At 52.0% G+C, this 139,270-nt stretch overlaps 28 protein-coding genes across 28 annotated transcripts in view; 13 read left to right on the top strand and 15 right to left on the bottom strand.

Moving 5' to 3' along the window:
* Positions 1-1,114, bottom strand: part of LRP88_12662 (uncharacterized protein) — a gene marked incomplete at both ends in the record, with an annotated part of 1,575 nt that extends 461 nt beyond the window's left edge. Inside the window, 2 exons of the mRNA XM_083249054.1 lie at positions 11-172; positions 429-1,114. Of these exons, the coding sequence (XP_083095154.1) occupies positions 11-172; positions 429-1,114 (848 nt within the window). The remainder of the gene's footprint in view (positions 1-10; positions 173-428) is intronic.
* A 747-nt stretch (positions 1,115-1,861) lies between these two features.
* LRP88_12663 (uncharacterized protein) lies at positions 1,862-2,686 on the bottom strand (the record flags this gene model as incomplete). The annotated part of the gene is made up of 1 exon (XM_083249055.1): positions 1,862-2,686. One exon carries the CDS (start codon positions 2,684-2,686, stop codon positions 1,862-1,864), a length of 825 nt encoding a protein of 274 aa, XP_083095155.1.
* A 12,374-nt stretch (positions 2,687-15,060) lies between these two features.
* On the bottom strand, positions 15,061-15,672 carry LRP88_12664 (uncharacterized protein; the record flags this gene model as incomplete). Its single annotated transcript, XM_083249056.1, has 1 exon — positions 15,061-15,672. One exon carries the CDS (start codon positions 15,670-15,672, stop codon positions 15,061-15,063), a length of 612 nt encoding a protein of 203 aa, XP_083095156.1.
* Positions 15,673-18,437: 2,765 nt separating this feature from the next.
* LRP88_12665 (BTB/POZ protein) lies at positions 18,438-19,264 on the bottom strand (the record flags this gene model as incomplete). Its single annotated transcript, XM_083249057.1, has 3 exons — positions 18,438-18,986; positions 19,044-19,170; positions 19,221-19,264. 3 exons carry the CDS (start codon positions 19,262-19,264, stop codon positions 18,438-18,440), a joined length of 720 nt encoding a protein of 239 aa, XP_083095157.1.
* Positions 19,265-31,315: 12,051 nt separating this feature from the next.
* LRP88_12666 (uncharacterized protein) lies at positions 31,316-32,782 on the top strand (the record flags this gene model as incomplete). Its single annotated transcript, XM_083249058.1, has 1 exon — positions 31,316-32,782. The coding sequence occupies one exon, from the start codon at positions 31,316-31,318 to the stop codon at positions 32,780-32,782; it is 1,467 nt and encodes a 488-aa protein (XP_083095158.1).
* Positions 32,783-36,279: 3,497 nt separating this feature from the next.
* Positions 36,280-37,280, bottom strand: LRP88_12667 (uncharacterized protein; the record flags this gene model as incomplete). The annotated part of the gene is made up of 2 exons (XM_083249059.1): positions 36,280-36,855; positions 36,918-37,280. 2 exons carry the CDS (start codon positions 37,278-37,280, stop codon positions 36,280-36,282), a joined length of 939 nt encoding a protein of 312 aa, XP_083095159.1.
* Positions 37,281-38,058: 778 nt separating this feature from the next.
* LRP88_12668 (uncharacterized protein) lies at positions 38,059-39,549 on the top strand (the record flags this gene model as incomplete). Its single annotated transcript, XM_083249060.1, has 1 exon — positions 38,059-39,549. The coding sequence occupies one exon, from the start codon at positions 38,059-38,061 to the stop codon at positions 39,547-39,549; it is 1,491 nt and encodes a 496-aa protein (XP_083095160.1).
* A 5,674-nt stretch (positions 39,550-45,223) lies between these two features.
* LRP88_12669 (uncharacterized protein) lies at positions 45,224-45,633 on the bottom strand (the record flags this gene model as incomplete). The annotated part of the gene is made up of 2 exons (XM_083249061.1): positions 45,224-45,494; positions 45,554-45,633. 2 exons carry the CDS (start codon positions 45,631-45,633, stop codon positions 45,224-45,226), a joined length of 351 nt encoding a protein of 116 aa, XP_083095161.1.
* Positions 45,634-46,023: 390 nt separating this feature from the next.
* LRP88_12670 (uncharacterized protein) lies at positions 46,024-46,558 on the bottom strand (the record flags this gene model as incomplete). The annotated part of the gene is made up of 2 exons (XM_083249062.1): positions 46,024-46,258; positions 46,314-46,558. The coding sequence occupies 2 exons, from the start codon at positions 46,556-46,558 to the stop codon at positions 46,024-46,026; spliced, it is 480 nt and encodes a 159-aa protein (XP_083095162.1).
* Positions 46,559-47,492: 934 nt separating this feature from the next.
* LRP88_12671 (uncharacterized protein) lies at positions 47,493-48,251 on the top strand (the record flags this gene model as incomplete). The annotated part of the gene is made up of 2 exons (XM_083249063.1): positions 47,493-47,718; positions 47,767-48,251. The coding sequence occupies 2 exons, from the start codon at positions 47,493-47,495 to the stop codon at positions 48,249-48,251; spliced, it is 711 nt and encodes a 236-aa protein (XP_083095163.1).
* Positions 48,252-50,957: 2,706 nt separating this feature from the next.
* On the top strand, positions 50,958-51,777 carry LRP88_12672 (uncharacterized protein; the record flags this gene model as incomplete). Its single annotated transcript, XM_083249064.1, has 2 exons — positions 50,958-51,527; positions 51,637-51,777. 2 exons carry the CDS (start codon positions 50,958-50,960, stop codon positions 51,775-51,777), a joined length of 711 nt encoding a protein of 236 aa, XP_083095164.1.
* Positions 51,778-54,560: 2,783 nt separating this feature from the next.
* Positions 54,561-56,916, top strand: LRP88_12673 (uncharacterized protein; the record flags this gene model as incomplete). The annotated part of the gene is made up of 2 exons (XM_083249065.1): positions 54,561-56,279; positions 56,467-56,916. 2 exons carry the CDS (start codon positions 54,561-54,563, stop codon positions 56,914-56,916), a joined length of 2,169 nt encoding a protein of 722 aa, XP_083095165.1.
* Positions 56,917-57,130: 214 nt separating this feature from the next.
* Positions 57,131-58,273, bottom strand: LRP88_12674 (uncharacterized protein; the record flags this gene model as incomplete). The annotated part of the gene is made up of 2 exons (XM_083249066.1): positions 57,131-57,337; positions 57,428-58,273. The coding sequence occupies 2 exons, from the start codon at positions 58,271-58,273 to the stop codon at positions 57,131-57,133; spliced, it is 1,053 nt and encodes a 350-aa protein (XP_083095166.1).
* A 1,859-nt stretch (positions 58,274-60,132) lies between these two features.
* On the top strand, positions 60,133-61,236 carry LRP88_12675 (uncharacterized protein; the record flags this gene model as incomplete). Its single annotated transcript, XM_083249067.1, has 2 exons — positions 60,133-60,526; positions 60,593-61,236. The coding sequence occupies 2 exons, from the start codon at positions 60,133-60,135 to the stop codon at positions 61,234-61,236; spliced, it is 1,038 nt and encodes a 345-aa protein (XP_083095167.1).
* A 6,438-nt stretch (positions 61,237-67,674) lies between these two features.
* On the bottom strand, positions 67,675-68,358 carry LRP88_12676 (uncharacterized protein; the record flags this gene model as incomplete). Its single annotated transcript, XM_083249068.1, has 1 exon — positions 67,675-68,358. One exon carries the CDS (start codon positions 68,356-68,358, stop codon positions 67,675-67,677), a length of 684 nt encoding a protein of 227 aa, XP_083095168.1.
* Positions 68,359-68,475: 117 nt separating this feature from the next.
* LRP88_12677 (uncharacterized protein) lies at positions 68,476-70,485 on the bottom strand (the record flags this gene model as incomplete). The annotated part of the gene is made up of 1 exon (XM_083249069.1): positions 68,476-70,485. The coding sequence occupies one exon, from the start codon at positions 70,483-70,485 to the stop codon at positions 68,476-68,478; it is 2,010 nt and encodes a 669-aa protein (XP_083095169.1).
* A 5,473-nt stretch (positions 70,486-75,958) lies between these two features.
* Positions 75,959-76,642, bottom strand: LRP88_12678 (uncharacterized protein; the record flags this gene model as incomplete). Its single annotated transcript, XM_083249070.1, has 2 exons — positions 75,959-76,555; positions 76,622-76,642. 2 exons carry the CDS (start codon positions 76,640-76,642, stop codon positions 75,959-75,961), a joined length of 618 nt encoding a protein of 205 aa, XP_083095170.1.
* Positions 76,643-76,708: 66 nt separating this feature from the next.
* Positions 76,709-77,506, bottom strand: LRP88_12679 (uncharacterized protein; the record flags this gene model as incomplete). Its single annotated transcript, XM_083249071.1, has 2 exons — positions 76,709-77,041; positions 77,156-77,506. The coding sequence occupies 2 exons, from the start codon at positions 77,504-77,506 to the stop codon at positions 76,709-76,711; spliced, it is 684 nt and encodes a 227-aa protein (XP_083095171.1).
* A 1,301-nt stretch (positions 77,507-78,807) lies between these two features.
* On the top strand, positions 78,808-79,995 carry LRP88_12680 (uncharacterized protein; the record flags this gene model as incomplete). The annotated part of the gene is made up of 1 exon (XM_083249072.1): positions 78,808-79,995. One exon carries the CDS (start codon positions 78,808-78,810, stop codon positions 79,993-79,995), a length of 1,188 nt encoding a protein of 395 aa, XP_083095172.1.
* Positions 79,996-85,932: 5,937 nt separating this feature from the next.
* Positions 85,933-86,313, top strand: LRP88_12681 (uncharacterized protein; the record flags this gene model as incomplete). The annotated part of the gene is made up of 1 exon (XM_083249073.1): positions 85,933-86,313. The coding sequence occupies one exon, from the start codon at positions 85,933-85,935 to the stop codon at positions 86,311-86,313; it is 381 nt and encodes a 126-aa protein (XP_083095173.1).
* Positions 86,314-93,962: 7,649 nt separating this feature from the next.
* On the top strand, positions 93,963-94,700 carry LRP88_12682 (uncharacterized protein; the record flags this gene model as incomplete). The annotated part of the gene is made up of 1 exon (XM_083249074.1): positions 93,963-94,700. The coding sequence occupies one exon, from the start codon at positions 93,963-93,965 to the stop codon at positions 94,698-94,700; it is 738 nt and encodes a 245-aa protein (XP_083095174.1).
* A 3,259-nt stretch (positions 94,701-97,959) lies between these two features.
* On the bottom strand, positions 97,960-98,672 carry LRP88_12683 (chromo domain-containing protein; the record flags this gene model as incomplete). The annotated part of the gene is made up of 2 exons (XM_083249075.1): positions 97,960-98,544; positions 98,601-98,672. The coding sequence occupies 2 exons, from the start codon at positions 98,670-98,672 to the stop codon at positions 97,960-97,962; spliced, it is 657 nt and encodes a 218-aa protein (XP_083095175.1).
* A 5,057-nt stretch (positions 98,673-103,729) lies between these two features.
* On the top strand, positions 103,730-104,707 carry LRP88_12684 (uncharacterized protein; the record flags this gene model as incomplete). Its single annotated transcript, XM_083249076.1, has 1 exon — positions 103,730-104,707. The coding sequence occupies one exon, from the start codon at positions 103,730-103,732 to the stop codon at positions 104,705-104,707; it is 978 nt and encodes a 325-aa protein (XP_083095176.1).
* Positions 104,708-104,943: 236 nt separating this feature from the next.
* Positions 104,944-106,071, bottom strand: LRP88_12685 (uncharacterized protein; the record flags this gene model as incomplete). Its single annotated transcript, XM_083249077.1, has 1 exon — positions 104,944-106,071. One exon carries the CDS (start codon positions 106,069-106,071, stop codon positions 104,944-104,946), a length of 1,128 nt encoding a protein of 375 aa, XP_083095177.1.
* Positions 106,072-108,856: 2,785 nt separating this feature from the next.
* LRP88_12686 (uncharacterized protein) lies at positions 108,857-109,446 on the bottom strand (the record flags this gene model as incomplete). The annotated part of the gene is made up of 2 exons (XM_083249078.1): positions 108,857-108,862; positions 109,066-109,446. 2 exons carry the CDS (start codon positions 109,444-109,446, stop codon positions 108,857-108,859), a joined length of 387 nt encoding a protein of 128 aa, XP_083095178.1.
* A 10,752-nt stretch (positions 109,447-120,198) lies between these two features.
* LRP88_12687 (uncharacterized protein) lies at positions 120,199-121,147 on the top strand (the record flags this gene model as incomplete). The annotated part of the gene is made up of 4 exons (XM_083249079.1): positions 120,199-120,773; positions 120,921-120,984; positions 121,038-121,065; positions 121,125-121,147. The coding sequence occupies 4 exons, from the start codon at positions 120,199-120,201 to the stop codon at positions 121,145-121,147; spliced, it is 690 nt and encodes a 229-aa protein (XP_083095179.1).
* A 3,763-nt stretch (positions 121,148-124,910) lies between these two features.
* LRP88_12688 (uncharacterized protein) lies at positions 124,911-126,757 on the top strand (the record flags this gene model as incomplete). Its single annotated transcript, XM_083249080.1, has 2 exons — positions 124,911-125,269; positions 126,229-126,757. 2 exons carry the CDS (start codon positions 124,911-124,913, stop codon positions 126,755-126,757), a joined length of 888 nt encoding a protein of 295 aa, XP_083095180.1.
* A 1,659-nt stretch (positions 126,758-128,416) lies between these two features.
* Positions 128,417-130,766, top strand: LRP88_12689 (fungal specific transcription factor domain-containing protein; the record flags this gene model as incomplete). Its single annotated transcript, XM_083249081.1, has 5 exons — positions 128,417-128,567; positions 128,629-128,967; positions 129,026-129,304; positions 129,358-129,911; positions 129,963-130,766. 5 exons carry the CDS (start codon positions 128,417-128,419, stop codon positions 130,764-130,766), a joined length of 2,127 nt encoding a protein of 708 aa, XP_083095181.1.
* Between the last annotated feature and the right edge of the window lie 8,504 nt (positions 130,767-139,270).

The raw sequence follows: 139,270 nt of genomic DNA on the forward strand, positions 1-139,270 counted from the left end.
AGTGAGATACTCAAGTACGGAGATGGCCTGACCTCCCTCACTAGATCCGCGAATACCGCCTGTATTAGGGTCAGCCCAGTCCCGCTCCATATGGCTTTCGTCCTCAAAGACATCAGGCCCACGTCTCCTCGGAGGCTGTTCCGTATCGTTCGGCATACCGAGGTGGGATAGGCTGATTGGCGCAAGCACTTGAACAAACGAGTTAGATGCGAGCGTAGTTAACTGATAAAATAAGATGCAAGGGAAGAAATGAGATTCAACCAGACAAGGGGGGACGCAGTAGTCAAAAGAGCCATTGCGAACAAAGAACTACCCGATATACCCCGCAACGCTATAGTAGTTAAAATAATCCCATATACAGTGTAAGCAAGGACCTGATATGGAAGTGAGTTCGAAAGACTGGCGCCAATGCAGCGGCTGGCACCTACCAGGCGGGGTTGGCAAAAACGACATCTCTGTTGTACTGGTTAGCTGCCCATCCACCCTTCATCGCCGCCGCCACACGCAACCACCACTGCTCTTGACTGCGCAGATTCCCTCGTTGTTCTCCGACTCCAGCCAAATCGTTCCAATTAATATCCTCCCCCGCCTTATCCACCTCTCGAACGACACGCCCTACGCGCTCAATGTCGCGTCTTCGCGCCTCTTCATCTCGGGCATCATCCTCGCGCCGCTCCCGCTCCGACGCAGTCCAGGGGCCAACTGGGACGCCTGCCAGCGCCAAGTCCAGGCTTGACGAAGCCCTGCTACTTCCGGGCTCCCGGGTGATGGCGTTGAGGACCTCGGGCATGCTTCCTTCTGCCGACGACGCCGAGCCAACTCTATCGCCCTGTGGTGGAACACCAATGACGTTGGCCATCCCTGCCGAGGAGCCAGATCGAGGTGATGCCGACACGTTCAACGGCGCGAAGCGAGGGCCGAGCGTGGCGGGCTCAGCATCGGCTCTGTGGGCGAAGTTTGGATGGGGAGACGAGACTTGTAGCCGCCACTTGCGTGATGCTGGAACCTGGCTTGGTGTCACCGGGAGTGTGGCAGCATGGGGAAGACCTCGTGGCCCTTGGTTGGGGTCGGGGGGCTGAGCTTGACCTCCTCGGCGGCCAGGCTGAAAGCCCAAGTCGGTCACTGGAGAGGAAAAGAATGACGACGGAGCTAGCGCAGGACCATAATGCTGATGGCAAAGCGATGCCCGACCCCGGGGAAGAGACTCGGGGCGATGAAGAGTCGAGCCACGGTCCCGGCGAGTGTATATATCCTGCTCGCCTCTGGAGCTGTTCGGCTGCCGTGGAGGGGTCCCCCGTCGTTCTACCGACCGTGCTCACAGCAACAGATGATGCCCCAGCCCTGGTAACTGCCCCCTCCTGTCTGCGGGAGGTCATTGAGTCTGACCTGTTCAGAAAGGGCATCCCTTTCTGCCTCGATCGCTGTCCTCTCAGTGTGTGCCCTTGTCAGCTCTTCTTCCAGATTTTGGATCCGTCCTTGAGCTACCTGAAGGGATCCCTGCAGTCGTCGGTTGGCCGCGTCCCTAGTAGCTACGGTCGTCTGAGCAAGGCTAAGATCCTCTGCCACGCCATCAAGCCTCTGCTGTAGTCGTTGTACCTCGTGATCCATCGCCATCTGCGAGTTTCTGAGATCCTCGGCAAGCGTGTCATGGGCTTGTCGGGCCCGTCAAGCTCGCCTCTCATATCTCCAGCGTCGAGTCGGCTTGCCTGAATAGTGTCTCTGCTCTCTCAAGTTCAGTCATCAGTCGCTCTACCTCGTGCGCGAGATGATCCTCGCGTTGCTGAAACTCGTGCTCTCGGTCGTCCCACTGAGCGTCCATGCGGGCCCTTTCAGATGCAAAACCGTCAGCCTCGTTGCGAAGTCATCCCTCGATCTCGTCACGGCGCTGAATGGCTTCTTGGCGAGCTTGACGCAACTGTTCAAGCTCACCCTGGCGGCGAGTAGCTTCTTGTCGAGCCCGTTTGAGCTGGCCTTGCCGTTCATTTTGCTGCCGAGTGGCTTCTTGATGAAACTGTTCCAGGATCATAGCCCTTTGTCGTTCATCGTTGAGCTCTCGTCTGAGGGCCTGTTCCTGCCGGTTCGCCTCCTGTTCACCTCTCAGGGGCTCGTTTTGGAATGCCAGGAGTTGTTGGTAGAGCCTCCCGATCTCGCTGCGCAGGTCCACGTTCTGGGTCTCGAGTTGGCGGCCGGCGGTTTGCATGTCGGCGACCTGGTCGTTCAATCCTCCTCTGGCGCGGCTGAAGTCGTTTTCGAGGGTCTGAATACGATTGTTCGCCTCTCTAGCCTCATCCTCCCTGACACACAGCTGCTGCTGCAGATTGGCAACATTGGCTCGGAGCTGATTCCTATCTAAGATGGTGGCATGGATCTCGTCTCTTAAGGAAGCGACTCGGCCATGCAGAATTGGAATCTCTCCGACGTTGGCATTGTCGAGAAGGTTGACGCCGCCCATGTCGTCGTCATCGTCGTCATCGCCACCAATGGTTCCGCCGCCCGCCAACCCGCCATGGTTGTTGATGCCACCGCCCCCATGGCCACCACTGCCGCCACCATGATCGTTGCGTGGGGGGACCTGGGGATTGGCTCCTGGCGGATACCACTCGACAAAGGGATCACCAGGCCACAGCTCATGGCCCCAATCCGTTGTCCATAGTTGCCACTCTGTCACCAGCATGCCAGTGGCCATGTCGGCGATCTCGGAATAGACGCCTCTCTGTTGGAATTTTTTGAGAGCATAAATTAGGGCCGTCTTTAACTTGGGTGCTATAACTGAGTGCGAGTCACGCGCCGCCGCATTTGGAGATCGCATCTCCCGGTGAAGATATTGCATGTGTGTGATGACATTCCTGCTATTGCAGTCGTGTCTCCGAAGGTGATTGTACATGGCTTTCCTGCAAGAGAGACACCATTCGATTCTTCTGCCGGGGCCGTATCCACTATAGTTGCCAATCGACTCCCCTTCAACATGTGTGGCATTATGGTGAACAGCCAGAGTAAGTGGCCCGTTGATTGACGATGAGCGGGTGGGGAGCGAACCTGATGGCAAAAAGGGATAGAACAAAGGGATGGAGATATCGATATGCTGATGAGAATTTGGCGAGGAGGTAAGTGCAGAGCCGTGCTCGAGGGGATTAGAAGTGGTTGCATGGGCGCTGTCGTGTTACTTCTTTAACCTTCAATCAACACATTTACTATAGTTCAACATGCATTGCCGAAAAGTGGTGGCGAGGATGGGTACGTGATGCTGATGTAGGCGGCGGGGAGGGGGTAAGGGACAAGGGATAATGAATAAAGCGACTCGCGATAAAGAAAATACTCAAGGATGAATACCATTTATGAATATCTTAATGATCCCTATGTTTCATTGATAGAATATATATCAGCCATGTTGAATTTCCACGCGATTCCCGTTATCACGACTTGAACCTCCCTCTCTTGCGACCCTCTATAGGGTAGCATCGTGATATCACCTGGATGCAGGATATCTATTGCTCCACTAGCTCAACTGCAGGCTTGAAGCAATCTGCATGAGCTTTGGGAAAACTGCGTCTCAGTAATATCTATTGCCATGGGTGGCGAATCATATCGTCAAGCAGTAGAGCAAACATGTTTATCGGGAGACAAATATTGAAACTGGCGGTCCGCATGACGACCCAGGCATCCATAACATGGGCCCTTCCCCCTTTCCAAGACGATAGGAAGACTACACGCAGTCGCTGCCATTCTGCCCCTCTGTCTTTTCCCTTAAGGCGCTTATATACACTTTAAGTCTTCACACTCCCTACATACCACTGTTCAGTGGTCGACTCCTCATTCACCGGTCACCACCAACTGGCTGACCCTCCTGCCTTGGCACCTTGAAGGTGTGGCTCGGCATTTCCAACTGATTGATCCTCCATAACCCTATCACCAGGAGTCTCAATAACCGTCGCTCATCACTCTCACTCCGCTCTGCACTGGCATACATACATCTCCACCACCGGTCCATGCAGGACTCTTCGAGCGACAGCATTCCACCTGCATCTATCGACTGGCACCGCACTAGCTGGACTCTCGTGTGGCTGCTGGTGGCTCACAGTCTGATGTTTGGTCATTTCTCTGGCCTTACCACTATGACATGTCGTGTCCTTCGAGTGTCGGCCTCGGACGCCTGCCCGACGTCCCCTTCAGATACTCGGCCTTATTTGACACCTTCCTACTGGCATCTTAATTCTCTACCTATGGATATTAAGTTCTATTTTATGGCGCATATTTGTGCCTCGCCTGCCCCACTGACTTACCCATTGACCTATGCCTGGGCACTGGTATCCGATCCGGGCGCAGGACATTTCGGCTTGGATTACTGCACACTACGACGTAAAATCTGTCCATTTCCTTGAATGCTCAGTCATTCCCCGGGATCGAAATAGCACTTGCTCGCTCGGCGCTCGGTCTTCGGAGGCAACAAGGACAAACGAGGGTCCGGACATGTTCATCCACACCGGACGTGCGCCCTCTTGACCACCCTCTCGATTGACCACCCTCTCGATTGACCACCCTCTCGAGCTGTGCAGGTGTAGGGCCCGCATTTGCTCAGCTTGGATTGGTACCTTGACACCGAATGGGGTTGAGTCGCAGGTGCTGGCAAAACTATGCTTGGGGCGCGCCCTGCTACAGCTGACGTCAAGACTGGTTGACTGCCAAGTTGATATTGCATTATTACTGAGGGCTAGGGCCTGGCCTTTGGTCACGGTGCGATTGAAGCCTACCGCCAACATATTTTCCATAGCCATACCCTCTCAACCTGCAATGCAACACATCTTCTTAGATGCAGCAACGAAGCCTCCAGCAACCAAGTTGAAAGTACCACCAAGCTTGGTTACTCGGTCGTCGCAGTCAATATCAGACGCTGCCTCCTTGCCATTAGGGGCCAACTTCTTAAAGTATTTCCGGAGCAGGCTCTCCTCATCCTGCTTCGCGATCTCGCAAACCTTTGCCAGAGGGTCTCGCAGGTATGTTCGTCCGTCGCTGAGGAGCTTCTGCAGCGTTTGCAATTTCCCCACTCCTCTATGAGTGACAAATTGCATGTGGTATGCGAAATGAAGACGTTGAAACTGTTCGATAGTGCGGACTGTACTTCCAACGCGGCAGCGCATCCAGAGCCCGACTGTTTGGGCCTTTTGTGCCGATGTCATGTCCCCTGACTGGATTTGCTGTGTGATATGTTGCCAGGCTGTATTGGCGTCCTTGAGGTCCTGCAGGAGATTGTAGATGGAAAACAAGTCTAAGTCTCGGGCCTGGCGTATCTTGGAGGTGGCTGACGCTATCTCGTGCGAGGGGAATGCCAAAGGGAATAGACCTGCAAATGCGACTGACGCAGGCTCAAGGAGGTTACGGACATATCCACATAGTATCTGCAGCGTATGTGTAGTCGGGTCAAGGCTTGCTACACCTGCATGGACCCTCGGCCGTGGCTTCGAGACTGTATTGTCTGGGCAAAACAAGCCCGTGTGACGGCATAGGAGGGAAGTTTGTTGAAGTTTGGGCTCTAACTGAGCCGCCCGGGGCTTCTCCAGGGGCCACAAATAGTGGGAAAATCGCCCAAGAGGTACGAGCTGCAGACGAATGTGGATGAAAGGGGCGTCACAATCAGGGTGAGCCATATCCAGAGAAGAGCGAACCAGGCAAGAAGACCTTGGCCGATTCCACCAACTGACAGTTCTGGGCAAAGGCCAATGCATCCGAGCAGTTGTCCAGGCCCTGGAACTCAACGGTGATTGCCGGGCGCCGCCGTTCGCAGGCCAGTTGTTGATATTGACAAGCACAGCCGGCATCTTGATCTGGATCTCCTCAGGGGGCTTGCTGATGTCTGTCGCACCATGTCTTTGTCCACCCTGCTCTCCCTGTTCTCCCTGACGCTGTCTCTCTTCTTGTTGTTAAGCTGCCTCTTGTCGACGACGCTCCTCATTTCTTCAGCCGTCATCTCTCTGTCGCAGCATTATCAACTCCCTGCCACGTAGTTCTCTTTCCGCTGCTATTCGCTCCGCTGCGGTTATGCCCTGTGGCACCTCGTCTCCTTGGGTGATCTGAGTTTCTCTGCACGGTTCGCACTGATAAGCTTTTGTTCCAATACTTGCAGACAAATACTGACCTTTGTGGCCTCTCGGCCCGCTCATCGTTGCCATCATTTCCATCATGAATACATGTCTCCTTTCCAACACTAGGTTCTTGGGGGCAGTCTCCTGTCCAGGCATTGTGGAGATATGGCGGGCGTCATGCAGGGGTCGGTGTGGGTCGACCCAGTACTGGTCGCGGTGATCACCTCGATGTCGGCTCCTCCAGCAGAAGTAGTTTCGGAGTTGCTGGTATTGGAAGGGCTGCATTCCCATGCAGAGTATGTGCTGCCAGGTTCCGCACTCCCGGCATTGGGCCCTAGGCTCTAGGTACCTGGTGTTTCCGAGAACCACTGCGCGGTCTCGAGATTGTACTGATCCGTGGGGGTCTGTTGCTGAGGAGACAAGGCCTGTAAGTGTTGGAAAATGCAGTCAAGACGGTCGCTCATGTTAGCTTGTCACGATATAAAAATTCTGGGAAGAGAAAAGAGTCGTGAGGGGAACTGAAGGGTATGCCACTCGGGCTTACTTATTAAACCTATAGAACCGCCATTCCTGAGCAAATCTGGCCAAGCCTCTTGCACCGTGCTTGACCCATAAACACGTATAATTGATGAATCTATGAATATCAATGCTTTCTAATACCTTCTTCTAGGCGCTTATCCTCGTTAATAGAGGTCTACCATGACGATGTGGTCATTAAAGAAAGCCCCATTCATGACGTGAATATGTGGCATATCCTTTCATGAGTGGTTCTCCAAAGGCCTTTTAGGAACATCTCTGGTAATATGTCAACTATCTTCTGGCTCAGTTAACCCATCAAGGGCCGGGCTTCAGCTATAACAAAGAACACATTGCCAACACATCATAGCATCATAACCCAATGCTAACACAGTGGCCTTTTTGGGTCCTTCTGCCGCCTGCAGAAGAAGAGTCACCCCCCCCCGCCCCGTGAAAAGGGGGGGCCCCCCGGGGGTTTTTTACTTGCCAACTCTAACCTCCGTACGAGAAACAAGAGAGCATTTTCCATCTTCCAAAGACTACAGTCTCTCAACACAGTATCTATCAACACAACGCCAAGAACCACAATCGATCGGTCGTATGATTAATGACCGTCGATGAAGCGGGAAGTTGGCTATGGAGGATGGGTCGTGGAGAATATGTTGCTGGGGCTTGGGGAAGGGATCAAAGTTTTCAAGTTGTTGAGTCACAGGGGTGACTCAAGCTGTGAGGAAGGAAGGTTTCGGTCGTGAAGATGGAAAGGTGGTTTAGGTTGTGGCTGAGGAGGAGTACGGGAAGAAATATGTTAGTTAGAGCTTAAATGCAACATCTCGGCGAATTGCCAAATGGCTGGTACACATCATCTTTGAACACAATGAAAACATATCTACAAGTATAGGAGCAGAGGGGGAGCCCAAGGGAAAGGGAGAGGCAGCGTCATCATCACCATATCCCAGTCATAAGCATAAGGCACAGCACAATTGCAATATCACAGTTTATGAGGCGACAGTAGTCTTGCGCTTAAGCCACAAACGACAGCCCTCAAAGCTCGCTCCTGTGGTGGTACTGTCGCCGAAATACGTTATTGGGTGAGCCACATCTTGGCCGCTTGTAGCTACCTAGGTAGGTACAGTATGGAGGTAATGGTGACCCATCACTAATCTGTTGGGTTCCCTAGGATGACGCCTAACCTTCAGCTGCCTACCACCTTCACTTCCCCTTCTATCATCTGGTTTTCGCAACGACCTTAAGCTGCCGGCTCCCTTCACTCCTCGAGCTTCGATGTTCAGCAATCATATCCTTCAGCGGCCCCCAGCGGCAACCGTCATGGAAGCCGCACCCGCCTCGACCTTCCTCAAGGTTTGGAGGTGCATGAGTATACCCCAACACAAAAAAGCTCTTCTACCTTGCTTTTCCCCTCTTCGTTCTTCTCCATCATTCATCTTTCCACCGTCCAACATCTATCATCATCGGTATCGTCCTCTCCAACCCATCTCATAGGCATACAACACACCAGCAGACTTCAATCGGTAACACTCGGGCCAGCACAGTGGACGCCACTTGCTATAGCTCTTGGTTCTAGCTCGCGCTGCCTCGAGCGGGAAAGCCTCCTAACATCAGGTGGGCTATTCCTACCGTGGTAAGTGCTGCTCTGACCACTGCTATGTAGAGGGGAAGAGATTAGGAAAGATAGATGTGGCACGCCAAGTCTTGACTCATGGTCCCCATGTGAGGCACTGAAGACTATCTGTCTCCGCTGACCCGCAGTTCGCAGTTGGCATGCCTATGGCGGCCGTGAGTCTATGAAGACGAGGGAGAGTTGAACGATAGAGAAGGACCATCGATTTACGATTACGTGATGCACTGCCAATGCACCCATCCAGAAGCACCAGGAAATAGATCAATAAATTGCCCTTCTCCAGCCAGTGTCCTTGCACCTATGATTACCTTGCGGCTTAAACAGCTGGTCCTGGTGTGGCGGTCCATTGACAGGATTCGCGAGATGTGAAAGGGGCCCAATGGACAAGGCAGCTGCAGCACCAAGAGAGAAACACACTTCGTGATCTTTCTCTCATGGCTATCCCGAGTGCATGCATACAAGTGTGAAGATTCCTCTTTTCTACTTTCAAGGCATGAAACGTTCTTCACACCTCACACACAGGATCGTTGAGGCCATTTTGTAATCTTCTAGGGCTTGACCAGCTCAGATGGGCCTCTCCTTGACTCTTTCTCGGCGACGTTTCGGGACGGGCTAGAGCCCCCATCTTCTCTTGGCTGTTTGCCGCTTCAATCTTCATTTACAACTTGGAGCCTCGGCGTTCATTTGATGTTTGGTTGTATATCTCATCTCTTCCCACTTGATTGCTTCTGCCTCGTTTGATCCTGTGGGTTTGGTGGCCTGCTTAATGCAATCCAAGCACCATCTCACACTCCCTCCAAACGCTCTATCGTCTTCTCCCTGGTTCACGGGTTGAGCCTGCCCAACCCATCATCATTTGAAAATCTGGAAACCTGACGAGAGGGTTATTACAGTAAACAGTGAGCAGTGTTAGAAATATGGTCCTACTGGCTGGTAGAGTTGATCGCATACTGCTCATGGTGTCTTCGTCATTCTCTCTATTAGTAATGCTCGGGTAGCCTCCATGAAGTCGACCCAGCATGGTGCCCAAGTTAGCTCGAAAAAAAAAGCTTCTATAGCTACTCCATTGAGTGATGTATCGGCCCGGGTCAGCTACCATCAAGCACCACCGGGCTTGCTCTCCTGCCTGATCTATGCCGACATGGTTTGGTACCACGATCTCGACCACATGGTTAGAAAGATGGTGTGGGTAGAACATGAATGTCTAAGGAATAGGTGGCGCGGGGGGTCCTCTCTATCTGCGAAAGTGGCTCGATATCGAGCCGAACTGGTGTGAAAACGCGTGGCCAAAGGACAAGGCATTCGATTAAATGCGAGTAACCTCTCGGATGGAAGAAACCGTATCCCCTGTGTGACAAACTCCATTAAAGTTAACAGATATATGAAGTGAAGACTACTGCTCCATCGTTCCTAAAACATGACGCATCTCGCCGACCAGCTCACCTCTGATGGCCTCCAATGCCACTTGCTGGCGCAACTCAGTGACGGTTTTCCTCTTGAGGCCCAAGAACTTGGTTAACTCACTGCGTCTTCGTTCAATTTCTTCCTTGTTGATTCCCGAAACCCCCTGGGACTTCACACGGTCACTGTATCCACGCAAGACGGTGGTGGCCATCCATGAAAAGCCTTCCATGACGCGCTTGACTTCCTCGTCATCTTCCATATTCACCGTGTGAGTCTGCGAGATTGGAGCTAACCAGCTGGATAGTAACTCGTGTCGCTGAGCGGCCAGGGCTGCCTCGCTGAGACTTCTCAGTTCTTGTTCAAGTTGGTGCAGGCTCTCCTCCTCTTCCTCAAGACACCGGCCAAGAGCAACGATATCTTTGCGCGGAAACAATCCGAAGTGATCTTTGACAGAGTCGGTGAAAGTTCGTAAGGTTTGCCGGAGATGCATGACCTCTCCCAAGGCTTGATTGCAACCGTGGAATGAGCTCTGATCCATACGGCATTGGCGCTTCTGGTTGCCAGAGGATGCGTCTGTGTCCGTGTTCATGGTACAAGCACCAAGTGGCCGCTTGTTAGGGGTATTCACGGCATCTGGTTTTGGCAATGATGAAGACCCAGAGTCGGCCATGGGTGCGCGCCGTTTTTCAAACCCGGCTGACAAAGTTGATATTCGGGGCATCGAGATGTCATTCCCAATGCATCCCGTATCATCACTGGCATAGTGAACCAAGCTTTCTGTCGCTGCTGTTATTAGTTGCCTCTCTGGGCGGGCCCTGAACTCCGATTCAAAAGATCCTGTCGCATCGTGGAGGCCATGCAAAGTGCTGTCTGGAGGGAATGCAGATGTTATATGGAGCGGATCTGTGCTGGTTCTGGGGCGGACAAAGGCAGTATCGGCCGATCGGCGATCGCGGCTCGGAGAGACGGACCCCAGAAGATTCTCTAGGAACTGTTGAGTCTTGCGAAAGGTCGATGGCAATGGGAGACCGCGTAGCAGGTAGAAGAGGGCGTGCAAGACGTAATAACCACAGCTTGATCCATCCGATTGGCGCGGCCCAGCCTACATGATTCATTAGTCTAGCTCAACTACAACACAAGACAACGAGAACCAGGTCTCCGTGATTGTGGTTAGATTCTCACGTCGCCGGCGGGTAATCAGCAAACAGTGATGCGACACGGAGGTGATAGGGTAGGTGAAGTATCAACACGTACCAGTTCATGAAACTCAAAGGGCGTGGAGTTGGGGCTGAACCAAGAGCAGAGAGTTCTAGAGACATCTCGAGCACGACGAGGCTCTGGCAAAGGATCATACCAGAGAACATGAGACCGTTTAAGATCAACCATTGACAGTGTCCAGTGGCCCGGCTCTCTATGATGAAGTGGCACGAAGATAAATCGGATAGATGGATGTTGCATCCGACGAGGCCAAGCGGGCGGGGGAATAGCTAGTTCGATAAACAAAGGATCAAAAACAAAGGAACAGTCTAGAATGTTGCTTTCAGGAAAGGTGTTGCGGGTGTACTGCATAATCTTGTTCTGCAACAGTTCCAAGGTGGCGTCTGATAGCCAAGACCCTGTCACCAATTGCTCGTGGGCATCTGACTGAGGATTTGGTACTTTCCTCAACCCCAAAGATGGAGAACCAACAAGGGTGGCCCTTGGAGAAGGGCGCGGTGTGACTTTCTGCGCGTGTCGGTCGTCCTTGGTGCGAGGCTGTAGAAGTGTAGTGGATTGTTCATCCCTCTCCCTGCTGTCGTCGCGTAGCATCGGCTCGGCGGATATAGCGTCATGACCAGCCCAAGGCAACAGGTTGGAGGGAAACTCGGTAGCTAAGTCGTCGTACTCGGTCAGCTCTAGAGGGCTCGAGATGTCGCCTGTGGTTTGCTCCAAAGCAATGTATCGACCCAGCTCCGGCACGAGTGAGGTGTCTTCCGCTTCTAGGTTCGTGTTGATGCTCCCATCCTCTATGGAATGCTCAGAGGAGTTAGCGGGACGCTGATTTTTGGCGCCTGTAGGCTGCATGGGTTGATCGGTGGCCAGAGTCATCTCCATGCCCTCGATATCATCATCATCAGAACTGGCCTCTCCTGCCTCTGCCACAGGGTCATCATGTGAGTCGGACTGGTCTTGGGATGTCACTGGCAATCCTCTCTGCTTACACAATCGTAGAGCGGTCCCTGAGGTGTCTCGTGTCCAGATCATGGGTGTTCGCAGGGAAAGGGCGGCGTCAAAGAGCCAGCCTCCAGCCTGCCATAAAGAAAGAAGAACGACTCCGCGCTGAGTAGCGGTCCGAGTGATGGTGGCTAGATTGAAGACGTCCACAGAAGATATGTTTTCCGCCGAGACAATGGTGCCGCCTTTCCGTGGCCACGGCGGGAGCCAACCATCGCCCCCCTAAGCGACGTTCAAGTTGGCGATGCATCTGTCCCGACGTGCCTTGTTCGTTGAAGACCAGTCTGTCTGCAGCCTGGTCATCTTGCGGGCGACGGTAACGGTCTCTCTGAGGAGAGGTGCCTGTTGGACGACTTGGCGAATGACCTCGTGCTGAGTCTCCTTGGGGTACGAGTTGAGAGAATTGGTGATGTAGGGTGGGAGAGCCGGTCCGCGTGCTGGTTCGTCCTCGACGAGATTGTACATGAAGTCATGGAACTACCACCGAGTTAGTTCATACCAAGGCAAAAGAAGAGAGGAAAGGCCTGACAAAAGCCTTCTCGCTTAGGCCAGTTGGCACACGGCTCCATGGCGCTCCATGAGGAGAGTGGGGGCACGGCGTTGTGCTGAGTGGCCGAGCTTCCTGGGAGCCAGATGCTGGTGGAAGTGCTTCAAGAAATGGCACCCGAGAAGGTTGTGCAGGGAGTTGTTGCGGCGGCTGGGGCGGTGGCCGTGATAATGTCGATACAGCCGACTCGGCCGAGGCTTGGGGCACATCCAGCCCGCTCAAACGGAGGATGCACGTCGTTGTGGGAGCACCAGGAGGTGCAGACTGGCCCCGAAGACGGGCAGTTGGGCGCATAGCGGGAGACGCCAATTGCAAGCCCGTGGGGTGAAGTTCATTCACTGAGGCCGCGTTGGTGAAGTGAAGCAGAAGCTGGTTGAACGATCACGTGGTGAACTGACATGAGGCAGGAGCGTTCGGCGGCCTCCAGAACACGTAGTGTCTGGCCTAAATGGATGCCTGATACACAATGGTTGATGTGTATCAGGCACCAACGGGCATGGTAACTCATGGAATAACGTCATTTCGATCGGGCGTGAGCAAGAAATTTCACGGGGGTAACCCCCGGTGAAATTTCTTGGCGGCCAAGGGAATCAATGGCAAGGCGGCTTACCTCTATCGATTCCCTCTCGCCTGATCGAAATCGTCTTATTCCCTGGTTTCTATGCTTGTGGCCCACTCTTAGCATCCACCCAGAACATGTCAATCATATATGGCAGGTTGTTATCATGTGCACTCGTCGAGAGAAGCTCCAGCTGTATCTTAAACCACGGTTTCTGTCCACGGCTTCTACCCATACCCCCTTGTCTACGCCATTAGGCATTATGCCTTCAATCAACGCATTTTGCATCTCCAAATCGTCATCGGCGCACCTGAAGGTATAGAGGTGACTGGTCTTATCAAACTAATAGGAATGGAGGACACCATCATCCCGATTCGTAGCACCAGTGCAGACAAGGCCAGAGAACCCATCGAGCCCCTGTGGCATGCGCGCTATGGCGCCCTGAATTGGTGCCTGTCGACCTCCAGCAAACCTAATCTTGGAATCAAGCCTCTCATCTGGTAGCCAAGAAGCAATGACACCGGCCAAGTTCCGGGTGAACTTTGAGTGAATGTAAATATCGTAACTTGAGGAAGAAATACCGCGTTGCCCATGGACCGAGTGGTCGCCCCAAAGACTCAGATACCAAGAGTCCCTCAACACACTCAGGATCCTCATCATTCACAGCTCCACAACTCGCAACCCAACATCACTGAGATAGTAAAGACCGAAACGGGGCCCGTTTCCGCTTTTCAACCAATCATGCCTCTCCATTCTCACAGGGGTCATTCGAAGTCGAAACGGGGCCTGTTCTCATTTCCAGCTGGGAACGGCGATCGCGAAACGGGGCTACCACGGCTACTGGCTGCGGGCGAGTCTTCAGTGCCTACTGTCAATCGGCGTAGTGTACCCGCTATTTGATATGTCCTTGCGTTATGCCCCGTCTTGCCGCATCCTCCACAGCGCCTTTCCCTCGGTCGCGCCGACCCTCCTTGACCACCACTTCTCGACGATTCGCCCTCGACCTGCCCATCTATATTCATCTGATCAATTACTTCCCTTGCTTCCCCTACTATTATCAACCCTCCTTTCTATAGTCTGGTCCTTTTTGCCCTTCGACGCCGGCTTAGTATTTCATTTGCCTGTTGAAGATCACGGACCTGAGCTCTCAACAAGGCGTTCTCATGCATTATTGCCTTTGTTCCCTTAGAAAGCGACTTTAATGCTTCCAGAATTGACTCTGGCGAGCTACTTTTATGCCTTCTTATTCGTATATCGAGGTATTCAGACTGAGATTGGGCCTCAAGGACAGTCCTGGGTGTCTTGGAAACCTAAGCGGTAGAGGGGCCGGCCTCCTCCTCAACCGGCGTTGGAGTCCGTAGCTGCACATCAAGCTTCGATACCACGCGTTCTGGGTCAAGAGGAATAATCCCAGCCCCTCTAAAAGCTGCCTTGATATTTTTTTCTGTCATGGTGGCTTAAAACGCTGCATAAAAGGCGGGAAAGAACTCGGAATTGGAAACGTGGGTTATAGAGCAATCGGATCAGATGCTCGATTTCTTGCCCGTAAGCCTTCTTGAGCAGGCTAAAGCACCCAACATCGAGAGGCTGAAGTAGATGAGATGAATGAGGCGGTATACAGAGCGTAACAATCTTGTTTGCCTAGCAATATTTCTCAAAGTCGAGAGAGTGGTGACTTTCGTGGCCGTCAAGGATCAGAAGACGATAGCGACCAACTGATCGCGTCATTGTGCATCGGTCAAAGTGCTTCAGCCACTCAAGGCCTAGCTCGTTATCGGTCCAGCCATTTGGAGATGTTGCAATAGCTCAGTCGTCACCACTGAGATGAACGAGGAAGAGATGGACCTCTAAGAACTCGTCTAGGAACTCCCCGTACTGTCATGCCTTCTTCTCGCGGAGCTTGAACTCTAGGTCCGCGTGCTCATGAAGCCAAGCCCTTCGCAGTGCTTCGTTGGACCACACCTTGCGGAAGGCCCAGCCGTCGCTGTCCGGGAGGAGCTAGAAGAGTGTGCTCACGAACGAGTGGCCGATAGTTGCATCAGCAGCGTTGTCGATGAGCTCGCCCCATGGGATCTCGGGCAGTCCAACCTCGACGGGTGACTGGTCATCGTACTCTCCGCAGAAGAGCAGTGTGTAGCATGGACTGTACGCCGAGGACATTGATACGAATACCCTTGTAGACGGCGTTTTCGTCATCCCAGCTGACTGATCCCGGCATTGCCTTGTTGCCGTCGGCTGCCATTCCATAGTTGCGCAGCCGGATGATGAACTGCGTCGGCGTGGTACCCCAACCCTCGGCGCCACCGACTAGAAAGCGGCGTGTCATCTCTGACATGATCTCAAAGTGACCTGGGCTGTTCTCTTCTGCCTCCTCCCTTGTCTGGCCCTGCTCTACCCTGCGCTGGATGTATCTGGCCCTCGTCTCGACAGTGTAGTTGACAAGAAATACCCGGGAGATAGCCATGATGGCGGATAGCTTTGGGGTGAAATTAGTGTAGCTCTCCCAGGTATTATCGTTCCGGATGCTCAACACCATCAGGAAGCTAACGAGGACACTATCGTACTCGGTGGACTTGGTGAAGTGATCGAGGATGGAGACGTAAAAGGCAAGTGCAGCCTCCTCCAGCATAGTATGCAACTCCTTGATCCGCGATAGTATCGACACGTCTCCGGGCGCATTTGGCGTATCTGCGAGCTCTGCTGCGTGGTCAATCATGGTGTCGAAGGCCGCGGATCGCCTCTCTGTAAGCTTGAAAGGTGGCCGGTCGACTGCGTCTTCATACCACATAACCCGGACGACGTAGGCAAAAAATTGCAGGCACACCGCGATGTATTTCTTCCGAGTCACTACTCCTCCAGTAGGCAGACCCTTCGATTTCCTCGGCGGTACCGGCAGGTCATGGATCGGACTTCCCACTCAGGTCGACCCCGTGTATTTTCGAAAGGTATTCTCGGATTCTTCTCTTGTTCGCACCTATGGCACGATAGTCTGCTATAAATGTATACCGAAACCCTCCGTTCTTCGGGCTGCCGAGTGCCTCGATCGGCGGACTGTCATCTGGGATAGATGGCAGAGCAAGGATCTCTTCTTCACAATCGATGAGGTCTAGTATACTGGCCCACTGCTTAACCTCGTCAATCTGCCTCTTGATAAGCTTATGTGGCTTATTGCCTAGATGAGCAGGAATCCTGCCTCGTGTCACCGCGGCTTCGCATGATCGACAGCAGAGAAGTCGTAGATCTTGTAAGTAAACAAAGTACTCCATGATAATAATATTAATAAGATAAGAACTTATTCAAATGGCGATATCTATAATGAGAAGTTGGGCCCCTTTTGCTCTTCTCTTGGATGAAGTTGCTTTTGCTCTGTTGCAGCAGTCACTGCAGTCTCTGATTTGGACAGCCAATGCAGGCCTCCCCCGTCAGCAAAACAGCACAAACCAGAGACTGTAATAAATCCGCAGAAATAACAGTAAAGACTAGATAATAGTAGATAAAAAGCTATATTATGGGCATCTTAGGCCTGCTTTTCATCTACTTTCAAGTTTCTGGCCCCATAGAGCCACTGGAAATAGGTGAACTGGAGTTCGTCGGTTACCCCCTGTTGCAGTTCGTCTGCTGCCCCATGCCATGCTAGCGCCCTTTCATTTCCCACCTAAATGAGTTCGTCGGTTGCCAAACGACGTGAGGGATACAGTAGGGGGTTTTATAGAGGGGAGGGGCATTCTGCGTTTGAGCATGCATAAAGCATTCGACGATGATTTGTTAGAACACGAGCTAGACGAAGATGACGCGTATAAAAAAGAACGGACGATTATAGCAGCACCTTCGCACCAAATGATGTGGGCAAGATTATGGACTACGCAAAATAGTATTTGGAGAAAAATTACTCGGAATTTGTATGGAACTTCGAGTTCTATGATCGTCTCTTAGAGAAGGTCTTTCGGGTTAGGGAGCGCCCATATCTAGTCGATTTCATCTCGTAGTATGCCGCTAAACCATCCTTAAATCGCCAGAGAATAATACCTAGTCTGATGTCCCTGTTATGGTCAAAACTGCCTCCGAATCGAAATACTGCACATTTTGGTTAGCACTCTAAGTCCAGTTTCAGCTTAAAAATCAATTTTAGTGGTATCTCGTGGCAAAGCTCGTCATAGTATATAAACCTGAGTGCTTCCTGAACCATATACATACAAGAACACGACGTATACACGAGTAGCTTATGCTATGGCAGCTCTCCCCGACGATATTTGGCGCATCATCACCAAGTACTTACCATCTAAAGCCTTGAGAAACTTCAACTCTAGCCACCGTCATGCTCAGGAGATCCTGGGCGAGTCTCGGGTTCAAAAACTAAAGCTTTGGGATCCAATTTTCAGAGACTACGAATGGGTAGACATCGCAGAAACGTTTCTAGGGACCCCTGGGCTTTTATTTATCAACGACGGAGTGGATAAACCATATGTGTATCTTTTTTTCACTGCTAAAACGTGCGGTGGAAACAGAAAGTTGAGGTCTTTGTGCGGCCCTCCCTTACGACGCGAGGAAGAAGTTCTAATCGACAAGGTTAAACTATCTCTTCGCTCTGCCAGCCCGGGGAAACACGATTACGAGGTAGATTTCAAGGATTTCACCTTGAACATCAGCTCTATACGCTGCGAAAGATTTTTATTATGCAAAAATCTGGCCCAGAAGTTCTCCACGAAGTCCCTCGTCACATCTATCTACGGGGAGAGGTCTCAAGATATTAAACCGCGAGTAGTAAACGACGTTCTTGCGGGAATTTCTATACCAGGTTTCCAAAGTCTAACTTTCTATGACGCCTAGTTCAATGGTCTTAAATATAAAACTGAGGTACACAATCAGAATCGGGATTTATTTAACTCTTGCTGTTTTTTTTACTCGGCAGTAAACACTGGCCTCTGGGTGGATCTTAGCCAACCCTGTTAGAAGTGGGGCAAGGATCACGACCATCGTGAATAGCTTCACGGACAGCGTGAACGCCAGATCGCAGGCAACGGCCTGCTGCCTGGAAGATCGGCAGGATGAACACAAGTATAAGAGACCGACCTTTGTCATTCCTTAGATAGAAGAAGGGGCTTTAATTTAATCTCTTCTGGCTACACCCAATGTTGCACACTCTCAACCTCCGAGACTCATTACTTAAAAAAAATAAAAAATAAAAAAAGGCCAAAGGTCAGCTCGACGCCGAGTCCTCTTTTAGCATGTGCTGCGCCCTAAACTGCTTGTCCCACAACCGCCTCTGTTCCCACGACCATCTCTATCCTAGGACCATTAAAGGTTCAGGACCACCGCCGTCCTACCACCGCCTCCATTTCCTTCGTCCTCTCCGTCCCAAGACCACCGATATCCCATGACCGCCTCTATCACACCACCGCTTCTGTCCCACCACTATCGATATCCTAGACCCTACTAAGTCGGCTGGCCTGTACTGATCCGTTCGCGCCGGCAATACGCAATTTAGTCCTCGATTCGGTAAGAGCTCCAATCTGAACGCTTGGCAGAGCAGCTTGGACAGAAGTAAGCCATCCCCGAGAATTCACCACGAAACTTGTGGTCGCATGAAGGGCATTCATAGCGTTGTGTGTTCGTCGAGGGATTGCCACAAAGAAAAGGAATCAGATCAGCGGCAAAGTCAGGCGTCTTCCTAAGAAGATCACAGAAACCGTCGTGCCCCAGGAGCTTGTCAATATTCTTTTGAGAAGTCTCCACGGCCAAGTCGCGAAGTCCCCTATCTGCTGAAGGGGTAGACTCGTAGACCACGGCGATGGCAAGTGGGAAGTCATCCATGCTCCAACCAGTAGTGATGGCCACGCCAAACTTGTCCTTAGAACGTGCCTTAAGCGCCGGAACGTCGTACTTGTCGGCAATCTGGTAGACTTGAGCGTCATATACCATAGTGGAAGTGCCGTAGATGTTGCTGTAGTCAAATGAATACATGAAACGAAGCATCGCTTCCACAACGCTTGCGTCGAAATCTTTAATTTCGATCTTCTTTTCCGAGCTTTCCTTCAATACGATAAGCAGCGAATCATTTTTCAAGGGACTTCTGAGAAACTGTCGTACCTTCCAGTTGCCGTTCAGCGCTGTTGCGAAGTATTTCGAGTGGGCGGACAAGATCACCCTGTGGACCTTGAACTCCTGGCCATTGCAGACAACAACAGCATCGGAGAGAGTATCAGTGTTGTAGTAGCTGGCAACTGTATTAGAAGGCGCAACTGATGCTCAGACGGCCTACCATACTCTTTCAAGGAGGAGAGAAATCTCTCGAGCTCCTGAGGCGCCATTGTGCGATGGGATGGAGCTTCTGGATAAGGGGTGGATTGAGCAGCAGGTTCTCCGACCTTCAAGTCATCAATGGCTGGCAGTGGCGCTGGAGGCGGAGGCAGTGGTGGCGGAAGCGCTCTTTTGCCCCGCTTCTTTTTCATGTCCAGAGTGGACAGATCAAAGGTGATTTAATAGACTTCCAAAAGACAGAAGGTATCATACAAGAGGAATAAGAAGAGGCTAAAAGTCTTGCCCGAAAAATCTCTGATCGGTTCTAATGACCTAACTGCCAGCTTGCAGTAAGGGATGAGGGTTTTTGGTCGGCCTCCCGCAGGGTGGATGCACCAAAATGAATGGTTCTCAGCTGTCTCTTTGTTGAGCGGATAATTGCGGCCCACTCATTTGCTCAAGCGGGGGTGGGGGGGGGCTTCAACAACATCTCGCTTGTGGATTACCCCTCTAAAACGGGTTTGCATGAGCGATACAGGGTGCCAAAATCCGCGGTTTATCCGACCGCATGCAGGGCCACTAAAGATGGGATGGCTTATTGGTAAGAACTCCACTCTGGGGATCGCTCCGACCCCTTGAACGACAAGGTCGAGCGTTATCGCATGTGACAATCACGGAGGGGTAGTTATAGGATCTGTGCAGCTGGGTTCCAGCGAGTCCCGCTGGGTAGAGACGTATGAGCGCAACGGCAAGGTCTATTTTAGGGATGCAGAGGGCAAAGAAGTCAAGACTGAGATCAAGGACTGGATGGAAGAGACCGCAGCAGATGGGACCGAATGCTTCTATTGGCAAAACCCCAAGTCAGGACGGGCATTTTGGGCGACCGAGTTGCCAAAGAAGCGAAGAAGGGCCGTTGACGCTGAGGTGGCCGGAGGGGCGAGGATCAGTCCTGATAGCATGGGCTGGAATTTGGACCTTGTTTGAGTTATTCGAGCACCAAGCCTCACGAGTATACCTCGCGCCAGCCTCGACCTTAGCCGATGCCTTGACCGTATTCCTTCACTGTCCGACACGATACCCAGGGATGCCAGATGGATTGAAGGATACTCTGCGTGGATGAACCGCCTGTCAGGACGAACACGAATTTGTGCTTCAAGCTCACCCAATAAAATGGCCGCGTGCCTTGAAGAGGCCCCGCGCTGACAGGGGCTTCAACTATGAGCCGGACATGGACCAATCACTCGTGACTAGGTGGGGTATTTGCTAGTTGCTGCCTACTACGTAGTAGAGACACGATGCAACGCCGGAACCAGTCTGCCTCGGGTGCGGTGGGCCGACGCCATCCGGCCCGGGCCTGGCAAACGTGAGGCCGGCCCACAAATAGCGTGGGGTCCGATTCAAGATGCCAGGAAGCTAACAACAGCTACCCGGTTCAAAATACTTGTAAGCAGGACCACAAAACACGTCAGTAGAAGTTAAGACTCGGTAGGAAACATGGCAGCGGCGGCAAACTGGTTAAGGTAAGGTATAGGGTGCGGGGTTTGAAGACAAATATGACAATATTTTGACCAAGGAAAAGGCTATGTGGTAATCAACATATAAATATAAAATTTTAAGAATAAAAGCATGCTTGACCTTGACTCGCCCTCTTCCTTGCCTTTCCCCGTACAACCTGTCCGAATTAAGATCAACGTGATATCAAGATGCATGATTAACAGCGGAGAGCAAGGAAGGTCGCGGGGGCGAGTGTCACGACCTGAGATAACCCAGACCGCAGTTAGGTCACGTGACATAAGCCGAGGGTCTAGGGAACCAATCACGGTAGGATCACCAGGATCACGAAGTGATCCCCATGATCCAAGACGCCCCAAGTATATAGAACACACTCATTGCACTCTCCTATGTACTAGCTACTTCAGCTATCAATACAACTTGGTTACACTCAATACCCTTGAGCACATTACCAGACGTGACATTGTTACGGGCGAACCCGTGAGGAAGGTTGTTTCCCCCTGGAAAAACCAAGACCGGAGAAATCCTTCTCCGTAGCCCCGCTGCGAGCCTTGCAGAAAACCCGCAGCGAGGTCATAGCTAGTTCTTTTCCTTTTCTCTCCCTTCCTTAGTCTTAGATATTCAATCAACCAGTTCACCTTAGCTGCATAAGCTCCGGTCCGACCCTAGCAGACATACACCCCGTTCAAGGCAACGCCAGCATCCCCTCTGCCAACATAAACCAGTACGACCGGTTTATCCCCCTTAGTACACGGACACCAAGGAATCAACAAAACCCTAGAACGAGTCAAAACGACATTCACATTTCCTAACATAAAGAAAATCGTTTCAACAATCGCCAGCCAATGCGACCCTTGCGCAAAAACCAAGGCACGACGCCATAAACCTTACGGCAAACTACAACCACTCCCGGTTTCACAACAACCATGGGACTCAATCACTATGGATTTCATCACCAAATTACCCCTATCAGAAGAACCAGCCACTAGAAACTTCTATGATAGCATTCTTATCATCGTGGACAGACTCACGAAATTTTCCTATTTCATACCCTACAGGGAAGCCATAATAGCCGAAGAATTCGCCTACCTTTTCTATTTTCATATCGCTAAAACACACGGACTACCACTCGAAATCATCACAGACCGAGGACCACCATTCGCATCAAAATTCTAGCAAAGCCTCACAGGATACTTGGGAATCAACCACAAGCTCTCCATAGCATACCATAAGGAGACTGATGGACAAACCGAACGCATGAACCAAACACTGGAACAATACCTCCGTTGCTACATCAATTACGAACAAACCAACTGGGTTGAGAAGCTACCAGCTGCCCAGCTAGCCTACAACACAGCGACAAATGAAAGCACAAAAATCACACCAGCATACGCCAATTTCGGATTCACCCCGGACATCTATAGACAATCCCGAGACACCATTATTAACCCCAAAGCAATCCTCACCAGCGATCAACTAAGAAACTTACACGAAGAAATGCGAACGGAACTCAAGTTCGTTAGAAACCAAATAACGGCATACGCTAATAATAAAAGAATCGAGGGACCGATCTTCTCGGAGGGAGACATAGTCTATCTCGCGACAAAAAACATTGAAACAAAGCGACAAAACAAAAAACTCGACTACAAATACATCAGACCATACAAAATCAAGCAAAAAATCTCAAAACACAACTACGAACTGGACTTACCACCCAAGGTCAAGCTCCATCCAATCTTTCACATTTCATTACTCGAATCAGCACAAGGCACCATCCAGGTGAAGACAAGCAAAGAACCAGACACAGAAGTCAACGGACCTGAGGAATACATCGTGGAAACCATCCTCGACATGAACAAAATCAATGGCAAAACAATGTATTTCATCAAATAGAAGGACTACCCAGACTCAGAAAACACATAGGAACCCCCAGAACACCTCACTGGTGCGCAACGCCTTCTAAAGAACTTCCACCAGCAACGCCAGGATCGAGCAAAGGCGAAGCATTAAGGAAATCATCACCCAAACCCAGAGACGCCCAGTCCACATCATTAGGAACGTGATCCACCTGAAGATCGCGCAGAACCGCACCCTCATGGGCATCCAACATCGACAAAAGATCATCCTCCTGCTCAACTTCTTAGAGACCCCGACGAGTCGCCTCGGAACGCCTCGCTTTCACACTACTCCGAACCTTACGGATACGCGACAAACAACCAGCCGCCGCAGCCAGACGAGACTAAAGCTCCGCCATCTCCTCATAAAGCTTCAAAAGAGCATCGCTTGCCTCGCTCTCATCCACCTCCAACTTCTTCTCTTATTTCATCAAAGATATCACTACCATAAATCAGTCCAGCAAAAAAAAAAAAAACGAAACACAAAAAGAAGACATACGGGACGCAGCCACGCGGGTGCCATCACAAGACTTCCTACTGCGAATGCACTCGCTGCAACGGGATAAATCCGCGGACATTAGGCATCGCTTGCCTGAACGAAAACAACGGGTGCAAGGCATATCGGCTTCCTCGTTACAAAACTCTACGGAAGCGGCAAGTGCGTGTAGCTCGCGGGTTTTGCGGGAAATCTGTTTGGACACACGATCAGTCATCGCGGGACACGAATGATGAAAGGGTTAAGTTAGGACACACCAAACAGAGGATCAAGGCGCCAAGGTATGCAGGTCTTAAGGACAAGACCCAACGGAGGGGAGACATCGTGTTACGACCCTCGCGGTTACGTCACGTGGTCTCCACAAATCCGTAGGACCAACACACCTATCAAACAAAGGACCGACGATACACTGGAACGACGTCGGTCCAAGGGCGACGCGATCCAGGAACGACAGCGTTCCCATTGACGGTCATTCCCATCAGAACACCCAAGTATATAGAACACACTCATTGCACTTTCTTATGTACTAGCTACCTCAGCTATCAATACAACTTGGTTATACTCAATACCCCTGAGCATATTACCAGACGTGACTTACGCATTCCCTCTCAGAGTACGCGAACTGATTCACTGCCAACATAAACCAGTACGACCGGTTTATCCCCCTTAGGACCTACACGATCGTCACAGCTACTGCTTGGACTCTCTACTCGACTGGTAGCAATGCCGACTGATGAGCACCGTACCCACACTGGGCCTGGCACCCAATTGTCGCCGAGCCAACTTGCAAAGCTCGGCCGACTTGGCTTATACTTCAACGAGCCTGAGCCTGCTATTATTTGCACGGGATACGGGTACGCAATAATAGCAGACAAAGATCGTGTGTCTAGGCACCTTGGCGAGATCCACCAGTTCGATAAACCAGCCCACAGAGGCCTGAACAAGCTCATTCGCTCGTTGAATCTTCCCGACCCCAAGGACCTTTGTCCGCGGCCCGATGGTAGTATTCCTCATCCTCATCTGAAAGCCATGAATGGTTCAGCTTGCAAGCTCTGTGGTATTCGATCTACCAGCGACGCTGTTCTCGAAAACCACCTAAGGAAGAAGCATGCAGCGGAGACCAAGCTTGCTGGGAGATTGGGCCGTCATTGGTTACGAGATCACATCCAGGGGGGCCTCGTCCTCCAGAGTTGGACCGCTCAAGGAGTACAAAGGTCTTGGATCGTGGGACATGACGACGCCCAGAAACCTGCAAGGCAGATGAATGCCAGCCTCCTGCTACAAGAAACGCCGGACGCCATCAGAAATTTCGCCCAGACACGTAACTCCTTCTCCTTCGTCCCAATCACTTCACTGCCGGGCCACACCAAGGCAGTTCAAGCCCCCTCCCGTGAAAGGAGCATTATACTCCAATAGAGACAGAGCTCGATACTTGTATAGAAAGATAGTTAATTCGCTTTGCTAATGGTGTCTTTCTTGAAGCCGAAACTCCCGTATATCTGATCTCACAATCACACTCGGAGGGCTTAGGGGCAGATGCCCGTGACCTAACCTCAAATGTGGAATATATCATGCAGTACTTGCAGTTCATGTGCCCCTGTTGTTGCAGGAGGTTGTTTGATATCCGAGTAATTACCAGTGAGGGGCGGGCGATGAAATACGCCGGACTTGAGTATTCATCAATTAGAATATTGGGGGTAATTAGGAACACGCATTCTCGATGCAGCGTGCCAAGTTTCATAGGCCAAGCTTATTATTGAACTACGTAGAAACCGTGCGAGGGTCTCCGAACTCATATATTGACTGCCAATAGGGTTGCCTACGGCCGTCTTTACTCTGTGCCATGTCCATGCCGCAACTTATGTGGATGAGGTAACGGCCACAATGACGAAAGGAACAGACTCGCAAGGACGCCAGTTGTCGTAATTATTACTGGAATTCAATCAGGGGGGACCATAAGGCCCTGGAGCTTTGAAGATGGGTGGCGCTGGTATGGGAGGGAGAGCCACCGAGCACCACAATCAATCCTTGCCACTTCCCAACGCCTCCATGGTTCCCTACCAGATGTATAAGCGCCTCCCCTTGCTACACAACATGAGCGTGGGCTAGAGCTCAGTGTCTATAATAATCCGAGGCTTCTTAGTGGCATCAACATCGCCCTACACACCATCCAACGACGAGTACGAGCAAAGACCCTGGTCTGTAGCGAGTCAGGGGCTGAAGAACAGAGGAAGGTTTTATTTGATCAGACTCAGAAACCTATCCTTACACACGCCGCAGTGCACTACAGGAACTTTCCTCTACATAAGGTATCCTGGGGAGTACAATATCCGAAGCCTGAGATAGCCTACGCCCTCTAGCTTAGGGATATCTTTGGTCTACTGTGAGAAGCATCCTGGCCCCGACTGTTGATCGTCGAGATATCTCACACTCCCAACCAAATGGGAAAATGAAGTAGCCAAGGTGTTTGCTGTTCGCACCACGACCTACTTGCTGAAATAGATTATAGGGGAATACTTGGCATTTTGGAGAGAACCATCAGCCCGCACGAAACTGTGAGCCAGGATCTCGCCGTAGGCTTGTGCTGAGTGCTGCTGGGCTACTCCCTCTCTTGTTGGTATCAATGACGAATCATCAGGGCTCAGTGGCAAAAAATGCAATGATGAACGCAATAAAACATAAACGCAATTCGTACTGCCACCTCGCCAGGCTGTATTGTCTCCGCCCCTCTGACATGGACAACTGAAACTGCAGGGCCGCTGACACTGAGTCCACCTTGCAGCTGGCCATGTAGCAGTGCTAGGGGGGGGGCCTCCAGCGATACTGTCCACGACGTGTAAGACAAGCACTGAATGTCATATGCTGGGTACCAATTACGACCCGCCTTAGGCTTGCAGAGCTCTTAGAGAGGTTGTGACTGTCTTTAATAAGATCACCCATCCTTCCACCCGGCAGCATTACTCCAGGAGCAACACATCTCGGGGCTGATTGGTAGATCTGGACCAGGAGTGCAGGATCAGGCGGGCTCCGGGGTTCAACGGCAGCCACATTGCTTGACAAGACCAATGCAATGCCACCTCGGACACAATGGCTACGACGATTTGCACTAGCAAGGAAATATCGTACGCACTCGGCCGTCAAAATGGTCCATTTACTCAACTTTAAGCAAGTTCTATGATCCAACTGAGCGCATGTATGATGTTGATACACGGCTCAATCCGTTGTGATTGGAGATGAATATGCAGGTCTAATCATGGCCTCCTTAAAACGAAATCCCTCTCTCTCTAACTTCACATAGTGAGCTGCCCATCACGTCAAATTCTTCTCAGTCGGGTAGATGCGGCATATCTGAGATCTTGACAACTGACCTGTTGACCACGCGCGGGAGAGGCGCCGAAGAGGGGTGCTTAAGGCTGTAGGAGAATGCACCAGTCCCCCGCTCGATGATGCAACAAGTCATTAAAGTCATTTTCTTGTACTATCGACGGGTGCCCAAGAATGCTCTTCATGAACTCGCTTTTATTGCTACAGTCAAGCCCAGCTAGTCGCGCCCGCAGCAGTTCGCACCCTGAATGCTTGCCATTGGCCCTGGAGGTACCTCGGCATGTTTGGCACGGGCCTTGTCATCGGTCCTTTTTGACGCGAGTTCTGGAACAGGAGCGCTGTCGATGTATAGAGCATGGCGGATGGGGAGTGATCTCTCCTTACCAAGAGGGTTAAGAGACAGACAATCAACGCCAAGCCGTCTCCTCCAAGGAGCACAATCGCGGTAATCAACTACGCATTCTGAGGTGCCCATTTCCTACTTCGGCGTAGGTACCTGGATGAGAAATGGGACTTGCCCGAAACTATGTGATTGTCTCCCTAGACGAGCTTGCGCAGTCCGATGTTGCGTTACCCAACTTCGCTCTTACTCTTTACCTGCCTCGATTCATTCTTAGGTACATCAAGAAGCGGCTTGGACAGTAATTCTCGCTCGGGATTCTACACTAAAAGGGCAAGCGACCTTCACCAAAGTGCCGAGCCCGTACATCTGAGTGATGGCCTCTCTCGTGCCCATGAGCCCCATCTTTGCGAGTAACATCCTTCCGCAGCTGATTGAGAGCGGGATGGTTTGTTCTCGCCCACAGTGGCTTCCTTCACTACGACTAGTGGTGGCCGCACTGTCTTCTTTGGTATCGGCAGGCAGGTCTGCCTGAAACTCTTGCTGCCATTGTGAATCACTTTTCGAACGGAGAAAAGCGTCGATCCTACGGCGCATGATGCGTGTGATTATCTCGTCTAGCGAGTCGCTTTTCGAGCTGGGGCTAGAAGTCTATATTTATGCCATGTTTGCGCTTGGCTTGTCGAGAGCTGGGCCAACATGCTTCTTGTTGGTTTCTTCTTGTCAGTTTCTTTTTTCTCAATGGGCCGGATGAGCGGTCTTTGTTTCTTATGCAAATGCACATTTATTACTTTCGTCGTTGAACGCGGCCGAGTTCGCGGGAGACGCCCATGTTTTACCCCGCGGTACGATGCGCCCCCCTTCCTCCACGGACCATCTGGTGTAGATGATCATATCGCTGCAGTTTCGGCACATTGCTCAGGCTCGACATTGTTGCTTTCGTTTGATACTTTCTACTTTCGTTAACCCACTGAGGTATTTCAGCCCGCCAAGCGATTCAACAACACCAAATCTTCTCGTTGCGACCTAGCCTTTAGGAAGCGACCTTCTGAGTGTGGCAATCCAGATCGATTCAGGATGCAAGGTGAATTTACAGTTCCCCCCAACATTGCCACTTGCTGGCTCAAGCCTCCGACCACCGATATCACCCGGTACCTCTGCCTTCATCGTCCTAGCCTCGCGAGATGGCAAGCATGGCAAACTGCAATAATTCCTTTAGAGAATCTGACGCATCTTTCCTGGCTTCAAACATGCCTACTACCCATCCGACCTACGGCTTTGTGTATGGACAAGACTTTCGCCCGCGAATGCAGGCCCCCAAGGCTATGACACGGCCCGAGCATGGAGGTACAACGTTGCCCAAGGGGGCGCGCAGAACACTGCCTACGATGCTCAGTATTTTGGGTCATGGCAGCCTGGAGCGACGCAGATACCGACACCAAACATCACCTCAACACACATTAGATTCAAAGCAGAACTGGGCTTAGACCAGCTCAAACCCGGTTGTAAACTTGTTAATATTGTGCCAGACAAAATCAACAAAAACAGGACTGCGAACCGCCCATAAATGAGGTGGAGGCCCCGGTAGCTTGATGGAGCGGGTTTCGGGGGTTAAAGGGCGTAGGACCGTCAGAGCGCTTTGAAATAAGGCCCACGAAATACGATATTCCTCGCGGACGCCGAAGGATCGTTGCTTAGAATCCGCTAGGCCATAGTGACAACGGCGCTTGCTGGCCAGATATGCTTAATCTGTGATGTTCTTGCCCGATGCTGGCTTGCCGCAAATGCTTTGCACACCATTGCGGATTTGAGGGTCTACTGCCAAGTGCCATAGATCTGGATTTTAAAATAGAAACGTGCGAGCGGCGTCTATGATCCCCTTGGCGAGACTGTACATCTGGCCATGGAGAATACCTCTGTGGCGGAGTTGAGAGCTCGGAGGTGTCAGTGTGGTCATGCCGCCAGCATCTCGAAGCATTGACTCGTAGTAGAAGTTTTGGCCGGTCTTGGGAATGTTCCCGTCATAGAGGCGATCGAGGTGATCAGATGGCGCATACAGGTATTTGAACAGAAGCTTAGTGCCCTTTGCCTCGACGAAAAGCTCTGGATCGCGAAAGTCCTGCAATCCAGGTCGGCGTAGCGCTGCGAGAACATGGTCCCACAGTTGCTGCAAACCTTCCCGTGGCAGGAAATAGGGCATCCGTAGTTGGGCCTGATAATTAAGAGTCTCAAGTAGACGACCCTCTACCTGAGGAGCACGGCAGGTAGCTAATGCGTGACGGTAACTTGCCGGTAAGTGCTGGAGTCTATCCACATCGTATACCTGACGGACAGCGGGATAGAAGATATCATCAAACCACCGCGAGAGCTGCTCGTCAGTTAACCGATTGAAGTCGCGGGAGCGTGGAAAATGTGGAAAGAATAGGTGAAATGTGATGAAATCAGCGCCTTCGGCCCTCGCGAAGATGAAATGCGGCACGTCTTTCAGTCGTGACGGAACCAACCGGGGCCGCTCTGGATCTAGATCCACGCGATCTAAGGTTAGGTGCACGTCTGTGGAAATATTCTGACTATACTGAGGAGCAGAATAAAACCGGATCCTGTGGACTGCTGTTCCAGGAGAAGTCGCAAAACCCAAGATGCTATCGATGTCGAATGAAACGGCTGGAGTCTGTTGTGAATGTTCGGTATGGGGACAGGTCTGCTTAGGCTTGTCTTCGAACCGTCTAGGTGTATGACTAGAGAATAGTTCTTGCCATTGAGAAGGGCCCATACTCGGTATCGCATGATGAGCTTAAGAGGATAGCGCGTACGGTTTGTCAAGTGTGTGAGGCACATTACTTGAGAATAGTTGATCCAGCCCACGATGGTTATGAGCTCCCTCCGCTTCGATATGCATTGATAGGTCCTCTTGATGTTTCTCAGTGCCACATCCATGAATTCCGACTAGAAACTGCTGAATAAACTTCTCGGCGGCATATTCTACGTCTGACCAGATATCGCCATCGGGAAGATCTGCTTCCTGTTCAGTATAGAACTCTGGAATTTGGGGCTCCGTCTGAGCTTCATGACCTCTAGCACAGTGAAAGTGAAGGCCGACGGGTTCTTCATCGCCATAGGGATCCAGCTCAATGCTATTCCTATCAAAATCCGCACCTCCCTGCCTGGAGGTAATGGGTATATCATCAGCAGGAATAAATTCCTGTGCAAACTCCTCAGAATCGACTGTCGCACTATTGGATCCCGCCTGCTCGGGCTCTGTCCCTGGTCCAACTGCTTGGCATGATGGTTCGGTCCGAGGGTCAGTGGTGTCGATGTCTTGTTTTGCTTTTCGACGCAGCCGGTAGTCACGGGCTCGTTTCGCATCTAGACGACGTCTTATTCTTAAGCACCAATAAATCTGAATCGCACCATTACTTCCCCGACGAGTAACATGTTCGGACTTTTACCAGAGTAATTAACATTATGGAGTTTAAAAAGAGTGATAGCTTAATAGCAGACAGAAGACCCTAAAGATTATAATAGGGGCTCATAGGAGTTTAATCGTAGGTTTCTTAAGGACACCTTTCTCCCTTCTGTGTTAATATGGATGCCGTTTCGTATAAATTGAATGAGGTATACTTGGGTAATTCTTATCGGGTAATATTGGACAATAGGTTCCGCGGGGATCAGTGATGACGCTAGTCAATCGATGAGAATTTCTAAAGAGTAAAGGAGATCAACCAGGCGTGTGTTCGGGCATATTTATTTAAGTCTATGTCGTTAGAAACGGAGTCCCTGATTCAATAACTCGAACGCGAAGCCGGGTGCATGACCCCTGCCCGTCGATCAAGCCATTTGTCTCCGCCACAACTTGATCAGCTGCCTGCTGCAGCCGGTTAAACAAGCTGTCAACGGTCAACAAGGGTGTTTATTAAAACCAAAAACAGCAATGAATCGATACAGTTTTTTCTTTCCCTGGAGAAGAGATAATATAGATTATCCCATCAGGGTCACTAGTTCTCCCGCTCCGCTCGAGCGATGCTATGAATGTGAGCGCAATAATTCCCAAGGCCACTTCTGGCTTTTGGCTTTAATGGGTCTTCAGACCCTTTCGGAGTCCCTAAGTTTATTCACTAAATGAGTTTAGTGCCAAGCTGGTATGTGCTAGCTCGAATGAAGTTTAGCTTCGACCACGAATTTCAGTTGATTGGCCAACTGGCGCTCCTTCGCAGCTATAGTACCACCGCAATCAAGGCAGGAATCAGTATTGTGAGAATATTTATGATGTTGTGAGTTGCTATGAACTGTACTTGTACTATCGTGATTGATTTTGCGTTAGATTTGCTCATAAGGTTTAGTCAGGTTTCAGTGATGGCAGGGCCGGCGAGCCCAGGCACTCCCCATGGGGTCAGTTGCCAATGGCGTCATCGGCACGCAACAATAAAGGTCCGCCTCTCCTTGCCCGTCGTCAGGGGCAACCACAACAATCGTCCCACCAAGATTCCCAGCTCTCACGGCACAGTCATCGGTACCAACAATCAACACTTGCGTGAGCACCTTTAATTCCTTCGTAATGCACCCTGATGCGATTCGCGCGTGGATCCAGACCATTGTGACCACGAGCCCGTCCCAAGATCCCGCTTTCCCAACCGAGGGGCCGAGACGAATCATTGCGGACATTGACGACGAATCGCTGAACAAGGCAAAGTGCAGATCCACCAGATACTCCATGTCGAGTCCATCAAAGCGCCAACGACTTGAAGATGTTTCCGATGACATAGTCACCGATCCCGAGACGACACCTCGACGACCACAACGGCCAGGGACCAAGGTCGACACCACGGACGATGTCTTCGAGAGCCCAGCACCCTCTTTCTCCCACGGCGAAAGGCCTCTTCCATCAGGGCATACCGGCTCTTCTGCCTCCCCCTCGGTAGCACCGACGTCTGTTTTTACGGCTGTCCTTGCCTCCCGACCCCATTTCGCAACGCCGGCGATTGACCAGCGGCCCCATTCAACCAGGTCGTCAGCCTCATCACTCCAACGACCACGCAGCACATCACCGTCAAAGCAACACAGGAAGATGGCTGACTTGTTGACCCTTGATCGGCCAGTGCGGTTTAAAAAAGAGATGGATATGAGAGCCGCGCTTCCGTTTGATGTTCAGGATCTTTACGATGCACTCGTCATGGCAGAGCACGGCGAAGAGATCCTACCGCCCACTCTTGCCGATATCCCAGGCATAAATCTAAGGGATATTCGTCCCTACATGTGGCAGCAAGCGGATGAAGCGACCAATACGCAAAGTACTGGAACAAGTACCCAGTCCTCTAACTGCTCTGTCGCTGATAAACATCGTCGTATCCTGGAGATTGTCAAGCTCTCTAATGAGTCATCTGACCTGCATCGCTCTGAGGCGGCCTGGAATACCATGGTCCATTATCCTCTCCTCCATGAACTCACGTCATTCTCCTCCGTTAGAGTCGAGCCGATAACATCGGCCCAAATCGTCCCAGCCTTCCGTCCTTCCTTCTCTGGCCAGCCTTCCGACGAGGTCTCATCGCAGAAAACAGGCTCCAGCTTCTCGAACACGGGTAGCATATCTGGTTACGACTCCAACGCTTCAGCATCACGGATGAATGCCACCAAGTCAGTCCATAAGATGGTTGACTTTGCGCTCGTCCTGGCTCCCGACAAGGATCTTGAGGCCCTCATCGAAGCGTTCACAAAGTCCTCTCCCACGGCGACTGTCAACCAAACGGCGTACTACCCCCTCAAATCTCGCCCAGCGCCAGTGTTTATTGAAACAAAAACGTCCGCCGGCAATATTGAAGCAGCAAACGTCCAGCTAGGTGTCTGGATAGCAGCATGGCATGAAAGTATGCGCAGCATCATGAGACTTGGTGGCGGCATGGAGCGAATCATCACCCTTCCTATCATCCAGGTTGTAGATGGAGTCTGGACTCTCATGTTTGCGGTAGACGCACAGACCGAAATCGTGAGCTTTCTCTTGAGCCTTTCTCTCATAGTATTAAGCTAAATCCCGTCAGCATATTCTAGATCGAGACTTTCGAATCGGCAATAGCAGTACGGTTCACGGGATGTATCAACTCCAGGCTGCTCTCTCTGCAATTGTAGTTTGGATGGAGGGTGAGTTCAAGACATGGATTACTCGAGTTCTTCACAGAGCTTTTAGCTAGATCAATGGCGGACGCCGTGTCTATAGTTACACGCGTTAGGCGTCACAGTTGCTGCCTCTGCAGATTTGTGTAAATAGGAACACTGGCTGGTAGGCCAGAATTGTGAATGGTGATGATAGCGCCTGGGAAAACAGCATGCGCGTAGACCTTGGCGTTCCAGTGAATCTTGCCCACATCGAACCTTTGCCAAGAATATGATCATTCGATTGTAGAGGAAGTCGTGGAGTTGTGAATGCCTGGACGAAACATGGCATGGTGTCGAGGGCTTCTGGTACCACATTCCCCTTAACGGCCCTAGTGTAATATCGTACCAGCCTGAACGAACTGGCTAGGATAAGTGGCCCTAGTGGGAAAGAGCCTTGCTTGCGAAATTTGGCATGGTAGACTCGCAGACTGTGCCGGGTGTGATACGCAAAGATGACGAGGTATACCGAGCATACTGTCAGACGCCGGCAACTTCCGCTAAGCGTCCAATGAGTGCCTGGCACGTTCCAAGACATTGGCGTACGTCAATATTGGCAAGGCGCCCATGCCCACAAAGAAAGTGTAGATTGATTGCCAAGTGAGAGAATTGGGCCTAGGAGGAATAAAGATCAAAACAGGGAGTGACAAGGACGGCGGTGGCGGCGGGGGAGGAAAGATGTAAAAGACAAGGCGATAAGAAACGAGGGGACACTTATTGTCACGAACGGATTAGGTAGTCGCGAATCGCAGTCCCAACACGGCAGCTGTTTTAGACAAGTATGCCGAGGGCCATTTCTGTCCGTCGTTTGAAAAAAGAATACACCATCCGCAGAAGTCCAATTTACGCCAGCCTAGGTACCTAGTTAAGCTTTCCGTCTCATTATTAAGTACCCCGAAATAGCTAGCGATTTCCTATATATACTTGCTTCGACTTGCCTATCATACTCGCTGCCTCTTAAAGTGGATCCGAGGATGAATGTGAATTTATCGTGATTTCAAATTGCAGGCATGTCAGATAATATGAATCGCCGGCAAAAGAAGTTGGTTGATCTATATCCGCCCCTTATCTTTAGTGCGGTAAGTAGTCATTTGATAGACTTTGGAAATTCTGGGATAGAAAACGTATATGCCAAATTGAGAAGATTGACGTCCGCTGCCCAGTTGAAGGTGAGGGATAAGATGTAAAGCTATTCCTTGGTGGAAGATATAAACGCTGCTTCTAAAATTCCTTAAAGTTGGCGGACGATACGAGACGTAAAGCCTACGGTTAATTAATAAACACGAATCCCAGGAGATGACGCTGTCCACATCCTAAGTATGTTGAATACTGGGGGCGATGTTTTAGGACCTCTAGATGTTTAAGTTTGGGCGACTGTCCCTATGACTTAGTATTGAGGACCAATCTGGCTAGACCTGTTCGTTTTTGTCTATCCTAGCCTGAGGCGACGCAGTGCCAATTGCATCTGGTACTGCAAGGTTCCGCTATATACTTTAGACCGAGCCCAGGCCATGCATCCCCGCTATAGAGATCCGACTCCGGAGGAACACTAGTGTCGTCGATATCTATCTCACTTTCAGTATCTGAGACATCCGACTCAGAACTGGAGCCTGCTTCAAAAGCGTCTTCTGACTGAGACTCGACGTCGGACAACAGTCCATCGCCAATACCTTCTTCTTGATAGGTTGCGTTCTCATCCTCCCGTATTCTACCCGCTTCGTTTTCAACTACTTCGTGCACATCAAGGTTGGGAAGGGCACTTGTTCTCTCAGGCAAGAAGCTCGATTTGCTTTCTCTCTCTGAGGAACCCGATATAGTAGCATTGTTCAACCGTAGATCCGAAGTTTCGCAGATGTCATCATCTCCAGTAGAGTGATGCTGGTCACCACATGGCCCCATCGCGCACGATCTCAGCATCGCCTCTCCCAAGGGGCCAGGCGAGCCCGAGCCCGTCTTAATTGTTCTGCGTGGCTCTGGCGCATTGCGTAGATTCTGCAAACACGGCGGTACCAACATAGACTCTTCCGTTGGTTGTGGACGCGATCCATTTCTGGCCACAATGATGTTGCTTGTACGGATAATATGGTTCAAAGCTGGTGGAGGTGGCGTCTCAGCTCGATCTGACAGGCTAGCGGCGTTTGCGAGGACATCGAGGCAGCTTGTCGACTCTGTATGACGTTGCAGCGAGGATGGAGGCCGCAAGGCTTTTATCGGCGGGGGGACATAGACTTGAAATCAGATATCTCCATGCGTCGAGGAGCTCCGAAGCCGTCGTCGAGCGCGTTTAGCAATGACATCTTGCCTTGCTTTCTTCTCTGGGAGGACCCATGTAAGAATAGAGAGGCATGATTGGTTCAAAAGCGGAAACGGGCCCCGTTTCGGTCTTTAATTCTTGAGTAGCTTCCGGTGCTGGGTCGAGTACTGCGGGAACTGTGGCTTGTACTTCTACAAACTCGCGCACACTATAATCCGTGCACTTGACTGGTGAAGTAAAGCTTGTATTAGCGTTTTGTGCTTATTGACTCTCTGTGACGGCTATGACCTGCTCCATAGGCCCGCCAACCTTCTGAATGACGCGAATAGGTGTTCTTCGAGATTATCGATACGTGATACGTGATACGGCGAAGGCTTCCATCCTGCTGGTAGATCAGGGTTAGCTAAATCCTATGTTTGCCCATAGAGTCAACTATTTTGTCATGTCCATAGTGAAGAGACATATTTGCACGCCTGAAGGCTCATTGTTGGTCGTCTATAGCCTCTCAGGCATGTAGGATTGTGAGATTCAAGCAGCTTCACGAACAGCCACTGCGGACAACTTTGCGGTTCCAAGAAATGATCATGGGCAGATCAAGGGACCAAGCAGACGGCAGTTCCTCCATGGTTACGAATATTGGGGTCTTCTGGCTCAGTTATCCCATCGAGGGCAGGGCTTCAACGTTACGAATATTGATTCTGTGTTGATGAAGGGACAGGCTATCAATGGACGTTGACAGACAAGAGAGATGAGGAGAAAGGTTGTCGTTCAGCACATAAGGGCTGAGGCTTCTTAATCCTTGAGGTTAAGCCTGGCACCGTGGCCAGAACAGAGCACTGGGTCGTTGTATGGGGACAGTGCAGTCGGTAAATGATTTGAACATAGGCAGGTGATGAACGTCTGCAAGTGTATCCATTGTTACAATGTCCACGTTCACCTGACCGGATCATGCCCCATCATATTACAATAGACCAAACAGCGTCTATTACTCCATAACCGCAATAACTACGGTCACAGAGACCTATTGGGCTCTCAACGAGAACAAGTGCAAGCTCTAAGCCCCAACCTCAGCCGTGTACATGCGGCCTTCTCCCACCGTATCAAACACACAACCCTCTTCGTCAGATCTTTTCTTCCTGAATCTTCAACATCAGTTCAAGGCACTGGGAAAGCCCGGCGTCGAAAATACGGCCGAGGCCCTCGGGGTTTAGGAAGCGCAGATCTCGCCTAAGATGTAGGATTTTTTGATTCTCTTTCTCCGTATTAATCTCGTTCTTGCACAGGTTGATGAACGTTGGAAGCAAATTCATGTAGTTTTGTGCTGTTTTCCGTGCATTAGTGTGTTGGTTGAGCTCTTTTTGCTTCATTTGCAGATTCTCTTCGGCGTTGTCCCTTTTCTTGACTGCCTCGCCGAGGACACGTCCGGCGTCTTCAATGGACTTATTCATTGACGCCCGCATGTTCCCACTCAACTCCATGGCGAAATGTTGCATCTTGACGAGGTCAGTCTGTCCAGTGTGTACTTCTTGGATAGCGTTGTCTCGTTGCTTGCTGGCGTTGACTATGGCTTTTTCTGCGTTGGCGATCATGGTGTCCAGCGATGTGCAAGCTTGTCTTTCGTTGCTTAGTTCATTCTCATAGTCTTGGAGGCGAGAATAAGCTGCTGTGAGGCGAAGAATCGATCCATGCATTGCTTCCTAAACCATGAGGAATCAGGTTTGGTGACTACTAAGCGGGCTACTAAATTTGGGGAACTCACATCGTCCTTTGCGTTGCTAGACTCGCCAACGGATGTGCGGGTATCGCTTGTGTCAGCAATCTCGGCGGGGCTTTCGGGCCCCAGGTCCAGATCCATGCCCATACCAGGATTCTGCTCGGGGTTGCGCTCCAGTTCCGTGTCTGGGTCTGGGTCTGGGTCTGGGTCTGGGTCCAGGTCTAGGACTGGATCCGGATCCGTCTCGCGTCCCGAGCTTTGTACATGCTCTTGATGAACATGTCCACGTTGAGCCCCGGTGTTTGCCTTCCTGCTTTGCTTGATAGGGCGTCCCTCGTCAATAGCTGAGACGCTGGTTCTTAGTGTTCGCTTCTGACGAGTGATAGGTGGTTCCTCTGTACGTATCATGCCGCTATTTCGGCCATTGCCGGAGGCTTCTGATGAGTCATTACGTGGCGTCTTCCTAGATCGGGTAGACACCGTGGATCTTCTCCTCTCTTGTTCAGTCGCCCTGACCCAACCCAATGCATTATTACAGATCTTGTGTGCGATCTGCTTTCCTTCAGACCCTCGGATTTCTCTCATAAGCCATTCAGTCAATTCGGATATGTCAATTGAAGATGAAACTGAGCAAACTCTCTCAACCGCCAAAGCAAGCTTATCAGCTGCACTTTCACCCCATTTCTCGGGCGTGAGTCCTTGGACAAGCTCCCAAGGCCAAAGGCCACATGCCGTGCGAATTCGAACTAAATGGCGACAGCTTCTTTCGCCGGACTGGCTGTATGGCTCCGGCACAAGAGCTCGATAGGACATGGAAGAGGCAGTGGTGGGTATTGCTAGCGTTGCAGGCGGAACAATCGGTGCAGGGCGAGATTGAGCGGTACGGAAAGATCGCGAGGTCGGTTACTGCTAGCTTCTATGCTACCAGCTCCATTTGAGCGTGGTCAGGTGTTCGAGCGTGATCAGGTTTGAACAGTTGAGTAGAAATCTAGATCTTTGCCTAGAGCTCTGAAAGAAGGTGTCACGGGGATTAAAAGTCTTATCTAGCGGGCGGATCTAACTTCCGGCGGGGCGGGTCTTCGGCTAAATTCCGGCAGGCCATCGGCGGATCTAACTTCCGGCTCGCCAATCTGAACACGCATCACACTACTGCAATTCGGATCACCCCAAATTTTATTCATCAATCATGGCGCCGATGGATCTGGACAACGGGTCTGAGACTGACTCAGCATCTGGGGAAGGATCCGCAGAATCTGACTCGTGGTACTTCGCCTATCGCGACATTCTGCGCTCCAAGACCAGCCACCCTCATAGTCAGTGGATTGTCTGCCGAATGATTCGAGATGATCTTCTTTTCATCCAGGCCAGTCCATCAGATCAACTCTTTCAACTCTATGACAGGCTCATGCGCAACGAGTCTTGTCAATACCGATCAACAATTGCAAATCTTTCGCCATCCCCAGTCGCTGACGAGGAGAAGCGCTGGCACCAATTTTACATGCGCGCTGCTGTTACCCAGCCTCATTCCACCAACCAACAACACAATGATAATACTCGTCCTGTACCCGACTATGCGTTTGATAAGCAATGGGCCACCAAAGTCGTTGAGCAGACCAAAGTCTGGCTCCGTAACAATCCTCTCAAAAAAGACAACGAAACTCATCGACACGGGCCCGCGCAGCAGATGGTCAACTTCCTGACATACGGTCATGCGCCCAGCTTAGAAGAGGCAGCCTACTGTAGCACCGACGAAGCCATGGAGCTTGTTGCCGCTGGTGATAAAATTCTCATCACCAAAGACCAGCAACCAATCAACTGGGGCGGTCGCCCAATCGAGGCCCTTTTCAGGAAATGGTACATGCCCTCTGATCTCGCGAGTGAAACCGAGGTAACCATTCCGCAACGACACATATCGAAGTCCATGAGGGTGAAGAAGACGATACACGATGTCTCACGCAAGTTCTTGGACAACCATCCGTCAACTGAGTCGTGGAACGTCCTCGATCTGCACAACCCAATACCTCCACGCTCCCCATCTTTTCTGGATACTCCGAACTGTCAGCTTCTATACTCCCTTCTGGAGGGAATGCAAAACGACCCAGCCAGAAGGCGTCCTGCTACTCACAACTTTCTACTTAGTGAGGGTGGGAATCATACTGCTGCGCATGTCGACAGTCATGGTTTCGGAACCTTTATTACCGTTCACGAGGGCTGTTACGGCTTTGGTTGGGTTGCTGTCAAGAGTGCTCAGGACCGGAAACTTTGGGAAGAAGACGCCCTCTCATTAGATGTTGCAAAAATGGCACGTTATGTGATACTCCACCCCGGTCAAACTGCCTATTTCCCATCCGGCACAATCCACTTTGTTTTCCGTCTTGTTGAGGAACCAACACTGGCAGTTGCAGGCGACGTTCTCGCATGGTCCTGCATTCCTCAGTGGCTACACATCTTGAGGAGACAGGAGCTCGACCAGTCAGCAGCAAATAGTGATGTCACCGAAAAGTCTGTCAAGAAGTGGACTTCATCTCTGAGGAAACTTGTGAACCAGTGCATCAATCTAAGCAAGACGGATGACACACAGGACCACCTGCAGCTCATTGGGGGAATAGAAACGGCACAGCGTATTGTTGAGATTATCAAGGCAAGTATCGAGTCATGTGTACGTGTTCGGTGCTGACGTTGAAGGTGAATAGGGGTGGAAATCTTTTGATCCTGATGAGTGACGACATAATGCGGGACTTGTGTCACATAGGAGGAAATACGTGAGCTGTAGGCTCCATCACGTGGGAAGAGAAAATCTCCCGGGATTTGCATAGCCAAGGATAGAACTTGTAATCAAAGATAGGCGGGAGAATTCAGTGAACTCCCGGATGAATTAGAATAATGACAGTGGAACTTTGGCAGGTCAGTGGAGTAAGTCAACCTATCAGCAGGAGTACGGCGAAGATCAGTTCGGTTAGAGCTTAAATACAACATCTCGGCGGGTTGCCAAGCTTTAGTTGGCACGCATCAACTTTAAACACAATGAGCAGGTTTATGAGCTAGAGCTACTGGTGAGCTAGTGGTCACGAGTCTGAGGCCTTTGACAGGGGACCAATCAAGCATGAGCCAGATACTAACACTTTCGAGTAAAGATGAGTAAAAAATAGCGTTGATAAATCATGAACGTCATTCATGACGCAATTTTGCGTTCAAAATCAATAAAACCTCTGTATCGCATATACCAAGTATTGTTGGCTATGTGTGAAGGTACATGATCATAAGTGCTGAAGGCCCCTCACAAATGACTTACGTGAAATGTATCGATAAGTAGCAAACACAAAAACTATCACGTTTTTAGACCTTAATATAGTTTCCTCCAACTTCAGTTGTACGTGTTACTCATTCTACCGCGTATTGCGGCCCCGCGTAAGATATGAAGTCTTGTGAATTAGAGGCAATTAGGAGGCACCTTGACTGAGTAGACAAATACAAAGTCGAGCTACCCTGCCACAACCGAGTTAAATTCCACACAACTACTCACTTTTAAGTCTTTCCAGTCACATTACAGTGCCTTCTTCTTTTATCGGCCTTTGTGGCTTCGCTCCGGCGTCGCCTGAAGCCGCGCCGACGCTGGCCCGGAAACAGTGGGGCCGTCGTCCCCGTCACGTCCAGGCATGGCAGTCAGATAGTGCCGCATCGCACATGGTCCAGGCGCGGTTTAAAGAGTTTTGGATTTAACTAAGTAACTACTTGGAGGAGAAATGAATTTCGATCTGCCCATGGATGATGTCGGCGGTGCGAGATAAGATCGCCCGTGAAAGACAGAGTTTAGGGAGCAGAGGACAACAATTGGTATTCTTACGTGTTCTATCAACTTAGCGGTTAGAAGATCAAAAACATATTCAATGACTTACAAGGAGATACTATCATTGTTTATAGTCGGTTAATTCTGCTTGAGCCATTTACGAAGCGCCTACGTAAACTTGATGCTCTGTTATGATAGTGCACACATCACATCTTTTACGCAGCAAGGACAGCAATGCCAAAAGATCATCATTTTTACACAAAGATAAAATTAAAAGCCTCAATACCGTATGGCACCTGTTGGCTTCTGAGAAAATCTTCCGTTGAGGCTCTGCGTACGGCGGACAACCCATCTTTGAGCCTGCAGATACTCAGTCAGCCACGGCTACAATCAGGTCTCAGAACCTTCCTCGTCTGAGCCCGGGTTCGGGACGTCAATTTTCTTGATTATGATCCACACTGCAAGATAAAGGTGGAAAAAAAAAAAGTGGAAAAACAAGTCAGATATTTGGGTTTTTGTAAGCCTTTCGCCTCGACGGCATCAGTTCACATCAAACCAAGGCTCTACGGTCAAAGCGCAATAACAGGTGATGAATTAATATTCAAATGAACCGCATCATAAGTATGGAAGCCTAGAAGACCTAAAAGGAAATGATGTCGCGTAGTCGTAAGCGATAAGTCGACCAAGAAACCAGGAACGCCACAGCTGGGAGATCCTTGGCCCTGCAACACAAGCTCTAGTGAGTCACGGCGTCGAATCATGGTGCTAGGAAGGGACGCAAGAAGTTGAAGTGGTGTGTTTCTTGAATGATACCCTTGATATTATTACATTCCAGGTCTGTTCTCTTATTAACCGGCGGTGACCGTAAGCAGTGCTACAATTCTTGACTCGTTCCTCACTCCTCGGCTACGGGGGTCCACTGTCGCAACTCAACTAGCCTTGGTGATAGTTTTTGAGACGAATAGTTGTCATGATTAGCCATTAGGTTACTTTTAATGTCTAGAATCGGTCAGATACCGACTCCTCGACTGGGCATCGCATGACAAGGCGCCAGCTGAGCAGACACAACACAACACAGAAAGCGCCTTTCTTATTCACATCTTGTAACTCTTGGTGCTCAAACTCTTCTCGCCCTCGTGCTACCTGACAATCTTTGGAGACACCAGTATATCCTCCTTTGCTCTGCCCAATGACCGTGATTATTGACCCTCCGAGACCCATTGACGATCACTGCCATGGCCCAACTTCGACAGCCTCAATCAGTTACTGTTGCCATCTGCAACAACAGAATGTCCTCCCAGATCCCTTAAGAACCCCCTATCAAATCATCGCAGTGTCCTGCTTCATTTCGTCCACGTACCCATCATCCCTGGCTATTGGCACGATTGATTGATCGTTGTCCTGGTCTTAATCGTTGGCCTTCGCATCCACCTACACCTTTGAGAGGCAAACTCGCTTTCGCCGACTTGGTTGCTATCAGCTGTGCTTCTAGATTGGCGTCAAGCACACTCCCAATAATCCGCCTCTGGGTTGATAGAAACGTACCCGACGACATGTGCTCTTTCAAGCACGCTACAGACAATTGGCGGCCTCGTCACTTCAACCGAACTTGCCAAGGATTATGAAGGAGGGGGGATCCTTTGGAACGGACTCTGGGTGCAATAGCGTCTTGCAACCCGCGACCTGAAGAAGGCTATGCTACATAGCAAGGATAGCGGCCTCATCGCACAGATCCAGATGGCACACATGTCTTTCCGCTCTTCTTTTAATATGCATGTCAATTTTTGAGAAACTAGATATGTACTATGTATTACCTCGGTGTCAGTCTCCGTGGTTCTCGGTACATCTCATCAACTTCTGTTCATGTGCCCACTGTTCTCATCTCTCAAGACTGACACGACACATCAATGCCATCAATTCATCGCCCGCACACGCTCGCGCTCCGTATTGCCTGCTGATCAATATTAATCCCACCTTACCGCCGCTGGCTATGTTACTGTTGAGTATATAATCATCGAACCTAAAGCTATGAATTGGCTTCGTGTCTTGCGACCCGGAAAGACTCGATCCTGACGATTAATACGACCAATCCAACCAATCTTTCTCGATCATATACGGCGTGCTCCATCGAATCCGGCGACATCTTGGTTACCCTCAGGACTCTCAACAATGTGGATCCGTTCTCTCGTCCGTTTCCCTTCTCTGCATCTTCGCTTCGCATTCGTCCGCTGTTCGACGCGTGCCTCCATGCCAGTATTGGGCAACACCTGTCCCGGCTGATCGGCTTGAGATCGGGGACTTTGTCATCTTTTTGGAGCTCACTGAACCTAGGCCAGATTAACGATAATGGCTTCACCCTAACAACTCAGTGCCGCCAGTCCACAGCAAATTGAACAGGCATAAAGACTCCCTTTGTCAGCAGAGGCGGACTACCTATCCCTGTAGCGCAGTCGTATCCCCTTGGCGGTGGGCACCGCTGAGTTTAGCTGTTACGTAGCGTCACGCCCTCTGATGGATTGGCCGAGTACAGCCCCCTTTGTGGGCTGCTCGATGATAGATAAAGCCGGCTTTGTGCGGCTTCCTTTGTTTCCTTTGTGGGAAAAATCCTCTTTCCTATGCTCAATCGGTGCAATGAACCCGCACCTACAACGCCTAGCACCGATATCTTTCTCCGAGCCAGCCTATATATGCACACCGAGGGCACTTCACCCGCATAAATGGAGACGTCGGTTGGGTTAGCGGATCCAGTTTGAAGGAGCTCTTTGACCCCAGTTCTCTGCAACTCGAATAAGATCGGACAAAGGCGGAACGGACGGCCCAACAACTGTTCACCAAGAGGTTTTCCTCCGCACAGCTCAGTCATTACGGCCTAAGGCATCCACGGAATCCCAAGAGTCCCAACTCTGGACACTTACACGAGCTGCTCCGAGAGGCGGTATTGAATGGAAAGGTGCGTGATCTAATACATAGTATATTAGACGTGAACTTCAAAGTGGAGGTGATACTCTTTGTTCACATGTAGTATGACCAGGTATCAGAGCGGGCGAACAATCTTAAGCAGGCCATGGAGCTCGAACTGGAACCCATCTATCAGCAATGGGCAATCGACGTCGAGGCATGGGAGGCGACAAAACGGCAGGAGGAAGAGGCTCTTTACAATAAAAGTCCGGGCGAAAAGTTAAACATCGATATAAACTGGTTCATGGACTACTACTTTCTGACTAACGAAAAACCTGATCGACGCAAGACGCCGGAACCCCTGGCACTCCACGGCTACAGCGACCTGGGACAAAACATTTGAGCTTTAGTTGACAGAGTTCCCGGCCTGGCATGGGCTAGAGGCGGCACCCAGTTCAGAACCACCCCGCGCAGTGGCTGGGGCCACAATGCGGTATAGGCTCTGGCCGGGAAGCTTACCGCTGAAGCATGGGCTGCAAGGAGGAAACGGGAGAAGACTGACCGGGAAAACGCCATGAGGGCTCACCAGGATTATCTTTCTCGATCAAACCAGGGCGGTTTATCGCGACGCCGTCCGGCGCGTGCCGGCAACTAACCCCCACACACGTCGTTTGACTTGGGGCAATGCCCAGGTTCCTACGTCGTCGAATCCAACACGCTGTTCGAGGCATAGGAAGATATGGCCAAGGAGGTAGGATGCGACTCTACAGCGACAAGACCACTCTTCACTTTGGACATCCGCGATAGCAAAGTTGCTGGAATCCTGATAGCGGCGGTTGACTTTGCCACCTTTCAAGGGGCCATGATCCTCTCTGATTTCAGAAGGAAGCTGCGTGATCTTCCCCGCCCTCAGGATGAAACTGATGAATTCTCGGATTGCGATTATGATGGAGAATATGGTACTAAAGACGAGGAAGACGATGAGACTGATGAAACTGACGACGCTGACGACGAGGATTGGGAGTCTGACCCACCACGCAAACATCATAAGGCCACACCGTCCGCCTCCCGTCGCATCTTCTTCAGAACTCGGGGCTGTGATGCCGGCGAATATTGCCCCGACCCTTAGCCTGGTTACCTGGATTTTTCCGACGATAGGTATGCGTCATTCTGTGGCCAATGTTCCCTCACTGAAGAGCCAGACGGTGATTTGAAAGGGTATAAAGCGTCTGATATGCCGGGGCCGGCAAAAAGAGGTGGAGACTTCAAGTGGCCTCTTTAAAGTGCGTATTCGCGGCTGTACTGAGAGGGAGGTGGAGCTTGATATGTGTTGGAATGGAAAAATTATGATAGAGAAACTACTCCATATGTTGCTTGGCCTCTTAGACAAGTTTCTCAGCGCACAGTCACAGTAGTTGCTTTTTCTCTATTCCCAATCATCAAGATGGTGTGGTCAGCACGCGCACCACCATCTTGGGCTGGGCAATTTCAGAAGACCGACGCAAATTCTTGCTAGACTCATCAGATTCATATACCTTGTCGCAATGAAATGATGGTAGCTTCCTTGGCAAAGTCGACGTATGATTGCGCCGCCGTCTTCATCATTCCAAGGAGCATATCGTCGGTGTCGGGGGTATCATCTAATTCGATGCCGCTATAGTCATGACTAGCGTTTCCAAGCAGGCATGTCGTCGAGCTTTGCGATAGATTCGTCGCTCTTCCTCTGCCGCTCGTCTAGGCCGTACTTCTTGCCCTGCAACTTTGCTAGATCACGGCCTGCGGCTGTCTTGAGGGCTTGTGTGTCGTGAAGCTCTTGCTCGACTGTCTTGATGGCTCGATAGCTCTCGTGGGATGTCCGGTCTGCGAAGAGGCTTTGGAGGCTCACATCTCCGGGTGTGTCGTCGCGGGGTCGCTTCTGTGCCTGTCGCGGAGCCGTACTTGGCACCAGTGTACCATTCGGAGTATGGTGTGCCATGTGGTCCCCAGGTCTTCTGACATGGCGCTTGCAGCTGGGGATCCCTGCGCGCCAAAGAACTGATCGTTGTCGCTCGAATCGTTGAAGTGATGGTTGTCCATCGAATGGTCTTCCGGCTCATCCGCTTTTCATCCAAGATCATCCAGGCCTCCACCTTCAAACTCGCCAAGCTTGTCGTCTTGGTCACCGGTCGACAGCAGCGATAGCGTCCCGTTCTTAAGATCCTTTGCGATTGATGAGGCGGTTTCCCCCGACAGCCGGAGCATCGGCAACTTCTTGGTGTGCTTGTCCGGATGTTTGGCTACAGTGTCTCGCAAGACGATGTGCTCTTCCTAGAGCAGAGAAAGGTCGACGTTTTGCGCTCGAGACACCTCAGTGATAGCCGTCAGAGCAGTAATCACCTCAGCACTCGGTTCGGCGGCGACTGTTGATGCAAGGCCAGCGCGTATGTCCTATGGAGGCCAAGAGAGTCCTCGCCACTGCTACGTCAGCTAGGTAATATCCTCGGTCTTCTTCTTCTCGATTCGTCCGCGACGGGTGACTGCCTGATCGAAGCGGGGGAGGAGAGCTTGTGCCTGGTAGCAGGTCCGGGCAAGAGTCGGTTTCTGGAGGATGAGGCCGCGGAGGATTGCCTGCTGTTCGGGCTCGGCGTGGGATTGGAGGACGTTCGCAAGATGGCCAGAGGCCTCGTTTGGAGCCTGGGTCAGTGCTAGATGTATCGATGACCTGGAAAACTGTTATCAAGAATCTTAGGCGCGCAGGTCCGCTGCCGCTCACCAACTTCAAAGGGCCCGGGGTCTGGTTGTCGGTAGATATTGTATTTAGCTTGCCCTTGATATTTTCAAGAGTGTTCTTGAGGGACTGGGACATGGGAGAGGTCCGTCGGTCGTACCGGGGTTGGGGGCGGAACAGCCAGGGGAAAAGTTGGGGACCAAGCCTGATAGCCATGGAGGTGACAGCGCAGTAGAAGTTGATGTCCGAGTTGGCGAGAAGTCTCACTATCCCTAATATTATGAGGAACACCATGATACTCTTGACAATCTAGTGGATAATGAAGATTAGCACGGCAAAATTTTGCTCCAGCACGACGGCGTTTGCACTTGGCTCGTTTGGAGGCATAAGCTCTGTCGTCGGCGTTGGCAAGAAGACTCATAGCGATGGATGCGGTTTCTGAGACGATAGTTGAGAGATCTGCGGTGGTGCTCTTGCGGGTCGAGTATATGAGTTGGAAAAAGCAAAAGAATGAAAAACGATAGTTTGCTTTGATTGAAACTGGCTTATCGAAAGTTCTTGAAAGACTCAAGCACACATATGAGGTTGAAGTTGGCATGATTGGAAGTCATCACACAGCGTCACAAATAACAAGCTCTGCTATGGAAAACTTTCTTATCTCTATAAATTCAAGATTAGGCTACCTCATCACTCGCTGTGCTCGATCCCACGGATATCACCGCACACTCGCACGTCAGCTATGATGCACTGGCCGATTATCCCCGCCATCCTCAGTGGTTCCTTGCTCGTACGGCTAATGCTGGCTAACAGAAGCCGCCTGGAACTGAGCTTTGCATGTAAAGTCAAGCATGCTTACGTCGTAAGCTAATTTGAACTTCTAGAACGCTCTCTATCTAATTAATTAGCTTAAATTAAGTGCTCTAGTTTGACTCCATGTCTCATGTTGCCGTTCAAACATGCTGCGCGTTTGTGACGTCTCCACTATATCCGGCAAACGCCCAAGATGGCCTCATTTGTTCCTGTTTGTTGCTTCCCCACTCCACGCAGCAAGCGTCCGAGAATATCTGTTTGAAATGACCTCGTTCCCGGTTGCCTGGACACGATGCCAGACGGTGGGCTGAGTTCTACAGTAGCATAAGTAGGGCGTAATGGACCTTGAAGGATGCTTGTCTTTGTTTTTTCACGATTGTTCTATCGTATTCTTCTGCTCTATTGTCACTGGTCTTCAATGGCTACGCAAGGCTTCAAGGAGCTATCTAATAACCAACCGGCTGCCTCCTCATTGACACCGATGCCACCTTCAGACCAACCTGTTGCTCTGGAAACTGCTTCTGAGCATGCGAATGATCCGCGACGTGTTCTCCGGCCTCGCAAACGGGAGGCGAGCCATGTGACTGTCGATGAGCCAACTCAGAAGCGCACTCGTCGTATCAAGGCTCAACCGTCTGTGGAGTGTAGGTTAACGTCCAATTTCTGAGCAACATGCTGATAACACATTATAGCCTCAAAGCCCACCCTTGCCACTTCGAGTCGCCGTCAACGTCCCAAAAAAGTAACAGCCCTAGCCGAACAACAGCGTCCTACCGCAATCGACGAACAACTCAAGAAGGAGGAAGAGTCCCTACGCCAGAAGATCAAAGTAGTAATGGACAAGGTCGAAAAGAGGCACAGCGAATCCTTCAGACTTCGAGAGCGGCGACGGCATATCTGGGAGACTATTGAGGATTGTGAAAGCTCTGTTGTTATTAACCAGAGACGTATCGTCGGACTGAATCGCGGAGATCGAGAACACTTCCTCAGACGCCTAGAGATCGTCGATCGAAAGCTGCACAAGACGAATAACGAGGTAGAACGGATTCAGAACGCTCTTGATCTGAATCGTGAAAAGGTGGATGGATTGCTACAAGAACATACTGATCTGCTTGTGCAGCTTGCACGAGTTGAAACGATCCGCCGCGATCGTGTGATCCCTCACCGGAATCTGTGAGGCCATGGGGTATGGAGTTTTAATGGGCTTGGATGGGTGTTGGATGCGGGATCGAAGTTGCTGTTGGGTGTGCTTTGCGTTGATGATGGGGATATTGTGGCGGTCTCATGTTTTGGGGGTTGATGCTTTGTTAGAGGCCTTTTTTAACTGTGTAAGAGTCGCATTTATTGTTCCAAGTAGGTATGTAGAGTTTTGTTGTTATTTTACTGTTCAATTGGCGTTGCCTTAGGGCCAAAGGGTGGTCATAAGATGAGAATAGATTGACGCTGATAATCAATTGGAATATAACAACTTGCGATGTATAGCGAAAGAGTTGTACTTAAGCGCAGAAAAAGCAGATAATAATCGTTTACAATATGATGATTTTTTCTCCATGCTTACTGTTTTCTCCCGCCTTTGACGTTCTGCGTATATTGAAATCCTGCCCTCTCCGTCAAACACTTCTCCCCTGTCTTCGCACCCACTATTTTCTCGGCCTGTTGTTTGGTACACAAGTAAAAATTCCGGGATTTCCAACGCCTTTTTTCTTCGTTATTTAATAACATAGACAGAGAGTAGTCATGATCGAAGCGACCGCCTTATTTCATTGATCATAGTTCGCCACAGCATGGTAAAGACATCCCTCTTGGTAAATCTCTCAGAGCCAAGTAAGCATATTGTAAATGCATGCGGTCTCCTGATTTAGCCTCGCTGCTTCCCTGAGTCCCTCAAGCTTGCAGAGCCGGGCCGCTTTCGGGATGTTCTCTCGGCACTCGTTTGGTTGAGTAATTGCACAATCTCGAGGTGGCCTTTTGATGAGGCAGCCTGGAGAGCGTTGCCATAGAAGCCGCCCTGCGCGTTGACGTTCGCTCCCTCGTTTATCAGCTCTCTTACAGCTCCTGCGAGCCCACCCAGACAGGCATAATATAGAGCAGACGCTCGAGGCAGTCCCGGGTTTTCATTCGACGCTTCATCAGCCTGATACAATCGACCCCACCGCTGAAATGTCGTCCTGTCTTGTAAAAAGCTGACCATTGTTCTAATAATGTCTTTGGAAGTCTGTGCCGATGCGGCATAATCTATCCAGGGTTCTGCTGCATATCGTGCCATTGGGAAGTCTCGCTTGATTGTTTTGTGACTGCTCTTGATGTCCACAAGATAAGTTAAGCAGGTCCTGGTGATGGCAGTGCTGGCACTTCCCAGGCCAAATTGGTCTTCTTTAAGAAGATACTCTTTGACTGAGAAGTGGGCAAGGTGGAGCTCCTGGAGAGTCTTGTCATATCTTGTGACTTCCGCGATTGATATCAGGCCAGGGCAGTATCGTAGGACTTCGGTTTCACAAAATAGTCTATCCCCGACATGAAAGCGCCGAGGCTCTTGATCTGTCTGCGTGGCTATCACCTCTACGGCCTCTGATAGCTTTAGGGGCCGCTTGGCGTAGACGAAAAACTGCAAGAGACGAATCGCGCTGCTCTTATATGTCGGAGGTATGCTTTCGAGCATGCGGGAGTAAGTCTCATCTAGATTACGAGGCAGAGACTCGAGAGCTATCTCGATGGCGTTAGGACTTAGATATTCGGCAAGACTATCCAGTTGATAAGCTGCCCATCTGAACCTATGATGAATATGAGATAGTTATTTGGTAGCATAGATAACCCGGGCAATTTCCTTCTTCGGGTTCCACGTGACCTTGTTGAGTACAGAACCCAATTCAACAGGATAACCCCTAGAACTCCCCTTCTTCTTCTATCCGTATATACGCGTTTCTCATTTCCCGGGGGTGGGGATCTCCGGGCGGGCCGGCCTATGGGGATTTACTCCACGCATGCGAGCCAGGGGGCAGCAGCGGCGCCGTCGATCGGGATCGGGATCGGGCCGGGGGAGAAAGAAAGAAAGAAAGGGGAAAAAGGGTGGCACCTGCCATTTTGCAGTGAAAAAGCAGGTCCCTGTAAGGGTAGAGGGTTCATGTGATTGGCTGGGACGGCATGGTGGCGAATAGCAGGTCGGGGAGCAACAGGGGGCAGGGGGCCAGGGGATTCATTTTCATCGAAAAAGAGGATTAGACTACAGAGAGTAGGGCAACATTGCTGCTGAATTGCTGGCAGTAGTAGGGCGTATGGGCAACAGCCTAGACTATTCGAGTCTCGCTCAGACTGGGGGCATCTAGGAACAGATGGCAATGCTCCGCTCTGGGAGTATAACCTTCAGAGAGGCCGGGATAAGAAAGAATTCCGATATCACCTGCTTACCCATTCTTTACCCGCGCCGACAACATATTATCAAACAGCCGGTGCTGCGTCGAGCGCCTGGCCGGATCACCTTATATCCCCTTTTCGACTTCTGGTAGAGATAGACAGAGGGGATGCAACAGATGGGTCATGCCTCGCTCATTTAATGGACATGGTGTCATATGGCCTCGAAGATACGGTCGTGTGCATAAGGCGACCTCTGGTTATCAGCACCACCGATGTAAAAACTTCACTCATGGGATATGAATCGGGGAAGTGTAGGAGGCAGGCCGATGATGGTGAACTCGATTACACCAGACGTCTCTCAAAGCATCACTGTCGCGGGCCAGAGGCTGCTGGTGTTGTGCGGCGACCCCCACATACCCTCACCCCAAGCTCGATGCTCGAGCTCCAGCATATCGACGCCGGGCTAAAGAAGATGCTAGGGCCAGACGCCTGCTAGAGAAGCCCCCAGCAGCGCGAATCCATATACAGGATCATGCAGCTGGGCCAGATCGGCACCCGGGGAGATGTGCTGATATCTATGCTCCCGACCGGGGGTTGCAAGAGCATCCTTTTCCTGCTGCCGGCATTTCTCGAGGATGAGGCTGGCCCGGGTGGGCCAGTTAGTATTGTCGTGGTCCCTTTCGTGTTACTCGTAGACGATATTATGAGGAGGGCGCGTAGACTGGGAATCGACTGCATGGAGTGGAGGAGCAGTGCCGAGTCGGGCAGCCACGGTCGGCAGAGAGATGCGAGGCTCGTCGTTGTTGGTGCTGAGGTCGCCGTCGGCGAGGGCTTTACGACGTACATCGAGAACATCCGGAGTCGAGGCCTTCTGGGCAGGGTATTCCTGGACGAGTGCCACACCGCCATCACGGACGTCGGCTATCGAGAGCAGCTGGGCCTTCTGCCGAGGCTTCACCGGTTCGGGTTTCCACTTGTAATGCTCACGGCGACGCTGCCCGTTTCTATGGAGTCATGGTTCCGCAAGCAGATGCTGGCGGAGGACGCCCCCATAGTCCGAGCACCGACGGCGAGGTCTAACATCCGGTATCACGTCGAGAATGTAAGTGGGGGCCGGTCTACTGTCGATGATGAGGTGTTGTCGACCGTCGAGGATATAGAGAAGCACATGGGTCCGTCCTCACTCGGCGTAATATATTGCCGCTCAGTAGAACATTGCCAAGCCTCGGCTGCTCGCATCGGGTGCGCCGCGTACCACGGGAGGCTATCACGGGACGAACGAGCTGTCCTACTCTAGGGATGGATATAAGGGCAATGTAGATACCGCTGGATCGTCGCCGCCACGGCCCTAGGCACGGGCGTCGACATCGGTGGCATTGTCAGCATCATCCACGCAGGGTCGCCCTTTGGCCTCATTGATTACGCTCAGCAGACTGGGAGGGGGCGGCAGAGTGGCGATTTGGTGAACTTGGTGATCGTCACAGACGCCAGGCCAGCCCGGGCGAAAGAGTCCGGAACCGATATCGACCATCTAAACCGGGTGGCCATGGAGCGCTTCATACACAGCACAAGTTGCCGGCGACAGCAGCTCAGTCGCTTCCTCGATGGAATGGATCTTTCCTGTTCCGCCATGCCCTGCGAGACCTGTGATCTCTGCCGCTCGGGTCGGCCTGGGGCCCAAACCGAGAGTGGTGGCATGTGCAAACCGTTGGGCGGTCAGTTGGAAGGGGGGTGGAGACCGATTGCACTCGCTTCTAGCCGGTCCCGGGAGGGTGACGGATTCGGCAAGCCTGCTCACGCGTCGTCCTCTACCATCAGCCGGTACCGGGAGCATGTCCAGGATGAGGCTCGGCGTCACAGGAAGTTATCGTCTTGGCTTGACCAGGTGAAGCATATCGGCTGCTCCGTATGCTTTGTCGAGTGGAATATACTTGGGGCGAGAGATGAGTCAAGATGGCTATATGACCATGCACGCGATGCATGTTCAGCCTTGGGACAAAAGGAATTTGATCGGTGGCAGTTCAATATGCGCTTTGAACCGCTCATATGCTGCTACCAGTGTGGGTTATTACATACGTGGTGTGTGGAACGTCGGGAGATCGATGGCGCATGCTCGTGCCGGAATATGGCCTTGCCGGTGGTCATGATGGCCCAGACCAATAGCACGGTACGAGTGTTAATTAAGGAGAGGTTCGGAATCAACGCTGGGGACGTGAACGCCTATTTTGAATGGGTCAAGCGGTCAAGGATACTCAACGGCCGAACCATAACCAATGTACTTGCAGTCTGGGAGGACATCGTAATCAATCTCTGCTAGGAGTTTATTATCTGCGAAGTTAATCAACCTAATGCATAGACTTGATGTCAGAGCCAGCTGCCATTAAAGACCTCTGCAGGCTGTCTTTGCAAGCCCTTTCAAGCTGCTCTTGCGAGCCGTTGGATGCCGTCGCCACAACGATGAATTAACACGCCAGGTCACTACTTCCCCCGCAGGCTTTGTGACTAACTAATACCTACCTACACACTAATACGAAATGCGGCTCATTACCCTAGACCCCCCAGTCGTGACTGCACACAAGGGTTTGGCCAAGTCATTGGACCAATGGCCCCCCAGTGTCCCTAAACCCCACACGACCCTTGATTGACTGACCCCTGCGGCTGCACCCGCACCGTTGAACAACCTTATTTCAACGTCGTCCATTCCAACCCCTATCGGGGCCAAATCTAGGATCACTGCTGACCGAGCCCATGATATTGATCCTGGTGAGCGGGTGATCCTTCGCAAAGTGCACTTCTTAGCCGCCACGCATGTACTATGCCGTGCTCAGGGGACCTTGCCCTGAGCCCCTACCTCTTGTGAGGCAGTAGGCTTGCCTCCCTTCCGTTGGAGGGTCCTGGCCTGGGAGGAGTCACGTGACATTCTCGCCCTGTCTGTGGGAGCTACCTCCTACAGTGCTTGCTGACTCAGCAAGAACAAAGAATATCGCGTTCATCGTGGGAACAAAGGAACTGACGGCTTCCACTGCCTGCTTAGAAATATATCCGAAAGATGAACATTATCATTATATCAGAGACTTCAGTAATCCCAGTGCAGTATCACGCAATCTCATTTGCGCCCATGGATGCCAAAACTAGTTCGAGTACTTGAAGACGCAGCCACCTTGCCCACTTACACTCCTCTTACAGCAGGCCAGAGGTTTGGTTCTCCGGCGAACAACCTCTTCCTCCAGAAATTCCGGCATATAAGGCTTCCAGCAGGCGATTATCACCATATTCGCCGGCGCCAGAACGGGTGCCCTCATTGGGTCAAGGGGAATCAACATCACAGACTACTCTTCCCCTACCTCTGAAGGAGAAGGCAAAGGGTCAAGTTGAAGAGGGGAACACCTTTGATCTTGGGACCGGTCAACACGAAAGGAGGGGTGAGTAAAAGAAGCCGTGGACTCGTTACCGCTGGACTCCCCAGCCGGGACTCTCTGGCACTGCCGGGCAGGTGGCAAGGTACTGATGCATTCACTGCACTCGGGATTCTGCCACCGCTCAAAAGCAACCTCTTTTTCTACATCTTCCTCCTCTAACTCTCTTTTTTCTTCCTTCATGTCAACACCATCATCGATATCATATCACAGCCATCAAGAACGTCGTGCGCTCGCAGCTTTATGACTCCATCACCTGTTGGCGATACTCACACACCCCCCTTGAGAACGCCAACGGCGTCTGACGGCGCCAGGGTGACCTCCTTTTTGCCTCACATCCACGATCATCCATCCCTCTATCCAGCCACCATCTACCGCGCGCCTCAAACGCATACCGCTTAATCAAGCTGTAGCCCCAAGGCTTTGTTGCCAGGCAGGCAGGGTGTGTGTGTGTGGATTGAGGGTAGCAGGCTTTGTTGCCTTCACGTTGATTGCACGCGACCGACCGAACGCTTCCGGTAAACAAACACAACCTGGTCGGGGAGGAATACACGAGCTCCACACGGTCAATCCGCAGAATTCGCCTTGTATGTATCATAGCCTTGGAGCTATTCCTCGCCATTGAAGATGATGCTGACTTGGTCTGAAAGTCTCACTTGTCTGCCTTGTCACCCGTACCTAATTTCACTGTTCAACCATCCATGACCTCCTTCGCCGCAATGCCCGAGACCGAAGAGCGCTCTATTGAGCAGCAACTGAGCGATGTGGAAACTTTGTTACGAGACCTGCCCGGTCGGGTGGCCACGATCCTTGCCTCCCGGTGGCCGGAGGTCGTTGTTGACGTCCACGAGACACATGATGCGCGGCCTGGCGAGCGCGCACCCATCAGCGAGAGCCATGACCTGATCATGGATGCTCTAAAGCCTCTGACGCTACGTGTACAGGCTGAGCTGGACGCGCTTAGCGCCAAGATCAACACCAGACCTTCCACAAGCCAGAGAACCTTGGTGCCGACCGAGCAGCCAAAACAGGCCGCCCCTAATGTAACCACACACAGAGCTGAACACTTGCAGACAAGCTCGCAGCCTGCATCGCCAGGGCGCGACAACAGCAAGATCCGAATTGCCCCAGAAGACATGGGACCCCACATGCCCTCGACTCTGGAGAAGCTCACCACTGCCCACGGCTTCGACCAACTTTTTGAGGTCACTCCTCTTCCGATACCGCTTGCTGCGGACCTTAGCGAGGTGTTTACTCTAGAAGGTGATCCGGACGTGAAAGCCAACGAATTCATGGCCGCCGGCGATAGTGCTACCCACGTTCTTGTCGCTGATGTGGAAGATGGCGTTGATTTCCAGTGGCCCGACTTTGCCACCGTCGTCGAGAGACCAACTCTCGAGGAGGCCACTCAGTTTCTCGAAAGTACGATCCGCGCACCACCCACGACTGCGCCGCACTTCGGCGGTACATTCCAGCACACGCTTAAGAACAAGAGTCCCTTACATCCTGGCAACGAGCTCGCGAGTCTGACCCAGCTTACCCACGCCAATGAGGAATATGCCCACATCGGCGCCAGATACTCTACTACGTGTATGCACAAGGAGGACGCTGGTTTTATTTCCTGCAATATTGTGGATGCAGGGTATAAGATATGGCTTTTGCCCGATATAGGGCAGAATGACAAATTTGAGAAGGTGATTCGTGCCGAGTTTGGTGGCAATCGATGTGATCAATGGGTGCGACACTTATCGTTGGCGATTACACCTACCTGGCTCAAGGCCAGGGGCATTCGCTACCGCATCATGGTGCAGGGGCCGGGCCAAATGAACGTGACCGAGCCAGAACAGTATCACCAAGTCACAAATTACTCATCATGCGTCGCCAGATCAATCAACGCCATCCCACCCGGGCAAGAGATGGCTACCAGGGTTGGTTCGGGCATTGTGGCGTGCTGCAACTGCGGCCTGTGGCCCTTGCGCACTCTCAAGGGACATATCATGGAGGTCGAACCTCTCGAGGAGCATTACTTCCACAGACACCCTGAGCCTGAAAGCTCTGACGACAATGACGATGACGACGTGTCTGAACCACCCCGGCGCAGCGGTCCTGGTGCTCGTGCGTGCACCAAGCGAAAGGCCATTGGTGAGTTGGCCTACCGCCCATCCAAACGTGCTCGCAGCGCAGTCCACGAGGACACGCCTGAGCCCCCCCTCAAGGTCGGCGCCTGCAGGGCAAAGATGCATGGGGTGCACAAAGTGGCTAGCAATGATGAAGAGCCCAGCTCCGATACCGACGGCCCCGCAGACAATATGGCCGAAGCCCTCGATCGCCTTGTCGTCATGCCCGGCGCTCAGCCCGACGGGGATACAACCGACGATGTCTTCCGAATGGCCGCGGCTATCTATACCCGGGATGCCCTCAAGCAGTTCGTCGATATGGTCAGTCACTGGAGCGGCCATAAACGCTTCGCCTATGCGGCCTTGAAGGCCGTTATCCCTGAGGGGATCAATTTAGACACTTGTGCGTTGGTGCAGAGGTGCAGAGGTGCAGAAGTGCATTCGGGTCAAGCACAGCGAGAAGAGAGGCGGGAGTGAACAGATACTGGCTCGCTATAATGACCTCCAGCTGGCACGTGTCTATCGGCGGCTAAAGGGAGATGCGGGCCGCATCGATAGTGAGAGCTTGGAGATGGCCATGTCCGCCTGCGATATGAACAAGGAGGTTGCGCGGTATCATCAGAAGGCGGGCAACAGGTGGGATCGGGTCTGCGGCGTACTCGAGTATGGCCTCCTTGCCTTCATACCCTATGGCCCCCAGACAGCCAGCACTTTCGGCGTGAAAACGGAGAGGTATCAGGACTTGGGCAAATGCGGCCATAACGATGACCTGGCGCGTTTCCGCGCGCTCATCAAGTGTGAGCATGTTGAAAAGATCTGCCGAGTGGCTAGAGCCTGGTTTGATGCGACTGATGGCAACAAGTCCATCCATTTCGAGTGGGAAAATCATGATGTGGACTGGGAATCTCTGGATGAACAAGGTGTATTAGAAGAGTTCCAGGTCTATGAGGGCGAGTAGTTGTTGGCATTCGGCAGTCTACATGATTAAGATATAAGCACTGTGTGGGGAACTCTCTATTGCTATCTAGCGTCTCGGTGGATGGTGAACCTTAAAGCCCCCCTCTACCTCTGCCTATCTTTCTCCTGCTTCAGGGAGGCCTTGATATCCTCCTACAGTGTTGGCATCGCCCATAGACTCCCAAGTCCGGCCGAATAAGCCCAAAGTCCATCTACTATGTCCTGCCAGCAGCATTCGACTTGGTTATCAACGCTGGTCCATACCTCTGTGGGGTGCCGGGTATGATGGCTGTTCGCTCCTCGATCGCGGTGACCCCTGCGATCTCGGAAATCTGCTTGAGGCAGGCCTGAGGGCCAGTAGCCACATAACCATCTTCCTCCTTGACGCACACCTTGATGCGGAACTGTTGCGGCTTGGTATGCTAGCTGGCGTTCGTTTCCTTTGCCTCCCTGATCGCTCTGGCTATCTTTAGCAGTGAGTGATTGAATGGCAGCCTGCCCCTGCTGTCGACTTTAGGGTATGCCACTACCCTCCGCCCGGGCGGGCCTCTGCGACCAGCCTCGCTGTACAGCACAGAGATAATCATCGGGTTCGCACCGTGTGCTTGGATCTCCCTGATGCACTCCTCGCCATCCCAGGTGCTCCCCGCTTCGGCCAAGTATCGAGGCTCAATTTCCGACTCTTCTCCTGAAAAGTCGAACAGGTGAACGAGCTCATTATCAGGCAGGGGCAAGCGTGCCTGGATACCGACCGGTTCAGGATCCACCACTCCAGAAGTATAATCCTCCTCCTCCACCCCATAGTGACACATACAGTCATGTGACCAATGTGCCTCTGATGCTGGATGGCCTCGGTTCCCGACGGTGACCATAACCACAAAAGTGACTTCTCGCACGACACTGAGTGCGAATGTCGCCATGTGTGAGGCCCTCAGACTAGCGAACTCGTTGGCTGTGGAGAACATGACGATATTTCCTTTCGTAGACAAATATTCTTTGATCTCTTCACGGTGCTGTCGGCTAGTCTGGGAGAGTGCTGCAATCCCGCTGTACAGTTGTGGTATTAAATGGAGCCTCTCGATTGGCACGTTGTCAGGTCTTAGGGCCTCTCCCTTGAAGAAGAGGAGCAAGGCGATGTGTTCTTGTACCATCTGGACACCTTGGTGATGGGCGTAATGGTAGCTGTTGGGTGACGGGAGGATACTTTCGTGACTCGACACTTTGATTAAACTACCGTCGCCTGCCAGCTGGCTATAGATGATATGCCGAAGCTCCATTGGGAGAATGGAGAGCATGTCCAGAGTGTGGCCATCAGAGGCAACCTCCGCTCCGGATTGAGACCCATCGGACGATGGCATGATGGTATCTCGTTTAACCATGGAGGCTGTGATGTGTCGTGTGGCGGCAAGGATATATCGGTGACGACGTGATCTTTTGGTATGTCTTGTGTAAAGGCTTATTGGTCGGTGTTCGTGACGTTGTTGGGGCCAGTTGACAAGGACACATGTGCCGTGGAATAATAGGAGTAGATAACGGTGCGTGAACTAATAATTATGCCATGTCTGTGGAATACATATCGGCCCGCGACTGATGATCTGTGACGGTGAGGATAAAAGAGAGATGAATGACAGAGGATGAAGGAGAGAAGAACGAGCACATTGTAGCCTAGACCATGGCGCAGGCCCTGAGGGTGAACATCGCCGTTGTGTGAATATATGTGCCATGACGAGCAAGACACGGAGTGAAGAGGTAACTAATATAGAGTGAATATATTCGTGTAGTATAGCTAGGGAATGTTAGTAGTGCCTGCATAAAGGTAGCTTCTGATTTTCAATGGAGGCCATTGTCAATGAAAGAAGCCATATGTTCTGAGGGTATTAGACTGAGCGGCGGCAGCTGGGCCATGAGGAACCTGAGCCCTCGGCAACCTTGCGATTGTTACAAGTTACCATTCCGATGGACAAGATGAGGATGAAGAAGATGACAAAGGTTCAACACCCTGCCTCAACGAGCCTTATTTCATCGAGAACATGTCTTCAACAATCCCAACCTATACTACATCAATCAGCATGAATGCACTATGAACCATATAATATGGCCTGCCTTCTACTACCGCGATCGCGCCTTGTTTTCTGCTTCTTTGTTATAGCTGAAGCCCGGCCCTTGATGGGTTAACTGAGCCAGAAGATAGTCTTTGCCCTGAGCCGAAGAGCTGGGCCCAGACTGATATTGGGCCCGAAGTGGTCACTGTGTTTGCGGTGTTTGCTGTTTGTTTGTAAGATTTCAACTTGTTTGACAGATTGCCTATTGTGCCCTGTTCGTGGCAGGAACCACGGCGATTGTACATAGATTCAATAGGGCGAGAACCAAGAATGGCTGCCACATAAATCCACGGCTACCTATTGGTGAATGCAAGCTCCTGCCTTGACTTTTTCTTCCGCTGACCTCACTCGACCTCGCCTCTCCCTCCACCTGCACCATCAACTGCCCAGCTCTATTGTGACTCACCTATCGTCTCTTGAGGCACACCTCTTCTCAGGAAGCCTCCAGCTTCCTCATCGGCGGCTGCAAGGAGCTGACCACCACTGCGCCGGACACTCTGCTGCGCAGCCCTCGCGCGAGCTAAGACATATCTGATCATAAGCACCATTCAAAGTAGGCTTCAGCCTTCGATAACATGACATCCATAACCATTCTTTAGGGCAGTATGTCGGGTTCGCCTCCCCCCTTGCCCCCCTCTAGGCCGAAGCGACGGAGCAGCCAGTCAGCAGCCTCGCCTCCGAAGCGCTAGAAGCCCGAAGTGGTGCGAGAGGCGTTTACAATAACGTTCGGGTTGGAACTTGGGTTTGCCTGCCCCGGTGGCGACGAGATCAGGCCCCCGAATGGTTCCGCGGCTCAGTCGTTTAAGGCCTACGAGATAGAGCAGGAGGCTCTGCAATGCGACAGGGTCTACCGTGACTTGGCCTCATCCGTCACGAGCTCCGGGCACAGAGGGAGCTATAGGCTGATGCGGTGGTATCCAGACTATGAGGTCTGCGGCATTCAAGACGAGGCGCCCCCGAGGCATGAGGTCTACTCGCTGGGTTCGGAGTACGACGGCGACGACATCCACGTGCCAGGGCACCCGCAAGGAGAACCATTCCCGAGATATTATTCAACATGGGGATTTCGGTACGAATCGTGTTGTCATCCACGTCTGTCCAAGAACACCGCCAACTTGAGACCCTGCGAACTTAACACCCCGGTGCTTGGTGAGGCGGAGTGGGTCGGCGGATTCCCGGCGCTGCAGAGAGTCTTGACCGAAATTGAGAAGGCTGTCGGGGGCAGGATCGAGGTGAACAAGACTTGCGGAACTCATGTCAACGTCAGCTTTGGTGGCTGTCTTGGGGATTCCGACGAAGACAGGCTCAGAACCCTGAAGCGCTTCCTGACTCTCATCTGGCTGCTTGAAACTCATCTCTTGGGGTTCCTCTGTCCTGACCGTGAGAACGAGTACGGCTCGCATCTGAGTTCTGACAGAGAGTGGCCGCAGGACAACATCCACACAACGGAGAAGGATGTGACGTTGGAGATGGCAGACAGCCTCCCCGCTGCACTGCTTTCCGGGATGGGTCATGAGATGGAGCTGATCTAGGGGTCTACGTCGATATCAACACTGATCGATCGCGTCTGCACAGCGTCCAGAGGTTCCGGCATCAGGAGACGCGCAGTACGTATCCACAAAGTAGAAGAGGACGAGCCAAAGGCTATCATCGAGCGTACGAAGGAAGGCGATGGTGACTACGCCGACGAGAAGGCAGACGATGCGAGCGCCCAATATGACGAAGCGAGCCTGGAAGATGACCAAAGCAGTGACCGCGATACCTCCGAATCTGCGGACGAGCAAGACGGTGAAATCTTCAGCGAGCCGCCCGCCTATGAGACCTATTCGGACCACGATGAGCCGCTGCGGTTTCCCTGGTCACACCTGGACATCAGAAATCTTGTCGTTGAGATCCGGCACGCGCCGGGGACCTTTTCACGGCAATTTCTATTCACCTTCATCGCGATTGTGCTATCACTCGCCAAACTGTCCCATCACAGTCAACCAAACGTTCGATTCCATGCCCTATTAAGCGATCTGTACAGAATCACCTCGGCCTCGGCTCCGAGTGTCAGAACTGCCGCCGCCATTGTCCAGACCATAAGGGTCTACCTGGATCCCATGTACCAGGATACGCTTATATTCGACGAAACCTACTTTGAGCAACGCAACCATGAATATGAGAAGGGCAGAGATCCTAACCTAGATGAGAACCAGGCGTGGGCAAGCAGTGTTTAGAGATCTATCTATGTATGTGCGAGTGCTCTCGTTGGACAAAGGTGGAGGGACAGGCCTCAACTGGTTCTGGCCATGGTGAGATGTTGTGCCTGGAAACGAAGGCGGAATGCTCTATGTCTGACTTGCTAGTGTTGATTGAGATCTTGAGCGGGATTCTTTGCTTGAAAGCTCCCTATCTGGCTTCGCCCTAGTCAACTGTCTGCATCCGGCTTCCCCGATAACTCTGTCTCACTTTCCGCGCTACATGGTCGCTCGCCAGCCGCGGGCCCCATATCTTTTGTCTCTTGCTCAATACTTTACCGCGGTCTAAGCACACAAGGAGAGAGGCGATGATAAAGTCAATTCATGTTAGACTACAGCATATAGGTGATATAGTCGAGCAGTTGCTGATCAGTCACTTCTGTATGACTACGCCCAGCAATCTATCCTCTTACAGAACCCCGACTTTAAAGCCGCCCGCCCCGATGCCTCGCAGAAGTCTCTCCATAGGGGTAGCATAAGTAATATCCTGCGCTGAGTCTTTTTCATTCCCCGAAGTAATCATCCCCCCAATGCGGCCATTCAGGTCAAAGACATAGGCACCTGGGGTGAAGCGGAAGTTGACAGCGCGGCAGCTGAATAGAAGCGGTTTAATGATGGTGGGGAGGCTTCGTGTCTGATGATGACGGCACACGTATGGGTGAAGATGGCTCTAGGAAGCAGGAAGCATCTTTTTGGCAGAGCGGATAGCAGGCATCTATTTATGCTGTCAATCCATCATCGTTAAGCTCAGACTCCAAGCAGCAACAAATCTTAGATGAATGGGGCGGGTATTTAAACTCTCAAGTTCGGCGGAACTGATCTTAAAAGTTCGGCCGATGGTGGAGGGAGCCTAGACGTATCGTAGAGATGCAGAATTATGGATAGCGAGTGATATTTCGAAGCGAAGAAGTGATGGAGAACTCGAGCTAGCCATAGCATCCATGAATTCAATGTCGTCCGTCAGGAGCAGGCCAGTTGCTTGAAAATTGGCGGCAGGCCAGGCCCCGATGCTTTTTCACGTCCAAGGCAAAACCATGGCAAGTGCTTCGACCGCTAGCCACTCCAGGGATCTGACAAAACAGAGGACTTAAGAGTGCCGCATTCTCTTCTTCGAGTCCTCATATGCCGGGCTGACGATGGACCTATATCGTGGGCTCCATTAGGTTATTGGGCGCCGAAGTATTTAGACTCCCGACATTAAGCATGACCGTGCAAGGCTCCAGAGTCTGACAACAAGTTGGGGAGACGTCCCAGGCGCATCGTTGTTGTTGTTGGTCACGCCATTTCTCTTCCCACGGCGAGAGTTTGATGCTCAGCACATCACATGTATGTGACTCACGAGCGAAGGACAAGTCGGCGGAGAAAGTTCTAGCTAGGGTAGGTAGTCAGTTTGGTAGGCAGGAAGGTAGGTTATGGAAGGAATTGGCAGTCGCTTACATGATGGATATGGTGTCATTAAACTGAATGCGAGGAGAGACTTCCACCTGCAGCGGACGATGGAAAGCATACCGAGGCGCAGAAGCCGTCAAAATGAGCCCACAGTAGCTAGAGGATAAGGAGGAAGGCAATAATTAAGACCACAGGCAAACCACGATAAGGGCCGTGATTGCATTCACGCGAAAGCCTCGATTGTGCTGAAGAAGGGTGTTGATCTTGAGCCGGTGAGGTGGCTGTGGCTAGGTGTGGCTGTGGTGGCTTTGTGCTTGTATGATGTACCTAATTGTCAAGGCAGCTAGACCAAGTACCAAAAGAGAACGCGCCCTCTAAGGGCCACATTGGTATTAGGTACCTTAAACCTCAACACTAATCAAGTATCATCGTTCATCTACATGAGTTACACCGTGGCCTCGTCAGATACCTACATGCACCGCCGGCAGTGCACGTATGACTTGCCATTACGGAGTAGAACGCGTGCATTTACGTAAGCACTGTTCGTAAAATACCAACAGTGGCTGGTGATTAAGTCACGTGGGTCCCCCACCTGTCGGACACGTGACCGGGTCGGTTACGGCCCGAGTTGGGGTATTCAGAATGATAAATTCACAGGAAATAGAGATATTGATGAGGGGCCTTGAGGCGAGTCAATTCATCAATGTCTCCTGTCTCTCTTCCCCCTGGTGATGTTCTGCTCAAGGTTGCGGCATTTCACACCTCGACCCCTCTTTCTTAGTCATCCCGGCTGGACCTGCCTCCTTCGTCTGACACCACCTCGTTTGCGAGTGCGTTTCCAACGTCGCCAACATGGTCTCAATGATTGGAGTACCACCTAAAAGCTACCTATGTGGACCTCATAGCGACTTGGGGTCCCAACTAACTGCATGTTACGATACGACGTCGTTAGAGTTGATGATGCTGTTTCTTTGATCCCCGCCCAAGCCGTAACTGCTGGGTCTCAACTACTTCTCTGTGGATTTGGGGGTTGGCTTAGGGATATCAGACTGGTCACTGAGGGCTGCGCAGGTTTCGTCAGTTCCGGGCTCTATACCAGAAGAACCTCGAGCTCATTATCGTGATGTCAGTGGGATGTGAGCCGTAGATGAAGGGCATGAACCCACGAGAGTCGAGTGCGAAGGCTACAGGTTTGGTAGTCTGATGATGGTGCTATTGCATGGCAATGCGGCCTCAGACCAACGCACCTAAACCAGTCATGTTGAAAATTCCCGCGCACGGGAAAACGCTTTCCCACCGTTTCGTGGGAGACCTTGTTCTGTGGCCTTGCTGTTCCAGTATTCGTGCACCGATCAAAAATATTCTTGATTACGACTGTGCCTGATTGTCCGTCTGGACCTAAGATTAGCTGGTGTCGCCCCCATCTGTGTGCTCCGGGGGCCCTTTTTAGCGCCAAAACTTTCAGCGTGACAGAATTCTGGTTTTTGGCGACGAATGTCTAGGTGGGTGTGAATCTGGGCGGACCGTGCCTTCTGCCTCCGACGGCGACGATGCGAGCCTGCCTAGAACACCCATCCACGTATTAGAGCCCATATGGCAGGCAAGAGCCATCTGCATACCAGTACCTGGTAGTTATCCGAGTAAAGTACGGAGTACCCACCTACCTAACTACCTATCTGGTACTTAGGTACCTATGTAGTCTACGAAACCTTCTTGAGTGCTATATCGACTCAGCAAAATGGCAAAACTTGGTGGGTCTCTGGACCCTAGTTATGACTTCTTAATTAGTGTTTAAAACTTCGATTAAACCCACTCTCGCGAGGTAAGCTACCAGTTACCGTAGAGCCTCTAATAAGGGATGGCGAATCATAAGAGGCAAAACAGAACCTGGTAAGGGGTGACAGACCCATCGAATTTTGTCGGTTTGTTGAACCGATAGTCGATGGCTGCGTTGGTTCCTCATGCAGACACTGCCGGTGGTGCAAATCTAGCCACAGCTAGCTGGCCACCGTGCCATACGAGGCCGCCGCAAGCTGCCTCTGCAAGCCTGTTGCCTTCTTCAATTGGGGACTTCAATTCATCACTCACAGTCTTCAGACTAGTTGGGGCTATGGGGTTGGCTGTCAGATTTTTAATCTCACCGGAGGTGCTAGTTATGTTCTTCCATATAAAGCCACTATCAGTATCACACGAATAGTAGCCTACTAGCTATGAGCAGATTGAAACTTACCTAAAATCTTTAACGCGGACTTCTAAATATATAACTATCTGGCATTTATGATTTGGTCATAATGCCACTTCAGATATATCATGAATAATCGTGACCATGGTCATCGACGCACTTGGCCACCGACGTCTGCGTCATGATAGCCTCAGATCCGAGGTACACAACTCACCGTGGGCATGTTGCATCTCAATAGCCAACTGATCCTGAGCAGCGGGTGGATATCTGAGCTATTGGCCGCTATAAGGCTGGCGTAGATGCGGGTTGAAAGCCATTTACAGTCAGGTGCGCTATCCTCAGATCGCGGGTTTATGGAGTAGAGAAAGGCGCAGAATATTCGCAAATTTATTATAGATTATCTAGTCCAATCTAAGGTTAAATGGTACGGAAGCTGCTTAATGCCATTGGAATCCCCAATGGGGAGACTCTGGTGCTGTATGTAGGTGGTTTTATTCGGCCTTACCATGGTGATCACCTAATACTGGGCGAAGGTTCGAAAGGCGCCACAGTGAAAGAATCACAATGGCTTTATCTTCAATATCTAGCCCACGCGTGGGCTTCCATATTTGTGCCAAAGTTAAAGCTGGGGAAGTTACTAATGGCAGCCCATTGTTAAAGGCCAGCAAAGCCGATATTGATGCCCAAAGCTTGCAACAGCCTTCAAGAGCCTCTTGCAACGGCAGCTACATGAGCCACCTTGCAGCCGACGCCCCAGCCAGCCTTGCAATCTATCTTTTTCGTCTCCTCCCTTTTCACCTATGGCCATTAGGCTCGATATCCATTCCCGTCCATTCAATATAGACTTGATGTCTGATGCAATCCGTTGGGAAATATTTGCCGCATTCGAATGTGATCTGCTCGAAAATTAGTACACGGATGTGGTCCACCTTAACCCTTCGCTCCGACGCTGCACCTTTACTAAGACGGCAAGGGCTACGAGCATAGCAACTACAAGAGATTCCGCGACAAGGCCCGTCGGGCTGTGTTGACGTTATTGATGGCGGTGGACCAGGTTCTAAATCCGCTTTGGGTCAGTATTGACCGAGATCGGGCAGAGGGAGAGACAGCGAAGACAATTTTAATGCCTCAGGTTTACTTCTGGCTTGCAACAGCCTTCAACAACAGCTTTCGGTCTTCTGACTCCTTTATCCCAATGGTAGCACATTGTCCTCTTTTTTGGTCTTTCTGCTGCCCGAGCAGAAGACTTATACCCAGCTGCATTATGAAAGGTTAAACTTCTCAGGGGGTAGTTACTAAACTGCTCTAACCTCCGCACATATAGTTAAGAAGTGGGTGATCAAACTAGAGTATGGGAGTCGCTTTCAGGACCAGTTGTGGCTTTCCAGACACACAACTGCAACCAACGCAGTCATGACGATGTGGCTAGGTGTAACTCTTCTGCTGTTGCAGAAGGTTGAAAAAAAAAAAAAAAAAAGGCCACTGTGTTAACATCAGGTCATGATGTTATGATGTGTTGAGAGTCTGTTCTTTATTATAGTTGCAGCCCAGCCCCTGATAGGAACTGAGCCAGAAGATCACAACCAACGCAGAGGTACCATGGTTGGAGGCTCCTTCACGTACGAGGACGTCCAACGCCGTGCGAGCCGACGGATAATGATTCCACCAGTATTCAACCGGGCATGGAAACTGCTTTGCAGCATCACATCCACGAACGGCGCCGGTCATCCAGAAGATCAGGTCTATTATACCGCCGCCCCAAAACCGCTGCCATCTTGCCTATAAGATCTTCTTCCTCAGAGGAGGATAAACGAGAGAGTTAGAGCACGCGTAGAGACAAGGCTGCATTGGCCAGGCCTGATGATGTGAGCCTATCAATAGATGCGTTTCGCGGTATGTACACGGTGTCGGCAGCCTCTCTGGTGGCTTATGGAACCGGTGGTCACGAGGCAAGGGTAAGTTCTGGTGAAGGGGGAGGAAGGGGGAGGAAGGTGGAAGGAAGAGCGAGAGGGAAGGAGCAGAAATTCCGGCTCAGTGGCGATAATGTCCAAGGCAATATGAACAGGCCTACGTCTTGCCGGCTGCTCGAGAGCGACAGTGTGTTACGCGCGGTGGATAATGCGAACCTAGGGGCTAGGCAGCACTGTGGGAGTGACTCCCACAGTCAGAGTCACATAACTACCCTATGTCTCCCCTTACCCACTTAAGCGGACAAAGAGACTTCTACTATTGTGGGGTCTGGCTGATCCTGAACGTGCCATTAACGACAAGAACAATCGGTGAACAGGCAGTAAGGTGGGTGTTCCACCTGCACTGAAAGGGTTTGTGGCGCCTTGGAGTAGTCCGCCCTTACCCTCCTGGCGGGACATCTATATCTACGTGGGCGTACGTACACGATATTCGTTCAAGGCCTAGGGTACAGACGTGAGGGCAGCTCTCTTATCACACCTACCCATGTTGAGCCCCTGCACATGGTCTGACGATTCATTGTTTGAAATACAAAGAGGAGGCCGCCATGGCTGGGACGCTGACACTTATCACACTTGGCCACTGCATACATGGGATCAGGATAGCAAATATTGGTTGAGCTCATAATAGATAATCATTCATAGCCCTTCCATGATGGTGGGATACAAGGGGGCTAAGTAGTACACAAGGGACGGAGACTCGGGATCACACAGCAGCAGCCCCACAACCACCAACCGGTTGAGCTACCAACACAAGGCCGCCTTGATCCGTGTGCCAATGTCCGATATCTAAAGGTATAATAGTCTCGAGCGTAGAGAGGCCCGGAGAGTCCAACAGGGCGTGTCCGTATGAGTGCAAGAGGGTCCTCGCTGCCGGCTTCATGATGAGGGATTGGTGTCCATGACGCCAAACAGGCGATTATCAGACAGCTTCTCCCCCAGTATTTCCTTGCGGTGTCGGTTCCGCGCGCGGACCAGTGCCTCTGCCTCATTGTCCTTGCGGACAAGGTCGAAGAAGAAGGTAGGCTGGCCCTGCCCAGGTCTATCCACACGTCCGATGGCCTGCTCCGTCAGGGCGTTGGTCCATGGCTCGCCGAGTTTGATCACGACGTTGGCGAAGACCAGATCATTGCGCCCAGCCGATAGCACGTTGAATGTAGTAATGACGACGATGGACCTCTGCTGCTCAGAATCGTGGATGTCGCCCGCTCTCTGGACTAGGCGGCTGATCACATCCTCGCGCTCATCTGGTTGCTGCCAGGCAGTGACCAGTTCCGCCTCCGCAAAATCGCCGCATTTCTTCTTGATGTAGTGAAAGGCAGCGGCCGCAACAGCAGGAAATGCCGTGAAGAGCAGTGCATGGAGTGATCCACGTGCGGACTGGTACTTCAGCTCGTCCTCATGTTCCACAATGCCGCGCGAGGCGTTGTTGATGATCTTGGAAAGCGCTGGGAATAGGTCATCATGCTCGGTATACTCGTCCACATGGGACTCATACCGACCCCCTTCTAGCTGTAGGTCCGACCCGACGTCGTCGCTCTTCCAAGGGATAGCGTGTTCCATCCAGAAAGGCAATAAACCTGGGACCGATGCTCCGCGGAGCATAAGGTTAAGTGATTTGAGGGTACCCCCGAATTTCCGGATGTTGAAGGAAGGGTCATTGGCTATCTCCTCCTGTGCCTAGCGCAGCAGATGTTCATATGCCTCCTTGCACCCTTCCGGCGTCTCGAACCAGAGCTCGAAGCGCGTAGTAAGGCCTCTCGCTGCCGTAATCCAGCCATCAACGATCGGGCTCTTCTCACTCCTCGCGGTCATCCAGCGTGAGATCAGATCCCTCACGGCAATCATGGCTGCTCGCGTTTCGGCTTCCTGGCTGGCCCCCGAGTGTGCAGTACGGCATCGGTCCAGCCGCCGGGTGGCGTCCTCGAAGTGACGCCTCTGGTCAGGGTCAGGCTGGATGATGCTATAGCTAGCGTTGAAGTCGGTCACGGACGTGTTGGCAGGGGTGCCGCTCAGAAAGTACACCCGAGGCGCTGACTGTCCACCGGGCTGCAGCCGTCGGCAGATGGAGACAGTCGCGGCGTGGAGGTTGCTCCCGACACCCTGGTAGAGGTTGTACTCGTCGAAGGTGATGCTCCTGGGGGCGAGCCTTGCGCGGGTCACGACGCTGATCCGCCCGGCCTTGGAACCACTCGCTTTCGTCTTGACGTGAACGCTGAGTTGTTGGGCGCCTGACCACGGGGAATTTCTGCGGGCGTCGTTGGCCCAGTCTCGGCTGAGCTTCTCCCTCGTCAGCAACAGCCACACATCTTGTCCCTTCTCCTGCGAGGTCGAGCTGTGGCTGTAGGCGTCGGCTCGCTGCTGATCGGTAAGTTGGGCCACGCCCAGTAGATCATCGAATGTTTCCGGCACGCGGGGCACGCTCAGCTTGATGGTGTGCTTGCTATCCGACTCGAGCTTCACACGCAGGAGCAGCTCACTCGTGAGCAAGGGGGGGGACCTCGGATCGATCGGGGCCAAGTGGTAGCCGTTACCGATCGTGTAGCCGTGCATCATAGCCCGGCCACGTAGGGGATGGTTCGGTTCGTCAAACGTGGGCTTAACGTAAGCCTTCCACTGCTCAATCCAATTCTGCTCCAGACCCTTTGGGCAGACCTGTATGTCTACGCCCCGTGCCGTGCTCCTGGCAAAGTCCCTCATCGGGTTGTCTGGCTCGCAGAGGCACTGGACACCGAAATCGTCTCCGAGTGGGCAACGCGTGTGAACCTCATCTGTGTCGGGCGGGCAGTGGAGGTGGGGGTTGCTGTCGATGTGGTCATCCATCCGCTGGAGCGTCCAAGTGAACACCGCGACGGCCATGGTAGCGATGGTCTTCCCGCTGGCCATGGCGTCGCCGTTGTAGTGACCGTGCAGATCAGGATGGTCGCGGGCACTGGTAATCACACGGAACAGGTACGCAAGCTGAGGAAGTTTGAGAGGGAGCCGTGTGCCGGGCAGGCGCTTTTCCGTCTTTGGCGTGATAGAACTCGGGTCGAGGCAGAACATCCGCGCGAACGCCGGGATGCTCTCCACGGGGAGAGAGTTCAGACTGCGTAGATGTCCAAGGACACCCTGCCCTGGGTCGACGTCCTCAGTGCTCTCAGCAACGTCCTGGCCAGGGGCTGCTGGTGACGCTTGGCCATCAACCGCACCATCTTCATAGTCCAGTGGGTCATCCGAGATGTAAATCACCTCTTGGTTGTTATCCGGATCATCTAGAGGCGAGGAGTGATCGTTTGAGCCCTGGTCGTCTTCATCGATGCGTGTATGCAGCGGGTCATGCAGTCGGGCGTCATCTTCTGCACTGGGCTGCACTTCGGCAATCTCATCCGTGTCTACACTGAGCACCACTGCACTGGGCGCCACTGGCACGGTGCCTACGAGCGACGTTGGCTCGGTGACGGCGGAGGCGTTGAGCGCTGGCTCCTCGGGGGCAAGCCGGGCATAGAGGCACGGGAACGCCAAGATCTGGGTGCCGGTGTCGTCATGGGCAAGACGGAGGGCGTATCTGGTGAGGAAGGTAACGTAGTCCTCCTCGTGGCAGATGTCGTGCGGGACCGGGTCACCGGGGATGCTGGCGTGGAAAGAGACAACGCGTCGCCCGCCGAATGCTGCCTCGGCGCGTGTCAGGAGGGATTCGAGCGAGTGCATCCACGGGCGTGAAAGCTGATCCCCGTCGAAGTCATCATTCTCTGGCCTAGACGCCTAGTCGACGAGAGGAAGGATGAAGTTGGTGCGTGATTCCGGCCCAGTACCATCGCCCTTCATCTCGAAGTAGCACCCGTCCAGCCCGACGCGGTTTGATGACTCCATGGCTGCGCTGGGAAGGTCTCGTCTAGACCTGCCCTTTTCTATACGGGTAAAGCAGAGAGCGAGGCGGACAAGGAGGTTGACTCGGGGAGAGCAGCCTTCTCACATGCGGCCGAGGAGGGTGAGTTGCGGGGTGTTGGTGGCGGTGAGGCTCACGGGTGGCCGGCCGGCAAGAAGGCGGTCGGTCGACTTTGATCGGAAATGCGAGGGAGGGTGGTAGCTTCGGTGTGATGCTCGGCGTTGGAAGAATACCGAATATTATGTGCGGTGGCGGATTAGGTGTTCACAGAGACCTTGGCGAGGAGAATGTGCCGACCGGTGCTTGATGGAGCAGTGTCCTGAGAAAAGCCACGAGTTAGATTTCTCCTCCTGTCAGACGTAAGTTTCTTTGAGATTATACTTACTAGGTGGCGAGGAAAGGCAGAGGGGGATAAATGCGGAAGAAAAAGAGGTCACGGGTGATCGATGTTTGACGAGAGCAGAGATGTAAGGAGAGAGGCGTGGAGGAGTGAGATAGCGCAGAATTCAGTAAGATAAGATGCGGGGTTATTGAACAACCTGATCACTCGAAAGAGATGTGGGGGCGGCAGTCCAGTGAATTACGAACAAGGTGAGAATCATTAGATAGAAGGCCTCGGTGGGCATTTCAAGAGTGTATATTTTATATGCCGTCATATAACTATCCCATTCCTATCTCGGTACCAGCATTCCACGCAGTAGGCAGCATCGAGCCATCATATCTATTAAATACATGGCAACTCTGGCCGCCTATGAATATAAGCCAGGTGAATACAAATACATCTTGGGGAATACTGCAAGTTCTCGGCATAGAGGTGACAGTGACCAAACATGACCTTCCTACTCGAGTATGTGAAGAAATGGAGATGGCCGGATCGCGGGCTTCTGGCAGAGTCCAAAACGGAGGAGAGCTTCGGCGGGCGCTGAGCAATCGTCAAGGATGAATGTTTGGAGGAGAAATAAGAGAAATTGGCGCCAGCTCAGGTCGGATATCATGACGGCCTTGTTGAGTGGTATGACGCGGCAAAAAAGAACGATGTTGTCGGCACGGAGAGATGGTGCGGTGCTGTGAGATGGTTGATACCGGCATACTAACTGGCATAGCTTTTGATAGCTGTAGTCAGCTAGCCCAGGTCTCGGCGTCCGGAGGGGGTCGTCGATGATGCAGCACAAGGCGAAGGGCTGACGAGAGGGGAGAGCTTCAGGGTCGTCGACCGTGTGAAAAAACATGTACCCGAGTCTTGTCTGGGCGGAGGGTGACTGAGTGAGCACGGTTCCGGTTGAGGACGGCTCGTGGTGGCATCGCCGCCGTTTGGTCGCTTCATCGCTGGGCGGCGTCTCCTACGAGGCCGCTCGCCGAGGGGCATATGGCGGCTCGTCGGGTCTGCGCTTGGATGGACCGGGCCGTTCCTTGGGGGACGATGCGGGCGACAGCTGTAGCTGCCGAGGCAGAGACATCTCGGCGATCGGGGAGGAAGACTAGATGGCGAGTGCGATGTCAGCGGGCGAGGCGGTGGGTCAGAGATGAGAGGGACGGGGTGCACCCACCTATGCACCGAGAGTGTGGGCGACGGAGGTTATGAGAGTGAAGATTCTGAGTTGCGCCCACCCTTATCGGCCGAGGAGGGAGGATTATGCTGGGCAAGCGGCGCGAGGTGATTCCTGGCTCCCTCAGTGGCACAGACAAACAGAGCCTGCAAAGCAAACGTGAGCAAGGGAAGAGGAAGAAACCTTATCCAGCCCCCCTGCGTGGTTGACGACGGAGAAGGCGAGGAGGCGTCGCTAGAGAGAACCAGGAGAGCCGTAGAGCGCCGAAAATTGAGGCGGGCCACGGGAAGCATATGTGGTGCGGCAGCTCAGCAGCGGAGAGGTATGAGCATCGCAGTGCGGATGTAGGGTGGCCTCGCCCGTCTAATGGAGCAGGAAGAGTTTTACAAAGGCGTAGGGGTGACCACCATCCAGGTGTAGGAAGGTGAATGCTCGTCACGCATAGCATGCCTGGGCATAGAGGCTAAGGCGAGGAAGAGAGGAGAATGAAGATGGAGGGGGAGCGGGAGAGGGTAGAAGGAACAGAGCGAGTGCAACACGGCTGGGTCCAAGGCTGCGATATCATCCACCGAGTGAGGGGCATCTATGAGTCGCCTAGCCATCTTGCTCGGCCGGGAGTGCAAGAGCCTGCGATGGTGGCGAGCCACGAAGGCGCGTTGGAAGAAGAGGTAACACATAGGGATGGCATTGCTCTGCGGGTTGCGGCCCTCTCAGGGAGCCACAGACCAGGCTCCATCACTGACAACGACGAAGAATCCTCGGGTCGAGGGACAAGTCAGCGGGAGGCAGCGCCGGCGGATAGGGTATGCCTCGATAATAAACAGCCTGGCCACATGAGGCGACAAACATCAGCAACACCAACCCGCCACGGCCGTCGGGATACTCGTTCACAGGGCGCTATGGAGTCGTGCTACACGGGTCTCGTCGAGTCAAGGCGTTATTCGGCAACATCGGAGGAGTCAGCAGAGCAGGTTCGGCCCTGCCTCGTGCATTGGTCATTGGTCATCTACCTAACACTCAAAGTTCGGGCAAATGGCATATGCCGCAGCAGCGTTGCGCATGTAGCGGTCCCAAGAGGTGCAGTTGAAGAATGCAGCGAGCTCCGTGAGGGAGGGATGCCGATTCTCGGCCTGGAGGAGCTCCCACCGGTAGCGGAATATACACCCGGTGAGGGGTGTGGCGGGTGTCGGGGAGGTGGGAATCAAGCCAACGGCGAGCAAAAAGTGGCAGCGTGAGGCCCCAAGCGACGATGGGCCGACCAGCTGATAGGTGTATGTTAGCGTGAGGATTCTAGCCTAGTAGAGCATCCAGTCACAGGAGTCTGGGTGACGGGGGTGTTGCGCAAGCGTCGGCATAGTCCACTCACAGTTTCCAGCCAAAAGAGGGCATCGTGTGTGCCGAAGGCCGGATCGGACTCAACACACTGATGATGGAGATGCTCCCAGTCGGATAGCTCCGTATGAAATACATCCGTGCGGATCGGCGCCGGGGCGGGTGCTGTTTCTCGACGTGGATCAGGACAAAGCTCCTCCTATCGCATCGACCTGGCGTCATCGGGCAACGCATCGGACGGGGTCATCGGCTTCACTCCGTCGAGGGCATCGCCGGGAGATATGTCAGATCGCCCGGAGGTCATGTCGACTACGACAGACGAGGGAAGGTTTGAGGGGCGGTGTAATTATCGGCTCACCGTCTGTTCGCGAGGTCAGCTTCACGCGTGACAGCGGGGAGAGAAGCGGATGGGAAGGGACATACCCGTCTCGAGGGAGGTTATGCGGATGGCGACGATGGGCGTAACGAGAGGCCTAGCGCAGGTTAGGTTGTGATAGCTCTCGTCTTGGTCAGAGAGATAATAGCCGCGGAAGATAAGAGGAATTGGGAGAGCGCTAGAGTAAGAATAAGGGAGAGGAGTAGAAATGAGGTGACGATTGTGAAGAACAAAGGTGCGGGTGGTGAATGTTGCACAAAGCACGTGACGTATTGCGTAGGCAGCAAGGCAGCTCTCTCAACGGGCAAGGCGACATCAGTCGGAATTTGACCTATTGCTTGATCAATAACCAATCTACTGTTTCGCATTGATCTGGGCGAAAATTCGACAATGATCAAGGAAATGCGATCATATGCATACACTCACTGGAGGAGGAGGTGGCGGGCACACATCTCGGGAGCTTATACCCGCTTTAAGCCGGGGCAAATAATATCTGTTTCATAAAAGGATAGGTTGTAGCCCTGTTATTAATTCGTATATCGCCCGTGGGCAGTATGCCACCTGCCCAAGTGCATGGATACCACCTCCGATGTCGCGATGTAGGTGAATGACTTCGAGGCATGCAATCAAGAAGGCCGCTCCTTCAGTCACGAGCAGCCCTTTATCTCCTACATCAAGTATCCTCGTGAAGATGGGTAATCGCAATGAAAACCAGCATCAAACCCCGGAAGATATTCCCATCTTCGCGGATAAGACGGCAACGCCGGCTGGCGCCAACCCCGAAAACAACGACAACAAGTTCATTCTTCACCCTATGGATGATAACCGACAAGAACGGTCCGCAGACCGCATTTATCAGGCGTCAGCGGGGAGGTTGCCATTCCCTGTCGAGTTTTGGCTGTGTATCTATACATCGCCAACCGACATCACATCCATCACCGAGCTATATGCGAACCCGCAAGCGCTAGAAACAACCCGGGCGACCCAATATCCTCCCAAGGGGCAGCCTCTGACTATGGAGGTACTGCGGTGGGGATATCGGGTCACAGGCGAGTGGCATATCGGGTATCTGGTTGAAGTTCTTCATCAACGGTAACAGCGCAACAACCCGGATGTAATTCCTATGTGGACTCGCATGACGCTTCAAATCCTCGACAACTCATACCGCAATATGGCAATCACATTTCCCGGCACGATATGGCCAACAGCCGCCGTTGGCATGACAGTCAACCTACCAGCTCTGCGGGCAGTAGAGGGATCAGGCATCAACGTTTGGAGCGTTGATCAGAGTGGATACGTTTCGTGGACATGGCAGGGGACGCAGTAATATCACATACTAATATGACGCGATGGTACGGTGTTGTTGCTATACCTATGTACGATAAACAATGACCAAGGCCTCAGGGAGGGAAGCTTGCTAGTCGTTTGCGTGAGACCAAATGAGGCGATTGATGCCCCTGAGTGCGCTGACTTGAAGGTCCCAATTGCGCTGAAGAAGGCAGCTTACAGCGGGCGGCTTCGACAACAGCTTGCAACCGTCTCCAGGTAGCTGTGGCTCAGTGTTTAAGTGTGGCCCTGGTGGCTGATTGCAAACTAGCTTCTGATTGGCTACATCTAAGACGACTCACCACTTCTGTCATGTAATCTGTTCGTAAAATACGAATAGCGGCTGGGCTGTGGGGCGCCTTGGGGGAGAGCTGGAGCAAGGCCCGTGGGGAATATAGGGTAGTGTCGAGAGTTTTGACCGGCTTGTGTGATTGATATGGTGAGTGATCACAGGCATGTCAGAGGGGTCAGAAGAGTCAGAAGGCTGCTGATGCTGTGAGGGACAAGGGATCGATATCCTACAGGTTGTCTACCTACTTCTACTCATGCATGATTGACTTTTCCTCCACTACCGTGCCCTATGTTGGCACAAACAAGCCGGCTACTACATACAAAAGCTTCTCCTTCATCGAACCACATTTTCCCAAGGTAAAAGGCAACACGAGGAAGAGCGCCGGCTGGACTCGAGACGGCGCCATGCTGTTCAGGGCCTGCCTATACCGTCGTGACCCATTCTTGGTCATCGTCGAGGTTGGGGTTATGGCCATCGAGATACGTCTCATGCCGGGCTTGGAAGTATGCTTCATCAAAAGGCAAGGCAAGGCTGTGCCCGGGTTCTATAACCTTCTGCAGCTCCGTCTGTAGGATAGATACGATCTTCCCGGCCCTCTTCACGCCGCTGACATTGGAGGCTGCCAAAATGCCGTCCACGAGATGCTCGACCGTATTGTAGTAGTGCCCGGCCGACCGGCTGTGGTGGGCAAGCTTGGCGGCGCAGAGGATGACGCCCACCCAGGTCTGCACAAAGGGCTTGGCAACGCTGGAAGGGGCGTGTCGCACCTCGACAACCAGCCGACCTGGGGTGTCCGATGAGATCTCGGGTGCGCTGGTGGGCGGGGGTTCGAGTCTGCTCCACGCCGCGCCGGGGAGCTGGAGGGTAGGGGCTGTGTGGTCGGGAGAGGGTGGGCGAGGCGGTATGAGAGGAGATGGGTGGGCGAGGTCATGGCTGCGGCGGCTGCTCCCCAGGGCCACGGGGGGCTCTTCTCCAAGCTCTCGGACGTTGACGGCACGGGTTTCGATGAAGCCGCAACCCTCTAGGGCGGCGCAGACATGCCCTATGAGCTTATCCGTAGAGCTGCAACCCTATATGAGGCGTACAACGTGAGGAATATAGTCCATGGCGTTGTCGGGGAGATTCTGTCGTATCTCTGAGCTGTCATCTGGGCCGAGCGGCGGGGCGGATTCTCAGTCCCAGTCGCGGTCGGCAGTCAGTGGAGGGCCGGCAGTCTCGCGGGTTGGGCAGAGAAAAAGTAGTAGGGGCTCTTCGAGAAGCCAGAGGAGTGTGAAGAGGCGCTGAAAGGCCAGTCGCGTGGGGCTACCGGCCGGATCGCGGGCCGGAGTCGAGAAACTGAAGTTGACGTGCAGCCCGAAGGAGGGCCCCACGAAAACTCTGCCGCCCAACCTGTCGTAGATGCATGCGATGGCGTCCCAGAAGTTGGAAAAGCCGTTCAGCCATTCACTCTCGGGGAGGATGGGGATGGTCAATTCAACTGGGTACAGTGCCTCGTCTTGATCCTCCTAAATGAAGACTCCGGATTCATGCTGTACTGTCCAGGTGTCATATTGGCCTGGGAATGGAAGGCCGGGTGGGTGACCCGGCACAAAGGTGTCGTGCAATCGCCGTCGGCAGACCTCATGCTCGGGCGGCTGCTCTTCGCCCATCCCCTTTGAGGGGAACTGGTCACGACGAACAATGAGGTCGATGGCAACCTGGCGCCCTGTGACGTTGAGCTCCGATGCCAAGATTTCGCAGATAGAGTGGCACTGGCGCAAGTAGTCATGCTCGCCTCCCTCGCCTATTGACTCGTCCAGGGCAGGGCACGCAAACTCGAACTCGAGTCCAAAGAACAGGGTCTGGGATCTGTTTTCAAGTTCCCCGCGAGTTCTCTTTATCTGCCTCTCATCCATAGCGTGTGTTGGTCGGCGGCGCTTACTGGCGGAAGCCGCGGGAGGCGATGACGAGGAGTGTGACATATCGGCCATGGGTCGAGAGGATCGGGTGATGATCGGGGTGGTGCGTGTTTGGGTATGGCCAGCCCGCCAGCTGGGATGGAGTGCTCGCTTCGTGATATAGTTCATCGGCCGGGAGGGTGGGCGGACAATCTATGCCGGTGGTTAGCGATAACTAAAGGGGGCTATGCTCGGAGGAGGTGATCTTCGAGAGAGGCAGACGTGTAGAAGGATAACGCAAACGAAGTGTATGCTAGCATTCGTTACTGAACAGGCTCGGGAGTATGACGCAGGGCGACTTCGAGGGTGAGCTTTTTGCGCCTTGCAACGAGCTGGCGAGATTCCATGCGAGTGAATCGCCATGATGTGTTTGCACCACGGCGAACGCGCTAGTGAGAGAGCACTGACTGCCTTGCTGTCATTCACCCGCCAAATGGGCTTCTGTACCGCCCGACCAAGAGATGACATCATGGCGCCTGCGATGCATAAACAGGCGAGTTGCACGGCCAGGCCAGGATAGATATAATCAGTGGTGGAGGAAGCATTCGCGATATGCATCATGGTATCGATGGAATGGTGTTGGTTTAAGGTTGGGCTGATGCATCAGTAGGTCAGATCGTCCACGTGCCACGGTGCCACCATCGTGGCGGGGGCGGGGCTCCTACTGGATATGCCTGATCGGGGGTGGGCGGGTGCGATCTCAACGGCCATCACGTGCGCACTGGGATAATGATCTCAGGGCGATATCGCCAAAGCAGTCGGTGTAATAGGGTAGAAAGGTCATGTTAAACAGCTGTATAAGCGTGCGGCAATCAAGGGTGCGGGGCATGGTTGGCGTTGACCACGCGCCCGGCTATTATGCTTAATGAAGGGCATCCTATCTGCCACTTCCCATCATGACAACGATGCTCTAGGTATTTGCAGCGTAGACAAGTTAAGTACTGCCCTATATCCTTATGCGCTTGATTGACTGGCTAAGAGCCGCCTAATTGCTTATAGTGACGGTGAATACGGTGGGTTTCTTTATTGAGGAACGGTGACTCTACGCGGGTGCCTAGGCCTTTATTTTTTTGCCCCCTTCTATACTTCTTCCATCTTACAAGCCTCATCGGAGCATAGCCTATTACTCTCTCTCGGCCGCATGACGATGTGTTATGGGAGTCAGTTAATGACGTGCTTATACCTTGGCGACAATATTCGCGATGGATCTCGAAAATATCCGCCTCTTACGGCGGGTAATACAGGAGAATGTAAAGAGTTCCCAGCGATAGCTATCCCAACTGACGAATCTTCTGCATTAGCAGGAACCAAGGACATCACAAGGTGAAGAGGCGATGGGATTCTTCATCAACGAGGCTAACCAGCTCATAGATTTGGACCAACTCCGGGACTACATCGAGGCGCTTTCATCGACCGTGGAGGATCTACGGGCGGGTTGCCTCATCCTATCGGACCACTTACTCAAACCCCTTGACGGTGTGCTAGGCTCCCTGAGTTACACGCCCCGCGGCGCTGATGCTGATGCACACGGCGACGAGGAGGACACCGAAGGTGGCTTGGACACGGTGCAGGAGGATTCCACCCACGCCGACAGGGCCAGCGAGCCATATAGCCAGCGCCCACAGCCTAAGCGACACTGTTACGATCACGATAACACCCCCAGTAGCCCAAACACAAACAGTGGCAGCAGTGAACACCTCACCACCGTGACATCGTCTTCGGGTGTAGGCAACGATGACAACGCAACCAGAAGCCCGACCACCTTCACGCTGACGTCTAACGATCTGGGTGCTCGCATGCCCCAGACTCTATACGAGCTATCGCAAGAGAAGGGGTTCTCGAGCGTTGTTCGTGGGCCTCGGATCGAGGTCGAGAAACTGGATGAGGAGATGGCCATGTGGATGACGCCAGAGGCCGAGCTGGATATCATGCTGAACGTGTTTAAGGAGACACAGGATGCCGACATCGTGCGCATCTACCGGAGAAGAGTCCCCAAGGGGAGAGAGCTAGAGTGGCCCACTCTTGATGCTTCCCTCGAGCGACCGACATCGGAGGAGGCGGAGAGCATCCTTGAGACGTTTCTGCAGAAGCCGCCCGAGAAGGTAGCCTCCTGTAGTGGGTTAATGACCACGGAACGAGACGACCCATGTCCCCTCTATGCCGGCGAGGAGCTCGAAAGATTCAATGAGATCACACACCTCGGCAAGAAATATATGCACTTGGGGAAGGCGGGCTCAGCCATAGCCCTACACAAGGAAGACATGGGCCTTTGGTCCGCCAACTGCGTGAATTGGGGACTCAGGCTGTGGATCCTCGTCGAAGCTTCTCACGAGACCGAGCTGAAGGCGTGGGTTCGGCAAAGGTGGCCAGATGAATGTGAGCTGTGCGACCAATTTGTTCGGCATCTCAACCTGCTACCCTCTCCGCGCGCGCTCCGGGAGGCTAGTCTGAAGGCTAATGTTGTCGCCCAGGGCCCAGGTGACATGATCATCACGACGAATGGGCAGTACTATTTCACCTAGAATATAAGGGATAAATTTGCCTGCTCAATCAACTGGCTGCCCCCGCATGAGGGCCTTATCATACGGCACACGGCACTTCGGGTGTGCAACGAGTGCGGCCTCGTGGGCCTCTTTGGAGTGGAAGATTGCCTCATTGGCTGGGTCGACAAGATAGTCCCGCCTCCGACGGAGGATGACTCGGCTCCGCCCACGACGACGAAGAAGACGAGGCTCAAGAGGAAGAGAAGAGGTGCAGCACATGAAAGTAGGAAGAGGACGAGGACCCAGAGCCGGCAAGGTACCCCTTCTGACGCCGAAACCCGCGGCACCCTCCCCAAACGACATGGCCCAGATCTACTGGAGGAACGAGGCCAGGATGAGATTGTGGGGGGTCTTGTCTTGTGTGAATACAGGAATCTGATGAAGATCAAGGGCAACAAAGTACAAACTCGCTACCGGCAGCTGCGGTTCAACGACGCGTACAATGACCTGAGAGGTGGCGCGGGACATATGCCCAGCACCCTCCGCGAGCGAATTGCGCAAGCTTTTGGCACTACATTCTACAATGACCACAAGGCCAGGCGCTGCTAGAAGAAGCTCTGTGGACCATACGGCCCGGGTCTCCTGGCCTTCGTCCCACCGTGCCGACAAGGCAGAGGAGGCAGAGAAGCTCTGCGAGCTGTGCGAGCTGCACGAGCTGCTGGAAAGTGTGTATGTGCACAAGCTTTGCGCTGCGGGATTGGCATTCCTGCAAGCGACGGACAATGGCAGGATTGCCAACTTTGCATTCTCGGGCAAGGAAGAGGATTTGGATTAGGATGCGATGGGGGAAGATGAAGTGCTAGGGTGGATAGGTCTAGCTGACCATGATGGACAGTGCCATGATCTACGTCTATGGCAGCTATGCGTCATGCTTGATAGGTGGGCCACATAGAGAGGCTACATGTACACGAGAGTCTGCTCGTATGTCATAAGGGAGACATGACCACGCACTTGGCGAAGAGCTTTGATCTCTGCGCTGACATGGGTCAGTCAATCGGCGTGGAGACAGGAGAGCAGTAACTATTGGACAGATGTTGATATTAGTCATTTGGACTCTAAGGAATCACTGGCCGGCATGGGAATGTATTCGAGCGAGAAAACACTTATGAGGGATTCGTCTTCCTGATTGCTCATCTGTTAACTGTCCTAGTTTAACATTCTTCTCTTATCCCCTTTTCCTTTTCCTGTTATTTTACGTACCCTACCGGTGGCCTCAAGGGTCGCTCATGAGGCCTTTGATTGCTGTCCTTCATCCCCGCCCCCTTTCAAGTCCAGCACGCCAATAGAATCGGCGCTCGGGTCAGGCCCATGGCCATCCGCGCCCTTATCGGCTGGAAAACCCGGCCTTGGGGCGTGATGGTGAGCTGGGCTAGGTCTTCGCTATGACTAAGTGGCACGGAGTCTATGAGGCAGGTGGAGGGCGCTCGTGTCATGGTGTCAGGGTCAATGATCCAATTCGAGCTCTTCATTCCGGCGAGGAGGTAGGCGAGGCCTTATACAGTGCGATTCATTCGGAGTGAAGTCGAAAGCTGCAGGTATGCTGACCCTGATCATTGCGCCATAGGCAGTTGGAACGCAAAGAGGTGGTGTTCGGGCTCGGCATCCATGATCTTTCCGAGCCGTCGTAGCTCATGGCGTCGTTCGAAGCGCTCGAGGCTCTGGGATATCATGAGGCGACCTGCTACTGCGAGGAATGCCTCGGCGCCTAGGATGGCCAAGTTGATATAGTCGCTATCCCCAATACCCTGCTCCCGGGCAGGCCTAGATGTGTCGATATGATGAAATGAGGACAATTCCGTGCTATCCAGGATGTGATATTCCGCTGGTCTTGAGAGGAGACGAGGGAGAGGGTACTGGTTCCTGTACACGGCGGCGGCAACCGCGTACGAGCCCGACTGCGTGATTGTTGTTCTTTGCATTGCGTGGAGGAACCGAAGATATCTTTAGAATTTGGGAGGGAACAATTATCTTGTTTCTCGTACGGACGTTAGAGCAGTTAAATACCCCCTGAGAGGCCTAACCTTGCATGATGCAGCCGGGGTGTGTCTTCTGCTGCAGGCAGCAGAAAGGCTCAAAAAAAAAAAAAAAAAAAGGCCACTGTGTTTGCATTGGGATATGATGTTACAATGTGTTGATAATGTGTTCTTTGTTATAGTTGAAGCCCGGCCCTTGATCGGTTAACTGAGCTAGAAGATCGATCGAGCCCAACCCTCGCGAGCGGCCTTAAGAATAAGGCAACAAAAGAGTGGGTGATATTCCAGGATCTATTAGTGGAAAAGGTGCAGAGCGAGCTGCTCTATCTCATCGAAACATATCCACGATCTTCTAGCTCAGTTAACCGATCAAGGGCCTGGCTTCAACTATAATAAAGAACGCATTGTCAACACATCATAGCATCATAACCCAATGCTAACGCAGTGGCCTTTTTTTTTTTTTTTTTTTGGAGCCTTTCTGCTGCCTGCAGCAGAAGACACACCCCGGCTGCATCATGCAAGGTTAAGCCTCTCATGGGGTATTTAACTGCTCTAACCTCCGTACGAGAAACAAGAGAGCATTTCCATATTCCAAAGACTGCAGTCTCTCAACACAATATCTATCAACACAATGCCAAGAACCACAATCGATCGGTCGTATGATTACTGACCGTCGATGAAGCGGGGAAGTTGGCTGTGGAGGATAGGTCGTGGAGAACACGTTGCCGGGGCTTGGGGAAGGGATCAAAGTTTTCAAGTTGTTGAGTCACAGGGTGACTCAAGCTGTGAGGAAGGAAGGTTTCGGTCGTGAAGATGGAAAGGTTTAGGTTATGGCTGAGGAGGAGTGCGGGAAGAAATATGTTAGTTAGAGCTTAAATGCAACATCTCGGCGAATTGCCAAATGGCTAATATATATCATCTTTGAACACAATAGAAACATATCTATAAGTATGGGAGCAGAGGGAGGAGCCCAAGGGAAAGGGAGAGGCAGCGTCATCATCACCATATCCCAGTCATAAGCATAAGGCACAGCACAATTGCAATATCACAGTTTATGAGGCGACAATAGTCTTGCGCTTAGGCCACAAACGACAGCCCTCAAAGCTCGCTCCTGTGGTGGTACTATCGCCGAAATACGTTATTAGGCGAGCCATATCTTGGCCGCTTATAGCTACCTAGGTAGGTACAGTATGGAGGTAATGGTGACCCATCACTAATCTGTTGGGTTCTCTAGGATGACGCCTAACCTTCAGCTGCCTACCACCTTCACTTCCCCTTCTATCATCTGGTTTTCGCAGCGACCTTAGGCTGCCGGCTCCCTTCACTCCTCGAGCTTCGATGTTCAGCAATCATATCCTTCAGCGGCCCCCCGCGGCAACCGTCATGAAAGTCGCACCCGCCTCGACCTTCCTCAAGGTTTGGAGGTGCATGAGTATACCCCAACACAAAAAAAGCTCTTCTACCTCGCTTTTCCCCCTCTTCGTTCTTCTCCATCATTCATCTTTCCACCGTCCAACATCTATCATCATCGGTATCGTCCTCTCCAACCCATCTCATAGGCATACAACACACCAGCAGACTTCAATCGGCAACACTCGGGCCAGCACAGTGGACGCCACTTGCTATAGCTCTTGGTTCTAGCTCGCGCTGCCTCGAGCGGGAAAGCCTCCTAACATCAGGTGGACTATTCCTACCGTGGTAAGTGCTGCTCTGACCTCCTCAAGGCGATGTCTGATGGTAGACGCAATAGCCAATAAAAATGTCCCATACAGAGACTGCCCTCTTCCAGAAAAGGCTACGATATGCGGCCTCTTTTTTTGCGCCCAAGGTAGCAGAGGGTCTTTGTCGGGATAAGGCCTGCGTCATAGACCTATATGACGAGATCGTTTCAAACCTTCACTACAGGGGCTGGATCGATGATCGACAGCCTGGCAACCTGCTCGAATTTATCGACTTGACCAAGGATGTGTTCTCTGAGAAGTACCACAGAATTCTCCTAAAGCGCGCCGAAGCTTTCAACAAGCTTTGCCAGCCTGATTTGCCTCCTGAGTATAGTATATCGGATGGTTTCATTCAAGACAAAACAGTTCAGGAATGGGTCCTCGATATCACGAGGACGATTGCCGACCACTGTGAAACGGTGGTCGGGGATGAGATTAGCGACCACTTCCTACGATGCCAGCTGGAAGAAGAACGCGATGCTGCGACAAGTGTGCCCGAGCAACATCCGAATGCGACACTGGCGAATGATCGAGATTCAACAGCCAGGGAACAGACTCGTAAGTCGCAGGGCTCCAGTCGCTGTTGCAGAATCATCCCGATCACTCTCACCGGAAACGACGCCGGGCAAGCCTGGAATGCCGAGCCTAGAACAGGACAAATGGAATCAAACGCAACATTTCCAACCCTTTCGGGTATACCCTGGGACCCGACAAGCCCAAGGTCGCGGGACATGTATCATGGTACTGCGAAACCTCGGACTGAGCGCAACCCTGCCAGATGGCTCCATTGGCGCCGCGTTGTCGCCTACGCATCTGGATTGCTTAGCCCATTCAGAGGCATGTAGGGAACAGCACCAGAGACAAGGTCACAGGCCGTGCCACATTTGTGCGACTTGTCAGTGGTATGGACCGGCTTCAGCCCTCTTCGCTGTTTTTTATGGGCGGCATGGATGTCTGATGTTTTGGGTGATGTCAGGGAGGAATCCGGACCTCTGCAACGCCTCACAGAACCTTGGGAATGCCCCGGCACGGATCACATGCACCAGGGTATCATTCTGCATCAATTCTCGCCAATTTCGACTCAGGAGCAATACACTCAGTTCACTCTTCCTGCTGGGCAAGAGAATGCCTGGAACGATCGCCTTGGGTGGGTCAACCGCCAACGCAGACACGGCCTGTATGGCCCCTCCGAACCTAGCGCCGCAGGGATTTGGCGGGAGTTTTCACAGTTTCACTCTGGAAACCCAGCAACATGGCCGGATGCCTTACACTCTCGGGAGTTTGGTGGTCAATATGACATGTTAAGACATTACACCACTCAACCTTGGAGGACAGTGTGGCATGGCAAAGGTATCGAGCTTTTGAACCAGTTACATACCGCAAGCTTCGCGATCACGTTGATACCCTCGGACGACAAGGTGCCTGGGCAACCTGGGCAGCCCCAGCGGCCTGAAACAAGACGTCTGACCCAGGTGACAAGATAGGTTTGATCGCTTAGAAGTCGATGAAGAAGACGGCCCGGAAGGCGAGGAATAGAGTGAGTGGTTTGTTCAAGGATAACGGAAAGGCTGGTGGTGTTGTTGGCTGAATTGGGGTGAGCAGAGGTGACCGGCAGACTGGTATCGATATGCTCTCTTTCAAGTTGACACCAAATTTATTAAGCCAACGCTTTTGAATTATCTTTGTGTCACGTAATGGGCTGCCCATGCATCCTTAGCGAAGCTCAATATCACCGAGCGATTATCCCATGCGCACTCTGCAAAACCGGCTGGGCGCTACGACCAACTGAGAATAGCATCCGAGATAAGATCGTCGCCGCTCGACTCTGTCGGGGCCGATGCATCGAGGACCTGGTTCACGGACGTCGTTCAGAGCTGCCCCAGAGTGCTCAGGGACCACAGGTCACAGGGGTAATAAATGTTAAATTGCTATGTTCTTCCCCATCAGCTCGCAGCTCTATGTCTTCATACCTAGGTTACATCCCTGACTACGTATCTTTCCACTATTAGCAGGGAACTTGGTGATCAGTGGCACGAAAATGAAGATACTTGCCCTAATAGTGAGGTTATTATGGAGCATAAAGTACCTCATTGGTACAGAATTAACTTTATTACCCCTGTAACCCTGGATAATGGACAACCAATCGAATACGGGCCGGCCCTAGCAGACGAGGCCAAGGCCCAAACCGGCCTCACCCCCGTGGCGATCAAACCGACCCCACGCTGCGAACCTGGATCATCTCCTTCGAGGATAAGCCACGCCACGACTTCCGCCTCTTCAGCAGTAGCCATACCGCCAGACTCATCACCCGAGCCCTCACTCCCACGCTGTGCACATGCTGCCGGGGATTCCACTACCGACAGAACTGCCGACGGAAAGCACGCTGCCGACGCTGCGGCTCCACAGAACACACCAACGAATGCTGCAATGAAGACGCCCCCAAGAAGTGCATCAACTGCCGGGGACCGCACGAGGCCACCAGCAAAACCTGGCCAGCACGCTCCTTTCAGAAGAACGGCAAGCTGATCAAGCTGACGAAGGCTGAGATGGCCCAGGCCACAGAGCATGGCGAACTGCTCTGCCAGAGGGCCAACCGGAGGTAAAAGACGATCTTCGAGAGCATTTGATAGACAGCAACATCGATGAGGGCGACAAACTTCGGATCCGTACCAAGCTGGAAAGACTGCCACGACTCCGTCAGAAGCGTTTACGGAATAGGATTCCTGTTTTACGTAATTGCGAATGCTGTTACAATAAAACCTCTCAATTAGATATGGTGTATTGCCAAGGTCAGGAAGGCCATATAAGCTTCATTTGATTACTGCCTGCACTTTCCTGGGTGCTCTCACTGATTGTTCCCAGTGGTTTTGCAAGAAGTGTTTCTCCGGCCATGCCTGGGAAGTTGTCGGGAAGCTACGGTACGAGATCCCATGCATGTCCACGGACGGCTGCAATGCTGGATTCTCACACCAAGAGCGGAAAAAGGGTCTGAATCCTGATCTCCTCAAGGTGTTGGATAAGCAGGAGGCGAGAGCAGCTATTCTTGGTATCGAAGGCCTCGTTCACTGCTCATTCTGTAATTTTGTCGGGTTTTCCCAGCCACATGAGGGGGTCCAAGAACTTGACTGCCCTGAGTGCGGCAACGTCAGCCGGTTCGGACGCAGAGAAGATACCGAAGCATGAAAATCGGTAGTTGAAAGAGCCTTGGTTGAAAAGTGAGAGCATCGCCTAACGCGGCCATTTAATAACAGCGTGTACCCCCTATAGTGGGGCTGCTGTGACCAATCAGATCGAGATACCGTGATGCCGTTCATTATTATCTGTTGCTGGCTCACATGGGACCAGGGCCTCAGGCGAGAAGAAGTATGTCACCGATGAAGAGAGGGCAAAAGAGAGCCAATCCTAGAGGCAATACAGGCGCCCTGAACGAGGTCAGAAACATAATCACAATCAACACGGGTAGTCAGCGGCCCCAAAGAACCATAACGCCATCTAGAAGGGTACCAAAAGGGGGTTTCATAGACGCACAGCCGGCTGTGCGAATAAGATCTATTATGAAAGAGCCATACGTGGCGTTATTGAAAAGGGGTCACATACTGCGAATTGTCTCCCCAATTCACAATCAATGGCATATACGGTATCAATTTCAGTTGCTGTGCCTTCCATCTGTCACAATGAACCCAATTGACGCTTCTCATCGCTTCCCAGACGATATTCTTCCTTCTGAAGGCCAATTCAACTCACGGGGGGAACTGGCCACAGCAATCAACGCTTGGGCAGCGTCATAAGGTTACGGCTTTGTCGCCAAAAGCTCTTGGAAGACCACAATGGAAGAGTTGGAGATATCTTCAACTGTGATCGTGGAGCAGGCCGTGCCCCTTCCGCCCACAAAAAACGGCAACGGAAAACTACAACGCGTCCTACAGGATGCCTCTTCTCTGTGACAGCAAATGAAAGCCTATGTGGGACTATATGGAGTCTAGGGCATCGTCCTGGGGTTGGTTTTGATCAGCATAATCACGAGCAAAGCTTCAATGAAGTGGCACATCCAATACTTCGTCACTATTATCCTCAGATGAGTCAACAGTCCACCAACTCGCCAATGCCGGTGCTTCGCCAAAGGAGACCAGATCCTATCTACGCACAAACTCGGATACACTTGCTACACGGCAGGATATACACAAATGTATTGCACGGGGCAAACGAGAACTTGCTAGGGGTCAAAGCAATATACATGCCCTTGTTGATCAGCTCAAGAGCGGGCTTCTGGGGCCAGATTCGTCTTGATGAGAGTGGCAGAGTTGTGGCAGTATTATTTGCACACCCGCAGTCACTGGGATTTATCCCGAAGTGCTTGTGTTGGACTAGACATATAAGACCAACAAGTATACAATGCCCCTTCTTGATGTAGCTGGTATTGACGCCAGTCAATGGTCCTTCTGCATTGCCTTTGCATTCCTTAGCGGCGAGGAGGATGAAGACTTAGTTTGGACTCTTCAACGGTTGAGGCATATGTATGAGCTTCACGGCGCAGCCCTTCCATCTGTGATGCTTACAAATGTTGTTGATATTGCGCAGGTGTGCTGAGTGGAGGTATTTTTAATGAACTTGATTGTGATTATTGAGGCAAGAGTTCTCCTCAGGTCTATATCTCTGAATGATTCCATCTAGGACTCTCAGACTGCTAGTCTGAGTCCTGAAAGGAAGGAGGATCCTCGGGTTTCCAACAGGTGGAGGGCCCAGGGAGGTCTGGCAGCCGAAGCTGCAGAGATCGCTCGAAGCAGCACGAGGCTGCAGAAACCAGGGTGCGGAGGCCCGGAAAGGCGAGGGCGACGAGTCCAAGAGCGTCGAGCACCAGGGTGCCACGCGTATCATCTGGGCAGCCATAGCTGCAGAAGTCGGTCGGACGGGAGGTTCGGGGGAGAGCGCAAGGCCCAAAAGAATGTCGGACGCTCGTGAGGCCAGAGAAGTCGAGGCTCAGAGGAGCCAGAAGTACCACAAAGGGGGGAGGGCCGAGAGGCGATGTGGAGAGCTCGCGAAGCTCAGTGTCGTGGGGGCAAGCGGCGAGAGGAAGGGTCAACTCACTACATCCCTCTCTCTCTAAATGGGTTTCTTGCGGCAGCTTTCAAGGTCCCGTCGGGCCCTCAGCTGCGGTGTCGATTTTGGCCTGTGAAAACTTTTTTCCCCTAGCGGCGCGCTAATAGCGCGTGCCAAGAAAAAGCTTTTACAGGAGGGAGTTGTCAGAGATGTTGTGCATGCAGTGGCTGCAGGGTAATAAGACCTCACCTCTGCTGACAAGCACTCCTGGTCCCGGGCCTGCCAGGTCCGAAGTCGAAGTGCCCCTGGTAAACCGATCCCCTATTTCCCTCCCCCATTGCCAAAAGAATTTGGCGCTGGCCAGAACATGGCGCCTCTCGGTCTATTCACCAGTGCTGAAAAAGTGAGGGACTGCCAGGGAAGACTGTCGAACCAAGTCACCAGGACCTCGATGAGTCTTGGTACCGTCTTCGGTTGTGACACCGCGTCCTTTTGGCGCGGGGATGGGCAGGTAGCCTCTTCTGCGGTGTGAGCTATCAACACGCTGCATTAGCAACGCTTACAGGGCAAGGTTTCACTAGCGCGTGGCTTGTACCTTATGGTCGATATTGGGGGTCGCCTCGGCAAAGTATCTCTACCTACTGACGATGCCAAAACGGAGCAACTCATGTCGCGAATCCGTCATTCTCGGGTGTGAAGACATCTGGATCATCTCGCCCATATGGCACCATCGCAAATCCTTGATTTGTGACAAAGTAGGCACATAGTGCTCACAGGCATCAAACTCGATCAAGAACGAGTCACTGTCTTGGGCAGAGCGAAAAGTCCATTCCTCCCCGTTGTCAGACGCAGTTATAAACCGAAATCCGCGACTGACGTATTTTTCTACGGCATCTTCCGTCTTTCGATGGACAGCTTCAGGAACTTGCCAACGGAATGCGCGCTTCCCTGATGCAAGACGGTAATACAGATGTATGGCTATATGCTTGCTCAGCATGCACTGCACGTGGCTTCCGTAGAAAGACAAAATGCTCCCAAATACCGTCTGCGATAAGCCATCGGTTGGCCGGGACTCAAAATGGCAATTACGTGCCTCTACTGAAGCGGACTAAATAGTATCAGAGTCCAAGATCTGCCGTATAATCTTCGACAGGCTAGCCCCTAACAAACTACCCTACCTGCGGAATGAAGGAAGGATGGCTCAAACTGAGAGTGGGTGCGTGATTGACACGATGGATATTGATACGCAGGTGGCGACCAAGTTGCCGACAAGTGGTGGCCAAGAACGGTCAGCACGACCGAGGTCAAGGCGTTGTGGAATGAACTTACGACAAGTCGGGTCAATATTGAGACGTCTGGCGAAGAGCAGAGCAACTTTTTATAACTAACTTGTTGCTTTTCTGTCTTTTTATCCTCCACACGTGCATTAGTCAACTTCATCACTAATAGACAGACGACGACTCGGTTGAGAATAGGCTGTAATTGGCGCGTCCAACCAGCTGTGGCCTGTGAATATGATGCTCTCCGAATACCATATGTGTCGTCCCAATGTCCTCAGAAAATGCCCCGCCGACTCGAGGCGAGCCTACTGCCGACTGTCAATTCTCCACCTGGCCATGACAAGGTTCTTTTCCCCTTTGGAATTCGATCTTTTCTTCCGAGACTGCCGAACTTACCAACAACAATAATACATTCATACATCTATGCCTAGCTCGCCTCGAAACCCTAGTCTCATGACGCCCTTGCGATGATCTTAAAGTCCATCACGTAGCTCGCTATAAAATATTTGATATGGTCAAGATGCAGTCGCAAAGCATCCGTAGATTGAGGTACCAACATAGATATACTTGATGACCAATTCTAAGCACGCAAGGAGGCAACGTCGCGCGCAAAATAGCTAGACTACAGGTCCCCATCCAATGGTGATGGATGAGACACCATTCTGGGTTGTGCCAAAGGACCGAAACAAGACTGCGTCTTATTTGTCCCAGTGTAGTCTAGACCATGCGAGCGAACTCTACAAAGTGGGTGTTTTGAAGGGCACAAGTCAGCCACCGCCCCAAGGCGATCCCAGCAGACATGTTTACATATATTTTGTAAACAGTAACAGATACTGTCTGCAGGATGGCAACCGAAGGGAAGTCTGTTGGGAGAAGGTCGAATTTAGAAAAGGATATGCGGCTAGGAATCTGGAAGAATTGGCGGTCCTGGTGATTGGAAAGATAGTGAACCGGACTGAAAAGGAGTACATTCGAGGCGAAGTATAAGTCATCATCTTCGGCCACCTAGGTAGCGGGTAGATGGAGACAGATGTGTTTGTGATTAGTGATAGTTGGACGACGTTGTTGAAGAAAATCGAGCAGGTGCCCCAGGTTCACGAGGTGGCGTTGAAAGACTGCTGGCTCTCTGCGCTCAATCGCTGCGGTGTAACATATGATTATGAGCTAGGTGCGGTCTACATCAGAAACAGACAGGGTTTCAAAGAGGCAACAGCTATGGTGGAGGGGCTGGAGATGATATGGAATCTGGACTGAGCCATGTATAGGTCTTGTTGGAAATCCGAGGATCCCCCTTCCCTTCAGGATTAAGACCATCAGTCTGAAAGTCCTAGACTTAGAGTTCAAAGTCCTGGATGGAATCATTTAGAGATATAAACCCGACAAGAACTCTCATCTCAACAATAACAATCAAGTTCAATCGATACCTGCATTCAGCACCCCTGTGTAATATTTCCAACATAGAATCGCTAGAGCGAGTGTGTTGGACATTCATCTTCGGCTCTAAATACAGCCCATTGCATCCCCCATCGACTTTGACGAAGCAAGCCGCCTAATTCGGCCAGGTGCTAGATAGCGACACTGATACGAGTCTCGACGCTTCACATCGACACACTCTGATAAATACCAGTCCTTGCGCCGCTCACACCACACACTTCTAACACATCACAGCATACATTTCAACATGAATAAAGAACACCATGAAAATCGTCATATTTCAGTGAGAGTTACCGATGTTCAAATCACTGGACGCGGAGTGAAGACCGTTCATATTGATGGTGAACCTCTCAACCGTCCAGTACGCAGCTTATTCGATATTCGCCGCGTGTATCTGAAAGCGCTGCAGACTGCTGAGTTGGAGCCTCTATTGAGCCAAGCCGAGAAGCCTTCCCGAGGGATTGGTCCCAATTGCGTAGCAAGACTCCCTCCCTACACAGGTTTCTACGTGCAAACGCAGAAGACATTATACATCTGCGGGCTCCGAATCTAGGCGTGCATCCTACGTGGGATTACCACAACCATCACGGATGAACAATCAGCTTCCGTAATGACTGACATTGCACCATAGTTCACTATAGGGCACACTTTCAGGTGTTGAAGGCCCTAGGCTACTGGTTGTTGTGGAGCAAGAGGGAGAGAGAGAGACGAAGGGCGAAGGCTTTGAGTTTGTGGATGCGGGACCCCCAATTTATCAGATTAAATAGTATCCTCCGCCAGTAGGATTTGCTGATGAGGACATAAGGAAAAAATAAAACAAAATTTAGCATCAATGTAGTCACACTCTAGCTTCAGAGAACAAAGACTGCCTCATGGGCAGTGGTGACTACACTTTAACGTCTCGACTGTAACATAGCAACAGCAACCTCCGATCCCGTAAGCCAGGGCGTGAAACAACTCTCTGCTACACTACGGCAATAGCAATAGTATACCTTGTTTCGAGTTTTGGGACTGAAATGGCCGTTGTATCTTGGTACAATATATACTTACTAATCTAACGTCTTTCTAGTTTTTTAAGACCTCACAGCATTTCAATCCCGGGCAACCCTAGGCCCCATGCTTCCTGCATACTAGCCGACGGGTCTGACAAAGGACGCAAAAATTTGGACTAAAGCCCAAGTTTAGTCGAATTCGGCTAGGAGGACGACAAATCCAGAGCATGTTTATATTCCTCAGGAACTATCTAGGCCGTGTTTTGTGAGTTTGCTGGCCTCGACCTGGGACCACACCACATACTGATACACGCAATCAGCAAGTCAAAATTATATCTAGCCCCCCCGCACGAACGGCCGGAACGGCAACGCTACGGGTTCGTCACCACCGTCAAGTGGCTGTGGAACGTGCGTGACGAAGACACCATAAAGAGGTGTGGGCTTGATGCGTATTTCTTCCTCCGATACCTACAGACTCTGCTCGCTATCTTCTTCCCAATCGCCGTGGTGGTGATACCCGTGCTAGTGCCATTAAACTATATCGGCGGACGGAGTAGCCAGCTCAACTCTGACGGAGGGGGAAACTCGACGGGCGGGCGTCCAGACCATACCACCGGGTTGGACACGTTGGCATGGGGAAATGTGCGGCCGACGAGCACGCATCGCTACTGGGCGCACCTCTCAATATCTGTCGTAGCCGTGGCATGGGTCTGCCTCATCTTCTTTCACGAGATGAATAGGTACGTAGAAGTGCGGCAGAGCTATCTCACGAGCGCCGACCACCATGCCAGGCCTTCGGCAAGGGCCATATTGGTAAACTCGATCCCCGCTTCGTTGTGCACCAGAGAAAAGCTGCGGGACCTGTTCTTCCTGTTTCCCGGCGGGGTGGAGAACGTGTGGGTGAATATAGACCTCTCCTCTTTGGCAGAGAAGATTGACAGCCGCGATGTAATCCATCGTAAGCTCGAAGAGGCCGAGACGCTCCTCATAAAGCCTACTCAACGGGCATGGAGAAAAGCTGGCAGACCGGTGTTGAGACCTGACGGCGTGTTGGAAGTCGCAACCAGTGGGTATGAGAGGTCGAAATCGGCATCTGGGTGTCAGATACCCCGAGTTCCAGGCCTCAGTCGTATGGATTTCGAGAAGCAAGGGAAATTCTCCTTGAGAGACTCTGGTGATGGCAGGGGTGGCGGCGGCGGCGGCACCGACTGCGAGAAACATGGCAAGGTATGGCCATGGTGGGAGATCCTGAGTAGAGACGACCGACCCTCCCATCGGTTGCCGCTCTTTGGCTTGCCATGGCTTCCCGGGATCGCGCCATTCTCGAAGAGGGTCGACACCATAGACTGGTGCTGAGAGCAGCTGGACGCTATGAACTCGGAAATCGAACTGCTGCAGAAGAACCCAGAAGATCGCTTTCCGCTCCTGGACTCGGCATTCATCCAATTCAAAACCCAGGTGGCAGCTCACATGGCCTGTCAGAGCAAGATTATCCGTCTCCCGGGGCAGATGACCCCCAGAATCATCGGTTTCTGCTCCAAGGGAGTCATCTGGGCCAATCTGGGCCTATCCTCCCGGGCGAGCTGGTTCCGGTCGATGGCGGCGTACGGCATCCTGCTCGTCATGATCTCGCTTTGGTCCATTCCCGTGGCCTGGACCGGCGCTCTGAGCCAAATCGACCAGCTTGTCGAGGGGAGCCGCTGGGAGTCGCTTTTGGAGGACAGACAGATGCTCAGAACGGCCGTCCAAGCATTCGCCGGCCTCCTGCCTACCATACTACTGGCACTTCTCCTCTACCTATTGCCGCCATTCCTGGAACTCCTGGCCGAGTTCAAGGGCGTCAAGACCCACGCGTTAAGGGACGAGTTCGTCCAGAGATTCTACTTCGTCTTTCTGTATATCCAGATCTTCCTCGTCGTCTCCATCGCCTCCTTCTTTACGGCATCGATCGACGAATTGGCAGCCAACGTGGGAGAGCTGCAAAGAGCAAGAGACGTGCTCGACATGCTGTCCAGGAATCTGCCCAAGGCGGCCAACTACTTCTTCTCCTACATGATCCTGCAGTCGCTCTCAGCCAGCTCCGCGACGCTCCTGCAGGTAGGCACTCTTATCACACGCTACGTTCTTGGGCCACTGCTCGATTCAACACGTGCCAAATCGCTCCGCCATAAATACGGGAGTCACTCTTGGGCTGCCATTTGGCCTATCTTGTTGGATTTCTGGGTGCCGCAGCGCTTTGGCACGTAAGATCGGCCAATTCCCAGTAACACTCCAGCCGGAGAGTATGTTCTTCTCAGTCATTCCAACTCGACGCGCCTTGGCGTAGGCCCTGATGAAATTGACCTTGTCCTTTGGAGTGGAATCAGTCAATGGCGCGAACTTTTCCAACTCCCGTCAATATGCGGCTTTGGAAGCATTGAATACTCTATTGTCTAACAGCTGGAGCCCATGAGAGCAATGTGCTAGCAGATAACAACAATAAACGTTGTTCAACAAGTACGTGGCCATCCATTCGTCCTTCCGTCGCTCAGTAGTGATCTTGAGCTGAAGGAAAGGAAGAACATATCGTTGCATGACTCCCATGACCATCTAAAATGATCAGTCTCGCGTCAGAGTCGTCGGCAGGCATGGTCTGGGGCAGATAGACTCTTTCAAGCCATTCAACGCCAATGTGGTCGTCAGTCCACCCGTTAGGCGAAGTTATGTAATACCAGTCTGCTATCTGCTTGAATTCCTCAAGAAACCACTGTTTCTGGAGTTCTTTCCCCTTGAAGATTATGCCAGGGATTAAGGCGCGGCCGTCAGCCGTGACAGCTTCGATAAATGAAGTCCAATTTCGAGTCTGTGGTCCCTTGAGAAATGCCTTCCGCTTTGGGTCCGCGCTTCAAACAACCAGGCTATCTAAGCCTAAATAAAAAGGATTAGTCGGTCAAATTTCAAGCACTGACAAGGTATACAGATAGATGCTTGCCGAAACCAGTCATAATACCCCCTTCGTCAACGTTGACGGTGTTTTCAGGCTTGATCCAGCCATACTGGCCCTCCCTAATATCAAAGTACCAGTGAACTGCCTTGGTTGGGCGTGAAAGAGTTGAACCTGTTGGCTTCCTGACGTCTACCCATCTTGGCCTTTAGGTCTATGCGGCGCTTAATAAATCTGGTCACCCAATTGCGTCCTAACTCGGGATGTTCGTCCTGCTGTCTCAACAAGCCGATGACGCAAGCGAGGATCTGTTGTTGGATTGCGCAGGAATGCTGAGTGCACTCGATAACAAATTGTTATTATTGCTGTTCTTAACTCCTTACAGTCGAAGGACCTTTGAGGCCTTATATCTTCGACTGATTCCTCCTAGGACTTGAGTCCTACAAAGCCCTAGACGACAGTCCTATGCTCCGAGTTTTGGACATCAAGCTTTTAACTTTAATCTTGATCCTGAAGTTGAGGGGGAACCCTCAGTTCTTCCAACAGGATCTGACTGTGGGACGGAGCATAGCCCAAGGATTCCTGCCGGAGTATCCAGAAAGCCAGTCTGTCCTCTTGATTCTTGGACAGACGTCGGCGAGGCTGAATCTACTCTTTCACGGCTGTGCGGCCGTTACTTCTGTCGATTAGAGTCCCTCGGGGCACTCCTCGTCTCTGGGAGTCGAGCCATGTCCTATCCCTCCGCTTGTAGTGTAAGTCTTTGCCTACTTGCTTGGGCAATAATCATGGAAGGAGATCAATGGTTTGTGCCATAACGCAAATCTCTGATGCTCCAGTTCATCCGATACTAGCCAGGAAACCCTCGCGGGCACAGAGTAATGAGTTGCATCTTGTCCAAGCTTAAGGGCAAGCCCCGAGCCACTCTCATTCAGTACTAATTCACGTACATGGTCACTGCTCCCGTCATCCTCGTTGTCGCCTTAGAATGGGGTAGCGAGAATCCTGTGACCACGAGGGGGATAAGAAATACGAACCAGAGCTTTCTTCTCGTTTGTGATGAGAACTAGTATACATACTAATAACTACCGGCACTCACTTTGCGACCCTGGCAAGAGTCTCTCTCCATACCCTGGGCCTGATCCCGGTTGCTTTGCCGCTTCCATCCAGCTCAAACTCAAAGTCGTCAATGCCAATGCCGCCGTACTTGAGGGCATCCACTCCGCCCCATGACATGCAAAGATCAACCCAGGGATCGACGCTGCCCGGTAGAGGCCCATTAGCCTAGATGTCTCTATTGTCTAATGTCAATATCAGATTGAAGCAACACCAATTAGGATGATCTAGCCGGCGACTGTGCTGGTATCGCCTACCCTATTTAGATCAGTGTCTCCGATTTGCTATGACAACCTTGAGCATCAAAGTCTATCACATCTCTCCTCTACACTAAATGCCAAGCAACTGTCGATTTCAACTGTGAGTTGCAACCATCTACCCTTACATAAATGCTCCCTCAACCAAGCCGGTATCATGCCGGTCGGCTATCTGATTCCGCTGTCAAGTTTGATCAACCAACACAATGTGCCTCATGTACCAGAATTGTGTACTGATCATTCAAACATCATGCCCCAGAACAGTCCGACGCTTTCTCTCATCTTTGGCAGGACGTCGGTCAAATAAAGGAACTCTTTTTGACTCAAAGGTAGTCGTTGATTTTAATCTCACTCTTGGCCTCGCTATTGAGGTTGCCATGGCCATGAGGAGGAGGGCACGTGTAGAAGCCGTTGATGGCCCTACTCAACATTCAACCATTGACTCCAGAGAAGCCAGTATATCAAATATATGGGTTACAAGCACTCTGGAAACGTAAAGCTCATAAAAAGCCCCCGGTGAAATGCGTCTCAGGCTCATCATCGTCATTTTTGACGCTTAAGTCAGCCGTCAGCAAGGGATGGCATATTTACACGGGAAAAGACAGCAAGGCATAATCAAGAGAAGGTCATTGTCTCCGGTGCCATACTGAAGAGAGCAGAGGGAATCGCCGACAGCCTAGGTTGCATAGCATGTTTCTGAGGGGTTGGCAATGCGGCTGAGGAGGCGCATTTGGGTGGTTAATGACAACAACTGCATAAGGGTGAGGGGTTGGCCATCTGAATGTGTGGTTGAGGGTGCACGCTGGCATGCCGCGGTAGTTGGTTGATTTCGGGTGGGTGGACGAGGGGAGCGATGTAGGCAGAAGAGCGAGTAATTGGTGATACGGCGCTCGTCGAAAACAAGTGAGGAACGTGGAAGAACAGGACATACTTTTCTCGTCCGCTTCGCTGGGCGAGGCAACATCAATATGCCCCATGACAGAACCGGGGCTGTTGCAGCAGGACCTGTTTGAACAAGTATCGTATCAGGCAACTGCGAAAGCACGAAGATTACTGAAAACTATATTGCACCTATATGGAAGCTTCGCATTTTTATCTTCAATAACTTAACTTCTAAATATGGAAGGCACACTCTCGCGGAACCCGTTGTACTCAACGACCTTGCTGAGTTGTCTCACTGGGAATGAACCGACTTTAACGAGGTCCCCAGTCATTAGTTATTGGCACCTCTAACCTTCTTGCGTGGTCCTCCTGGGCTACGGATATTCTTGCGCTTCTGAGACCCCGCGGTACCCCCCTTCGATACCTTGGCCTCAAACTTTTCGAGCACATCCGGGGCAATGTTTTGAAGCGTGTAATCATGTTCCCACGTTGAGTCGGTGGGGTCATAGCCAACCCACTGGACCCGATACATGTATTGGGTCTTGGAGACTTTGGCACGCTTTGAGATCTTGAAAACGTGGTAAAGCTCGAGGTTAGTCGCACTCTCGCGTCCCCCGAGCCCGTCCCAGTACTTGTAGACGAGGGCTGGGACGACTTCCTGCAGATCTCTTTCCGCCTCCCAAGTTGTCTCACCATCCTCCCATTCAACTTGAATCTCAACAGTCGAAACTTCAGTATCGACGCGATGGGCATTGAACTTGTTAACCTGTGACTCATCCATCGAGGCAGGTGCGGCAGCGGCGTCACCATTCACCCCGGCATCTTTCTTGCCCCTCTGCTCGTTGGTGCTCTTCGGCTCGTTCTGTTCGGCAGCGCCAGGTGTGAGGCGATCGACGTTGTCTTTGGCGGGGTTCCTCTGAGACTTCTTCTCAGGCCTTCACTATGAGCTCCGGTGCCAGCATCAGACGGCACCTTGGGACCACCGACATTCCTTTTGCGAACCGTGGGGACGCCACCCTCCTTGATGGGAGTACCTGTAGCCATTGTCCGGTCCCTGGCTCTCAGCAGTGAAGCATGAACGTCTTAGGGGTCTAATCACGGTCAGCTCGATGTCGCGCGATGAGAAGGTTTGTGCCGAGGCAGTACCTGAAGCAACACACGAGAGCGCAGGATATAATCTCCTTCCTCGTTTGCCCTGGGTTGGTGATTGAGGTTGATGCGGCAAAGTGATAGAGTAGTAGGAGGGCGTCACTGATGTTGGTCAAAGCCGCGACTTGGTCGGGCGCGTTCCTACGCGACGCGGTTGCTCAATAGAGGAGGGGGCTGGCGAACAAGCCACAGGCAAGTATCTTCAGCCCCGCAGCCTCGAATGTGATGTGGAGGCTGTTGCCCAACACAGGTATAATTGCTTTTCCTGATTCTCCGGATGATTCGTGGCTGCTTATTCTGTACTTCCTAATTGGTGATGAGTACAGTGCACAACTCGCCTCCATTTATGATTGACTGTTGCACAAGATGCAATCTGTCATAATTAGATAATTCTTTATGTTTTATGCAATTTATGAAAGGAGGCTTGCTTGGTTGTCGGCTATGCAGATGTTTGCCTCTTATGTCAATGATATTGATGTTTAGAATCGACTACCTGTCTTACGGCCGACCTTGTCTACAGTTAGACACCCGGTGGCGGCTTTCGTCGCCTCGGGTAGTAGACAGTCGAACTCAATGGAAGGCTTCGTCTGCTTGTAACGAGAGAGTTGCTTCGTGGTTTCTCCTATGCCTGGAGCTTCGGCCAGATGATCACGATTGGAGCCATCTCGCAGTAGAGTGGATCGCATTTACAGTGGCATGATTTTGCCCTGACTATTCTAACCTCTAGATAAATCTGGTGAACCAGGCGTAGGCTCGCCTGCATTTTGTGACCATGTGTCACGAAATTAGACGCTGACGCTGGTCGATGGTGCGACGCCGGCCGACGTCTGCTGTGATCACACCTCGTGGCCCTTGCCCGTGTCAATTCCCCTGAATACCGTGAGAGGGACACGATCCCGGAGACTTCAAGACAGCCCTCCTAATTTTTTCCTTACCAGCCCCCTCCTGAAGTAGAAGCTGTAAGAAGATCCTGAGTTGACGCGGGATCCAGCCGCCCCCTGGTATTCCAGCCCCAACCCGCGCATTTGCCACATATTCTAACTGGCCCTCAGCGGCAAATACCATAACAACGTTGCTCTCATCCGCCAGCTTCTTCAGCTGTTGCGCTGATGTTGCCGGCCGATATCCATCTCCATACACACCTAGAACTATTCCTTTGGTTCCATTGGCGATAGCCGCCTCAACAAGATATATAGGAAAGTCTTGATAGGCTGGGATGAATTCCACCTGTGGCAATGGGGTTCCTGGCGAGATTCCACTGAGGTTAAACTTCATAGGAGCACAGGGGCCGGGGAGCCATCGAAAAATTGGTCTAAAATCCTTGATATCTCCCAGAAACGACCTTGGTCCCGGCAAGAACTCATTGTTCTCCTTTTTGGTTCCCCAGGGAGCCATAATCTTATTCTGAATGACGATCACGACTTCGTGTCCTTCTGAGCTCCAACCTTTCGTTGCAGCTGTTTTCACAGCGGCGAGGATATTGCCGGGTCCATCTGCGCCGTAGGTCCCGGGCGGCAATATGGCACCTGTTATGACGATAGGCTTATGGCTTGTCACCGTCAGGGCTAAAAGAGCAGCTACCTCGGACAAGAGATCCGTGCCGAGCAGAAGAACGATTCCCTGTATGTGTAGATTGTTTGCCACTTCTGTGACGTGCTGGCTGATGCTGATTGCACGCGGTGAGTCAATGTTAAGGCTATCGACATTCATGAACTGGTCGTAGTGAACAATCGCATCGTTGCGCTATTGCTCAGAGATACCTCCAGTGATGTTATCAATGTGAAAGGCGCCAGCCTCGTAGTCTGTTGTCCTTGCTGGGGAATCTGTTGCACCGGCTATCGTACCTCCCGTCGCTATGATTGTGATGTTGGGCAAGGGGTCATTGATGGGGCTTACCCAAAGAGTAAAGGAGGGTAACAGTCGGGCATGAAGAATGAGGGACACTGAGAGTAAGTGACAGTGGGAAAGAGTTGTCTGCAATGGGCTGACGTTGTACGTGACAAATTTGTAGTTGGCGAGCAGATGCCCTGAATTATCAATGATGGTCTTGGAAGGGGAAAGAGGGGCGAATATGACAGGCTGTATTGCTTCTGCCGTTCACATGCAGACTACGGGAGGAAACACGCCAGGTTCGGAATCAATTCATCGTGATTTAGCGGACTAACTGTTTCGTCTTGCCCCTCTTGTACAGCTCCAAGCAGTAGGATCAGCAGGCAGTACGAGCTACAGTGCTATCGACTTCCTGCTGCAATAGCGACGTATCTAGAGACCCATGAAGTTTCAAGGAAAACAGCAACAAAAATAATGCCCAAGGAGTCCAAGGCTGCCTGCCCCGTTTTCAGTTCGGTACATTAGTCGTTGTGTCATGCGTTTAGCTCTGAGGTATCACTACGAGACTAGGCGACCAGGCAACTCATGACTGAAGCCGTCGGCCGACCCGAATCAAGCTCACGTTTGTGCCAAAACCTCATGGATTGCTACATAAATAAAGAAAATAATCTCATCTCCTCCGTCAATTCCCGGGGTACACTTGCCGCCTCCGCTTCCACTCGATGCCCTCTTCCAACCTCATAATCGTAGCGCCGCCAGTATGATTCTCAGTCACTTGACATTCTTGGTCCATCCAATACCTCAGGGTCTAACACAAACTAAACCCTAGACTGCATCACTAGCATATTTATCCTGCAATGGGCTTGGCTGAGTTGCAGTTCCAGGAGGGCTGTGGATCTTCCATGCCCACTCCACTTGATCCAACGGCATTGGCGTTGCCATCCAGACCCTTTCACTCGCCAGAAAGAGGCAGTGTAGTATCCCTTCAATTGTCGAGGAGCTCCGGCGAGTACCCAGCCCCACACTACCCTTGTCAACAAGGAGGTACATAAGGGGAACCACACGATGCGTCATTAATCAATACCACCTAAATCCTCATACAAACCATTCTTAATTAGATAATGACTTCCCAATCGATACCTTCATCACTACCTACGGAGGCAGTCAACCCAGGGGCTCCAATTAGGGTAGCCAAGGTCAAGAAGCTCAAGGAGGCCGTTGGCGCCGGTCAGTCGTAATAAAAGGAGGCGCCAGACAGTTTGGGGATGTGAGCAGTGTGATGTAGCGATTTGTATCTCGAGAGACTGCTGGTACTTCTACCATAGGCTAAAATAGGTGAGGGGCTAGGTACCTTCAATCCGATGCATTTTTATTGGCCGCCAACCCCTGCTGTGACCCGACCGGAGCTCCTCGACAATTGAAGGGATACCAGGCCCTGAGCGCATGGCCTTGAGGATGGGAGTGACCTTCGGAGAGCTTTGGGCGAACTTGTCGTATGTCTCATCCATTGACAAGAATTAATGCCCGAGCCGAAGCCAGATCACCATGCTGCCTTCGTCCGCCAGGAATAGAAAGATAAAGACGATACCAATGAAGAGAAATACCTGCCAGGAGGATCTATACGCTGCCTCTGTCTTTATCGACGCTGTGTATTGGGCCTGTGCCTCGTGTGCCTCTGAGGAATTCGTTTCCCTTATACAGTCAGATTCTGGATCAGTTCTGGATTAGTCCAGCGACATCGACGTATCAAAACCTCTTCTCGTCACCGGACCTCTTCCGCTCTCTTCGCAAGCACGGCCACTGTGCAACCGGCACGGCTTGGCCGAACTATGGCATCTACAAAGGTCTTGCAGAGGCCAAAAAGGCCGACGACATGGGGAAGCCGGGTTCCAATTCAATGACTAACCGCCATGAATTGATTTTATATATCGCGCGTAGAAGTCGCACATCTGAGTCATTTCAACACATAATTCAGGAAGAACATGTGCTGGGATGAACTACCTTTTTGGGGCACTTTTCGTGCATTGTTTCCGCATCGTGCTTCTACTTCTGGCCATCGTTCCAAATGACATATACGATAAAATTTTCATTCTCGCCGCAGAGCATCGAGGGTTTCAATCTCATCTTCCCAAGATCCTGAAGGATAGGTTCGATCCCCTACACTCGCCACAGCTCTATCTGGCGCGGTCGGGAAATTCTCTCTTCCACCGGCCCTTGTCGAATATTCATCAGGGGTGGTTTCATGTCTGATTCTTATAGAAGTGGATCAACTTAGAAGATACTCAGTTAAGTAAGGTGTCTCAAACATACCCAGCATCCGCTTTGAAATCCCCCATGGTGTAGTGACTGCCCTGCTCGCCAGGAGAGCACTGGAGGCATCAATTTTGCCGTAGAGATAGCTACGAGTGATTGGATTGAGTTTCGCCCTTAGTGTTCAGAATATAAGTCTTGGTAGTGGCTTGATCGTTTGTAAGTGATGGGATATGGGATATTCGCTGTCGTGTCGTTTTTCCTTTGACTTTTACGGAGAATTTTATCACGTTGGGGTTCTTGTGGAGATCCCACCGAGCAAATCACGTGTGTCCCATAGAATTTCGCCAGTACAGCTTAAGCGATCCGGGGCCCATGATCCATAAATCGTACTACGAACGAATCAACAGTCAACACCATCCCATGAGTGCCCACAAGGCTCCAACCAGATCACGACGAGGGGTCGGGGCCAATTAAAATGCATCAAATGAAAGGTACTTAGTTCCACACCTAAATTACATGGTGATAGAAGTCCCAACAATTTTGGCTGTTACAAATCGCGACATTGCACAAGCGGCAGCCGTACCAAGTCTGCTTCCGCCTTTGGCAGTTACAGTGCCGACCACCTCCAGAGGCCGCCCAGCTTTCTACGTAAAGTCTTTGAGCACGGACCTCGGCGTGGCTGGTGTGGCTTCTCGATAGTGCGTTTTGCTTGTGATAGAACTGTGGTAATCAACCCCACCTTGCCAAAGATGCTTATTGCTGTCACGTGCCACCAAGCACGGCCGCTTACGGTCGTGGAAAACACACAGACATCTGTCATCGTCATTTCCCATAACACGTCCAGAATAAGCCCTGACTTCCGACCTAAGATGGCTCCCCGACTCTCTGACGCTGACCATGAAAAACTTCAAGCCATGATTCAACGTAATGAATCGACTAAACATATAGCCCAGGCCATCCCCTGCGACCCCCGAACCGTTCGAAAGGCCCGAGCGCGGTACAAGCTCTTCAGTTCGACGAAGGCGCCTCCAAACCATATCGGTCGCAAAGAGACAACAGCTCGAATGCAAGATGCCTTGCTCGATGAACTTGCAAAGAAGCCGACTATGTACCGAAGCGAGATGAGAGCGTTTCTCCGTGATCAATTCGAGGTCCAAGTATCCTTGTCCAGCATCACCCGGCTACTGAAGTCTGCGGGGTGGACCCGGAAGGGCACCCATCGTGTCGCACAGCAACGTAATATGGAACTACGAAACCTGTACCTTTACAAGATCTCCAAATATAAATCATTCCAGATGATCTTCATAGACGAGTCAGGCGCCGACCGACGAACCGGCCGCCGAGACAAGGGATGGGCTCCAAGAGGAGTCACACCCATTGAGGTTGGCAGGTTCAACCGTGAGCAGAGGTATCAGATCCTTGCGGCCTATACACAGGATGGTATCGAGTTGGCGCGTGTCTATCCTGGGTCTACTGATACTGCTATGTTTAAAGACTTCATCGAGCAGCTGCTACGCGGCTGCGGACAATGGCCACAGCCAAAGTCCGTTCTCGTCATGGATAACGCATCCTTCCACCGGTCTGAAGAGATTGAGCAGATGTGTACTAACGCTGGTGTGGAACTCGTCTACTTGCCCCCGTACTCGCCGGACTTTAACCCGATCGAGGAGTTCTTTGCAGAGCTGAAGAACTTCATCAAGAATCCCGGACCCGAACTGTCGGCGCTTTTCAAGAAGGACTTCAAGGCTTTCTTGCAGGCATACGTCGACGCTGTGGGACGACGCAAGGCAAGTGTGAGGGGCCACTTTCATCACACCGGAGTTGCGATTGACGAATACGAAGAGTAAATGCCATGAATTGATCACTACCGAAGAAGATTGCACACGGTCTACCGTAGTATATACACTACTATACTCCATCACTGCTCGTCAGCCCAGGCCTTAATGCCCTGCACCCACGATCTAGCAATCCCAGGCTTCATACCCTTGTCGACGTAATACGTGACATCCTGGTCCTAGTACACGTGTCTCAGATCAAGACAGTCATATTTCGTGATACTTCTCGCCCTGCGAAAGCCATCTTTCTAGTTTTCGTCATCGACCTGGTCACAGTTCCATTCGGTGTAAATGTCTATAGACTTGTCAATTGGTGTTAGAATGACCAGGTCGGTCAAGTGAAATGCAGAAGGCGAAGCGTGCGGAAAGCTTGACGCCGGCGGAGTGCACCCTTCTGCATTTGGCTGACCGTAGGGCGAGGGCAAGATATTCACGATCTTGATTGGGCGATCGCTCTCAGAACCGGGCGCCTTCCGTTTCAGTCTCCGCTCTGAGTCCTCCGTCTCCTTCTCGTAGATCATGTCGAGGATGTAGGCTGGCACATCCTTGTGGGTCTCCAGCATGTTGCCTTCTTCGGCGTACTGCACCATCTTGGTCAAAATGTTTGTGTTTAGCACAATATGTCTCCTCTGCTCGCCGATGAAACAGTAGTTGCCTGGACATGAGTCCTTTTTACATCGCATGAGATTGTACACGTCATTCCAGACGCGAGGCCGACCCTCTGCCTCTTGCGTCTCCAGCAGCTGATCCCGTTCAGCCAGCTGTCGGGATGTTGCACTGCCTCGGTTACCCTGTAGCCCCGTCGCGGAGCCTTGCTGGGTCTCTTCCTTACAAATGAAGGACATGTCAATCCTCAGCTTTTTGCCCATCTGAAACAGATGGCTCCAATCGCTCAGTTGGCCTTCCACCAGTCGCCAGTCAATATTAAACTCGTCGAATCGCTTCGTGAGATCCCGTTCGCTGCGGTCGGTGACGGACACGATGACATTCGTTTCCTCTGACAGGTAGCATTTACCTTGCGGGGTTTTCTTTCTTAAAAGCCCCTCTACCTTGGACTCGAGAGTCCTGTCCCAATATGCGCCGGGCGCCAGGACAAGATCTCGTTCCGTATCATTTGTGAGCTTGGTGAGCCTTCCCTTACGCAGCTGCAGCTTCCACTCGATTGAGTAGTGAATACAGGTAGGAGGCGACTCGTCGTAGGCGACTTCGGAATCCCAATCGGCTAACTGAAGCAGTGACAATCCGGGTCTGGGGTAGCTCCTGGACGGGGTTAGGCGGGCGGGGCTTGCAGTCGGGCTGCCATCGCTCGACAGATGAGGGGTGCTAAAGTCGAGATCTTGATCCCACTGTGTCAAGTCCAATAGCTGGCTATCCATGGTGGCAACTTTGAGGCATCCAGAACGCCGAGTGGTGGATGGGAACGATGGAACGGGATGAGATGGCAGCACTTGAGGATACGTGTCACCACATTGTGTTTATGGGTAGCTATAACATTCTACGAATTACATGGGTACTTGGCCTTTGAAGGGCTTGTCAAAGGAAGTCAAAGAAAGGCTAAACAAAGGGCAGCCCCACTGTCTCGCCATCGCCGCCTTCATTATGATGGGCGGTATCGATAAGCTATCGATAAAGGAAACACACTATTCCTTATTAGGATGGTTAGCTGGCTGAATCAGGACAAGGTTCCATTGCCCACAAAGTTCTCGTCCCTGAAGTGGGTGGTCTATCTTCATTCCAACACCCGCTTTTAGTCTTGTCTGAAAACATTCAAAATCATGCAGAACATTTCTTACCGTGACTCCTTCCATTTACCCCCTCTTGTATCCTTTGAATCGAGGTTTTCTGGCTTTTCATCTGACCATCATGCGACTGCTTGCTGCGGCTTCTGCAGCTCAGCCCACTGATGATGGCTTGCGTCACGTGAAAAGCGTGTGTTGGTAAGACTGAGCCTCGTCAACCCCGCACGAGGGTTAGGCCACCTTTGTCGTCAAAAACACCTGGAAGCGACTGCGATAGCCGGACCTGATGGCGGAAGCGCTCGGCGTCGCATCCAGCGTCATCGCTGTGGTTGATTTGTCCGCCAAGGTGTTCTCCCTTTGTCTTCAGTATTCCCGAGGGGTGAAGAACGCCAAAGGCGACATCGAACGGCTTCACAAAGAAGTCGCAGACTTCAAGACTACCGGAGAGCAAGTTCAGAAACTTCTCAAAGAGCCTTGTGGGCAGCAGCTCGAAGCGTCCCAACAGTTGGATTCCGCGATCAACTATGGCCATGCGACACTGGAAAAACTCGCGCAGGACCTCGAACCTTCGACGGGTCGTAAGGCGATGAGCCGCTTCGGGATACGCGCGCTCAAGTGGCCTTTCGAAAGCAAAGATATTGAGGGAACCATACAAAGCCTTGCACGTTGTAGAGAAAATGTTGTGTTGGCACTGAGTGTTGATCAGACGTGAGTGACATAGTCTGCGAGGCGATGCTTGAGCTGATGTTAATTCTATGTAGCGCAATCCTCCAGAAAGTCGACTATAATATCGCTCTCGACCGTTTGCCTATCGCCGAAGGAGCATCATTCGACTCCCATGCCGAAGAACACAACCCAACCTGCTTGCCGGACACTCGGGTTGATCTGCTGGAAGATGTATCTCGATGGATTGCTGACCCCAATTCAAAGACAATATACTGGCTGAACGGCATGGCGGGAACTGGAAAGTCGACCATCTCACGCACTGTCGCTCGGTCTCGGTCCAAGCAAGGTGATCTCGGTGCCAGTTTCTTCTTCAAGAGGGGAGAGACTGACCGAGAGAATCTGGCTAAGTTCGTGCCTACCCTGGCCCGCCAGCTGGCCTGGAGCATTCCGGGAGTGGCATCTGTTATCAAGAAAGCAATCGGTGCTGATCCGGCGATTGTTGGGAAAGCCGTACGAGAGCAATTCGACAAGCTCATTCGAGACCCATTGTCGGAAGCAGTGGAGACGTCAGCAAGCCCACCTTCGCTTGTTATTGTAATTGATGCATTGGACGAGTGTGAGCAAGACGCCGACATCAGGTTACTGATCAACGTCTTATCAAGCATGAAACTCCTTCGGCCTCGTCTGCGAGTGTTTTTGACCAGCAGACCGGAACTCCCCATTCGTCTGGGGTTTAGCGAAGCCCACGGCACCTACCAAGACTTGGTTCTACACAAGATACCGCGACACATCGTGGAGCACGACATATTTGCTTTTCTGGCTGATGAATTTCGAAAAATTCGGGAGAGCTTCAATTCGACCGTGGGGGAAGAGCGGAAGCTACCATCCGACTGGCCAGGGCAACAAACGTTGCAAGACCTCACGCAGATGGCTGTACCTCTCTTCATTTTTGCGGCGACCGTTTGCCGGTTCATCGACAACCGCAAGCGCGGCAACCCTCAGAAACAGCTGCGCGAAGTGCTGGATCAAAGTAGCAGAAGTCATAGGTCTCAGCTTGACCTAACCTATGGACCAGTCTTGCGCTCCCAAATCACCGACGTCTCTGAAGACGATAGAAAGCAGATCATCAAAGACTTCAGAGCAATTGTTGGTAGTATCATCACCCTTGCTCGTCCTCTGTCCGTGACATCCCTATCACGACTGCTTGACGTCTCCCCTGATGTCGTGGATGACAGACTGGACGCACTCCATTCGGTCTTAAACATCCCGCCGACACGCACAATGCCCGTGCGGTTACTGCATCTGTCGTTTCGAGACTACCTTGTCGGTGCCGCACAAAAGAGGACAAGCGAGTTTTGGGTGGATGAGAAACTTGCTCACCGAAACCTGGCAAAACACTGTTTGCGTGTTATGCGTGGCGCTTTACGTGAGAACATTTGCGGACTGTCTTTCCCAGGTATGCGTCGATCTGCGGTGGACGATGTGCAACTCGAGAAATGCATACCCCCACAACTTCAATATGCTTATCTTTACTGGGTACATCATCAGACCAAGGTCGATTTTGAGCCGAAAGTCAGCCGCGAGGTCTATGAGTTCTTGACTACGCACTTTCTTCATTGGTTGGAGTTGCTGAGCTTGATGAACCGAGCCAGAGAAGGTCTCGACTCACTCAGGTCGTTAGTTGATTGGCTAGGGGTAAGTCTCTTTTATAGGTTAAAGTCTAACCTATGCTGACTCTTGTTAGAACCGAGAAGATTTAAGCCTATCGAATTTTTTAGCTGATGCAGTTCGGTTCTTCCAGTCAAATTTCTCATTGATCGATGAAGCACCGTTGCAGATATATTCTTCTGCCCTCGTTTTCTCCCCAAGGAGGAGCCTCATCAGAGAGTCATTTGAGCATGTTGTTCCTGGATGGCTGACTACTTGGCCGCAGGTTAAGGATGACTGGGATGCATGCTTGTTGACGTTGGAGGGCCATAGCGACTCGGTCTTGTCGGTGGTGTTCTCGCACGACTCGACGATGGTGGCATCGGCCTCCGACGGCTCGACAGTACGGATCTGGAACGCAAAGACGGGGAAGTGCGAACAAGTGCTCGAGGGCCATAGCGACTCAGTCTCGTCGGTAGTGTTCTCGCACGACTCGACGATGGTGGCATCGGCCTCCCGCGACTCGACAGTACGGATCTGGAATGCAAAGACGGGGAAGTGCGAACAAGTGCTCGAGGGCCATAGCTTCTGGGTCTTGTCGGTGGTGTTCTCGCACGACTCGACGATGGTGGCATCGGCCTCCCGCGACGAGACAGTACGGATCTGGAACGCGGAGACCGGAGGATGCATAAAGGTCATTTCGGTGGGCTTTTACACGAAAGCTCTTTCATTCACATCTGACGATAGCGGCCTTGTCACAGATGCTGGTGTCTTCTCTTTTACCGGCGACGTGGTATCTTCCTCAATGCCTGTCATGCCATCGCAGTCTTTTATAGCCTCAGAACTTGGCTTGCGAGACAACACCTGGGTGACGATGGCAGGAACAGACTTGCTTTGGCTACCCGCCGACAGCCGTGTCAATAAAGCAGCTGTCTCAGCAAACTCAGTTGCTATAGGCTGTCAATCAGGGAGGGTTGTTCTCTTGGGGTTTTCTGTTGTGGAGCTGGCCAAAATGCAATGATAGTGAATTTGCCCCTGTCGACATAATGGTATCGGGCATGATAGACTACTTCAGAAAAATATAATATGTCGAGTGCCTCTTTGTGACGGCCTGTTCCTATGTTTGTTAGACTGCAAATTATCGATTAAAGAGTTTCATGGTTAGCATCAAAGAACTGGGGCACCATGTTGGGTCAGAAGCCAGGGCTTATTCTGGTCGCGTTGTGCTGGATTGAAGGAGAATGGTATGTAGTTGTCAGCATTTTCCTACGGCCATAAGCGGCGGTGGATGATGACAGCACGTGACAGCGACAGGGGTGTTGAGGAGGTGGGGCAGATTATCACAGTTCCTGCAACGCATGTTGCACTGTGAACAGCCACATCAGCCACGACAGGGTCCGTGCTCAAAGACTTTACGAAGAAAGATGGGCGGCCTCTGGAGGTGAGCTCCTCAAGAGGACTTATTTTCTCGCCTTTTGACCTTATTTGCCCCTGCCGAAAGCCCTTACAAGCTAGGCAGCTTGAATTTACCTTGCGATTGATGTGATTACGCTGTAAATCAGGGCTTTGAAGGTCACGCTCGTCGCCCGCACTGCAACGATGCCGCGACTGGCTTTCCTCCCCCCTGAAACCCTCTGTGGTAGGCGCTATCTGCTAGAGGCATAACCACCGGGGCGAGGTACGGAGCGAAGGTTTTGTTGGAGAAGTGGCATGCAAGATGGTGTTGCACAGGCAGCCACCTCAAGGGAAGATGTCTTACGATGATACATGAATTGTCTGAACAGGATCAGCAGACCTAGTATCTTGGCTTCGCCTCTTTAGATATAGAGACGAGGAGGGAGAACGAAGAACAAGGAGACAACACATCTACAGATCAGTCACACACATGATCATCCTAAATCAATCATTCTCACTCCTCTCCCATCTTCTGACTATCTGTCCCCATCATTATACGAACATGCGTGTGACAGGTTTATGCCAGTTGAAGGGATAATTCTTTGCCCGATGGGTTGTGGCATGCAGCCTCGGAGGTACGAATGGGAAAGCGTGGCGCGACTAGCACAAACAAACAGGTTATTATTGTTGATACCTCGCTATTGAATGAACATGGGCGGTTTAGGTAAAGTCCCGCTGAGCCGAGAGCCAATCAACTCCGACCAAGTGGTTTACCGTTTACCCCGCTCTACGTCGCACGCATCGACTCCTCCTCGCATCCTCTGCCAACTCGTCTGTCGACTCGTCTGTCGACTCCTCTCTCGCATCCTCTGCCAACTCGTCTGTCGACTCGTCTGTCGACTCATCTCTCGCATCATCCACCAACTCGTCTATTCACTCACCTCTTGCATCCTCTGTCATTTTTTTCTTTCATTTTTGCTTTGCCTGACGAGCTGAGTAGCCTCTCACAACCTCCAAGGCTTGATTCTATCGATTTAATCACCATCATGCAGTCTGAGCCAACCCTTTCGTTTCCCGATGATGGTATCAGCCATCTTTTCGGACTGCAAGAGGAGATTGATGTTCACCGAAAGCGTTTGGATGCGGCGCTCTACTTTACTCAGCTGCGAAACACCATCGATCAAGACAGGGTGAAGCTAAAAAGTTTCTCAGCGAAGGCCTTCCATCGCAGCACGAAGAAGAAAACCTTCACCAGCTCCGTAGAAAACGCGGCAGCAGGAAAAACAGAAAGCCTGGTATTAATGCCCATTCTTCAGGCCGCGGGCCCTAATGTCAAAGTTCCGCCACTCGATCTTTTCATTCTTGCATGCTTCAGCCTGACCAGCTCCCATTATACCCAACTGAACGCAAATGGCCTAGTTCAGATCTTTCCTCGACTATTCTTGACTACCTTTGACTCGGTTCAGTTCTCCAGTGACATGAGGACCATTTTCCTTGACCTCATCAAGAAGACGTGTCATGGAAGCGATCGAGGCATGCAAATACTACGTAGGTCTTGTCTGATTAGAGCCCCTTGTTTGATGAGGGACCTCAACTCTGACCCCTTTTCATAGAGGCTGCCGGATTATTACCAGAGTCTCAGACTGTTGCATCCGATGAATTGATGCCAGCGTTAGAACTTCGCCCTAACGGGATCCCCGCAAGTATCTCCGGGTCTGACTCTTTCAGTAAATTCAAAATGGGCATACCAAGGAGCTTCATTGATACTGACATCGCATTAGCGTCATATTTTGAATATCGGGGAATAGACATCGAAACCGTCGATGTGGTGCTGGCACAGGTCTGCAGTAGCATCCGAACGAGCCGTCAGTGGCTCTGGGAAAGAAGCCAGGACAGCCCTGGCAACTCACTTCAGATTACAAGCTGTATTACGGCGCATATTCCAGATGATAGGAATAAGGATATGTGGTTCGTTGTCAGGGTCGGGTGGGATCAAGGTTGGAAGATCATAAACGAGCATAGTTTCAACTTCTGCTTGGCGCATCCAATGTAAATTTGATTAACCTGCATCACAAGCATTATAGTCGTATCGTTGCCCCGTCATCACTAGTGGAAGGCCACCTTGACGTCATTCACGAAGACCGTCATATCTTTCGATACTGACCTTCCGCCAGAGCCAGTGTCCTGTCCAGCCCAGCTTGCCTTCGACTGCTGCGGCGGGAAGACCATGATAGTTCTACCCTTCGCTACCACTTTTTCTTGATCCCCTACAGTAAAAGTGTGAGAGCCGCGTATTTCAACTTCGATTCCCTTCAGGGCATCGTCCGGATCCTGGGACATATCGTACAGTAGTCGGTTGGTTTGTGTTGGGTGTGCAGTGTGTCTGAAGCGTTCTGCAAACTGTTAGGCCTCATAGATGAGTATCTTGGAGCTCATATACGTACGCGAATTGCTTGGTGGGCCCAGTGTCAAAGACTCGCAGTCTGTTACCACATGTTGTGATCTGCCTTAGGATTGCCGTTGAAGCAAGAATAAGAACAATTGCGTTGCTGCCTGACACCGTCAATTTCGATATTGGGCACGCACGTGATCACCCGAGCCCCGCCAAGTTCCTCAAATTGCCCCTGTGCTTCGGCGTAGTGACTGGCGGCTCGTGCGGTGACTCGTGCAGCGACTCGTGCGGTGACTCGTGCAGCGACTCGTGCAGCGACTCGTGCAGCAACTCGTGCAGCGACTCGTGCAGTGACTCGTGTAATAACTCGTGCGGTGACTCGTATAGTGACTCGTGCAGCGACTCGTGCAGCAATTTGTGAAGCGACTTCCGTGACGACTCGTGCAACAATTCGCGTGATAATTCGTGTAACGATTCTTGCAAGGATCCGTGTATCAATTCGCTGGGCAGGGAGCTGAGCTGAGTAGCCCGTCCAGTTCGGTAAAGTGCAGCAGATCGAAAGATACTCGATTGATACGGGCCGCTGGAACAGTTTGTGCCCTGGAAGATTCAAGCGTGAGTCTATACCGCCGCACAACTAGTTATTTCGGCCGAGAGAATATGATGCTCTCTCCACATTATGACTTGATTTTAATCCAAGCGATTGAACCATAATTGTCCGTGATCCAAGGAACGTCTCTTAACAGCTGGGTGAGCTAGCCACACCAAGGCTGGGGGCATACCTAGCCAGGGCGGGCGATCAGAACCATGTCTTGCATGACGAGAACGCCTCAAGTTCGGATTGGGGGCCGCATAGAGAGAACCAACAAGATCGCCATGTTGCCGGCATTGTCACAAATGGGCAGGGGCTCAGACGGAAACATTGAAGCAAAACTAGAACAGAACAGGACAGAAGGCTGCATATGGTGGCCTGCGACTCGATACTCTTGTTCAAATTGATCGCTAGACCAGAGCAGAACAGGAGAGAGGTATGATATTGTGGCCTGTGAGCCGATGTCCTAGTGTATCCGATTGATCAATTGCCTTCAGCCCATGTCTCCGTCTTACTACTTCACGGCTGTCGCGACTTCACTGCTGCAGCTACAGGGTTGCGGTGACGGTCATGTTGGCGGAGTGGCGCGGCCCAGTCACTTCCAACAGTTGCTGCAGACCAACGCGAGGCGAACATGGCCGCGGCCAACCTGCATGAAACTAGACCGAGATCTTCTCACATTCGACAAAGGGGAGACAACAAGAACAGGTCCCTGACGTGTTCATAGCGTCCTGGTGGTCGATGAAGTACCTTCGGCATGTCTGTGATGGAAACCCTGCTGCCAGCATCCGAGCTACACTAGGGTGAGACAAGAGGCTGCAGATTGTGGCCTATGAATTGATGCACCCGTGTTGTTGATTGATCAATTGCCTTCAGCTAATCCCTCCATCATGCTGCTTTGAGGGTTGCCGCAAGTTCACTGCTGCAACTGCAGGGTTGCTGTGATGTTCATGTTGGCGGAGTGGCCCGGCCCACCAGAGTTGCTCAGCTCTCGGTGGTTGCTAAGATACTCTCGTCGAGTATAAGATGCGAGAGTCCACCCCATCCAAGATGAAAGGTAAGCTCTGATTTCAAACAGGCCAAACTCAAACAACCTTCTTACACTGTCTTGGTTGCAGGTAAAGCCAGTAAGTGGTCAATCTACCTTTCTTTCTTCACCACTCCACATCTTGCAACCTGTCTCTCAGAAAAGACGGGAGACTAGTCTTCATCCCTAGGATGACTGATCAGTTTCTCAACAGAAAGCATCTACACAGTCCTAGGATCAATACTTACCGCGGCATGTTAGGCTGCTTCGGTGAACTTGAGCCCAAGCATACCCTGTACTGTTGTCAAAGTTCAATTCTGCGTCCTCGATCTGTCATGGCATCGTCACCGCCTAAGTCTCATAACGAGCGACGGGACAACGATAAAGGAGACGACCGCACTGCCACGCCGCCAGCAACCTCAGATCCTCCACCAGCTGAGCTCATCGAGATCGACACAGACACAATCATGGAGGGTAGTAAGGAAGAACTACTGCCTAAGACTTCGGGTAAGTGAAATCAACAGGTTAACTCTTCATCGCACTAAATTGCATTCAAGAAAGTTCCTCCTCGTCAGGCAAAGCTTGATAATTGCCAATTTGGGTCCTTTGATTGTTGCTGTTGAGAATCCTGGGTAGTAGAGCTTGATCGTTTGTGATTTAATCATTTAAGTGGTCACGTGGGGAGTGGTCTCCTGCGCGTGCATGTGGGGATTCACACTGTACTTAGATGTGGTTAGGTAATGTGTGTCACTACTTGCCACCGGCATTTTACTTTTTCCGAGAGTGCGCCGCTCATGTTTTAACGTCGCCCAACGCCCATGTTTTAACGTCGCCCAACGCCCATGTTGCATGATCATCGGTACCAGGCCGCATGCCTTAGCAGAGTTCAAACCTCGAGGCTAGGCATCGCCAAATAATCCTATTTATCCTACCTACTGCTTTCGACGTATAAATACCATCTTTATAGCCACTTCCGTTCTGACCATTCCCCCATCAACATGTCAGGAATTATCACCCACGAGGGGTTTACACAATTCGAACTATCATCGGAAGTCCAAAAAGAACTCGACGCCGCCGACACGCTTCTTCTGGAAAGCGACCCAACTACATCTAATCGTTTGGAAAAAATCGAGCATGAAGCTGAGCTGTACGCGGGACCCTGGGGATCGCAACAGATGGAAGCCGCGAAGAAGGTTGTGAGCGAACTAGTAAGCTTGCTGAGCTACCAAATCGGCTCGATGACCAGCTAACTAAGGAGATATCTACAATTGAAAAGTGGCCTGGGAGCCGGAACCCGAAGAAGGTAGGGTACAGAGGCAAGGATGTGGTGCTCCAGAAAGATATATTGGTCACGGCAGCGGAAAAGAGGAACCTTCTTATTCCTCGACCATATGGAGCCCTGGAAAATGTGAAAGCTGTTGTGTGGGATAAGCATGCGAAGACACGGCAAGTCGTTGAATGGGAATCGTCGTATGCGTACATGCTTGAGGCGGGAATCAGTATCATCCCATTAGGCAAGCCGATTAGAATGTTTTTACTATCTTTGCATCGCAAAGAGAGTGAAATGGGCGAAGGGGGCAAGGCCACTGAAGATGATACGCAGGCTGGAGAAGAGTCCTGATAAGACTGTGGGTTCGGTCGTGTCTTGTTTCTATTGATTATTTAGATCTAGGAACGGTAGGTCTTGGTCCATGAATAGATCGCCCGTATTAATCTCAAACAACGTTCCAAATGTTGCTGAAAGAGCAGGGTCATCTATAAAAAACGCAGGCTGCCGGTTATACCCGCCTTGGCTGCTCGACGTAGTAGGCTCTTGACCAGCTGCCACGTCCGTATCATTACCTAGCGACAGTTGAATACCGTTGGTGACAGGGTCTTGAAACCGCATGATATCTGAAGATGGCTGCATTGCTGGTGTGTCTGACAGTCTTCTTCCCCCCGCATGTACACACTGCTCTGGCGCCTGCCGATCCGCGGCGGAGAGAAGATCACCCTGGCCCCTAGATTCTAAACTCTCATCGTGTGTAGGTGGATTTTCACCTTTTCGCCGCGAAACATCGTTGAAAAAGTGTTCACCAGTCTCGATATTGCCAGCCCATGTCCTGGGCTCGTGTGTTGAAGGATGTAACAAGCGTAAGTCCTCGAAGTTTCCGTGATCGAGTCGCAGGATATTAGGCGAGAGTTGGTTACCAGTAGCAGGATTGTCGACATGCCCTCTCGTATACGATGTGCGAAAACCGGTCTCCGACTCAGGGAGAGAACCCCGCTGTTCTGATATCCCAGTGGTCGAGCTGAATTGATGAGGCTGCGTGTTTGGTGGTCCACCAAGAATATTTCTTATCGCCATGTTGCTTGAAGACCGTCGGGATGAAGGTCGGTCAGGCATCTTGTCCTGTTGTTGGAGAGGACGCAGGCTCCCTGTGGCTTGATGGGATAGACTTTGGTTCAAAGACTCTGTGTTCTCAGAACAAGGCCCCAGACCAGGAGTCCATGGCGAGAAATTCATAGGCACCGTGAATTCAGTCGCCGTGGTCACCTGAGGCATGGTGCTTTCCTGATCTTGTGGTTGCTGTGGCCTCTCTGAGTGGTAGTGTGGGAGCTCGGGGCCGTTTAGCTCTGGACCTGTAGGCGGAGGTAGCGAAGCGCGGCAGATGGTGTCGGATGGAACCTCTGGAAGGTCCGTTGACTCAGCCGTCTCTGGTCCTTGAGGCGTCATCTCGTTGTTCTCCGACCCGGCAGTGGAGTTAGGTCGTCGAGCTGAAATGGACTCTGGCCTTGATCTCGGTTCAGGAGACCGCCTGGGCGTCGTCCTCGAACCCTCCGATCCCACATTCGGGGGTTGGGTGGTGATCTTAGCTGGAGCATGCTGGATGCAATTGCAACACCCAGGCTGAGTCACGCGTAGGTGAAGGTCCCTTAGTCTTGACAACGGCATCATCATCGCTTCGGCTGCTTTAGCCTCAAGCTCCATAGATCTGTCCTCGAAGGTTGGAGCATCTAGAGCCAATTCCGAAAACTCCAATTCAAGCTTGTCGAGTTCCTCTTCGAGGTGAGGATCTTCGGGCCCAAAGTTAGTGAGATCAGTGAAGGCACACATTTGGGGAAAGGTGACTTCGGTCTGAATCCAGCTCAAGATGGCGGGGATGTGGACTGTTGGCACGTCATCTGGTATAGTCTCTAGTTGGCAGTATTTGAGTCGATCGACAGCGGAGTTGACAAAGTCATTTAGTCGCTCGTTTTGAATGAAACGAGTGTCTGCAATGACCGCGTTGGCCGCTACGCGGCTGTCAGGTTTATCAGATCATATAAGAAGGGGGACTCCTACCTCTCAAAGCCGAAATCACCCCCCAGGCGTGCCCTCCGACATAGCTGTGTAGTTTGTTGACGATTCGACAAAGAACTTCGCACCTTTTCTCTTGCCTTTTCAGCTCCTTTTCTCCGAGATCACCAGACGATGAGAAAGCAGGGTTCAATCGTCGTTCTTTCAAACGTATGCCTTCCCACAGTAAGGTGTTCGTCCACTCAACTCTTTTCCACTCGTCGCTGTTATTATCCGAAGCGGTTTTGCCGATTTTATTCAGTTGACTGAGAACCTGACACAAGCCTATCCAATCATCATCCCGGTGCTGGATCAACTGTGCGAAAGGTTGGTACTTCAAGCGGGCATTGAGCTCGGGACGTTTCTTGAGTAACCCTATTCCATGTTTAACTTCTGATACAAACCGCTCTAGACATTCAGCATCCCTGGTATCGACCAAAAGTTTCCGAAGCTGTTTTTTTTCGAGGTCATTGGCGATCTTGACTGTCTTTGCTCGTTTCTTCAATTTGCGTAAGGAAACGAGCTCATCTGTGTCTCTCGTTCTCTTTTTGTTGCGGGCTTGTGATTGCTCCTCGGTGGAAGGCTGCTCGGTGGAAGGCTGCTCGGTGGAAGGCTGCTCGGCGGAAGGCTGCTCGGTGGAAGGCTGCTCGGTGGGACGCTCTTCGTTGCACTGCTGCCCGGTTACGTAGCCCTTGACCCAACTAGCAGTAGAGAGCCTGCCGAGATCTTGCTCAATACTTTGCAGACTCGGTACATCTTGCTCAATACTTTGCAGACTCGGTACACTCGGTTCTGAGCTTTGCAGACTCGGTATACTCGGTTCTGAGCTTTGCAGACTCGGTATACTCGGTTCTGGGGTTTGCGGACTGGGTACACTTGGCTCTGAGCTTAAGAGAGAGATCGCATCGTCATCTCTCTCGGCGCAAGCCTGGTGAGGGAGCGAACTTAAAGACTGCTCTAGTTGGCGACGACTGTTTCGGATTTGCCTTAGTTATTGTATGCTGCAACGGATAATGAAAACTTACCGAATGTTCAACCACCTTCCTTTGCCGAATCGCGTCTCGTGGAGATCGTCGAGAAAGTCATCCAGCTCCTTTTTCTTCGGGCCAGATTCGCAGCACCGCAGCCATCTCGTGTGACTCAACCAGTGGTCTTCTCCATACGGTGTCAGGTTGAGTTGAACCCACACGAAATGACTGCCGAACCGCAATCTGACAAAGGAAGCGCTGCCTAGAGGCAGAGATGACGTGAACTTCTCACTGGGGGCTGAAATTCGGATGAGGCCCGTCATGTTGGCATGTGTGGTGAAGTGTGAAAATCGAAGACAAATTCCTCAACCTTGGTCAACTTCGCCAGAGAGGCAGGGGACCCCGGGCGCAAGAGTTCAAAATCTTGCGCCCGGGGGTCCCCTGTCTCGCAGGCCCCGCTCGCGTCACGGTACTGGCAATTTAGCCTCGACTCTCTGACGGGACCCCGGGCGCAAGATTTTGAACTCTTGCGCCCGGGGTCCCCTGCCTCTCTGGCGAAGCTCAAGTCGCGGTTACTTGGGTCAATAATCCGGAAGACGTATATATCGATAAGCTGCACTTCTCTGCAGGTCATGCTGCCGCTGCCTTGTTTGCCTTGCATTCTGAGTCGTTCTTGCGAACCCTGTCCTCACAAGGCGAGGCCCAGATTCGCATCGAAGTGAATCAAGTCCCTAGCGCTTTCATCCTTCATACTAACTGCCGGGCCAGTTGGCGCACGACCACAACTTGAGAGTCCGGTTGCTATCCCTCCCTGTTTGGATAAGTGGTTTGGAGGCTGAATATGAAGACACCACCGAGAATGAGCAATTATTGGCAGCTGAGGATTGTTGTTTCAATACACCGCTGTCTACACAATTAGAAGCAGTGCATGAGGCGGAATGGCGGTGTGATCTGACGCTCCTCAGGTACATGTTTGGAAGCAGGGATGAGAATCTTTCCCAGCCTCGTTTGAGGACATTATAACCACCATTGTCTACTGTAGAGAATCCAGTGCTCCCCCTGATTTCTTCTTCCTCAACCAATGCGATCATGAGCAAGTCTCGAAAGCGTCGTGGAATGGGCGTCGTCAACACCTCAGTCAGGAGAGATCGGTTCCGCGTGACTGGCATCTTCGATCGCGCGTTCTAGGAGGCACTCGGAGCCCAGCGCTCCGTCTTGTTTCTACGCGCCCCGCCCAAACTGTGCCCTCTCTTTCGGTGCCTCGCCGGCTGCATCTTTACATTACCAAACTCTTGAACGCAAAATGCCGAAGGGCCAGCGCAAGACATGCTGGTAATGTTTGCTCTCCAAGTGAGGGTGACGCTAATAGTATGCCTCGGTCCGCTTCTCCCAGCACGTTCAAAGTCCGGTGTCGGCTGAGTTGCCACCCCGAGCTTTGAGCTTCTTTTTACCCGTTCCACCTGACGACAGGGACGTCAGCGCTTCGGTAATCCTGAGTCGAGAATCTTCATCCCGCCTAATCTCGCATGGCGCTAGCTGATCGCCTCAACTCTGGCCGCGACGTCCCCGGGTCATGTGCCGGTCAGTTCCACCCCTATCGTGTATTTCTTTCGTCTCGGGAAGAGACTGACGCGTAGTACAACGTTCTTACTTCGTCCTCTCCTCGCGTTCTTCTTCATTGTGTACTGACCAGCGCGCTCCTGAGTTTGAACCAAGGAATGCTCTGCGAGCGTCGACCGAATGCCCTCCAAGATCAACATGTCTGTTTGCGTCCCAAGGCAACAGCTCCCTGTGGCCAGAGAAGTTGCACTAGCTCTACGGTCCGCTGAAGGCGCTCCGCCATGGGAGACTTCACAGTCACCGTCCAACGTCGCTCATCACGATGAGCCCTCCTCCAATACTGAGCGCGCGGCGGACGATGCGAACGAACCACAGGCCGGCGGCTATCCAAATTCACCAGCCAAGCCCGCAGCCAACAAACGCAAACGCGGCGACGACGATGACTCCAGCTCCAAAGAAGGGAAGAGACCTGTGTTGCATTGTGCATTGGGGCACGCTGAAGACTCGGACGCCGAATCCACGTCGTCTGACCCACAGGGCTCTGTATTTGACCACGACGAACACGGCAGCTACGCGTCGTCTGCTGCGTCGGACGTCGCTGACGGCCGAGATGGCGAACCCATGAACCCTAACTCATATGAAGACGCCACCTCGGACTTTGCCGACTCCTCGGATGCCGACTCCACGTCGTCTCTCGATTCCGAATGTTTGAAATACGTACAAGAAAATGGAAGACGGTACCATGCCGACCTTGGAAACGGCTATGAGTATTTGTCAGTATAGCGCATACCTACCACGTGGCCGTCAGCTGATTGAGTTGAGAAGGCTGCCGAATGATGAACGACAGAACGAATTATTAGACATATAGTGAGATGGGACCCCGTGGATTCGACTGATACCTTACTCACAAAGTTCTGCAGCCATGCAGGCTGGTTGTGCTTTTACGAAGGGAAACTATATTCGGCACCTATCGAGAACGTACAGGTATGCCTCGTGAGCCCCTAGATGCGACGGTCCGGACTGACGATACTATGTAGAGTGTTCTTGATATCGGGACCGGAACAGGTGAGCAAAACATCTGCTCAATGCGTTGAAGTCTGGAACTGATTGACCGATGACTCCAGGAATCTGGGCTATGTATGACTAAAGCGGTGCTTAGACTTGGGAACCAAAAGCTGATGAGCAAGCAGAGAGTTTGCCGACAAATACCCCAGTGCTCGCGTTATTGGCACCGACATTTCCCCCATTCAACCCACATGCGTCCCACCCAGCCTTGAGTTGTACGTTGTAACGAACGTAATACGGAGCGAATCGCTGATTCGGACATAGCCAATTCGACGACTGCAATCTGGAATCGACTTTCGGAGGAGAACATTTCGATTTCATACACGTTCGTGGCATGGCTGGATGCATCTCAAACTGTGATGCGTTCGCGAAGAGACAGTTTGACGATTTGAAACCCGGCGGATACCTCGAGTACAAGGACCTATCGATGCGTTTTCAGAGCGACGACGAAAGTCTCAAAGACTATAATTATTTGAACAAATGGGGAAAATTCTGGAAGGATGTAGGAACCAAGTTGAATCGGCCATTGACGATCGCGGAAGACGGCACGGTGGAAAAGGCGATGGAGCGGGCTGGATTTACGAATATCAAGAGGACCCAGGGCAAGGTGATTCCATGACATTGGGACGATTCGAATTGTGCTGACCGAGTATTGGAAAACTACAGATGCCCGTTGGCAGCTGGCCGAAAGACAAACGGTTGAAAGAAACCGGCTGGTACAATCATGCCGCCCTAGATTACGATCTCGGAGGGCTTGTTCTACGAGCTGCCACTCGAGTACTCGGATGGAGTTATCAAGAGGCTACTGTTTTCGTGTCTGAAATTCGCCGGGACTTGAAATCGCCGAAGCTTCATCCATGGAGGTTGGTCACGGTGATCCACGGCCAAAAGCCGGAGTAAGTTGAGGTTCGGCCGGTTGCGGGCGTTGGGCGGGTTCGTGGTGGGATCTCCCCTTACAGTGTGCCTTAGACTGGGCAGTATTATTTAATAATCGGCCTGGATCATATTCTATCTAATTAAACACAAGAGTCGGCCGTCCAGGCTTGCCCTTCCTGTCCCACGAACTCATTGCCGGTGAAGAGGAAGTTGCGGCTGGGATGCTGCTCAACCTTGAGCTTGCGAACCTGGCCATGATGCCTGGAGACCCCTGGTCAACCCGCACCATGCAGAACAAGATGGGGTGAGCGGGTCTGTTCTTAGCGATCGGCCTTTGCCCTCCCGGTCGCGCTCGGATCACTTGACGCGCCATGGCACTCGAGGTTAGCGGGCACCTCGATTGAGGTGTTGGTTGATCGTGGTCCCCCTGCAGTAGGGTGTGGGCACTGTGCTGACGGAGGGCCGCGGAGTGGAACCAATGGCGGATTGTGAAGCGGAGCAACTCAGCCAGGCTGAGGCAGGGCCTGTTGCACTTTATTGCTTTTGGATGGCGGCAGGGGAGTCAACCATTCCTTGTTTGCGCGGAGGGAGGCGCCACCGCGGTCGGCCATGGAACACGTCGATATTACCGCTCGTGCTGAGTGGCGAGCAGGGGCGTTGATCGCGATCAGTCAGCTCAATCTTGCTTTCCGCTTCTGGATGGCCCTGGCATCTACCGAGGAACGCCGGGATCTCTCGTTTGGGGAACACAACGATGTCCTCCAAGGGCTGCTGGACATCTCCCAACTGTATGGTGCAGGCTCTTTGAGTAACAAGAACCCAGAAGCTCATATACCTCCAAATCCCCGCTCGAGATGGAGCAAAACAGGTCCCCTGCAACGGCCCTTCCTCAAGCACGAGCGTCACCATGGCTGAGTCTCTGGATAAGCACGAGAGAGACCGGGACCGCAGTCCTTCGTCTTGCATAGACAGTCTCAATGGCAACGGCAGCGCCACCTTGTCCGCTCGCCCTGACCTTGGTAACGTATGAGTTGAGCTTCCCATCCGGAGCAATGAGTCTTCTTACACTAACACTTACAAGAACCGACAGCCGGTGTTGGGAAGTGGTACCACTTCCTCTCTATCTGAATCGGACCAGTGTCTGTCGTTGGATACTCGGAACGGCGGCGCGTACCGGCCCAGCGGCACTACGCAGAAACCCACTCAACTGTCCAACTGCGATGCCGGCGATGAGTACTTCATCGCTCAATCAACGCACGAACGAGAAGACGACTGTGACGACATGTGCCCTGCAAACCCGCCAAATTCTCCCACAATACACTCTTTGGACACGCGCTCTATGAGAAGGTATCTTCATTACGAGGCTACAGTAAGCCCTGGGCGAGACCTCCTCGAACATTGGAGTCTCTCATACACTGGGTATGAAAGAAAAGACGGCATACCATCTGTGAGGATCAGAGTGCGCTATTCTCTAGCACTCGACCCTGGCCGCGATTCCGCCGGGGCCTCAGGCCGTGTGGACGTGCCAGAAGCTGATTCCGAGCAATGGTGTTGGGAATATGCCGACGCCAGGGTGGATTCTTTGGGTATGGATGTTGCAGAAGTTACAACTACGGCCTCCCTAGATTTCGCCGCCACAACTGCCTAGACGCATGCTCTTTGGCACTGAGCTGCTACGATGGACAGGTTACGGAGAGGGCAGTACATTGGCGCACACATTGCATGGAGCTGGTGCTTGGTTGCTGGTTGCCGGTCGATACGAAGGTTAGGTATGTGATGGGAGGGCCCGCGGAAATAATGGATTTTGGCCCTGAGCCTTCCGAGTCTGCTACCTCGAATGATCTCTTGCGTTGACATTGTTGTCTTGACTTCTCTTTGTCTACGGCTCATGCTGACTACGGGCGCCATGAGGTGTCGAAGCTGGAGCTGATGCTGGTGCTGACTATACTAAACTCGGTTCCTAGGTTTGGCACGGTGCTTGCGCAAACGTTGAGGGTCGGCGAGGGCGTGGTCGCGACGCTCTCCGTAGCCTTGAACTTGATAGCATTGAAATACCATCTACTTTTTCAGTTACTCATCTCGCACAAACGTCGCGCGAGTCAACGGCCCCCGCAAACGGAGAGGTGACCGATGCTAGTGCCCTACTCTTGTACGCCTCGGCCTATATATTTCCCCGTGGCTGTCAGTCCTCACTCCACAATCCGACTTCATTCTACTGTCACGTACTCTCGTCACCTTTACTTCTTTCAGTGCCACTATTCCCTGGCCTTCCTCCCCCTGTGGGCTCTTTTGCCGGCTGATAGTAAACGAGAGCAGCATGAACTGACTTCCCATTACAGGTAGACCGAGCCTGCTAAACGTACAAAATGGCAAAAAACTGTCTTACCCGGGCGCTCCTCATGTTATGCATATGGGCCGTCATCGATTCAAATGATCGGGATGGGTATGTTCCATACGAGCCCCTAGTACCGAGCGAGAGAACCAGCCACCTGCCCAACATAACAATCATAGCGACTGGAGGAACAATAGCCGGCGCAGCAAGTTCTCCCGAGAAGACAACGGACTATAAAGCTGGTGTTTTGCGGATTGGGGAGGTGATCCGGAGCGTTGAGGATCAGCTGCGTGGCGTTGCCAATGTTTACGTCGACCAGTTCGCGAATATTGACAGCATCAACATAAATTCTTCATTTGCAATCAACCTAAGCCAGCACATCGCGGAAGAACTCAACAAAGAGGCTACGCAGGGAGTCGTCGTGACGACCGGGACACATTCCTTGGCCTACCTGGCTGAGTTTATAAGTCTCACGGTAACAAGCAAGAAGCCCATTGTGGTGACCGGCGCGCGGCGGCCGCACGGGTCACTAGGCGCAGACGGTCCGAGCAATCTTGTCGCGGCAGTAACAACAGCGGCAACAAGGGGATGGAGCTCAGAAAATCACAATGTCGTGATTGTAATTCAGGACAAGGTTATGGCCTCCCGGGGGACCAAAAAGGAGGACGATCAGTTTCTACCGGGGCCGAGGTCCCTGTTGGGAGATATCAAGGATTCCAAACCCCTTTTCCGCTGGCTTCCAGGCCCTTGCGCTCCCGTCAAGTTCAATATCAGCAGCATCCCGCCGGGAACTTCACTCCCTAGAGTAGAACTCTTGCCGGCCCACCAAGACTTTGGCGCAGATCTTGTGGAGGCTGCCATCGGCCTGGGGGCCAAAGGTCTTGTTATGGTAGCATACGAGGGCGGCTACTGGCCGGAGACATCAGCCCTGCGGATCAAAAAGCTGACGGACGAGAACGGCGTCATTGCGATCTTAGCCAACCAAGGCCAGTCGGAGTACGTGGCGAACGCGCGGTCTGGGTTCGGAATGCCTGGGGGATATTGGGACCCGCATCAACTCCGGATAGTCTTGCAGCTGCTGCTTTTGGAGCAGGCCAAGGAGGAAGAGATACAAAGGGTTGTGTTGATGGGATCGAACTGCTGCGGCTACGCAACTTATCGACAGGGTGAATGGGTATGCCATGCTTTGCAGGATGACGTTCTGTCTCAGGGAACGCCGTAGAGTGGATTGGCAGTCATCTCCGAAGATTATTCCTGTTGTAGCTGCTTGTTAACCTCAAGAAACAATGCCGTCATCGCTCGACCGTGACGATTCCCCAATTTGGCTAGACCATCCACGGTATTCAGTCAAGTCTTGTCAGCTCCCACTTCTCGATGGTCATACCCATAAGAACTCCAAGTCCACTCAAGCGCCCACCTCGACTGAACGCCAGCCAAACCGCTATTTCCAACACCATTGTTTACCTTTGTCTTTATCCTACCTATACCGGGCACCAACAGGAAGACACCATGCCCTTGTCCACAATTCTTTCGAGGCTCAGGAGATGCAGGAAAGGCCGGCATGTTCGCTCCCCGATGCCCGCTACCACTGGCGATTCTCTTGACAAACACCCCAAGGCCCCTTCCTTGCCTGCTGCGTCCCTCTGCAGTAAAACCACGCTCGATGAATCGGCTGTCAATATCCCACCAAAGACTTTCGAATGTTCTGAAGAAGGATGGCCAGATGCACAACCGAGGCTAGTGCCTTCGCTGGCGGCGACTCCAACCGATAGTTTTCGACATTCTCTGGACGATGGCGAAAAGGTTGCACCCGAAGGATCAGCCTTCGCCGTCGACAAGTTGAATGGGAGGTTGGCGAGGATTGTTGGACGAACGGAGACAAATCACAAGCAGCCGGCTCCTCAACAACAGCCCTTCATTCGTGCGTCACACAGAATTTGGAGTCTGATTCGTAGGCTGTTATGTCACCCACGTCCTGATGACGCTCCCGACATATGCGACCGCTCCCTCAAGGACTCTGCTTCCTTTCGAGCAGCCCAAGATGCGCCGCGGGTACACGGCTTGGCCTGTCGCCTATGCCCCGATGGCAACTCCGACACACAAGATTGCTCCGCTGAACCTCTTTCGTTCTACCTTGCTCAATGTCTGGGTATCCTGGGCGACCCTGTCTCCCCGGAAGCGGTTCAGTCAGACCAGGTCGGAGCCGCCGAGCTCCTGCTCAAGAAGATCGAGAAGAGGTGCAGACGACCCGTCAGCTTCTTTTTGGCCAACTACAATGGGCTATCATGTAGACAAGACGACACTGGCACTGATGCAGACACCGCCACGGATACCGCTGCCAGGACTTCCGTTGGTAGCGATACCTTTGTCGAGGACGAGGGCGAGATCGACACTAGGAGCTTTATCAACGACGACATCGACGCTGATGAGACTGACACCGAAGATGACGAAGAAGACAACATCAATGACGGTGAACGTCACTGAGGCTCTTTGGCATCCAAGTCCGTCTTCTGGACCGCGCCGTCAAGGAAGGCAAAGTAAGATGATGTGACGTGTGCGCCACATGTGTGAGTGGAACCAACTTTTCAGGGCAACACATTGTTGCGGGCTCGTTGAAGTGATTGCGATGATTGAGTCACGGTTGTTGCTACCTCTCGCGGGTGCGCCATTGCGAGAGCATTTGGGACTGAAAGACTTTTCTCTATTGCATAGCACCCTCAGTCCAAATGAGTGGATTGGATTGGTCGAAGGAGTCATTAAGCGCCTGCAAGAGAGCACAGTGACTTGGCAGTGCATTCAGCCAATACCTCTATCCAATACAGACTCCGTGATTCAAGTTGATAAGAGAGTATCACTTCCCGCCAGGCAGTAAGCGAGTATGATAGCTCAATCAAGAGCTTCGTATTCTCGGGGGTGGTGTGCTTCACGCATGAGGCTGTGGCAAACACCATCCACGTTCTGGGTCTTCATCCCACACTTGCACGCCGCGTTCCTGTACCTGTATCTCCCTCCCCTGCCTCACCCCTGTCTGAACCCTGCTTGCCACCCTGTCGTGATCCCAAGTAACCCCAGCCCGGAGACCCGTCTACTATCTGTTCTCCTAGACTAGAGGGCTGACGGTCAGGTAGGTGTTCGACCTGCTACAATGGCTGGCAAAAGGAATGAAACTTGTACCTTGTACCTGACCAGGTCAAGGTTTTCAATCTCGAAAGGCCAAGCTCCAAGTTCCAGGGTCATAACCCCCGACGAGTTCCCATCCATGCGCTCGTTGTTGCCGCCCTGCGGTTCAGTTTAAGACGTCCAGCTCTCGCCGCTCCGACACGCCCCGGCTGCCCGGTAATACTTCTCCTCTCTTCCACCTTCCGCACATACAATACCTCGCGCAGCGCAGCGCATCCAGCATCGTTGCGTCTAGCGTATCCCGTGTGCCCTCTACTGCTTCATCGTCGAGCCAACCCCGACATTTTACGCTTACGGTAGCTACCGTTGCTTTTGTCGCCCACTGTCACGACCGGTCCGTCCCACAAACCTCTTCGCCCCGCGATCATCCTCTACCATTGCGCGCGGCCTTGAAAGCATACCACTTCATCGATCCTCCTACGGCGTCGCTGGTTTTCTCTTCTTCTGCATTACGCGCCGATTTCATGTTGGCCGCTACTGCCGCCAATACTTGATGTTCTTCGCGGCCGTGACCTCAGAACCGCACCGTCTGCCCTGTCTGCCGTATTCTACCACAGAACTCCCAGATGAATTCCTCTTCGCTTGCGGCTCGGCAGTATAGGCAGCGTAAGACTCGAAAAGGTGCGTTACGATCCCCGGCCTTTAAAAGATACCGCCGCATGGAATATCCTAACATTTGCGTATAGACTATGTCTTCGTAGACAAGAACCACGCCCGCAGGCGGCCGAGAGGTAAACCGCACCTTGCATCCTCCAAGTTCCTCTCTGACCTTTCTACCTATGCTAAAACAACCGGACTGTAGCGACCAAAGCTTGCGAGGGTTGCCGGAGACGAAAAGTCAAATGCGATGGTGCGCAAACAATGATGTTGCCATGCTCCGCCTGCGTTAAGCAGAATACTGCTTGTAAGTGGCGGGGCGGTGTCGACAGTGATAAAGACTCGACGACTTACGACACGACGCCCATGAGCCCATCTGATCAACATCAGCAAATGTCTATGCAGCCATATGCGGGTCAGCAACAAGTCCCGCCGGAAGTATTCTCCCCCGGGGGGTATCGGCATCGTGATCTTGCAGATTTGCTAGGTGTACTGAAGATCGATGAGACCGGCACAGGTGAGAATTGCTTGTCATGAGCCGTATGACAGAATGGGGTGTTCCTAACAGCATCATGTAGCACCATATCTCAGAACCAAGACATCATTCCGACAAGAAGAGCAACCAGCCATTGAGGACTCGGAGGATTATACCAGTGCTCTGAAATCCACGCCAGGTCTTAAGATTCGCATACCGCCTGAATTGATGCCGGATGATGAGACAGCACTGCGCTACTTCGATCTCTACTTCGACAATGTACATCCATATGTCCCCGTTTTGTGCAAAACCGCATTTTATCAGCAGTGGAACACGGATCGAGAAGCGATATCACCGTTGATACTCGAAGCCATCTTTGCGATTGGTGGACGATTGGCGGAGGAGCCGACTAAGAGCCAGCAGTGGCTAGCACTGGCCTCTCGTAAGCGATTCCGTTCCCTGCTTATTCTGAACGATCGATACGAGCTTACACCCCTTAGGGCATGCGGATTATTTCATGGATGTGCCTAGATTGAGCACCCTCCAAGCTCTGCTGATGATTCTCAAAGCTCGCGAAGCCGCCCCCAGACGGGGATACTACTATCGCTCCTGGATGACGGTTATGCAGTGCGTGCAGATGGGCAAGGACCTGGGTCTTGACGAACATTATGATCATCAGACGGGCCACACTTGCGATTGCACCCCGGCAGAGTGCCAGCTTCGAACCCGCATTTGGCAGGTTGTCTTTGTTTGTGAGGTGATGGTTGGAGCTCCTCAGGGTGAGTATCAGTGAATTCGAAGCGCGCAGGATGACGGCTGATAAACTCTCGAGGCCGACATGATCGCGCCGTCAGCATTGACTCGGTGGACTTGTCTCCTCCTAAAAAAATCCCTGGCTGTGATGACTTGGAGTACCATGTGTCGCACAATTTCACCTACTTTGCCCAAGTGGTACGGATCATAGCCACCAAGAGCAAGGTCTACCAGAGGCTCAGGAGGTGCGAAGAATCGGGCACCGATCCCAAGTTCCAGCAGCTGGGCCAAAGCCTCAATATATGGCTGGCCAAATTGCCTGCGGAGCTGGCCATGTCGATTCCTCAAGATGGATCACCGCCTCGGATCCTATCACATTTCGTCGGAAACATGCACGCCCACTATCACCTCGCGGTGATTCTTTTCCATCGACCCATCCTGTCGTTCCTCGACCCCAACGCCCCAGATGGACAATGGAAACGCCAGATGATGATTTGTTACAGATCGGCAAATGCTCTCTGTCGGCTGCAAGAGACTACCCTCGATACCTTTGGGCTCACTGGTCTCCAGTGCATGCAAAGAGGCTTCAGCTTTTCTCTCTACAGCGGTCTATCGTGCATCGTCATTCAGCTGGTATGGAAGCTCCAGACTGGCACAAGGCTGTGTACTGATCCATATTGACAGGCTGCAATTGTGTCACCCGATCCTGATTTCAACACAGATGCGCGAGAATTCTTCACCAGACACATGGCAGTCTTAGAGAAGGCAATGGAGGCATGGTGTATGCCGGAGCTGGAGGAGCCGTTCAATGCCCTGCGAGAGGCGTTTTCTGCAGACGTCCGGCAGCCGTTTGTGCTGAAGCCAATGTTTCCAGACGGGAGTCCTGTCCCGTCCAGCCGCTCTAGTTCACCGCCAGCCTCGGAACCCTCCTGGCCAGTCATCCATCGGTCGGGATCCGTGGACCAGCACCTGGATACGCGCGATGCCCAACAAGTCAGTTATGCCAGCCATCCCACCACACCCCCCATTTCCGCGGGCCCTGGGGACAGCACAAGTGACTCTCCAGTCGTACCGTCGCTCGTCTTGATGTTGCAAGGAACTCAGGCTCCTGGTATGCCCCAAAGAATGCCGCCTACAAATCAGTCCGAGTGGGGTTCGACAAGAATTTCTGATTACGTTGTCGACGCCCGGACAGAAGGTCTGCCAGTGTCTACTTATTCACAGATCACTACCACCCCGCCTCAGACCAGCCCTCTTAACGATTCGTCCTCAAGTGCTATGGAAGTCCTTCCCATCCTGGATATCCGAGCGGCCCAGGCCCCTCTAGCAACTGGAGCGTGGCAATTGCCACCGCCGCAATATTCGACTACTCCTGTGCCCAATTTCGTCACGCCAGCCATGTGGCAGGAGTCTGTTGCTTCGGTTTACGAGGGAGGGACGAAGCGTTCCTGGGACTACGACGATCTGAAGAAAGATGAGTGGTACTGATCAGGCCACAAATCTCCGAGGCGATGGCCAGCTTTCTTTTGTCGTTGTCGCTAGCATGAGCGAGGGTGAGGGTTTGGAACCTGTCCGACACATTTATTTCGGGATACATTCCCTGAACACGTGCCTTTTGTATCACGATGGATGGTCAGAGGCCGCACCCTAGATATGGATCTCGAAGGGCTTATGCTCCGTCCTACGGTGGAAGTACTTGGATGGGGTTCAGACAAGGTTTATCTGCTTGCAGCTGAACTTCGGGAAGAGCTGCGATCGGGAAAAGTTCACGCATACCTTCCCCTCAAGGTGGTTTTCGGCTAAAAGCCGTACTGGCATATGTTCGGCCGTTGCTGACATTGGGTGTTTATTCATTAGATCTCATGGGAGACGCAAGTCAGAATTTCTCAGACCGGTAGTTACTATCACTCAATTAATTGGTATTGATTCTGGATTATTAACTACAAGAGCCCGGAAAGATCTGTTTGGGCTGTGAGGCCTCGGTTTCACTGGCATATCACTGGGGAGAAGAGCTCGGGCTCGGGTCGGGGGTTTCCGAATCCCAACAAGCCACCGTACTGAGCAGTCTGTTCTCAGCGATCAGCCCCTTGGCTTGGATGGTGTCGATGGCTTCACTGCCTGTGCGATGGTCTCATTCTCGCGTCTCAGATGGATCACTCTACTATTCCCCATTCAGATGTGAGCCCGCTTCCTTCTGTTGAGATGCATTTGATCGATAGGAGAATATCCTTGACATGTGTTCTCTATAAGTTCGGCACCATTTCCTGCGGTCAATGCTGGTGCACGCGAGACAGCCTAGCGACCGCGCCCATTCTGGAGGACCTACTGATCCTTTTCCTTCATAGCATTGGGATCGCTGGACACGCTGTGGATCGATGCTGGGGAATACCTCGTCCCAGGAGCTGACCGACCGTCGGGCCCCTGCAGTACAGTATTCAGGGGCACTGTGTCGGGTAGGGGTCGCGTGTAGCACCAACCATGGTCTCGCGCGACGCGTCGCCGTCGCGACTCCTTGAAGGCATCTCCCACATTGGGTGTCGTGTTGTGTGATTGGAGGTTGGACCACAGCATCCAGTGAAGCGCTCCCGATTGTCGATGACCATTCTCATAGAGCCCCAAGCCCGTCCAAGGAGTTACCTCGGCAGGCAAAGAGACTTGACCAAACTCTAGCCATTCGACTACTTTCAACACCATTCTTCAGTTTCCCTCCACCCTACCCTGCCCATCATCACCCCTCTTCCCTTGTCATCTCCATCCTTCATCGTTGAGATATGGGTATTCTCTGTCAGCACTGTACACGGCAACGCACTTGACCGAATATGTGCGAACTCTATCGAATCACCTACAACTGCACAGTGGTAGGCCATGTCAAGTATGTCACCGAGTTCTGTAACCGACCTGAATGCCCAGCCAAGAAAAACAAAGAGCGCGCACACCGAGGCGACAGATTCGAAACATGCATGATGAAGGGTCATCCCATTCGGGACCTCCACCTCCCAAGACCAAGGCACTAGCAGGCGGCAAAATTGACGGGTTATGGAATCCCGTCTCCTCGTCGACACGGCACAACAAGCGAGTATGATAGCTCGTCCAACAACTTCGTATTCGACAAGAGCGGTGTGCTTCATGCACGCCATCGACGCATCAGGCTACGGCAAACCATAGCCTCCGAGGATTGTCAAGGCGTCACCTTCACAATGTCCGCCGGCCAACACCAAGTTCTGTCCTTGTGGCTGCATCCGAAACCGCCAGTCATCAACACCACCAGGGACGATTTCCGACCCACCACGCCGGCCTCAACGCAAGTCACTGCAGGGCTGCATTCTCTGTATGCAGCAGCATCCCGTTCCGGAAGAACTAATGTCGTGAGTGTCAAGGGCTTTGTCTGAGTGGATGGCGTTTGGAGATAAGGAGGTGCCTGGGGGCTTGAAAGTGTATTGTTTACCGACGCCATCATGCTTCGGTGGTCTTCAAGGGCGTTGCTAATAGTAATGGAATTACCTCATATCTCGTACTGCAACCAATGATCCATAACTCCCTCATGCTTGTTTGTCTTATCTGGGCTTCGTGAGGTTGGGGATGTACAGCCTGCTTTGCAGATCCTCGACATTCTGCCCTTGGTAGTTCTCCAGCCCCAATACTCCCTCATCGTCAATGGGCTTTTTCTTGGCGTGCTCAAACTTCTGCCCTGGCTACACCGTCCAGGAGAGTAGACACGTAGCATGCAAGCCGATAATGCTTACGACGCATGTTTGGATGTAGGCAGCGTTGCCATCCGAGTCGCATAGGCTCTCTACCCTTTCTCAGCATATTTATTCAGCTCGTTCCCCTAAGTCCCTGTCTCCTCAACGAAGCGACCAGTGCTTGAGTCTTTTTTTTTCCCAGTCAATCTCTGGCTGTCTGTGGCCTCTGTATCTCGCTCTTATCATTGAATTATTCTCTCTGGATTCCAGCTATTTTATAGTCAGCACTCCACGAAACCTCCGACCAACACCATGGATTCGACATCACAAGAAAACGCCGGCATTGTGCATGTTATCAAGCGTATGAGCTTTTTATTCCATGATTGCGTGAGAAATAAAATACAAAATTAGTGCTGATTATGCTTTGTTCAGACTTAGCCAAGAATATTTACAAGAGAAAAGGACGGTTTTTCATCAACAAGGACGACGTTGCCCCGGAGGGCGTTTCCCTCCAGCTCTGCCATTCTGCGTCGTCTGCGTCGTCTGCGTCGTCTGAGGCTCTTCTCGAGGTGAAGGCCGAAACCGAAACCGAAAAAGATGGTTTACTTGACTTGACGGCCAAAATGGCCGAGGTGGCCATCAAACGCGGGACGGATTTTGAGCCACCAGAGAGGTTCATCGGAAGTAGGTACCATCCATTATACTTGATCGAAAACAAGAAGAATAAAGGATGACGCTAAACGTGGTCAGTATGTGCCTCGTTGGCATTGATGGACATGGGCCCATTTCCCACGGACATAACCCCCAAATACGCTTCCCTTCTCAACCCTGACAGGACTGAGGTTCTTGTAGAAGTCGAAGGGGAAGGCAAGAATGAAAATTATTTTCGACTATTGATGAAAGTTTGCGAAAAGGGCCTAGCCAGAGATTAGGAGGACGGATGGCTTCATATGCCTTGAAAAAGGAGACAGACTACAACTATAGAATCCCTGAACCGAAGCTCCGCAAAGTTTTCGTTGCTGCTTTATGAGTGTCCCGTGCGAGACTGTTGAAACAACTGAGAAAATGTCACCCTGAAGCTTGACTCGGCATGGGCATCTTTCCTCCTCTTCCGGCACCATCAATAGCGCTCTTGAGTTTCTACCACGTCACCCTTCCCATTTTCCCAAGGCTCATGATCCCTTCCGCTCCTACCAATGTACGTGATACAGCTTACTGCGCGCGATCTTGCGTTTGCCTTGACTGTCTCAACTGCTCCCTGCAGCTAAGGCTGGCTGCATTGCACTGTCTTTCCTTCGAAAAATGGCAAAAGGAACTTCTCAATCTTTGCTTGTGTGAGAAATCGCACCCCGCAGTTGGAGGGGCAATACCGAGAAGAGAAGTTGCATGGCTGCGTTGGGCTGGCTGGATCTACCAAGAAACGGATGTCTCCTGATTCACTCAGGCACATCGAGCCCGATGTGAACTGTACATACCTTTGCATAGCCCCCGTTGTAAAGAGTCATCTCTCATCGCCAAGCAAGACTTGCCCTTCCATGGCTCTCTGCGAAAAAGCCGCTAAGAAGTTCCGAAACGCTTGTTCCATCATCAAAGCCATGCGTTTAACGCACGGCATATCACACTGCATGGCGCCTTGATGGGTGAACGTGGACTGCACCGGGGTTAAGCCCGCTGCGGGGTCGCTATCTCGATCACTTAGACTGCATGGACAGGCTGTAATGGAAGCATCCTCGAAAGAATTGACCGGAGTTCGGATAAAGACATCTAGGGAAAGTGGAGGTGTATGGAAATAACCGTGCCTCGGTCACCAGGCTTTCCTCTACATGACGAGCGCGGTTTCAAGCGCAGCATCTGCTGATAACAGAACTTGGTGTCAAGCTGACGTCCTGTGGCTTACATTCCAAGTGTTCTCCGCGAGATCAGGCTCGGCAGATGGGCCGGTCTCCTGGCCCCATTATGTAACGCCCGGGGGTCAAAAAGCGGCAGGCTCCTTGCCTTCCCCCATGTCGACCCAACACGATTTTCCTCCTCGATTCCCACTCTGATCTCTCAGTTCCTGCACTATCTTCCCGAGCACGCTCGAGTCTCTTCGTCGATATACAATCTCGCCATCTGAATGCTTCTCATCGTCCTCCTGTCCGTCGGCTCCCGTCTTTCCCGAGCACCCTACGATATTATACCACGCCAGGCAGAAAATGGCAGACCCTGAATTTGACGATTTGAGCAAACGCAGCCCCTCTCCCGCCGTTTTTCGCCCCAATATCAAACCTTCCCCCAGTCCTCCCCCAGGCACATCTCACCTTAAACACATGCCTTCAACAACCGCAAACCACGGGGACCACGGGCCTGGGAAGGCTTGCGGCACGAGCGGCGATGGGGTCCTGGTAGAGCATCTTGGGGACGGGAAAAATCCTGAATATGCTCGCTCTGCTGCTGAGGAGGACCTACCTCCAGACCAAAGCGACGAGGAGGAGGACCCGATGAAGAATGTGACCTTGCCTGGCAGTCAAGCTCCCGTGAAGCCTGCACTCAAAAGGCTTCACGAGACTGCATTTGGGGCTTCGGAACAAGACAATGGTCGCATCCCCCATCCAACCCGACGGAGAGTTGTACGTCAGCTAGACAATGTAACAGGTGACGGCTATCCTAATGGGAGGTTGTTGAAGAACTCTTCGAAAGGGGTTCTCCAGGTTTCCTACACAGATGATACGTCCCCCCCAGAAGAGGTCCCCCGAGTTACGCAGGCTGTTTATGCCATTCACCTTAATGTGTAATAATCAACGTAGTTATAGAAAAGTGTCTCTAGTTGATGATTATGGTCATTGTCATTGTCGCTACTGTGATGTGCTCGGAACACAGTTTGACGGGATATCACGAATGGTGACCCCGCACATAGTGTCTGTCAATGAACGAGTTCCGCTGGAGTTTTAGGGATAGCCTGACTTGTGTTAAAACTTCATTGTTGAATTGGTGTACATGGGTTGCGACTCAGCAAAGTGACTTCAAACTGACTGCTTCTGAATTGGGTTTGCTGCATTCACGCTTGGCGGATCTACGGAGAAGAAGCCGAGTTGGTGGCCTCAAATGACACGGGCAGAGGCAAAGTAAGTGTCATGAGCGGCGGCCGCTTGAGACGGAGCCATGTATTGGCGTGGACGGCGTCGAGTGGCTGGCTGATCACCACTCAGCCTACCCAGGGAACCTTCTCGGATACCACCGCGTGTGAGATCGGTCGAGCCAGGGATGATCGTAACAAGTACAGTCAAATCAACCAGCGGATGAGAGGCAGAATGTGGCGCTTTTGGGAGACACCAACTGTGACAATAGACCATTGGACCAAATACCACAAAAGAGGAGGCCCCCGTACTAGAAGTACAGGAACCAATGGTATATATTGCTTCGCCACACCCACCGATAACCTTGAGGTCGTAAATAGCCTCAGCTCCGCGTCCGTCCTTGCAACCGGAATAAAGTCGGTATCCTGTCTTGGTTGGCCCAATGGAATCGGCAGATGCCATCGTTAGCTGCTTAATATCCAGAGCAATCATTGGTTGGACGTGGGTTGAGACAGGGATGCCTTCCAAACAACTGGCCCGGTTCTGGTCACCACTCGCACAGTAGCGCCCACCAGTACGGAAATTTAACGCGTTGGCGCTCACTTCCGAGGGATGCAGGGCATGGCTCGTATGTGTGACAGGAAACTCCTCCATCTCAATAGAATAACTCGGCCCACTGGGCCTCGGCTGGAATGAGAATTGCCGGGAAGCAGCAGAAGCAAAGAGTCCCCCATGGTGAGACATGCTACCTGCAAAGCACTCCAGCAAGTCGAGGACCGTTCGCTCTAACCACATTTCATCTCGATTTCTTGGCTCACTGGAGAAAAGAGTCAACATGAAATGAAGTTGGAGGGTGTGTGCGTATGGAGCTGTTGGTCATCTGGCACCCCAGGATAATGCCCATATAAGTGCAGCTGCTGCCTTGCGGTTTTCAAATGCGGTCGCCTTGTCTTCGTCACCATTGAACCCCACGATGACTTCATTAAGCTCCTGTCTCTTTCAGTTGATATCACGAGATGACTCTCTTGCCAAAGCCTCCCGCATAAGTGGTTCCTCAGCTCCGCCCAAGCCAACACCATCAGGACAGCATATTGAGCATATTTCAAGCTTCCTCACAGGGATTTGTATCTGTCCTGATGGTATGAAATGCACAAGGAATCAGTGGCACCGCCGATCCACCGAGCTGGACAAGATTCATGGTAAGCATCTCCTTGTTTTGCGAACCACTTTCTAAGCCCCTGTTCATCCCATCGTATCTAGACTAGCATAACGACAGGGGCGGCAAGGACCATGCCTCAACTGGGCGGGAGCAAGGGGTAGAGGGGTCAACACATCAGATGTACAGTACCTACCAAGGAATGTGGAGTGGATCGGCCAGGCGGATGTTGAATGTGACAGCTTTATCTGGACTCGCATGTTGGCAAGGTGATTCGACTCCACCCATCTTCACAAAAGTGTCTCGACTCTGTATGCCCGCGCTTGCCGATCCCGATCTCAAATCACCACCACACTTCGGAGGTGATCGCCATCCGTCGACGCCGGACTCGGCGTGAAATATTAATAAAATGGGAAGGCGGCCCCGGCGAGGCGACCAGCCATACAGAGACACACGCCCCCCTCAAGGCCAGAGTCTGTGCGTACACACACAAGGTAAGTAACGTAACCAGGTAACCCTTGCTGTTGAGGCGTTGTTGGTTTCCACAACCACCACGCATGGCACAACAGGGCCCAGTCTTGGCCAAGAATGGAATCTCTTCCCTGCAAAATAAATTTAAGGAATACCTGTGTTAGAGCCTTTACGTCGAGCTTGTAGAGGTGCTCCTTATCAAGCCTTTCCAAATGTTGATTGGCATTGGTTAATCGAGTCCCACCAGCCTTTGATAAGTGCAAGCCAACCTTCGTTGTAAAATATTCCAACTCCTGCCTCACCTACGATTACTCTTTGCCTTTGCCTTGATGCCGTTTCAGAAGTTTCGTTACACTTTGTCTTGTGATGGCCATTCACGAGAAGGCACTGCCTATTACAGCGATGGTCGAGTCTTTTCCAAATCCGGTATCAAGGCAATGGTTCAGATTATTGAACACTTGGAGAAGACCAAGCTCCAGGGCTTCCAGAAAGTTGACCAGGGAGTATATCATCGCTCATTGATATTGGCCGGACATTTGGGTCACTTGTATGTTGCATTGGATATCCATTTGCTAGACGCCCCTAATTGCCCATAGGCGATTGCAATTCTTTCCCGAAGAGTCACCCGTCAGTAGCGCGTCAGGGACAGTCGAAGTACAGGATCCAGGCGGTCTCATCGGATCTGTAACCAATATCAAAGAGCCGTACGCGACGCCAGATCCGCCATACCAGTACACTCACCTACCGCCCGAGGAGCTATCGAGGCCCAACACTCACCCTGTTCTCGCTTCTGGAGGGGATGTATCGTCAATCAATAATACTCATCAAAACGGCGATGAGGAGGCCTCAACTTGCGAATTACCAGCGACCAGCAATACCCTTCAGGGCGTTAAGAAGAAGCCTCCGGTCCCAAAGGCTCTACCGAGGGCCCAAAGAGGCCCAACATCCATACTATCCCAAACTCAGTGCACAAAAGGGAAGAGAAAACCTTTCGCCGCCGTTGAAGGCTCTTGCTGGCCCTGTAAGAAACGCAAAAGGAGATGCAACCTTGCGAAACCTACCTGCAGGCAGTGTGCTAGAAAAGGCATCTCCTGTGATTACAATGCTGTTTTACTCAGATGGGATTCCATGTCTGCCCAACACCTCACTGTAGGGTCGAGATGGAAGGGGTCTAGCCGGAGTGCACGCGCGATGGAGATGGTCAAGTATGTCAAGGCTAGTTTTTAATTTACATCTGTTGCATCATCTTCCAGCTCAATGTTATCCTCTCCTATCTTGGTAAAAATAAACTTACACCATGATCATCGCTTCGGGGCCTCAGGCGCATCATCGGCTTCTTGATTCGTAGAGCTTCATTCAGAGGACCGGAACGACTCCTGCGATATTCAGTTTCTGGTTTAACTAGACGGTCATAGGACTTATTGAGGAGCAATCCGCCTTGCGTTCAAGACCGAGCGAGGCCGAAGGCCCCGAGAGATAAGGAGTTGGTCGGTGTAGGTTTCCACTGCCAATTTTGCAGGCAAAGGAGGTGCGACCCCATGTGAGTCAGTACCAGCACCGTCTATGGCTACCTTAGAAACCCTCAAGGTGTCGGGGAGCTCGCCAGAATCAATAGGTGGTAATTGA

Source organism: Fusarium phalaenopsidis (genome assembly GCF_050370095.1).
Source record: "Fusarium phalaenopsidis strain FUZ10S chromosome Unknown contig_32324, whole genome shotgun sequence".
NCBI lineage: Eukaryota > Fungi > Ascomycota > Sordariomycetes > Hypocreales > Nectriaceae > Fusarium > Fusarium phalaenopsidis.